The sequence below is a fragment of the Dipodomys spectabilis genome, unplaced genomic scaffold (genome assembly GCF_019054845.1).
Source record: "Dipodomys spectabilis isolate Male_0828 unplaced genomic scaffold, ASM1905484v1 ptg000080l, whole genome shotgun sequence".
Lineage (NCBI taxonomy): Eukaryota > Metazoa > Chordata > Mammalia > Rodentia > Heteromyidae > Dipodomys > Dipodomys spectabilis.
In genome coordinates this window covers 3,214,041-3,352,355 of record NW_024870757.1, presented here as the reverse complement: position 1 = coordinate 3,352,355, position 138,315 = coordinate 3,214,041, and the positions used below count along the sequence as shown (strand labels likewise).

General features: G+C 50.8%; 10 protein-coding genes and 1 non-coding gene across 17 annotated transcripts; 6 read left to right on the top strand and 5 right to left on the bottom strand.

Moving 5' to 3' along the window:
• The first annotated feature begins 30,488 nt into the window (after positions 1 to 30,488).
• On the top strand, positions 30,489 to 32,801 carry LOC122110608 (ubiquitin carboxyl-terminal hydrolase 29-like). The gene has a single exon (XM_042683189.1). The coding sequence runs from the start codon at positions 30,489 to 30,491 to the stop codon at positions 32,799 to 32,801; it is 2,313 nt and encodes a 770-aa protein (XP_042539123.1).
• A 1,423-nt stretch (positions 32,802 to 34,224) lies between these two features.
• LOC122110561 (zinc finger protein 543-like) lies at positions 34,225 to 37,025 on the top strand. The gene is made up of 3 exons (XM_042683147.1): positions 34,225 to 34,287; positions 35,097 to 35,223; positions 36,925 to 37,025. Exons 1-3 carry the CDS (start codon positions 34,228 to 34,230, stop codon positions 37,023 to 37,025), a joined length of 288 nt encoding a protein of 95 aa, XP_042539081.1. The 5' UTR covers positions 34,225 to 34,227.
• On the top strand, positions 36,999 to 51,518 carry LOC122110607. Its single transcript, XM_042683188.1, is given in 10 exon segments — positions 36,999 to 37,339; positions 37,341 to 37,576; positions 37,579 to 38,425; positions 40,662 to 40,957; positions 42,230 to 42,326; positions 42,896 to 43,019; positions 45,897 to 46,232; positions 47,804 to 47,930; positions 48,443 to 48,538; positions 49,293 to 51,518. Coding segments are annotated over 10 exon segments (4,002 nt in total). The 5' UTR covers positions 36,999 to 37,079; the 3' UTR covers positions 50,876 to 51,518.
• Positions 51,519 to 55,638: 4,120 nt separating this feature from the next.
• Positions 55,639 to 63,020, top strand: Znf304 (zinc finger protein 304). Of its 2 annotated transcripts, none has more exons than XM_042683125.1 (3): positions 55,639 to 55,800; positions 56,522 to 56,648; positions 60,982 to 63,020. In XM_042683125.1, exons 1-3 carry the CDS (start codon positions 55,741 to 55,743, stop codon positions 63,006 to 63,008), a joined length of 2,214 nt encoding a protein of 737 aa, XP_042539059.1. In that variant the 5' UTR covers positions 55,639 to 55,740; the 3' UTR covers positions 63,009 to 63,020. The 2 variants fall into 2 exon arrangements, with proteins under 2 accessions (XP_042539059.1, XP_042539060.1); XM_042683126.1 differs by having other exon boundaries at positions 55,723 to 55,800; positions 56,336 to 56,648.
• Positions 63,021 to 64,865: 1,845 nt separating this feature from the next.
• LOC122110548 (zinc finger protein 17-like) lies at positions 64,866 to 70,736 on the top strand. The gene is made up of 4 exons (XM_042683128.1): positions 64,866 to 64,925; positions 66,203 to 66,242; positions 67,622 to 67,751; positions 68,670 to 70,736. Exons 2-4 carry the CDS (start codon positions 66,228 to 66,230, stop codon positions 70,442 to 70,444), a joined length of 1,920 nt encoding a protein of 639 aa, XP_042539062.1. The 5' UTR covers positions 64,866 to 64,925; positions 66,203 to 66,227; the 3' UTR covers positions 70,445 to 70,736.
• Positions 70,737 to 76,320: 5,584 nt separating this feature from the next.
• LOC122110606 (zinc finger protein 772-like) lies at positions 76,321 to 81,668 on the bottom strand. Its single transcript, XM_042683187.1, is given in 3 exon segments — positions 76,321 to 77,474; positions 81,131 to 81,257; positions 81,636 to 81,668. Coding segments are annotated over 3 exon segments (1,290 nt in total). The 3' UTR covers positions 76,321 to 76,344.
• Positions 81,669 to 84,358: 2,690 nt separating this feature from the next.
• LOC122110605 (zinc finger protein 665-like) lies at positions 84,359 to 98,096 on the bottom strand. The gene is made up of 6 exons (XM_042683185.1): positions 97,913 to 98,096; positions 95,477 to 95,559; positions 92,670 to 92,852; positions 92,276 to 92,314; positions 88,221 to 88,347; positions 84,359 to 86,839 (listed from the first exon to the last, which is right to left on the bottom strand). The coding sequence occupies exons 1-6, from the start codon at positions 98,094 to 98,096 to the stop codon at positions 84,573 to 84,575; spliced, it is 2,883 nt and encodes a 960-aa protein (XP_042539119.1). The 3' UTR covers positions 84,359 to 84,572.
• A 1,227-nt stretch (positions 98,097 to 99,323) lies between these two features.
• On the top strand, positions 99,324 to 99,388 carry Trnaa-ugc. The gene has a single exon. It is a non-coding gene; the product is annotated as a tRNA-Ala (tRNA).
• Positions 99,389 to 105,427: 6,039 nt separating this feature from the next.
• On the bottom strand, positions 105,428 to 110,752 carry LOC122110652 (zinc finger protein 132-like). The gene is made up of 3 exons (XM_042683243.1): positions 110,660 to 110,752; positions 109,079 to 109,205; positions 105,428 to 107,198 (listed from the first exon to the last, which is right to left on the bottom strand). Exons 1-3 carry the CDS (start codon positions 110,690 to 110,692, stop codon positions 106,093 to 106,095), a joined length of 1,266 nt encoding a protein of 421 aa, XP_042539177.1. The 5' UTR covers positions 110,693 to 110,752; the 3' UTR covers positions 105,428 to 106,092.
• Positions 110,753 to 113,700: 2,948 nt separating this feature from the next.
• On the bottom strand, positions 113,701 to 116,909 carry LOC122110651 (zinc finger protein interacting with ribonucleoprotein K-like). 4 transcript variants are annotated; one of them, XM_042683239.1, is made up of 3 exons: positions 116,763 to 116,909; positions 115,759 to 115,839; positions 113,701 to 115,039 (listed from the first exon to the last, which is right to left on the bottom strand). In XM_042683239.1, the coding sequence occupies exons 1-3, from the start codon at positions 116,842 to 116,844 to the stop codon at positions 113,802 to 113,804; spliced, it is 1,401 nt and encodes a 466-aa protein (XP_042539173.1). In that variant the 5' UTR covers positions 116,845 to 116,909; the 3' UTR covers positions 113,701 to 113,801. The 4 variants fall into 4 exon arrangements, with proteins under 4 accessions (XP_042539173.1, XP_042539174.1, XP_042539175.1 ...); XM_042683240.1 differs by having other exon boundaries at positions 115,759 to 115,885; positions 116,763 to 116,880; XM_042683241.1 differs by lacking the exon at positions 116,763 to 116,909 and adding an exon at positions 116,478 to 116,553 and having other exon boundaries at positions 115,759 to 115,885.
• Positions 116,910 to 117,783: 874 nt separating this feature from the next.
• LOC122110650 (zinc finger protein 416-like) lies at positions 117,784 to 122,742 on the bottom strand. 3 transcript variants are annotated; one of them, XM_042683237.1, is made up of 4 exons: positions 122,653 to 122,742; positions 122,428 to 122,468; positions 121,639 to 121,765; positions 117,784 to 119,836 (listed from the first exon to the last, which is right to left on the bottom strand). In XM_042683237.1, the coding sequence occupies exons 2-4, from the start codon at positions 122,449 to 122,451 to the stop codon at positions 118,272 to 118,274; spliced, it is 1,716 nt and encodes a 571-aa protein (XP_042539171.1). In that variant the 5' UTR covers positions 122,452 to 122,468; positions 122,653 to 122,742; the 3' UTR covers positions 117,784 to 118,271. The 3 variants fall into 3 exon arrangements, with proteins under 3 accessions (XP_042539171.1, XP_042539170.1, XP_042539169.1); XM_042683236.1 differs by having other exon boundaries at positions 122,649 to 122,729; XM_042683235.1 differs by lacking the exons at positions 122,428 to 122,468; positions 122,653 to 122,742 and adding an exon at positions 122,222 to 122,420.
• Positions 122,743 to 138,315: the final 15,573 nt, after the last annotated feature.

The window sequence follows — 138,315 nt, the reverse complement described above, 5'->3', positions numbered from 1 at the left end:
GCCCACCCAGGGCTATAGAGTGAGACCCTATCTCAAACCAATAAACGAACAAACAGATATAGTACCATCCAGGGAATGAACTGGAAAAGAAAATGCATCCTGCCAGGCACCGGTGGCTCACACCTGTCATCCCAGCTACTCAGGAGGCCGAGATCTGAGGATCATGGTTCAAAGCCAGCCAGGAAAGGGAAGTCCTTGTGAGACTCTCATCTCTAATTAACTACTCAAAAACTGGAAGTGGCGCTGTGGTTCAACATGGTAGAGCGCTAACCCTATGCCAAAGAGCTCAGAGACAGCGCCCAGCCTCTGAGTCCAAGCCCCACAACCGCAAAGAAAGAAAAGAAAAGAGTTTATCACAAGTTGTTTGATGTCTAGGAAAGTTTGCCACTGTTATGACTTTGCTTCACATTTAACAACAACAACAACAACAACAACAACAACACACACACACACACACACACACACACACACAGGATTGAATGGTTTCAGGAGCCCAGAATTTAACACTGAGGGGAAATGTCTCAGACAGAAGCCTTGGGTATGCAGAAGAGCTCCTTTAAGCCTCCCATGGGTTTTTCAGGTTTTTTTCTAGAAAGTCCCCTGGGCTGGGCCTGCTCCATGTGGCTCAGTCTCAGATCCCAAAGCCAAGTGCAGCTGGAGACAGGGCACAGCCGTCACCCCTTCCCTGGCGAATATTCCCCTCAGGTGGTGAGTGATATCTCCTTAGCAGTGCTGCTCACGCAGCTCACTTCTGTTTTCTCACCTGGATTATTTTTTTTCTCCCACGTGCCCTTGCTTGGTGACACTCGAGTCCCCACGACTCTGTTCTGCTTATCTCCAGAACAAATATTTCTTTGTGTGTGGTCGAGTGCACTTGTATTTGGATAGCAAATCTTCCTGGGCCAGCCAGGACCAGCGGGAGGCCCTTGGCAGGGGATCGCAGACACCAGGCCATGCTGGACATCAGGCCTGACGGACACCTGGCCACACTGGACACCTGGCCATGCTGGACGCTCGGCCACGCTAGATTGCCCCCGACATTGCTGTGCTCTGGCTCTTGCTTCCTGCCCCTTCTGCTTTTCATTTCCGATTTAGGAGAAGATCTGGCTCTTATCATTACCTAAAAAAAAAAAAAAAGACCTCCCATGGTGCTTTTCATTTCCTCTCTCTTTATCTTTTTTTTGGATTTCGTGATTCTACTTCTTATCATCACGATTTTGCTTTTTATTTATTCCTATATTTTTGAAGTTCCTACAAATCTTTGGTTTTCGTGTGTGTGTGTGTGTGTGTGTGTGTGTGTGTGTGTGTGTGTGTCCCTGTTTCAGGCAGACAGATGCCCAACCTCTGTCCACATCTGCCCCCATCCCGGTGATTCCCTAGAAAGAACCCAGGAAGCTGAGCCCGAGGGGAGGCCATTCCAAGTTAGGCAGGTGTCTGCGCCTTCTCTTCCACTGCGGCATTTCCCACAGTGATTTCCACCAAAGGCCCAGGCGTGCTGACCTTCTCTTACACTGTCACACCGCGCTTGTACTTACGCCCATCTGCGGCTCACCCACAGAGATGTCTTTGAGTGTGTGGTGGGGGTCGCTGCCACGCTATCAGCTCAAGGAACCAGTCCTCGAATCCTGACCACGGCAGGCTGCCCATGTCTTGTGTGGGATCCCTGCATTTCGGGGCCTTGTTTCCAGTGGGTCTCAGCGTGGCTGGCTGTCTTCTATCTGCACCATGGGGGGAGCCTTCTGCAAGAATCCATTCATGGACTGGGATTCCTGAAGAGACCAGACCATGACCCAGGAAGGCATGATGCAGTATACGCCAGAAGCTTTGTCCACCTTCTTCACTACCATGAACACTGGGAATCACCCCTCAGCAGCGAACCACCCTGGCATGGTTTTGTGGTAGGATCAGCTGGTTCAGGGGCTCTGATGGTGTCAGATACATGAAATATCACAATGCAAAGATCCATGATTCCCTAGCCACACCATCATCCACCCCACCTGTCTGTCCATTATCATAGATTCTCCATAACACATTCACCATCCACCCTCCACCCACTCATCCATCCTCATCCATCCATCCATCCACCCATCCATCCACCCTTTCATCCTCTGTCCATCCTCATCCATCCATCCATGCATCCATCTATCCATCCTCATTCATCCATCCATCATCCATCCATCTATCCATCCATCCATCCACCCATCCACCCATCCACCCATCCATCCATCTACCCACCCACCCACCCATCCATCCACCCACCCATCCATCCATTCATCAATCCACCCATCCATCCACCCATCCATCTATCCATCTACCCATCCACCCATCTATCTATCCATCTTCATCTACCCATTCATCCACATATCCATCCATTCACCCATCCATTCATCCATCCTCATCTCCATGGCAAGTTCTGTGGTTCTCACAGGTGGGACATGAAACTGCCTGGAGACTCTGGACTTAGGGGAGGCAGGGGGGCCGCCGCATAGAGGCCTGGCCCATGCTCCTGCCAGCAGAGCCTGCCTCTCCTGAGACAGCCTTGCGGAAGGCTGGGAGGGGCTGCTGGCCCCAGTCTGGCTGTCCTCCAGATGGACACTGTGTCTGCTCCATGTGTGGACACGCTTGGAACTTCTCCAGCCAGGCGGCTGCTCGCCAGCTCCAGACACACGCATTGCCATGCGGCCTCTGTGTTGGCCTGGGATGGGCAATGCGGGGAGCACCTCCATCACTGGCTCACTGGCTGCCTGTCCCACCATGGAGCGCGCCCACCCCGCCTACCCCGGAGCACGCCCATTGGCAGCTCCTATCTAGACCTGAGGAGCTGTTCAGCCTCTCTTGAACTCTGTTCTTCCTCCCTCCCTCCTTGCCTTCCTCCTTCCCTCTCTCCTTTTTTCCCTCCATTCCTTCCTTCCTGGTAGTACATGGGTTGGGCCTTGGGCCTGGCCAGTGATACACCTTACTTGAGCCATGCCTGGCACGCATAAATCCCTAAGTTCAAACCATCAACGAGAAAAGAAATATCTGAGGTTTGACTCCATATTGGTACTGAAAATACAGGAAACAAGGAAATTGTCTCACACACACACACACACACACACACACACACACACACACAAGAACAGGAAATCACACACACAGATGTACAGTGGTCAATGTGTACAGAAACGGTACACAAAGAGCAAGAGGTTGGAGGGATGGGAGCTGGAGAGGAGAGCTGGCGATGGACGGCTATGGAAGGAGGAATGAAGCTGGGGGAAGATGCAAAGATCTGCATGCAGCTCACAGCTGAACGTTTTTCTGTTTTGTGGGACTGGGGTTTGAACTCAGGACCTCATACGCTTGCTAGGCAGGCACTCCACCACTTCAGCCACTCCTCATCCTTGTCACTTGTTTTTCAAGTGGGGTCTGAGGGTCTTTCTGGCCTGGGACCTGTCCTGGATCACGATGCCCTGTCTCCTGAGTATTTGTGGCTGCAGATGTGTACCACCATGCCTGGCGCATTGATTGAGATGGGATCTTAATGATGTTTCCCCCTCCAAGCTACCCCCAAACCCTGATCCTTCTGAGTCCTGACTCCTGAGCAGCTGAGATTCTGGGAGCAAGCCACACCTGGCTTGTCGAAACAAGCTTAATAGGAGACCTGAGGATGAGGTTGGGCACGCAAACTCTGTGGTGTGGCGTCTGCCCGGCACCCACAAGTCCCTGGGTTCAACCCCTGGCAAGGTAAAAATGGACAGAAAAGAATGGACAGAATACATAAATAACAGATAAGCAGAGCAGTCCGCTACCGTTCAGACAGAAACGGAGTTTTTTTTCTTTTAATGGGCAGGGTTTGGATGCTTGCAGGCTGGTTGTGAAACCAGAGTTGCTCCATCCCCGCCACGGGCTTTAGCAATTGGTCCCTGTCCCTCTGGCCAGGGGTCCTCTGCTCAGGGCACCGGCTCCCCCACCCCCATCAGCCTTGAGAAGGAACATGGCCACAGGCCCTTTGCACGGAAACAGACTCGGGCAGAACTGATAGGGGGGTGGGTGGGGAGGGGAGGGTGATGAGTGGGGGGGTCATGCCCCGAATCCCAGCCGAGGTAGCTGAGGACAATTACAGGTGCCAGGCTCCCTAGATACAATCTCAAGAATAACGGTGTCAAAAATAAAACACACAGAACTGGAGATGTAACTCAGCAATACAGCAAGCAGGAGGCCCTGAATTCAAGCCCCAGGAATAAATAAATGAAAATAATAAGTAAAAAAAGCACCGAGGAAACGCAGTTGCGGGTGGCGTTGCGTGGCAGGCCCATATGAGGTCCCCGGGGTACATCTGGTGGCACTTGGAGCTGTGGCTGCCCATGGGGACTGGGGCAGGGTGGCCAGGGCAGAGGTCAGGGGTGCGGCCGTGCCCGCCCCCTCCATGCCCGCCCCAGGGAAGAACCAGGGGTTTGACGCCGGGTTCCCAAGGGACAGCTTCGAAATCCTGTCCCCCCCTGCCCCTACTCCCAAACAGACTGACATCCAGAACGTTCTCTGAGTTCACAAGGCGTGCGTCTGGCGAGGCCTGCCTGCTGGCAGCAAGCCACCCCCCCCCCCCCCGCCCTCTTCATAAAGCCCCCCCCCCACTGAAATGGACATCTCCCTTGGGGACAAGTGGCCATGGTGGGGGAGGGGGGAGAAACAGGCTGGGAGAACAAATGAATGAAGCCATTCATTCCTTCTTCAGCATTTATGAAGCAGAGAGGCTTAGGCGGCTCCCCGGCACCTCCTCTCCCCCAGCCCTGAAGCTGTCAGGGCCTGGAAAATTCCAGTCTTTCAGTGGGGGGGGGGGGCGCCCTCCTTCCCACCCACCCCCACTCTGAGCCAGCTGCTGTTACCATGACAACCGCCTGGACCTCCTTCCATCTTCTAGACCAGGTAATGGTTCCCCGGAAAACAAACCAGCCCTGGGAGGGGGGAAGAGAAGGAGGCAGCAGCGGGAAGGGAGGGAGGGGAGGAGGGGCGGACTCACCCTGTAGCAACAGCAGCAGCAGCAGCAGTGGGGTTTGCACCCAGCACCCCCAGCAAGCTCCAGACCAACCCGAGCTATATGGTTTAAGACCCTGTCTGGAAGATCAGCAGCTGGGGGGCGTAGCTGGGGCTTGAACTCAGGCCTTTATCTCACTAGGAGGGCACGCTGCCTCGTGAGCTTCACTCCCAGCCTCTAACCTCGATCCTCCTTCCTGTGCCCCCCTCCCGACCTCCGTGGCCAGGGTTGTAGGTCTGGCTGAGTGATTGAAATGGGGTCTCTCCAGCTTTTTGCTGGGACTTCCCTGGGTGCCGGTTGGGATGAACAGTCATAAACCACGCCATGTTTCCCCAACCATGAGAAAGAATGCCATTCTTTGTAGACATGAAAGCAAAATTTTATTTTTATTTTTACTTATTTATTTTTGCTGGTCCTGGGGCTTGAACTCAGGGCCTGGACACTGCTGTCCCTGAGCCTCTTTGTGCCCAAGGCTTGAGCTCTACCACTTGAGTTTATTAGAGATAAGAGTCTTGCAGAGCCAGGCGCTGGTGGCTCACACTTGTCATCCCAGTTACTCAGGAGGCTGAGATCTAAGGATCATGGTTTCAAGCCAGCCTGGGCAGGAAAGTCTGTGAGACTTTTATCTCAATAAACTACTGGGGAAAAGTCAGAAGTGGTGCTGTGGCTCAAGTGGAGCGCTTGTCTTGGGCACAAAGATTCTCAGGGACAGCAGTGCCCAGGCCCTGAGTTCAAGACCCAGGATCCGCAAAACAAACAAACAAGTAAACAAACAAAAAGACTCAAGGACTTTCCTGCTGGGTCTGGCTTTGAACTGTGATCCTCAGATCTCAGCCTCCTGAGTAGCTAGGATGACAGATGTGAACTACCAGCGCCTGGAGCAAAATTTTATTTTATTTTATTTTTTAAATGACTTTCCCAAATGTCTTCTGAGCTGAAACATGGGGACCAAAAATGATCGTCCCTGTCTCATGGAGGCGTCTGGGCCAGGCTGGGCCTGCAGGAAGCCTGGAGACATGGAACGCTCCCGTGTTTAGTGGGGATGCAGTGATGCTGCTGGGCCTGGGGTTGGTTCCCTGCTGCTGCCATGCAGTCTCAGGCAGTCTGGGCCCCCCGGGGAGGATTTGTGTGCGAGGCTGGTGCTCCTGGACATACGGGGTGAGAGACATGTTGGAAGCCATGCTTTGTGGTTCCTGCCTTTCTTTCTCTCGGTGGTGCTGGGGTTTGAACTCAGGCACTCTGCTCTGCTAGGCGTGTATGTGAGCCATGGGAGCCATGGCCCCCAACTCTTTTCCTTGTGATCCCCCCCACCCCCTGCAAAGAAATGAACTTGAAAATCAAACTGGTCTGCAGGGGCCGAGGTTGGGGCTGGGAAGCCTTCCAGAGCTGTGACGGGGACAGACAGCAGCCTTCTGACCCCCCCCCCCCCCACCTATGCCTGCAGCCACGCACGCAAGCCTGGCTGGGGGGTGGGGGGGCCGGGGCACGTGGCCCCAGGACACAGACGGCTTGCACCACTCCGGGATTTTTACAGCCCAGAGACAGAGACTCCTTGTCCAGGGCGGCCACCCCGGCTCGCATTAGGTAAACAGACGCCGTGGTGAGCACCCCGCACGCGCGGTGAGCGTGCCGGGAAATGCTACACAAGCAAACGCTCGGTTAAATATAACGCGGGCGCCTGAATGCCAGCAAACACCATCCACACACTGACCCATTGATTCGCCTTCTAGAAACATCCACCGAGACCCTTCACCATGGGGCCTCTGACACCGAGGCGGGGTAGAGCCAGAACCTGCCTTGGTGAGCAGCCCGGAAGCCAGAAGACACAGAGCGTGTTACATAAATAAGACTTGCACCGTAGCACAGAAGCCTTGATCTCACAAGTGGTAGAAAAGGACTGCTGGCTTTTGCTTTCTGTGTGTGTGTGTGTGTGTGTGTGTGTGCGCATGCCAGGCTTGTGGGTGCCTGGCCCCAAGGGAGGGCTCATGGCTAAGTGTGCAGGCAATGGTCCTGGTGTGCTTGACCCAACTTACCTTCACTGTGACCTCAACAGTGCACCCAGGAGACCCCTCAAACCACACCCAGGCAACTCCTTACACCCCACAAACTACGAAGCGTGAGCCCCCTCCTCACAGCCCTCCAGCCCCTATGCCCCGCACCACCACCTCCCCTCCCCTCTGCCCTTCTTCCTGCTCTGTGCACACACCATGCTTGCACAAGCCCCAGGACCTTTGCACGGACTGAGGCCTGCCCAGGACAGCCTCCCTCAGACCATCACATGGCTGATTTCTTAAGAGCTCCATCAGCCCTCGGCTGCTGGGGCTGCTGACTTTCCCTGTGATCTGATGGCCCTGCGGGCCAGGCCAGGGCAGGCCTTGCGTTCAACTCCAGCACTGAGATAATGAATCAACCCAAAGTGGAGGAAGGGCTGCAGGCCTCCCGCCTCCTCCCACCACGGGGAGCTTCTAGAACCCCACTCCACTCCTCCCTCTGGGGATCAGGGAGACCTTAGTAGGTGCCACTGTGACCATTCGTGTGCCCACGCCGACCCCCCCCCCCCCGCTCAGCACCCCACATGACTTCATGCTGACCCCCCCATGGCCCCCACCCTGACCCCTCACGGGAAAAGACTGGAGCTTCCCCAGGGGCCGTACCCAGCTGTGAACCCCGAGCCCCCCACCTGGGGGAGGGCTGTGACCATCCGCAATCAACGCCCCTGGCTTTACTTGGCGACTGGTTTTCACGGATTCCCGGCTCCAGTCAGTGCGGTGGTGGCGTCTGAACCCACAAGATCGTGGGAGCACGTGGGGAACAAGCACAGCCAGTGCCAGGCCTGTTTCCCATTCCCGGGCCCCGCCAGGTTCCACTGCTTCCAAGAAAGTCATTTCCTCCCCGTTCCCAAGTGGGCGAGGCATGGGTGCTGGTCTCCTCCTGGCCACCCAGCCAGAGTGCAGTGTCCAGCCCAGAGCGGCCAGAAGAGCCTGGACAGGGCCTCTCCCCCACAGGAGCCCTTCACATTGGAGGGGGTCCAGCGCCCCGTGGAGAGCAGCTCGAGTGTGGGGAGGGCTGCTGGTTGCCCCGCTTGTTTGGCTCCGAGGAGGGGCTCGACACAAAGCCACACAAGCACAAGAGAAACATTGAGGCACTGGGGCAGCTCCGCTAACTGATCTCCTCACGAGTGCCAATAAACACCCGTGGGGAGCCGCTGCTCCTGCCCGTCATCCCAGCACTCGGGAGGCTGAGGCCGGAGGACTGGGAGTTCGAGACCAGCCCGGCTACCTCCTGAGACTCCGCCTCCAGTAGAGTTGTCTTGTGACCTGGAGGAGAGCAGGTGTGGAGACGAGTCTGTGCACTTAACCAGGGAGCTCCCGGTGGCAGAGTAAACGCCACCTGTGAAAATGCGGCAGATACGCCACGTCGGATGTCAATGGCCTTGAGCTATTGCAGGGCCTGGGCTGCAGGAGGGCCTGGGACTGCTATGGGCAGTAGCCAACAGCCATGATCCCAGACAGGGAACCCAAGAGTGGGAGACGTGACTCCAGATGAGGAACCCCAAGGCCGGGAGCTATGACCCCAGACAGGGAACCCCAAGGCCAGGAGCCGTGACCGCAGACAGGGAACCTCAAGATCCCGGAGCCGTGACTCCAGACAGGAACCCCAAGAGCTGAGGAGCCATGACCGCAGACACAGGAACTGGGCCACAGCAGCCTCAGGAAACACTGGCTGAGGCTGAGGTCATCCCTGCTCAACTCTGGACTCCCGGCCGCCTGGCCCGGCCCTTGCGTGTGCCCTGCCTAAGGTGTGAGCGTCACGCCTGACCTCGGTGCTGTGAATCCCCAGTGTAAAATGAACAGACTTGTGGCTTCCTCCTGCTCCCAGCTCTTGTGTAATTTCAGCAAAGAAGCATGGGGGGGCAGGGGTGAGGAGTGGGAGCATTCCTCCATCCTGCTGTGCATCTGAACACACACTCACAGGCACACACCCACACACACACATGCGCGCGCGCGCGCACACACACACACACACACACACACGGCAGAAAGACTCAAGTCTGAAAAGATTGGGGACAAATAAACACAACCACTGGGGGATTTATGGCCACAAGCCTGATAGTCAAAGGCATGAATGCCACTCACTTTGGGGAGGGAAAGGCTGGACGCAGAGGGGAGGAAATGGGGAGTGCAGGGAGCTTGTTCACAAAGCAAAAAGCCCCCACATCGCGCCACGTGACCCTTCTGCGCATGCCAAGAGCTGGGGAGCAAAACTGCGCGGGGATGAGTGTGGGGCCGTGTGCGGTGGGCTGGGGCAGGGCTGGGGCCTCGTGCCCACAGTGTGCCTGAGGTGTGCCCACCCATCCTCACACTGGGCCCAGCCCTGTGTATCAAAGCCTGGAGCATGCTCATCCTTTGACCCAGCAATTCCTGTGCTGGAATCTGCCCTACAGCTGGCCCTGGGTCCAGAGCAGGGCTGAAGGTCAGGAGGAGTGAGTAACGCAGGGCTGGCTCCCAGGCGAAGGAACAGCAGCCTGCCCGGCTTTTTACATTGTTTTTGGTTGTTTTTATGGAAGTGATGCACAGAGGGTGGCCGTTACTTGAGTCAGGTAAGGGGTGTGTGTCTTTTGGCACAGCGTTGCCCCTTCCTCGCTCTCCCCCTACTCCTCCCACCCATCCCTGCCTCCAGCTGTAGAGTTCATTTCCCACTCAGTGTCCAGTGAAGACCGCGTTAGCATTTCTTTGCCCTCTGTTCCTCCGTTTCTGTGCCTCCCCTTACCCAACCAGAGACAGGCATACTAGCAAACAAGACAGAAAGAAAACGGCAAAGAAAAAGACCTGTGTCCGTTCCCCGGAGTTGATGTTCATAAATATCATGCTGTACCATCAGCAGCATGGAGGCCTTGTGCCTTTCTGTCCCCCACTCCCCCCAGGGTCTCCTCCTTCCATCTCCCCGATTGTCGATCGTGTCCTTGTGGCTTCCCCATGTGTCTCTGCACACCGCTTGTCTTAAGAGCCCTGAATGCCAGCTGCCGGGGACCCCGGGGGCTGTGTCTCCCCAGGGACCCACAGGACAGCCAGTGACTGCCCAGGACCCCAGGAAAAAGTGAGGTAGAGGTGCGGGGCAGTGGACCAAGAGCGGGAGACAAATGGCCCTGCCTCTCCTCACGAGGCCACAGGAAGCCTGCAGGGTCTACTTTCCTGTACTCATCTAAAATTAACACACACACATACACACACACACACACACACACACACACACACACACCGCCCCACGTCCAGAGGCCTCTGAGTCAGGGGCAGTTCTGGTCTCTTCCCAGGGTACATGAGCAGTGGACGTCATTTCCTGTATTTACTCTCAGAGTTTGGCGATTCCAGGGCTGAGTTTTGCTCATTGCAACCCTCCCAGCCCCAGGACCAGGGTGTAATTTCTCAGACTCCCACAGGTCCACGCCTGGAATTGATTGGAGAGGAGATGGGGACAGAGGGACAGGCTGGCACAGCTCCTGTTGTCTGCCTTGAGTGTGGGGTGCTTTTGTCGTTGCTGCCTTTTTGTTTTGTTTTGTTTGCCGGCACTGGGGCTTGAACTCAGGGCCTGGGTGCCATCCCTGAGCTTTTTGTGCTCGGGGCTAGTTAGCGCTCTATGAGAGCCGTGGCTCACGTCCACATTTTTGGTGCTTAATTGGGAAGTGGAATCTCGTGCCCCAGCTGGTTTCGAACTCCCACCCTCAGATCTCAGCCTCATGAGGAGCTAGGATAACTGACAAATGTGCTGGGCTCGCGTGTTGGGTGTTTTGAACTGGGTGCTGCTCACCTGCAGAGCTGAATCTCTTGGGGGATGGGGGATAGCCAGCTAAGGTTGCCATAGCAACAGCCGAGCGGCTACCCAGCGGCTCTGCCCAGTGCTGCCCTGCTGGGCATGAAGTCCGCAGAGACTCAGGATGAGGTGGGACAGCTGGGGCTGTGCAGGTCGCACTTTTGGCCATGGTGGAAAGGTCCAAGACCCCTAGCACAAAGAAAAGAGTCATGTGGAAGTATTGGAGGCGCTGGGGGGTTTGACCTGGGCACATGCAGGGTGGGGAGGGGGGGATGGAGGGGCTTCAGGCGCGGCCACTCCACACCCCATAAACGCATGCCCTGGGAAACAAAACCATCTTTACTGAAACCTGGCCATGTGTGTTAGACTTTCCCAACGGCCTGCTTGACCTTGAGCGTTGGTATGCATGCTTCCAGTCTCCTGTTATTGATTGCTAGGGGGAGAGGACAGCAGGCGAGGAGGCGAAGAAGGGCAGACCGATCACACAGCGCCCAGAGAACATGCTCGGAGATTTAGAATCCAGTCACTAGAACTGTCAAGATGGATGCTGTCATCTAAATTAACTGGCTGCTCATTCTAGCCAGGCTTCCCAGAACATTCTAAGAGATAACCAGGGCACAGAGGCAGCCCAGTCTTGTGATGTTTTGCAGACCAGGAGCCCCTGGGAGAGAGAAAGAACCCCAGAGAGAGAGAGAGATAAGCTGATAGTCACACAGAAGCAAACTCAGAGAGAAACATCTTCTCAGGGCCCTGGGGCCAGGTGACCATGAAGCCCTGAGCAGATCAGGAGGCTGGAGTGAGGGAGGGCGCCCTGAGGAGAGACAGCAGGAATGTGTTTGGGACAGTAGAGCTATTTAACTGAGATAGGGAAGAAACAAAACACATCTCTGCATCTTAAAAACACAGGGTCAAGTTTGGGGTGACAGGCCATGGCCATTTTCATAGTCAAAAAACAATGCATTTTTATGATGTCTGGTCAGGGTCAGGCATAGTCCAAAGGGCTGTCTTCACCCTCCTGGGGCATACCCAAAGTGAGGTGACCGGGTTCCAGGGTAGGGTGACCGGCTCCCTGAGGCACCCGGACAAGGGAAGAAAAGATGTTTGGCCCCCTGTCCGGCCTAAGGTCAGCCCCGGTGGAATCGTGCGTGCCTGTGCACAAGTCACCAGCCGCGGCTCCATCCCTTGGAAAAAGAAGAAAATCTGACTGCTGTGGTTGGTGTGGGATTAAACGGACAGAATCACAGCCTCACCTCATGCAGTGCCAACACACGCGCACACACACACACACACACACACACACACACACACACACAGTGATGAAAAAAAAAAAAAACCAAGAAAAGCACAACGTCAACATTTTAGGCAGAGGCAGGCCCTGGCAGCAATCTAACCAAAGTATACCAGAGCCAGAGACACAGAAAACTATGCTTTTGTCATCCCAGCTACTCAGGAGGCTGAGATCTGAGGTTTGCAGTTCAAAGCCAGCATGGGCGGGAAAGTCTATGAGACTCTGATCTCCAATGACCCACCAGAAAAGCCAGAAGTGGCACTGTGATTCAAACAGTAGAGCACAAAAGCTCAGGGACAGCACCCAGGCCCCGAGTTCAAGCCCCAGGACTAACCTCCCTCCCCCCCAAACAAAAAGTGGAGGCATGACAAAGGGGTGATGTTGATATGTTTAATGTAACCTCTTTGTATAACTGCTCAAAGATAATAAAAATATAACTCTGAGTATGAAGGCGTGTGGACCATGGCTAGGATACCGCAGCCGCGGTGGGCTGGGCTAGACTGAGGGCAGAGGTTCCATCCCAGTCCTTCCTCTGGGCTTTTTGGTTGCCTAGCAACCCAGGCAAGCTCAATCTGTTGCCACGGAAACCTCTGCCAGGATGAGGAAGTGGAGGGGCCTGAAAGTCAGCCGAGAGCCCCGAGCCCCGAAGTTATGGAAGGAATATTCTGGAATGGTGCATCAGATGTGGAGCATGGACTGAAAACCCTCGAGTCCCTCTCATGACCCGTGGTTTCTGAACAAATGGAAGCGTGGGCTCTTGGAGCAGGCATCCCCGTTCGTGGGATCGCACTTTTTGTAAACCTCCCATAATCAGCCTGCCTGGTAAGGTCACGCAGACTCAGGGTTGAGCCCAGGGTCTATCTTTGGCCTACAGACACACAAGGCTGAGGGTGGCTCTCAGACCACCTAACAGGGTTGCCTGGAGGACTTGTTCTGACAACACAACTCGTCCCGGCCACTGGTGGGCCGGTGTCTCTTCCCCATCCCCACCCAGGGTCATGCTCCCCCTCACTCCCCACTTGTTCTTATCCAAAGTCCCATTTGCTGTCTACCATCCCCAGCTGATGGTCTGAACTTTAACCTGAAGCTGGGCACCGGTGGCTCACACCTGTCATCCTAGCTGCTCTGGAGACTGAGATCTGAGAGGATCGCTGTGAGAGCCAGTGGTAGAGCACTCTCCTTGAGTACCAAGAGGCTCAGGGACAGCGCCCAGACCCCAAGTTCAAGTCTCATGACTGACCAAACAAACAAAATGAACCTGAGCATGCAGAATGTCAGTTTATAATCCCCTACCATGAACATGGGGCTGCCATCTGCCAAGGCACAGACCCCCATGCAAGGCGCCTGCTGGCCAAACAGGCATCTAGGCTGCCCGTACCCCAGAGTGAGAGCGTCCAGTCCTGTGCACATGCTGTCCACACGCGCCAACCCAGGTCTCGGCCTGGGACACGCCCAGCCACCCGACTTACCAAATACATGCAATTTGTATCAACACGGGTGAAGCCCATGCTCTCTGAGGGTCCGTGACCTGCGGCCAATGCCACAGCTTAGCTCAAGGAGAGTTAAAGTCCCAGCAATGAAGAATTTCCTCATTTTGCATTGTGCATAGCACTCAGCCCCCTACAGACAGCCACCTGTGCCCACCCCCCTCCCCCGACACCGGCACAGCCACTCTGCTTCATAATGGCCCCCAGCCACTGCGGGCACGATACTGGCTTGTCATGCGTTCCCAGGGGAGGTCATAAGTGAAAAGTCACAAGTTCCCAAGGGACCACGGTGTGTGCTTACAGACAGCTGGAAAGGCAATGCCATGCAGGCCACCAGCCCAGCATCTCCATGAACTGGACAAGTAGACATGTGAAGGAATGCCCTGGAACCCCCCGACTGGATTTGCCCACGCTGGTGGCAGGCTTTGCCAGGGCTCAGTCTGTGCACAACCGGAAATCACATGGATTCCTGGGTTGGCTCAGGGTAGAGGGGATGCCACGCGCAGGGGAGTGTGTGTGAGCGTGTGCGTGAAGGAGTAAGATGTAAATGTTCTTCCCACATGCATATGATTTTGCTGGGGATGGAACCAAGGCCTTGCGTGAGAGACAAGCACTGTGTACCAAGCTGCGCCAGAGCACCTGCAAGACCTCCACTTGGGCCTCTCACACCTCTCACGGGCTGCATGGAGAGTACTGGTGCAGACTGAGGCCTCCCTCCCCCTCCCTCGCTCCTCCCCCTCCCCCTCCTCCTCTCCCCTCCCTCCCACCCTCTTCTCTCTTCCCCCTTCCTTTCCCCTCCATCCACCTCCTTCCTTTCTCTCCCTCCCCCTCCCCATCCCTTCCTCTCTGTCCTCCCTCTACCCCTCTCTTAGAAAGGGGAGGACAGGCCCAGAGCTGTGCATCTCCCCTTCCTCAGCAACAGAGGCAGGCTCCACCATCACCATGGAAACTGCAGTTCGGGGAGGAGCGGTGGAGGGAGCCCAGCTTGGGGCTGGAGCCCTGGAAGCTGGAATTTTCCAGGCTTTGGATCCATTTCTGAAGCATGGCCACAGCACCCTGGCCTTCCACGCTGGGGTCTCCCTGCCCTCCTCCCCCCTCCCCTGCCTCACACCCTGGGGTCTCCCCACCCTCTTCCCCTCCCCTGCCTCACACCCTGGGGTCTCCTGACCCTCTTCCCCTCCCCTGCCTCACACCCTGGGGTCTCCTGACCCCTCCTCCCCCTCCCCTGCCCCACACCCTGGGGTCTCCCCACCCTTCCTCCCCCCTCCCCTGCCTCTCATGAGGCCCTTGGTGTTGGAGACAACTGTGCTAGACTTGTCGGGTCTTCTCTCATATTTATTCCAGTAAATTCACGATCATCAGAGCTGAGAGCTAAGGCTCACTGAGCCCCAATCCCAGGCTGTGGCTCGCTGTGCTCCAAATGCCTCTGACCCCCGCTCGTTCCCAGAGCCAGGGCCCGGAACAGGCTTGGACATACAGTGTAGCATGCACCTTCACAGGGCCTGGAGCATGGCCTGGAGTCCAGGAAGGAGAGGAGTCAGGGGCAGAGGAATGGGATGGCCTCCCTGCAAGAAGCTCTGCCCACTGGGCCCCTGCCCTGCAGGGAACTCCACAGGCCTCCTCATGCCTGGCTTCAGTTCTATAGGACATAGGGACTATTGCTTCTGTGTGTGTGTGTGTCTGTCTGTCTGTCTCTTCTCATTTCATCCTCTTCACTCTCCATAAGGTAGGACAAAGCACTCTGCTCACCCATCAACCCCTCCTCTCAGCAGTTCCACATCCAATGCATGACTGCCCATAGCGGGAGGTGTACGCAGTCTTCCATTAGAGTGCAGGAGCAACTGCACAGCCCCAAGGTCCTATGAGATGAGAGTGGTTGGTAACAATGAAGATGCTCCTCATCTGTAATCCTTCCATCTTCCATCCTCCATCTCTCATTCGTCCATCACCCATCCATCATCTATCCATCTATCCATCCATCACCCATCAATCATCCATCCTTCCACCCATCCATCTTCCATCAATTATCCACCATCCATCTTCCATCCATCACTCATCTATCACCCATCAATCATCTATCCTTCCATCACCCATCAATCATTTATCCATCCACCCATCATCCATCCATCACTCATTCATCCCCAAACAAGTATTCATCTATCCATTCATCATTTATCCATCACCCATCAGACATCCATCCATCCATGATCTATCCATCTAGCATACATAAACATGCATTGTCTATCAATCACCATCCACCATCCATCATCCATCCATCATCCATCATCATCATCATCATCATATGTCCATCCATCCATTCTTCCTCTGATCATCATTCATTTTGTCCATCCAAAAAGAAAAAAAGAGGCAATACTTTTTTTTCTTTTTTCTTTTTTTTCCGGTCGTGGGGCTTGAACTCTGGGCCTGGGCACTGTCCCTCAGTTCTTCAGCTCAAGGTGAGTGCTCTGCTACTTCAGCCACAGCACCACTTCCGGTTTTCTGGTGTTTTATTGGAGATAAGAGTCTCATAGACTTTCCTGCCCAGGCTGGCTTTGAACCTCGATCCTCAGATCTCAGCCTCCTGAGTAGCTAGGATTACAGGCATGAGCCACCCGTGCCTGGTGAGGCAATATTTTCTTTTTCTTTTCTTTTTTTTTTTTTGGGGGGGGAAATCTGGTCATGGGGCCTGAACTCTGGGCCTGGGCGATGTCCCTCAGCTCTTCAGCTCAAGGCTAGTGCTCTACCACTTGAGCCACAGCACCACTTCCAGCTTTTTTTTTTCTGCTTCTGTGGTGCTGAGGAATTGAACCCTGGGCCTCACGCATGCAAGTCAAGCGCTCTACCACTGAGCCACCATGCATGAGGCCCTGGGTTTGATTCCTCAGCACCACATAAGCAGAAAAAAAAGCCAGAAGTGGCGCTGTGGCTCAAGCGGTAGAGCGCTAGCCTTGAGCTGAAGAGCTGAGGGACAGCGCCCAGGCCCAGAGTTCAAGCCCCATGACCGGACCCAAAAACAAAAAAAAAAACAAAAACAAAAAACAAAAAAAACATGTGAGTGCATTAATTTTGTATTGACCTTTATACGTGACACTGGGTATCAGCAAATCTTTTCTGTGCTAGTCTAGCGTGGAGTCTACCATCTGGGGCACAATTCCACTCTGCCATTGCAGCCATATTGCAAAAGTGCTCATAGACCACACATTAATAGTGGGGTGCCTGCCCCAACACAACATACTTGACAGAAATGGGGGGAACAGAACCAGGCTCTCAATCATCTCCACCTGAGTCCTTCCTGGCCAAGTCCCCCCACCTTGCTCCCTCTTGCCTTCCTGCTGGCTTCCACTGGGTCTGCTACAAGAAGGGGAGCCCTGAGCCTTGGGGTTCTCAGAGTGCCAATGCTGTCTGGACTGTTTTTCTTGCATCTTTTCTCTCTCCAGCTTCCACGTCCCTGCCCAGATCCCACCACCTCGGACAAGCCCGCCTTTGCCACTCTCTCTAAAACGCCCTTCTGGGGGTCACATAGCTGCTGGGCTCCCATGGCTGGATAGATTTGCACTGTCATTGGCTCGAGGCCTCCCTCAAAGCCAGCTGCTGAGGACACTGGCTGAAGGGAAGGGCGGTGAGCACAGGGGTGAGGCCGAGACAAGATTACTTGTGGAAGTCTCGGCTTCAGGAGCGCAGAGGGAGACCGGCTTGTTTGGTGCCCCGTCTTGTTCTCCATGTCTGTGGCAGTGTCTGGCACACAGAACGGGCACCATCAGTATCTCTGGGGGGGGGGGGGGTGGAGTGAAATGCGGGCGCTCAGAGGGTGCTCGGGATGCCTGACACGCCTGCAGCATCTCCTGGGGCTGGGGCTCGCTGTCTGCAGAGGCTCTGACGCAGTTCCATGTCTGCAAAAGACGCACACACACGCACACACACGCACACACACGCACACACACGCACACACACGCACACACACGCACACACACGCACAGGCTCTGACGTCTCTCGCCATGGCGCCCCCCCCCCCGCCCCTCCCACACCTTCTTCAGGGACCGTCGGTCCAGGAGCTCAGACGGTTGTCATGGAAACACCAGGACTCAGGGATGCGGAGGGCAGAGGAAGACAGATGCAGAGAGCCACGGAGAATGAGATTTTTCCGGTCCCTGCAGTAAGATGGCGGGTTCGAGATCCTGAGCTTGCCTCAGCCCCCGCTTCATTCACCCCTCTGGACAGAGGGCTCTGCATCTGTCACTGTGGCTGCAGTCGGCTGTCTGGCAGAGGCCGTCTGTCTATCTCACACTCCTCTCTTCTTCCTTGACAGGGACACAAGTGTCCATTCTGAGCAGCAAGGTCTGCGTCCATGCGAGGCTCAGACTCCATATTCTTCTGTCTCTCCCTGTCTCTCTCCTCCCTCTGTCTCTCACCATCTCCCTCCTCTCACTATCTCTCTCCTCTGTCTGTCTCCCTCCTCTCTCTGTCTCTCCCTGTCTCCCTCCTCTCTCTCTCCTCTGTCACCCTCCTCTCTCTCCCTCCGCTGTGTCTCTCTCCTCTCTGTGTCTCTCCTGTGTCTCTCCCCATCTCTCTCCTCTGTCTCTCCCTGTCTCTCTCTCCTCTCTCCTATCTCTCTGTTCTCTCCTTTCTCTCTCTCCTCTCTCTGTCTCTCTGTCTCTCTCCTTTTCCTGTCTCTCCCTGTCTCTCCTCTGTCTCTCCCTGTCTCTCTCCTCTCTCTGTCTCTCTTCTGTCTCTGTCTCTCTCCTCTGTCTCTCCCTGTCTCTCTCCTCTCTCTGTCTCTCTCTGTCTTCCTCCTCATCCTCTCTCTCTTTCTATCTCTCCCCCCCGCCGCCCTTGGGGAACACGCCAGCCCCCACTCCCCCGAGCGGTCTTGGCTGAGATTGTGACTCCACTGCAGGATGTGTGGCTGCCAGGTGCCCTAGGGGCTCGTGTGCCTGCACACCCTGCCAGGGCGTCGTCATTATGTGCAATGCGTATTTAGTAATCCGAGTCATGGCTGTGTCCCGGCCCTCACACCTGTGGTTTACTGAGGCACATGTAAGCTATGTTCTACTACTGCCCAGGTTCTCCACTGGAGCCCTCGTCTGTGCGGAGACGTGCCCAGCGCCCGGCAGAGGCCAAGCATGGACGGCACTGAAGGCAGCGGCGTGGCACCATGCTGGGCAGGGGGCTGCTGCTGCAAGGGGGCAGAGGGGGCAGTGGGGACGGTGCACTGAGGGGGGACAGGTCAGGGAGGACAGCGTGGTCAGGGGGGCAGGGCAGTCAGGGCCAATCTGTGAAACAAAGGCAACCCAGTTCCAAGGTAGAACAGAGTAGAATTTCCCCCATGGTACTAAAAATGGAAATCTTTACTTCCAGAACATTCTATCTAGTATTTGAGGGCTGTAGTCAAACACCAGTACCTGGAGGTAAGAGAGTGAAATTCTGGACATGAAGGAAGGGGAAGGGGAAGGGAAAGGGGAAGGGGGGGCAGGGCACCTGCGGCTCCAGTCACTTCATGGTCAGAGCCTGGCAGGCCACAGGTGGGCCTTCCCTTCACAATCCAGGCCTTCCCACCAACATGGCCACCGTCCTCAAGACACAGGGACACAGACACTCCACCCTTCCCCTGCACGGGGAAAGCGGGGGTGGAGGAGGAGGGATCATGGGGGAGTAGGTTGGAGGACAAGGGAGCACGGGGTGGGGGGGGAGCGGGGGTTGTGGAGGAGGACAGAGCATGGGGAGCAGGGGTAGAGGGGGAGGGGAGTAGGAGAAGAGGTAGCATGGGGGAGCATGGAGAGCTGGGTGGAGGCACTTGTGGAGGCCCTGAGGCCCGTCAGACAGGTCCTCCTCCAATCGGGGTGGGCCCCCATGGTAGGGGGGTGGGGAGGTCTGGGGTGGGCCCCATGCAGTGGGGTGGGGAGGTCGGGGGTAGGCCTCTACCCCCTCCAGGTGCCTCTGCCAACGTTGCCTCACCCCCACCCCCCATAGGCAGTGGGGACCAGGGACTGACTTCTGACCTGGAGAACATAGTGGGGAGATGGGGGCCCCTCCAAAGGAGACCCCTGCACTTCCGCCCTGCTCTCCAAGGGCCCGCTGAGGGAGGGAGGGGTCAGCCACGCTGGGGAGAGGGCGGCAGGACCCACAGGTGGCCGCAGGCCCTAGCTGTGGGAATTGTGCTTCACCGAGAAATGAACGGGTTCTCAGCCCCCTGGGGATGGGGCTGGAGGACGGCCTGCAGGAACCTTGGCAGCCATTGCACGACCTGGAGGAGAAGGAAATGGTGTGCGATTGTCGTGCAGGGTGGCGCGTGCACCACGTGCAAATTAGATCACACACGGCCCCATATGCATGGTCACGCACCACGGCAGGTGCCCTGGGGCAGGATCTCGGCCCACATACAGATGGAACACTCATCACGGGCAGCCCTGGCGTCCAGGAGATGTCCCCCGGGAGGAAGGGGGTCCGTCCCTCCGTCCAGGAAGGAACAGGAAGAGAGGCCAGACGCAGAAACCGTCCCAGGCTGTTAGAACTGCTCAGGAACTGCTCAAGAAAGAGAAAAGAAGGAAAACTGCGAAGTACTTTAAACTTCAATTCATAGAGAAAACAAAATGTAGAAAAGCATCCTCATTTTGCAGGTGGGGAAAAAAATTCTTTAAAAATACTGCTAATACAAATCTCAAATAGATACATAGATATAGGCAGTGCCTATAGTAAATCTAATAAGGCTTCTACTCTCTAGCCAGATTCCTTGGCTCACGCCTGTCATCCCAGCTACTCAGGAGGCTGAAATCTAAGAATCTGGATTCAAAGCGAGCCTGGGCAGGAAAGTCTGTGAGACTCTGATCTCCAATGAACCATCAATAAAAGAAAAAGCTGGAAGTGGGGCTGTGGCCCAGACCCCCAAAGAAAACACACACACACATACACACACACACACACACACACACAAGAAATTAGAGTCCTAAATAATGGAGAACTCTGAATGCTGTGGTAGTGAGCCATACTACGTAAAGCAAAATAGGCCAGGGCTGGTGGGTGTGTGCGCAAGTGTGTAGGCATGTGTGTACATGTATGTACGTGTGTGTGCGTGTGCGTGTGTGTGTGTGTGTGTGTATGTGTGTTCAAAGTCACTGTGTGGTGAAGTCACCGGCTCCAGGGCAGCTGGAGGGGGCCCGGGGTGTCCTGAGCACCTTTTCCTTATGGGGCTCGCACCGGTGAGTGGTGGGGGGAGTCCCTGGCCCCCTGGGGTGACCAGCATTTGGGGGCTCAGAGTGGCCAGCGGCAGAGCCTCAACCCCCCCCCCCCCCCCCGCTGACCTGGAGCCCCAGGTTGCTGCCCCACCCCCCGCCATGGTGGCAGCCAGCTGGGAGTGCTCAAGGCCGGTCAGAGGCAGTTTGCCCCAGCCCAGCACATCTGCCTTGTGAGGAAAGCTGACCGGCCAACACAGGGCTCAGGTGTGTCTGCCAGGGACGCGGGGCCTCTGCTGAGGAGCTTGTCTGTGTCAGGAGATGGGAATGTGTCTGTTCCCAGGGTTCCCCGGAGGATGGGGCTGGATGCGATGTACCCAGACTAGCTGCACCCAGCACCAACCACACGTAGCCAGGGCTGTCGGGCCAGGCCACAGGGCTGCGGGGTGACAGTCCGGGGGCAATGCCTGGGCTGAGGGCACCTGAGAGGTTGTGCCCCTCCCTCCAAGTGGCTGTACACCACAGAAGCTTCCAGAAAGGGGAGGGGAGACCTGTTCCAGCTGCTCTCCCGGGAAGAGGGGGGGCGTGGCCTTCCTCAGTGGGTGCTGATGCACACAGCAGCACCTTCTGATCCCCACAATGCAGGGATGTGTATGTTTTAGGAGAGAAAAGTGATCCCCACATTGCCATGCCATGTCCCCCAACCTTGCAAAGACCATTTGGAGCCCCACCCCCCCCACCATGTTGTGGGCTGGGGGTCTAACCTGAGCCTAGGATGGACATTTCCATCCAGGATGGTGGAGAGGGCCTCTCGGCCTCCTCTCCAGTGGCCACAGTTCCCATGGCAACGAGCAGAGCCTGCATCACTAATGACCAGAGCCGAGGACAGGGAGCCAGAGCCTGGGCCTGTGCAGCCACCCCCAGGGTCTCAGGTCACAAGCCGGGCTGTGTGCACCGCCAGAAGCCACAGGTGCCTGTGCTCACCCACGGCCAGTCATCAAATCTGTCCACTCCACAAACAGTGGCTCAGTGACCTCTGTCCCTCCCTGACCCCCACCCCAGCCTGAGCAGGACATAGCCTTGAGCAAAAGAGCTCAGGGGCAGCACTCAGACCCCGAGTTCAAGCCCCAGGACAGAGAGGGTGGGGGGGGGGAGGAAAAGGGAAAGGGAAAGGGAAAGGGAAAGGAAAGAAAGCTGGGCACCAGTGGCTCACGCTTGTCATCCTAGCTACTCAAGAGGCTGGGATTTGAGGATCGCGGTTCAAAGCCAGCCCAGGCAGGAAAGTCTGTGATACTTTTATATCTAATAAACCACCAGAAAACTGGAAGTGTGCTATGGCTCAAGTGGTAGAGTGCCAGCCTTGAGCTGAAGAGCTGATGGACAGCGCCCAGGCCCCGAGTTCAAGCCCCAGGACCAACAAAAAAGAAAAGAAAAGGGAAGAAACATGTCGTGTTCAGGCGGAGGCAGGGAGTGGGCTGGGGAGCCGCCTGGCTCTGCTCTCAAGCCGAGTTAGCAGGCGGCGAAGGGACAAGGCAGCCCCTGCTCCCAAGCACTCCAGCTGCAAACCAGGTGTCTCTCGGTTCCCTGGCCGATGTGGGCATCTGCTCCATTCACCTGGCCGGGCCCTGGTGTCCAGCCGTTTGACCAAGCACCAGTCTAGACATTTCCATGGAGGCGTGGGAGGTGTGGTTCGCATGGACCAATGCCAGGCTCGTGAGACACGGCAGTGGGGGGGGTGGGGGGCTCACCTGTGCAGTTTGAGGACCGAAGAACAAAATCAGTCGATTCCTACAGGGGAACTGATTGTGACTCAAGACTGTTACAGAAATCCTGCCAGAGTCAGGACACCTCTCTGTCCCTCTCCGTCCATCTGTCTGTCTGTCCATCTGTCTGCCATCTCATGTCAGTGATGTCCACCTGACAGCTTCCTGCTTTGGTGTACCTTAAGAACCTTTACGGATTGCACAGGCCTTGCTTAACACCAGTCTGCTCTAGCCAGGAGACAAACATGTGGACCACGTGCTTGTGAGAAACAGAGACACCTGAGAGGACGAAGCTAACCAGGGAGGGCATCACCAATGGGGCATGAATGGGGTGCCGCTGGGGGCCCAGGGTGGCCCTAGGGGGACAAGGGGGGTGGGTGAAGGGCCACTCCTAGGTTGGCATTGTGAGCCATGGGGTGGGTGGCAAAGGCGGCTGGGCTGGGCTAGCCTGGGCTGCAGGAGGAGATGCCGGGGCATTCGTCATTTCTCCACAACCAGCAGGAAAACTCATCTCGCAAATCAGCACGGAATTTTCCACTGAGCTCAACTAAATAAATAAATAAATAAAGCACTGCGGGCTTGGTTCCAGGAATTGTATATACATCCCTGTGCAATTAAGGATGGAAAAAGGTTTCTCTGAGACACACAACAATGCAGACAGTATTCCGGGGACGGCTGTTTAAAATCATGTTTGTTTAAACAACCATCTGCTCCGGAGATTAGCCCCCAATGCGGCCCCCCGTCCCTGGCCCGGCTGACGGGCTGGAGTTTTACAGTGTGCAGGCTTTGTCTCGAGTGTTTATCACCGTGTCTGGAACACAAGGTGTTCCCACCATACCGCAGAGACCATTTCTTTCACTCTGCCAGCAGACAAGCACAACAGGTTTCATCCTCTTCACATGTACTCTCTTTATAAAACCATACACGTAGTACAATTCATTTTTCATTCTTGTGCTGTAAAATTTATAGATTACATAAAATTATTAGTTGCCTAATTAGATCATGTTTGATTACATGCTCTATTTATAAATCATACACTAAATATAAAATGCATGTAAATATGATGATATATATATATTTCCAAAATCATGCATAATGTATTGAAAGATACAGTTATAAGTTGGTAATTTTCGTAAGTTTGCAATTACATGCTAAAAATCCAGTTATAAGCCAGGCATTGGTGACTCACACCGTAATCCCAGCTATTCAGGAGGCTGAGATCTGAGGATCATGGTTCAAAGCCAGCCCAGGCAGGAAAGTCTGTGAGACTCTTATCTTCAATGAACCACCAGAAAACCGGAAGTGGTGCTGTGGCTGAAGTGGTAGAGCGCTCACCTTGAGCTGAATAGCTGAGGGACAGCGCCCAGGCCCAGAGTTCAAGCCCCACAACTGACCAAGACAAAAAAAAATTAACTGGGCACTTGTGGCTCACACCAGTGATCCTAGCTACTCTGGAGGCTGAGGTCTCAGGATCAAGGTTCAAAGCCAGCTAGAGCAGGAAAAGTCCGTGGGACTATTATCTCCAATAAACTGCTCAGAAAAGGCCGGAAGTGGCGCTGTGGCTCAAGTGGTAGAGCAATAGCCTTGAGCACAAAGAGGCTCAGGGACAGTGTCCAGGCCCTGAGCTGAAGCCCCAGGACCAGAAAAATCAATCAATCAATCAATCAATAAAACAAAAACATGAAAGCAGGCTGGAGGCTGACTGAATACCACACCGGAGCCAGGCAGCCATGCACGCACAGCTAAACATGGCCTGATCATTGTAACTGAGACTTCGGCCGCCTCCCCACAAGGGCAGGGCAAGGGTGTGTGTGTGTGTGTGTGTGTGTGTGTGTGTGTGAGATCTCGGTGGTGACCCGCCATGAGGAGGGGGTGACCACGTAGGGGTCAGCAGCTGACCCAGCGTCCACCCACCCAGGGGGAGGCCTCCAGTTCACAAGTGCTCCTTTGTATACCCGGGGAAACTTCAAATTCTCTTAATTGGCAAAAGATAATTGTGCCTGTGCAATGTGATAGTTTGATCTATGTGTGCGGTGTGCAACGATTCCATCAAGCCAATTAACACGTCCATCACTTTTTTTTTCTCTGCCATGACTGTTTGAAGTTTGTGTCCAGCCACGGCTGGGGGGGCTGCTCGCCCAGCACGCACGTGGCCCTGGGGTCCGTCTCCCAGGCTGCGAGGAAATCAACTGTGTCTCAGGAATGCGGACGGGCTGCAGCCGCCAGCCACGTTCCTTCCCTCCCCAAAGCTCCATCCCTTGGACCGGCGTCCCTCCCCGCTCCCCCAGTCCCCTCCCCAGTCCCCAGGCCCCAGATGGGTGTTCTGCTTTATGTTTCTCAGAACTCAGCTTTGTAAGGTTTTAATTGCAGGGAAATCGGGTGGTATTTGTCTCTCTGTGCCTGGCTTCCTTCACAGGGCGTGACATCTACCGTGGGGCTTTCGTAAATGCTGGGGTTGATTGGGTTTGGGACCCGATCATGAAGCTGTGTCTGCGCCCACTCCCTCTCACCTTTTCTCTTTTCTGTCCAGCTGCTCTGGCTTCCAGCAGCCACCGCCCAGGTAGCAGCCATGCCTGGATTCCTCTGGAGCCCCCTCTGTCTCTGTACATGTCCACCTTTCCTGAAAGGGAAGCATCCTGCCAGCTCAGACCGGGCTGGCCCTTGAGGGCTCTCACCACTGCCCTGTGTCCCATCAAACATCAACTGCAACAAGGTATCCAACAGTGTAGTGTGTTCCTGTAGTGACCCAGCTTTGTTTCATTCCTTGATAACCCCACTTCCAATCCTGAATCTCCGGCCTCCAGACTGCTGTCCGCCCGGTGCTGACCACAGCTGAAGACTATCCCCACCCCAGTGGCTTTTGTGCCTCTGTTAAGCCTCCTCCCCTCACCCCCGCGCGTGCAGACCTGACATGTATAAACTCTGCCCCACTGGAGGTTGGGGCTGCTCTCGGCCCCTCCTCCAGCCAAATAAAACTCGCCCAGGCCTCTATGGACTTTCTCGACTCTGAAGTCATTACATTCCCACACAACATGGGCCGCAGACAGAGCCTGGACAGTGGGCCAGAGCCAGCTGGAAGCATGGCTAAGGGGGGGAGGGGGCAGTGTCTGTTGGCTGGTTGTTTGGCTGGTTATTTGGCTGGCTGGTTGGTTGTTTGGTTTTTTTTTTTTGTTATTTGTTTGGTTGGCTGACTGGTTGTTTGTTGGGATGGTTGGTGGATGGTGGTTGTTGTGAGATAAGGTCTCACAATGGAGCCCAGGCTGGCTTTGAATTCAAGATCCTCCTGCCTTGCTCTGGGATTTCAGGTGTACACCATTAGTGACATCACATTGTTATTCTTTGGGGAGGGGAAGAAAAAGATTCACTAGTAGTACAGAAGGGGGAATGGAAGATAGCTCAGTGGTAGAGTGCTTGCCTCGCATGCATGAGGCCCTGGGTTCAATTTCTCAGCACCACATAAGCAGAAAAAGCTGGTAGTGGTGCTGCAGCTCAAGTGGTAGAGCACTTGCCTTGAGTTGAAGAGCTGAGGGACAGCGCCCAGGCCCAGAGTTCAGGCACCACCACTGACAAAAAAAAAAAAAAAGTACAGAACCTGGTGCCAGTGGCTTATGTTACTCAGGAGACTGAGATCCAAGGATCACAGTTCAAAGTCAGCCTGGGCAATAAAGTCCGTGAAACTCTTATCTCCAATAAACCACCAGAAAACTCCAAGTGGTGCTGTGGCTCAAGCCGTAGAGTGCTGGCCTTGAGCTGAAGAGCTGAGGGACAACGCCCAGGCCCAGAACCCAAGCCCCGCAACCAGAAACAACAACAACGAAACAAAAACATACAGTTTTGTGGTGAAGCTTCCTCTTGTGACCAGGGCAAGGCCTCTGAGCAAGCTCACCTCCTGGTATACACCCATCTCTCCCTCCACCTCTCCATCCGTACAGTGAGAGCCCAGGCCAGGGAGAGGGGGGGCAGGGAGGGGACCAGCGCCCACCTTATTCTCTAAATTCATCAGTCTGGACAAAACACCAATTGATTGATTGATTGATTCCACTGTAGAAGTTTCAGGAGACAGCCTTGGTGCAGCCCGGTCTCAGACAGTGTTACAGCAGCGCCATCTGGTGGTGGCTATGGGGAATCACAAGTGAACACACAGGGGGATGCCCAGACATGCTGGGAGTGCGGACCACAGGCAGTGAGCTCTCCGCCTCCCTTCCCCATTCCTTCCAACCTTTCCCCCCATTCCCTCCTCCCCTCCCTCCCACCCCATACTGAAGGAATAAGTGTGTCCACTGGAAGTGAGTATCAGCACGCATCCCTGTTGATTTATCTCATGACTCAAGGAAGAGTGTTGTGTGTGCATTTGCACTGACAAAAGGCCAGCGCTTGCTGAGCCCCGCATCCAGCCCTCAAGATAAAAAACTTAATCTAGTTCTATTTGTGCCTCTTTCCATACCTGTTAAAAAAACAATGTGATGTTAGGAAAACGAAACCTCAAATATGTATTTTAATGTTTTTGTTTCTTTCATGCATGTGTTTCTAACGCATTTATAATATTATCTCTTTGTTGCTTTGTATGTCCCTCCCCCACAGTGTAACCCCCGCTTTCACTATATTTGATGTCAGTATAACATGTGGAGGAGATGGGGACAAACAAGTCGTTTAAGGACTCAGGTGGACCTGTTGCAACAATGAGAAGTACAAAATGTCATGTCAAAACCAGCTTTACAATGTCGGGGGGGGGGGGGGGGGGGGGAGGGGTGGTATGATTGGGTGGGAGGGAGGGGGGAGGCTGGGAAGGGAGGTGAAGGGTAAACAAAGGAGGAGGCTGCAATGCTTGGTAAGAAATGTATGCATTATCCTGCCCATGTAATTGTAACCCCTCTGTACAGTATGTTCTCAAATAAAATTAAATTAAATTAAAAAAAAAAAAAAAAAAAAAAAAAAACCAATGAAAGGCCTGTAGGTTTCAATGGTATCAAGGTGTGCAGCTCATGTCAGTGGTACAAATGCGGCGATGGGTATCAGAGCCATTTGTGCTTGACACCCTATAGTGCTGGCGCCCAGGACACTGGGGCAGAAGGGCAGCCTCAGCTGTCCAAAAAAAAAAAGTAAAAGTCACATTGTTGCTGGGTGCCGATGGCTCACGCCTGTAATCCTAGGCTACTCAGGAGGCTGAGATCTCAAGATCATGGTTCAAAGCCAGCCAAGGCAGGAAAGTCTGTGAAACTCATCTCCAATTAACCACCAAAATAATCAGAAGTGGCGCTATGGCTCAAGTGGTAGAACACTCGCCTTGAGCTGAAGAGCTGAGTGACAGCATCCAGGCCCAGAGTTCAAGCCTCATGACTGACAAAAAAAAAAAAAAAAGTGCATTGTTTCCTTTTTTTTTTCCAATAGAGCCACAATGCTTCCCTGTCAATGTATTAGAATCAGAAAAAAAAAATCATGCAGCAATGGCAATAATTTTGGGCCCATTGAATTATACCCTAAGAATCAGGCATTGTTCTGACCGGAGCAGACTGATGAGAAACTCAAACAAATTGTAGTTTGACATTAAAGCAGCAATGGGGATGCTGGGCTTTGGATCCTGGAGGTCTGCACAGACAAGCTGGTCTGCACAGACAAGTGCTGTACACTTGCTTTCTTTCTCTTTTCTTTCTTTCTTCCTTTCATTGTTGTTGATGGTCATGGGGCTTGAACTCTGGGCCTGGGCACTGTCCCTCAGCTCTTCAGCTCAAGGCGAGCGCTCTATCACTTGAGCCACAGTGCCACTTCTGGTTTTCAGGTGGTTAACTGGAGATGAGTCTCATGAACTTTCCTGCCCAGGTTGGCTTTGAACTGAGATCCTCAGATCTCAGTCTCCTGAGTAGCTAGGATGACAGGCGTGAGCCACCTACATCCAGCACTTGATTTCTCTGTCTGTCTGTCTGTCTGTCTTTGTTGTGTGTAGCCAGGCTGGCCTGGGATTCAGGGCTCTCCTGCCTCTGCTCCCCTCATGCTGAGATGACAAGAATGTGTGGGTGAAATGTGATCATATGAATCACTTCCCCTGTCTCTTTCTAACAAGAAATTTAAAAAAAATGATTTAAGTAAGGATGCTCAAGCCAGGTGCTGGTGGCTCACACATATAATCCTAGCTAATCAGGAGTCTGAAATCTGAGGATCTCGGTTCAAAGGCAGCCCGGGCAGGTCCGTGAGACTCTTATCTCAGAACTACTCAGAAAAAACTGGAAGTAATTCTGTGCTCAAAGTTGTAGAGCTCTTGCCTTGAGCGAAAAGAGCTCAGGGACAGCGCCCAGGTCCAGAGTTCAAGCCTTATGATTGCCAAAAAAATTAAAATTAAATAAAAAATAAGTATGCTTAAAGTTGTAGGCTGAGCCAAGTCACAACTAGCCCCAGAACATACAAGATTTCTCTAGCAATAAATTGGAATAGAAGATGTGCCAGAAGCAGAGTTCAGTGAAAATGGATAAATCTTTGGATTGCTAATCTAATCTGCTTGATTGGGGTGGAGCTTTGTCAGGGCTTGGGGAAGAACCTAAATTTAATCTTTCACTACTGATGAGTTTTTTGTGGCTGAGATTGATTGGCCATTTTTCTTTTAAGAGCTCAGGCAACATAGGGTGGGACAAGGTGTTGGTGGTTTAAATAGGGCTGGGATTTGAATCTGCTCCGTACAGAGCCCAACAGTTCTCCCAAGCTGGTTTCCCTGGATTTTCACTCAAGTTCTTTGCAAGGGCATGAGTTTGAGTAAAAGGTAAATTTCTGTTTAATGTTTGTTTCACTGGAACTTTGCTGACTTTATCTGAAGTCATAATGTTAAGGAGCAGGCATTCTGTTTTTAGCATGCTTTGGGTTTGTTTGTTTGGGTTTGTACCAGTCCTAGGGCTTTGAGGCCTAAGACTTATACCTAAGCTTTTTCCCTCAATACTGGTACTCTACCACTTGAGCCACAGCTCCACACGTGGCTTTTTGGTGGTTTTGGTGGAGATAAACATCTCACAGATTTCCTGCGTGGGCTGGCATCAGATCCCAACCCCTAGATCTCAGCCTCCTCAGTAAGTTAGAATGACAGGCGTGAGGGCTGGAAAGGTGGCTCAGTGATAGAGCGCTTGCCTTGCATGCCTGAGGTCCTGGGTTCGAGTCCTCAGCACCACATAAGCAAAAAGAAAAAAAGCCAGAAGTGGTGCTGTGGCTTAAGTGGTAGAGCGCTAGCCTTGAGCTGAAGAGCTGAGGGACAGTGCCCAGGCCCAGAGTTCAGGCCCCACGACCGGACCCAAAAAATAAAAATAAAAAGAATGACAGGCGTGAGCTTTGGCAACTAGCTTATTATTGCTATTTTATTATATTGCTATTTTCACATATGCGTAAAATGTACTTCAATCAAATTCACCCGCTGGCTCCTGCCCCTCCAGCCAGACCCCTTTTTACAATCATTTCTTTTTTTGTGTGTTTTAAAAATATATATATATTTGGGAGGTCTACTCATGCGCTCTTTTCCTCTAGGTACCATCCATTTTATTTGTAGAGGAAGGACTCTTCCCATTATACGCAGTTCCGTCAAAAACCAGACAAGAATGCTGGGAAGATTACTTTGGAGACAGAGAAAATCGAGGATGAGATTGAATGGGCAGTTCACTGATCTGTAGAATCGGTGAGGATTTTTACCACTAATTAATGTTGAAAGTGTGGGCCTCAGACCCTGGAGAAAGACAAAGGCATTTGAATTTAACTTTGTGAAACCAAACCTCTTTTCTTCTTGATAGACTGTCAGTCACGGATGGAAGGCTGTGGAAGATGTCGCTGGAAAAGTCTCAGCAGAACAGATTTCAATCACCCAAGAAACCCCAAGAGACTAGAGGCACCAGGGCTGGTGACAAAACTCTCCATTACAAGTCAACCTATAGATCCCTGAGAGTCAGGAAAGGAAGTGAAACGCCTCTGAAAACAGCTTTGTTAACAACAAATCGATCCATGGCAACAAAAGACTGGTTGTTAGAACAGGAACGGGAGGAGGAGGAAGAAGATGAGGCACATGCATCTGGTCTAGAGGTTCAGGAAGACTTCCTGAGAGAAAACAACCCTGATCCAAATCAGAGATTCAAGACCTATCCCCAGGGGAACCTGAGTGGCAAGAGAAAGAAATTATTGAACTTAGATTACCTGAAAAAGGACAAAAATGTGAAACTTGGACCTTCACTCAGGACTACGTCTAACAGACACCCCAACCGAGATGAGATTTTCCCTTCCACCTTGTCTGCCATTGCTGGAAGGAATGTCCTATTTTCACCAGAATGGAAGCAAAGCCAGGACCACCCAAGATGGGGCACCACCCATGGGGCTCCCTTGGAGTCCCACCAGAGGGAACAAGGCGGGGGCTTCCCCAATTTGGGGAACACCTGCTACATGAATGCCATCCTGCAATCTCTGTTCGCAATCCCATCATTTGCTGAGGACTTACTCACACAAGACTCCTGGATGAAAATTCCCTTGGATGCTCTGATTAGGCCCTTGAGCCAGCTGCTTCTCTGGAAAGATCTTTCCGAGGTAGAGACCAAGGCAAAGTTACTTCTGAGTATTAAAAAGGCCATTTCGGCCACTTCCGAGATCTTCTCCAGCAACCTGCAGAATGACGCTCATGAATTTTTAGGCCAATGTTTAGAGCAGCTGAAGAAAGACAGTGAGGACATGAACAGGATTTGGAGCACAGAGAGGGAAATGGAGCGCAAAGACTCACCTGCGCTGAGGCACGCGGGGGATGCTGCCATCCCAGCTTCCTTTTGTCCCGTGGCTGCGAATTTTGAATTGGAACTGCAGGTTTCCATCACTTGCAAGGCCTGTGGTCAGATGACGCTCATGACAGAACGGAGTGATTATCTCTCCATCAACCTATGCCAGGAAGACACCCCTCTTCCTCCATCTGTCCAGAGCTTGCTGGATCTTTTCTTCAAGACCGAAGACGTGGAGCGCGTGTGTAAGGAGTGTGAGCACCCATGTGCTGTGCTGCGGTACAGGATTAGTCAGCTCCCCAGAGTCCTCATTGTTCACCTGAAACGCTACAGCCTGGATGACTGCTGGCAGCCAGTGAAGGACAGTCAAGGCATTCGGATTCCCAGGTATTTACACTTATCTCCTCACTGCACTGACAACCCTCGGCTGCCACAGGCCTTACGCAGACGGACTCCTGTGGGGGAGGACCAAGTCCCGGAAGTCCTTCAAGACTGGACTTGGGAGACCCCCAGCTGGCCCACAAGGTTGGCACCTAGCGGTCCCCTCGCTGTGCCTGTGGGACCTGAGGAGGAAGCTGAACAACAGCCATTCTGGACAACGGGTTTCAGAGGAGGAACAAGGCACCAGCAGGCACAGAGAGGCATTGGGGATGGTGATGCACTGGAGCCACAGCTGCGAGACTCCAGATCCAGGGTGCTAGAGGGAGAGCAGCTGCCGGCCCCCACCTCTACGGTAGACCAGGACGAGGTCTCGCCCTGTGTGATCTGTGAAGATGAAAGTGGGCCAGTTAGCATCCCACACCCACATCCCGGACATATGCAGCCTCTACCGGTGCCTGAAAACCCAGAACTTAAGAATTGTGAGGAAACCATCCTGCTTAGGGAGTTAGATCTTGATAGCATCGCTGAGTTATTGGAAGGGTCTTATGACCATAAGGAAAAGGAGAGTCTGGAAGAAGGTCAGAGAACAGCTGGCCAGTTCCACCAGGACGATCAGGAGAGAATGAATGAAGCACTGCTTCAGTGGGTGCTGGCTTGCCGGGGGGAGAGCCTGGAGACCGCAGACAAAGACCTGAGTGAGTTTTCAGAATTGAGACTACACAAGACTGACCTGGCTTCTGACAAGAATCCTGAAAAGAAAGACATTTCAGAAAGTGAGGAGAGCTCTGAGAGGGAGGCCGAGGGCCCCAACTCCTTGCAGACAGAAGCTCCTCTCCCAGCTTACCGTCTCATCAGCGCCGTCAGCCACCTGGGGGGCTCCCAGAACTCAGGCCACTACATCAGCGACGTCTACAACTTCAAGAGTCAGGCGTGGTTCACTTTCAGTGACCTGCAGGTGTCCAGAGTTCCCGAGGCCATAGTTCGGGAGGAGAGGCTGCATTGCGGGTACATCTTTTTTTACATGCACAACGAGATATTTGGAGCCCTGTTGGGAAGACAGCAGACCACAGCTGGCCACCCCTCTGGGGACTCCGAGGAAGGTGGGTTTTCACGGACAGCCCGAGCTCCCGCCTTCCAGATGAAGAAAACAGCAGCTCAGGGTGAAAAGGCTCAATGAAAACACTCAATGAGCTCATTCTCTCCTACAGTTAGATCAGAGGTCAGCTCATTCTCTCCTACGGTTAGAGCAAAGGTCAGCTTATTCTCTCCTACAATTAGAGTGAAAGTCTTAATGTTTGAATGGGGTAGGTTTGAAAATACAGTTCTTGATCACCAACCGGGCAGCGGCAAGAGACTGGTTAGAAATGCCAATGTTGGGATTCAACTCTAGAACAACTGGGAGACCCTACGATTTCTGCAAATGCCCCCATTCCAAAACTTGAGGACCTCTTCTTTAATGTGTGGGATATCTTGGTTTACTTTGGGAGTCCACACATGAATCACGTAGGTCCTGAAGCCAGATTAACCCACCCCTGTAATTCTATCTTTGTAAACTTATTAAAAAAAAAAAAAAAGCCAATCAACAAGGAAGCCCCCAGGTGAGCTCAGTGACGCCTTGTGGCTACAGGACCTAGCAAGGTGGGTTATTTTATCTTCTGTTCTGTGGGAAGTAGGAAGCCTTTTCATGTGGGTCCCCCACCATTCGGTGGGGTAAAATGTAATCGTCCGATCCTGATGCTGAATAACTGTGTCTCTTTTAAAAAAAAATTAAATTAAAAATCACATCACTGGTTGCCTTCTGCTTGTGTTTATGACTCATTATTGGCCAACTTCTCTGGCTAGAAAACCCATATATTATATATATGTATATATATGCACACATATACATATTATACATTATATGCATATATACGTATATATTTTATACATACAGATGTATGTATGCACATATGTATATAATGTATGCATATAAGCAAAGGTGGCCTCCAGTGGCCTACGAAAGTACACCAAATCCCCGGCCAGCCGGGCACCTGAGCTGCTCCGTGGGCGGACACCCGAGGACTAGGGTTCGAAGCCAGCCTGGGATGGAAGGTTCCTGGGAGTCTCATCTTCGGCGAACCACTCAGAAGAAAGCCGGCCCCAGGGGTAGAGCGCCAGGCTTGAGCACAAGCAGCGCCGGGCTGGCGCCTGGGCCCCGGGTTCGAGCCCCGGGACTGGCGTTGCATCCGCGCAAAGAACTTGAGGTAAAATCCAAGCGTGTCAAGTCCGGAGACGGGCCCGGCTTCGGGAGGGCGGCCGGGTTGGTCCCAGCGCCTGCGGACGTGCCCCCCGGACCAAGGTCGGTGGCGGCCCGGGGGCTCGCCCACAGCCCGACGCTCGGCCTCCAGTCATGGACACCCTGAAAACTACACTACCCAGAAGGCTGTGCTTTGCGCATGGGCGAGGAGCCAGGACCGCCACCGCCGGGTGGCGGGACTTCCGGGTTGTTCGCCGCCAGCCCCATTGATACCGGGACTGGGTCCGGATTTGGTGCCGGGACGGCGCTGAGGAGTGAAGCGGCCGGGGCCGGGGTCGGGGCCGGGGCCGGGGCCGGGGCCGGGGCCATGAGGGCGTGCGCGCGTCCTCCCGCGGGGACGACGGCGATGGCGGCGGCGCGCACGCAGGTGAGCTCGGCGGGCGCGGGGCGGCTCACGCCCGTAATCCCCGCCACTCGGGCTGAGCCGTAAGGGTGGCAGTTCGAAGCCAGCCCAGGCAGAAACGTCTGGGACCCGCCAAGCAGCGGACGCCAGTGGCAGCGCCCAGCCCTGTGCTCGGCCGATGACTGAATGAGGGAGCGGTGATTTCTTGAATACCCGGAGAGGCGGACGATCCCGACCGAGGAGGGAGACAGGGGCTTACGGCGGACCGAGGGGAGGCTCTGAGGGAGCCCTGGCTCCGCCAGCCGCTGAGATGAGCACAGAAGCCGGCGGATCTTTCCAGCCAGGCGTCCTGGTTCTAGGGCCTGCTATGATCCTTGAGCGCTAGGGCTCCCTGGCCGGGAAGGGCACTCTGCTGCAGGATCGAGGACAAATCTAGAGCTTGGGAAAAGGGTCCCCACGCCCCCTGAGCTATTTTCCGTGAGGTCTGTGGTGCAGGCAGCCTCTGCTTGCTCCAGCACAGGTACAGAAACACTTCGAGGTACAACAGAACGCACCTAACTTGATCGCACTATCGCTTCCCGCCCACCTCTCACAGTCTTTCTGTTCTTTGATTTCCTCTGATGACTCCTTGGGAAGGGTCTCTCCCTTCCCGACTATATGCCCAAAGCAGGGTCTCCTTGGTGTTTGAGTCCAGTGCAGAGCATAGACTACAGGATGTACTGAGGGACCCAAAGCTCTGGGACTTCTCTCAGCATTCTTTTCAGAAGGAACAGTAAGGATTGTGTCTCATTCAACAGTCCCAAGGTCAGCACTACTACTGTTTGACTTCGCAGGTGTCTGTGACCTTTGAGGATGTGGCTGTGACATTCACCCAGGAGGAGTGGGGGCAGCTGGACCCAGCTCAGAAGACCCTGTACCAGGAGGTGATGATGGAGACCTTTGGGCTCCTGGCCTCACTGGGTAAGGCCATCTCCCTTCATGGTGCGGTGAACCTGCCTCTTTCCCTTCCACCTTCTGCCCCAGGCTTGGCTGACCCAGGCCTCTGAGCTCAGCTTTACCCCTCACCTGTGGCTGCAGTCATTTCCTGTGTGCAGATCTCCCTGCTTCACACAGGTCAGGGCAGAGCATATGCTTTGTGTGCACTTATCTAATGCTAAGAAACTTTCTCCATCCAAACTGTGTGCATTCTGCTCTGTGCTCGAGGCATGCCAGATTCAACCTGTTCCCAGTCACCTCTAGCCTGTGAGCCTGTCCTGAGGGTGGCAGGCAGGTCCTCCTCACTAACGGGAAGTGCTCTGTCTTTGCATGACTCCTAGGCTACAGAGCCTGGCCTCTTTCTTTATGGCCAGAAGGACTTTCTTCTTGAGACCTTTTCTGCCACCAGCTGCAAGCTCGGAATTTTCCAGAACTGTCCTCAGGCTTGCTGACTTGTTAAAATGACTCGCCTAACTCTCAAAGACCGGTTATACAGTCATGCTTATTACTGACAAAGGGTACAAATGCCAGGGATGGAATGTTCTGGTTCTATGACCTCAGGTTCGTATTCTGTCACCACCCCAGAGACTAACCAGAGCTGCCTGCCTGCCCGCCCTCTTGTCTGCTTTCCTGCCTGCGGGGTCAGGAGCTCCTCTGAAGCTCCCTCACTTGGGCCCAGGTGGTAGTTCTTCCTCTTGCAGCTCAATCTCCACTGCTGATGCGTTTTCCAGGTCTAGGTGGTCAGCTGATAGATGTGGCTCAAGCCCCATCCCTCCTTTGCAGTCAGTGTATTCCAGGCCTGTTCATGCTAGGCATGATGACACTGAGCCGTATCTTCAGCCATTTTTATTTTGAGACAACATCTCACTGTGTGGTCCAGGCTGGCCACAGACTCGTGGTCCTTCTCTGGAGTGTTGGATTGCTGGTGTGCACCATCATGTCCAGCTTCAAGCCCTAATTACCTGGTTTGTTTTTCTTGTGTGGCCAGACATCTCCCTGAGTCAGCTCTTCAGGATAATACTTCGGGGTCCATGTTTATTCCTGACCTGCAGAACTTGCAATCCTAGCAACCTACTATGAATTTTAAAAGGAATCTGAAAGTTGTGGGAGGCGCTTCCCATGGAAGTATGATCATGACTCCCCCAAGGCAGCTAAGGTTTTCACTACATCCCATCATCCCTGTGGGCACTTGAAGGACACTTAGTGCGTGGGTCATTCAAACTCTGCCCAGCCTGGCAATCTGTCATTGTGAGGCAGCCCTATGACCTTCCTGTGCTGACCTTGCCCCAGGGTGGCCCTGTCATAGCCTCTGGAGGCCAAGGACCAGAAAAAAGGCAAGGTGCCAGGCTGACATTCTGAGATCACATGGAGGTACGGTTTCCAGCTTCACTTTTTTGTTTTTGTTTTTGTCAGTCCTGGGGCTTGAACTCTGGGCGCTGTCCCTCAGCTTTTCAGCTCAAGGCAAGGGCTCTACCACTTGAGTCACAGCCCCACTTCTGGATTTCTGAGTGGTTTATTGGAGATAAGAGTCTCACGGACTTTGCTGCCCCAGCTGGCTTTGAACCGCAATCCTGAGATCTCAGCCTCCTGAGTAGCTAGGATTACAGGCGTGAGCTACCAGCGCCTGGCTTTTCAGCTTCAATTTTGAAATGACAATCATGTTTCTTCTGTGCTAGTTTCTTTCAGGTGAGCATGCAGAAACAACAGCCACAGAGCCAACCCCTTGCCCGCCAGCCGCACAGGAGGGAGCCCTGGGGGCCTCGTGGGTAGCACAAGCTGGGGGCTAGGGCAGTCCATCTGGAGTGTGGGAAAGGCCCTTGAAACCAGGGTCAGAGGCCCAGATGGAGAAAAAGCCCAGGAAAAGGAGCCCCAGACAGGACGAGGCAGGGACAGGTGAGGACGTGTGTCCAGGGACTGTCCAGAAGGAGAATGCCTTCAAGTACAGTGGGTGTAGGAAAGTGTTTAACAAGAAACCTCTCCTTGTTGGACATGAAAAAATCCACTCTGGAGTGAAGCCGTACGAGTGCACAGAATGTGGGAAGACGTTTATCAAGAGCACACACCTTCTGCAGCACCAGATGATCCACTCCAGGGAGAGGCCCTGAGTGTGGGGAATTCAGGAAAGCCTTCAACCACAAGTCGTACCTCACCCAGCACCAGTGCATCCACAGTGGGGAGAAGCCCTACAAGTGTGGGGAATTTGGGAAGGCCTTCACCCACTGCTCCAACTTTTTCCTGCACAGCCGGCGGCACAGTGGAGAGAAGTCTTTCCTGTGCACAGAGTGCAAACAGGTGTTTCAACACTGGGGAGGGTTCCTGAGACACTACGTGGTCCATGGTGTCCCTACGAGTGCTTTGTGTGGGGGAAGGTCTTCAAGCACAGGTCATACCTCATGTGGCACTAGCAGACGCACACGGGGGAGAAGTCCTTCGAGTGCAGCGAGTGCGGGAAGGTGTTTTGTGAAAGCGCCACCCTGATCCACCACTATGTCATCCACACGGGAGAGAAGCCCTTTGAGTGTCTCCAGTGCGGGAAGGCCTTCAACCACAGGTCCTACCTCAAGAGGCACCAGCGCATCCACACTGGCGAGAAGCCTTATGTGTGCAGTGAGTGTGGAAAAGCCTTCACCCACTGCTCCACCTTCATCCTGCACAAAAGGGCCCACACTGGAGAAAAGCCTTTTGCATGCAAGGAATGTGGGAAAGCCTTCAGCAATAGGGCGGACCTGATCCGGCACTTCAGCATCCACTCTGGGGAGAAGCCCTATGAGTGCATGGAGTGCGGGAAGGCCTTCAACCAAAGGTCGGGCCTCACGCAGCACAAGCGGATCCACAGTGGGGAGAAGTCCTATGAGTGTATCGAGTGTGGGAAGTCATTCTGCTGGAGTACAAACCTCATCTGACATGCCATCATCCACACCGGGGAGAAGCCCTATCAGTGCAGTGAATGCGGCAAGGCCTTCAGCTGCAGCTCCTCCCTCTGTCAGCACCAAAAGAAACACAGAGGGAGAAAGCCCGCCAGCAAGGCAGGCAGTGGGAGGACTTTCATGAGCATACATGCCTCGGTGACCCTCCGGGAACTCCTGGTGGGGAGAGGCTTTGTGAACGGACCCACTGGGGAAAGATTGCCAAAAGGAACATCTTCCTTGGCATCTGGTCATGCATGCCAAAGAGAAAGTCCACAAGTGTCTCCCCTATGAGGAATCTTCAGTGACAGTCTTTCTTGTCATCTAAAGACATCTAAAAACCAACTTGGCATAGAGCATTATTCTCCATCTGAGACTTTATCTAATTGATGCTCAGGGGTTTTGATCACATAGAAAAATGTCTTTAGCTACGTCTCTCTTCTAGTTTACAGTGCAGTTATCTCAGGAATTGTTTTTAAAAGGAGAGGTAGAAAATGCAGTGCAAGCCCAGGTCTCGGGGGAGCAGTCTGCCCAGACTTCGGCCCTCTGTCTGACTCGCTGGTATCAGAGGTGAAGGCCTTGGCCTTGCTTTGTCTTAGGTGTGTGTACGCTCGTTGCTGCCCGGTGTCAGGAGTGAGACACTCCAGTAGGCTGCAGGTGTCTTACTCATACTTACTGTGTTCTGCAGTAGCTTATTAGGGGGCTTGAGCCATGAAATGCTTTTATGTTTAAAGCAATAATGCACATTTGAATGAACATATTTTATTGTACTGTTATGATCATTTAAGGCTTGAATTCTAAAAGAAGCAAACTTTTGTGTGGTTTTAAAAACCAACCAAAGCTGTTATGTTGACTTGTAATCCAACCTTTGGATAGCAGAGAAGGAAAGAGCTACAGTTCTGTGCCAGCCTGGACTACAAAGCTAGACCTAGACTCAAAACAAAAGAGAGAAACGCTTGTTCTTGGCCTTCTGTTTGACTGCTGTAGCTGTGTGCTAAGTCTTCTCACTGTATACCTCTGTTATTTAAAACTGATGTAGCATTTCTAGTTCCTTCCAGCACTGTTGGGCATTTTTTTATCAGTTCTCTTGACTCTCCGTCTGCTTCCCTAACCCTCCTCCCTGTTTCATCCCACTTTTCCCCCACTCCCTTTTTGTGTGAGAGACAAAGTCTCCCCATGTCCCAGGCTGTTCCTCCGCTCCAGGGCTCACCTGTGAGCAGCTGGTGCTCACAACCACCTATTCCACTGTACCTGGCTGTATTCTCTGGTCTTTGTCAGTATTTATCCTTTTTTATTGTTGTTGTTCATTTCAAACTCATTAGCACGTACATTAGTTTAGGGTTGTTGTGTGTTTTTCCTTCTGTGTTTATTTTTTGGGGCAGTACTAGGGTTTGAACCCAAGACCTCAGCTTTTCTAGGCAGGTGCTCTACAAATGAGCCGCTCCTCCAGCCCTTCCGTGCACTGGTTATTTTGTCTCTGGCCTGCTGTTCAAACTTCCTGTCAATAAAATTGAGTGAGTTCAAATTTCAGTAACAGACATTAAACAAATACTGTTTCCTTAAAAAGTCAGGGTTGGAAGCATGGCTCAATGGGTAGAGTGCTAGCCAGTGAGAGAAAGCAGCAGGTACCAAGTTAAGAGTTCTGTCTTGGACCTAAAATAAAAGTCATAATTTCAAGGTGATGACCTATGAAAGTGTAACCACTGTAATTCTGTGATGACGAGGACCGTAGAGGTGGGGCACGAGAAAGACCTTGTCTGCCGTGTGTGTGTGTGTGTGTGTGTGTGTGTGTGTGTGTGTGTGTGTGTGTGTGAAGTCTTATATTTCTGCAGGATCAAGTACATGGCTGAAAGCGGTCTGGTTTGGAGATGCTATTTTTATTGCACTTTTCTGTATGACACAATGTCTAGATCTATGAGAGAGAGGTCTATGGTGTGTATGGAATGTAAACAGTTTCCCAACTTTCATTGCTGCTATCTGAGCTGTATTCGTTGGCCTCATTGGAGAGAGAGCAACAGGATACTGGCTTGAGTATTCCTGTGTCATTAAATGCAGAAAGTTCAAGAGTGTGACTGCAGTCCTGGTGTGTCTTTCTTTTTCTGGTGAGAGCAGTAGCTGGCCCCAGCTGAGAGGCGGGACTCCCATGGGTGTGAGGGTGGCCTTGTCTGGCGCAGTGGCAGAAAAGAGGCTGCTTCCTGGAATGCTCCGTGGTTTAGTTTTAAAGGCCAAGGATGTTTAATCTGGGCTGGTGATGCAGCCCAGTGGTTGAGTGCACCTGCCGGTGCACTGACTTTAGAGTTGGGATGGCCAGGGTGGCTCTGTGGCAGAATGTGCCCACCTAGGTGATGCGGGGCGCCGGGCCCCATCCTGGCTCCATCCGAACAAAGTTCCTGTGCACTGCTTGGAAGCCCGAGTACTAACCTTTGTCTCTGCATCTCCGGCCCCAGAGGTCCAGCTTGCGCCAGCGCCAGGCAATTCCAAGATGCCCAGGCTCCTCACAGCTGTCTGTCCTTACAGGTTCTGTGTGACCTCCCTCCAAAGGCCCTGCAGCCCTGGGGCCCAGGGGGCCCAGCGTGGCCCACGAGGCCTCCTGAGCCTGCTTAGTACTGGTACGGCCTTGGGGGTCCGGGAGACTTGGCCCCTTTCCCTGCGTGTCCTGGGCCTCACCAACCTTCCTGTCCGAGCCCTTGATACCCTTGATACCCTGCGCCATCTTCTGGTCCCTGTGAACGAGACACGAAGCCAGGTGGGCGCCGTGGACCACACCACCCAGTGCAAGCCGGTGCCCATGCTGGAGTGCCACGCCTACTCCAGTGGAGTCTGCTTAGCATGGGAAACCTGCTTTCAGACCTGAGAATGGGGCTTCAAAGAGACCTATCTCTGAGAATGGGACTTTACCGAAGTCTACCTCAGAGAATGGGGCTTCAAAGAGACCTATCTCTGAGAATGGGACTTCAAAGAAGTCTACCTCAGAGAATGGGGCTTCCAAGAGGCCTACCTCCTGGAAAGGCTGGCAAACCCCTGGGAAAGATGTGTTTCTGTTCTTGTTTTTCTTTTCTTCACTGTATAAGAGTGCCTGTTAATCTTTTACTGTTCCTGCTGCTCATTGTACTTACTCATGCTCGACGTTCAGAGTGTTGACGACTCCAATATCTGATGAGTGTCTTAAAAATATGACTAACTTACCAGAGTTAAGTGCTACCCTGAAAGCCCCTCTTATGGAGGCTAGTAGACAAGTCATAAGTAAACATAAAAGTATTGGGGGTTTCACGATGTCACTTCAGCAGAAGGAATTGTTTGTAAGAGATTTACAAGAAGCTGTAGGCGTGGCTAGAACAGAAAGAATGTATGGCAATTGCTGAGATAACTACTTTGGAGAAAGAACTTCCTGTTACTCTCTTTATTTACTAAGAGACTTGCTAGATCTAGGCCTCCTTGGTGCTTACTATTAAAGAAGGAACAGGAAAGATCTTATGGGACAGTTAAGGCCTCTATAGAAAAAGGTAATGGTTAGTTGGAGACAAACATCGAAACCCATTGTATTTCTTAGAGATAAAAACAAGTGCCTATCAGGCGACCAGCTGGTGACCACCCAAGAATGAAGCCCTGCAGCAAGATTGTGTAACCTTTTGCCCTTTCTTATGGCGACTTTTGCTATAAAAGCTTGTTATCCTCTGCATTAAATCGCACTCTGCATCCACTCCTCTTGTGTGTGAGTTGTCTGTTTGCCATCTCCCCACCTATTCCAGTTCCTCCACTAGGTGTCCTCTGTCGTCCTGACAGAGCCGGTCCGAGGCACTGGAGGACTGACCGCCACCCCACCCTAGCCTGGCTGGGAATTCGGCCCGGATGCGGGGAGGCTGGGTGCGGAGTGTGCGTGGGATGCAGTGAGGACAGGCCTTGGGCTCCTCTGTGGGGACCTCCGCCGCCGCCCTGGGCAGAGGATCCCTGCTGCCACCCCTGGTTTCGGGGCTTGTGGCCCGCACTGGGGCTCCTCCCCACCGTCCTGGGGTTGATTGGTTTGCATGCGGACACGCAGGCACGCGGATAAGCTCGCGGCCCTCCGCCTGCCCACTCCTCTACAGTCCGTCCACCTGCTACCTTCTTTGATGCCCCCCACCCTAGTCCCACCATGAGGTCCCGCCTCGCCCCCTGGCGCCCCATTGGCCAGTCGCGGGAGGGGTGGGGCAGAAGCTGCTATCTTATTGGACACGCTGCAAAGGGAATCCGAAAACTTGACCAATGGAAATCACTCAGGAGCTGCCGGCCCCGCCCTATGAGCAGCAGCTCCTATACAAGTACCAAGGGACGGGTTCTCAGGTCTCTGCCCTTCCCCGAGGTCAGCCCCTTAGTCGCTGAGGTCGGTGGACATCGGCCGAGACAAGGGGATCGCCCCCTACCCCTTCCCAGGGCACAGGGACCCCAGGGCTGAGGGCCTCGGCCTCCCTCACCTGGGCTCTTCCTCCAGGCCCGTTAGCGCTGCGCACCTGGGCAGGAGGCAGGGCAGGGAGCCTTCAGACCCTGGTCAGCTCGGGGGGGCCTTGCTTCGTCTCCCTACCATGCCACCGAAACCCTGCCTTGCCCACCATCTCCGGGTGCGCTCCCCGCCTTCTCCAGGGGGGTTACCCCGTGTGTGTGGTGTTTCTCCCTTGCTCCCCTGACAGGCTTCAAGCTGGGCTGCTGGTCTCCAAGCCTCACATGGAGCCTGGCCTGCGGTCCCTGAAGCCTGACCCTCCCTGTTCCTCCTTCAGACACCCTGGACAACTACTTCCATGGCGCTTTGTGCGGGTACCTCGTTTGGAACATGCCCCCCGGGGTGAGCCGTACCAGGAGCTTCAACAAAGCCACACGTTTGACCAGCAGCTGACAGCCAGGGTGAGGGCCTGGGGTGATGACAGTGGAGGCTCTGGTTACCCAGCTGGCCTAGTGTATTTCTAATGTTCTGTTTCGGTGCTGGGACTTGAACCCAGGGCCTTGGGCAACAGAAGCAAGCGCTCTACCAAATGAGCAACAGTCCTAGCCCTTGGTTTTTGGATCTGTCCTTGAACTTGCAATCCTCCTGTCTCTGTCTCCAAGTGCTGGGGTTACTGGTGTGGCCACCAGACCTGGCCCTGAGTTTTATTCTGTAAATTTTGTATCATGACCCATTATACACCTGCACAGTGGGCAAATTGATTACCGCTAGTACTGCCTCAATACGAATACCTGTGTAAGTGGTTTATCTGGTTGCAGTTGCACTACCCTATCCAAAAAACAACAAAGCAGGCTGTCAGTGGCTCACGCCTGTAATGATAGCTATTCAGGAAGCTGAGATCTGAGGATCACTGTTCAAAGCTAGCCCCATCAATAAAGGCTGTGAGACTTATCTCCAATAAACTACTCAGAAATAGCTGAAAGTAGCGCTGTGGCTCAAGGGGTGGCAGGCTAGCCTTGAGCACAGTGAGGCTCAAGGACAGCACCCAGGCCCACAGGTCAAGCCCCAGGACCCGCAAAAGAAAAGAAAAAAGAAATGCATGTATTGAAAGATTTCTAGATGGCCCTGGAAAGGGAGCCACAGCAATGTTCATCCAACAGCCAAGGCTGGGTCATCCTGCTAATGGAATGAATGAAATTCCATATGACCTCCTGCTTCTCCATTATCCCCCCATATCAAGTCCTGCTTCTCCATCCCTCACATCACCTCCTGCTTCTCCATCATCCCCCCATATCACTTCCTGCTTCTTCATCTTCCCCCACGTCATATCCTGCTTCTCCATTATCCTCCCATGTCATCTGCTTCTCCATAATCCCCTCATATCTCCTCCTGCTTCTTCATCAGCCTCCCATATCATCTGCTTCTCCATCATTCCCTCATATCTCTTCCTGCTTCTCCATCATCCCCCCATGTCACCTCCTGCATCTCCATCATCCCCCACACCGTCACCTGCTTCTCCATCATCCTCCCACATCACCTCCTGCTTCTCTATCATCCCATGTCACCTGCTTCTCCATCATTCCTCATGTCACCTCCTGCTTCTCCATCATTCCCTCATATCACTTCCTGCTTCTCCATCATCCCCTCATATCTCCTCCTCCATTATCCTCCATGTTACCTGCTTCTCCATCATCCCCTCATATCTCCTCCTTCTCCATTATCCCCCATGTCACCTGCTTCTCCATCATTCCCTCATATCACCTCCTGTATCTCCATCATCCTCCTTGTCACCTGCTTCTTTATTATCCTCCATATCACCTGTCCTCCATCATTCCCTCATATCACCTCCTGCTTCTCCATTATCCCCTCATATCACCTGCTTCTCCAACATCCCCCCAGGTCACCTGCTTCTCCATCATTCCCTCATATCACCTCCTGCTTCTTCATTATCCCCCATGTCTCCTCCTGCTTCTCATCTCCCATATCACCTCCTGCTTCTCCATCATCCCCCCATCACCTCCTGCTTCTCCATCATCCCCCCATCACCTCCTGCTTCTCCATTATCCCCCACAAGTTTCCTTTGCTTCTTTATCATTCCCTCAGGATTAAGGTTTCTGGAAAGCCATTGGATCAGTGGACATTCTATATCTGGCTATTTTCTATGACTACTGGGGGAACCTGTCTGTTTTTACCTTCCATCCTATAAGATCATGTGAAGTGGGGAAAGGAAATCCCTGACAATAACTACGCTTGCTAGTAAAGAGGAGAGACTGAAGGGAGTAACCAAGAAATTAAATTCCACTGCAGTGGAACTGGAGACCACCAGGTTGCGAGAAACAAGCCAGACCAAGGAAGACAAATATCACATCTATTGTCTCATGAAGAATCTAGACCTAAACCAAAAAATGACATGAATGCAAAATGGTGTTTTCAGTTTTTGCTTTTTTGAGAGAAGGGAATCAGAGGGTGAGATGTATCAGAGGGGGGGTTTATCTGTTAAGATCCAGGTGTGTTGGGGCACGCTTGTAATCCCAGCCCTCAGGAGTTTGAAGGAGGATCATGAGTTTCAAAGCCAGCTTTGGATATATAACAAACCCTGTCTCAGAAAAACCCTGTCTCCCCCGCCAAAGAGGAATGCTCTGAAGTGACTCCACGCATGAGAACATTAACCAAAGTTAACAGAACTTCTTGTTCCCTGGCCTGGTGAGGTGAATGTGAGGTGTCCTCATCTATGCCTGCGGGGGCCCAGGACGCGACCTCTACTCTTCTTAGACACTAGCCCTCAGAGCTGCTGCCCCTGGGCCAGACCCTGCAGCATGGAACGGAGCCCATCCCGCTGAGTACTGCCTCCCTCTGCGTAGAAGACTTCGGAGCCACATCTCCCTCTGTACCGGCTCAAGGAGCTCACCCCTTCTGCCACCTCCTGTCCTGTGCTTTCTTTCAACATGCTGATTAGTAAAAACGGAATCATCTAGTTTCAGTCTTTTCTGATGGTGTGTGAGTTGGTGTATGGCAGTGCCTGAGGTTTGCATTCAGGGTGTCATGCTGGCCGGACAGGTGCTCTACCACTTGAGCCACTGATCAGACCTTTGTGTATATGCATGGGGGCGGGGAGGGGGAGTATTTTTGAGACAGGGTCTCACTTTATACCCAGGCCAGCTGGGATCCCATTCGTGCTTCCGCTGGTCGTTGGGATGACAGCACGTGCCTCTCTACTCAACAGCCATCGGCGGAGACGGAGTCTCGGGAACTAAGCTGTGCTGCTCATGGTTCTCCTTTCCTCCGCATCTGTGGGTCCGCGCTCGAGGCAGTGAGTCTCCGTCTGCCCGCCCCGCAAGCCCTCCGGTGCCCCGAGGACACGGGTCACAGACTTCCGGGATGTGCGACGGTGCAAGAACTACGCTACCCAGAAGGCATTGCGCGCGCGCCTCTGGCGCGTCGGACCGCGGGGTGCGGACGTCACTCCGGCGCGCCGGCTCTGTCCGCGCCGGCTGTGGGGCGCGCGGCGGGGTCTCCGTTCGCTTCTCGCCGGTCCGGTGCGCCAGGAGCGTGAGGAGAAGGGCGCTGTCCTCCGCTCCTCCGCGTTCCTTCCGGGCGCCGAGGCCACGCACCGGGGGACGGCGCCGGCGGGGCCCAGGATGGCAGGGATGCCGGCGCCCGCGGCCCGGGCCCAGGTGAGCGTGCGGGGCGGCGGGCGGCCGTGCGCGGCGGTGGGAGGCCCAGGACCTCGCGGGTCAGCAGAGCGCCCACCCGGCCGTCACCGCCCGGCGGCGCGGAGCGACCGGGCTCCCGGACGGAGGGCAGGCAGGCCGTGCTGAGAACCGGGCTTGGCGCTCCGCTCCGCGGCCACCCGCTTTTCTGCACAAAGACCCCCCCCAGAAGTGGTGCGGTAAGGCCGGTCTCTCCTCGCGGTGCCAAGCAGGGAACTGAACAAGAACTCCGGCGACAGCCTGCCCGTCGGCCGCCGCGGTGGTAACAATTTACTTCGAGTGAGGGCCCACCGCGCCCTCCCCGCCCTCCCCATCCCGGGCCGTCCCGGGCCGGAGCCCTGCAGTGAGGCCTCCCGCAGCTTCTCCGCCTTGCAGCCCCACGCTAGGATTGATGGAGGTTGCGTGCTGAGGGTCCTGGTCACAGCCATAATCTGGACTTTGAGCCAAGCCAAGGCCTGCACTAGTCTGCCTTGGCCGATCTCAGACCTTCTCCTTTCCCGTTTCTCCGACTCAGGAGATTAGACCCACAGACCACGCCGAGTTTTCTTCCTCTGTCAGACATTGCCCTTGTATTTCGCTCTGTCTCGACAAAGTCGAGTCAAAGCTGGGTAAATTTGACTGGGAAGGTGGCTCAGTGGTAGAGTGCTCACCCAGCGTGCACGAAACCTTGGGTTCGGTTCCTCAGTACCACATACACAGAAAAAGTCGGAAGTGGCACTGTGGCTCTGGGGTAAAGTGCTAGCTTGAGCAAAGGAAGCTCAGGGACAGGACCCCGGCCTGAGTTCAAGCCCCAGGACTTATCCAAATAATAACTTTAAAAAGCTGGGTGAGTTTGTGGAGGTCCCTTACCCTCAAGTCAGTGACCCCTGGAAGGAGTTGATGAGGTGTGTGCCTCAGAACCTGCAAGAGGAGTAACAATTCCTGAAGCCCACCAAGTGTGGAGTATTTTCTCTTCAAATATAATGGCTGGTTTTTTTTTTTTTTGTTTTTTTAATGAAATGAGAGTTAATGTTGATCTGGACATTACGGCTTAGAGATGGAGTGAAGATCCTAAGGCTGTGTGACTGGCAGGTGCCACTTGCGGTAGCTTTTGGATTCTAGTGACCAGGGACTTGACTTCAGAGCTGGAGACTACTAGTCACTTTAACACAGAATGTTACCTTCTCAGGCGCCTCGCTGAACCAGTAAGGCTCAGGCTGCATGGGACAGACACCTCACCAAAGTGGTGTGGCTCGGGTAGTGCTGTTATCAATGTCATTGGTGTCATTGTCAGTGTTGTGATCATTTTCTGATTCCTGTAACATCAGAGAACCTTATTGTCTCCCCACCAGTCCATAAGTTGTTTCTATTGTCTGCCATTTTCTCAAAACTTCTTTCAGTACCATATGAAGGACAAGGTAGCTTTCTCCTTCCCCCTGGAGCCCAGCCCACAGCTTGGGCTGTGTGATTCATCTCTTTCTGTCTTTTTGGGTAAAGTATATATGACAGCCCATGTAATCACCCAAGGCCAGTACTAACACTTGTTGACTTTGCAGGTGTCTGTGACCTTTGAGGATGTGGCCGTGACATTCACCCAGGAGGAGTGGGGGCAGCTGGACCCAGATCAGAAGACCCTGTACCAGGAGGTGATGATGGAGATCTTTGGGCTCCTGGCCTCACTGGGTAAGGCCATCTCCCTTCACAATGCTGTGAACCTGCCTCTTCCCTTCCACCTCTGCCCCAGGCTCGGCTGACCCAGGCCTCTGAGCTCAGCTTTACCCCTACAGGCTCACACCTGTAATCCTAGCTACTCAGGAGGCTGAGTTCTGAGGATCGCAGTTCAAAAGCCAGCCCAGGCAGGAAAGTCTGTGAGACTCTTATCTCCTGTTAACCACCAGGAGTGGAACTATGGCTTGAAATGGTAGCCTTTAGGGAAAGAGCTCAGGGATAGTGGCCAGGCCCCGGGTTCAAGCCCCAGGACTGACAAAAAAGAAAAAAGAAACAGTACCATTAGGCTTCCAGCATAAAATTAAGTATATAGCGGCAGGAAATAGGTGTTTGCAAAACTCAGAGGCAGGATTTCCAGCCAGGCCCTATAAGCACTGATGGAAAAATTGAACTACCACAGTTGAGTCCCAGTGGAGACTTAGGGTCGTCATCTCTCAACAGCAGCCGTCGTTTTTCTCACTGAACAGGGCATCCTGTTTCTAAGCCTGCGCTGATGGACCAACTGACCCATGGGCAAGAGCTGTGGACGGTGACACGGGGCCTCTCCAAAAGCACCTGTCCAGGTAAGTGTCTAGATCTTACAGGTGTGAGACTTAAGAGACCACTGGCCCTGGAACCCCCAGGAGACCTCTTGCTGTGACCTTGCTGGGGATTGTGGAGACATGGGAGCCCTTTGACCTGAGGCTCCTCTGCTCTCCAACCCTTCATACTTGTCACAGTCTCTAGGAAGTCTGCTTCATTGAACTCCGAACTAACTGCTATATCAAACTCTAAAGTCTCAGTGACTCATTATGTGTAAATGTTCTTCTCATTGGTGCAGAGAGGCCTGTGTGGGTCAGCTGAAAGCGCTGTACCAAAGGTTTGGTAGGTATCACACCCTGCTGAATTCTGTCTCCAACCTGTAATTGATCAGGAGGTTTGGTTGGTATCTGTGGCTCAGAGCCTGGTGATTTACTTATTCACTGGGTTTTCTTGTTCAGCCAGCTCTTGGTTAAGGTCTTTGGAACACACAATCTAGGTGGTTCCAAATCAGCTATGTGAAGGTAAATGGGTTTCCTGTGATTGATCCAGAATTGAAGATAGGCATGTCTCTGTTGAAGACCCTCTGTCCCCTTGTCTACCCTCCCCACTAGGAGAGGAGTAGAGTCAAGTATTCAACTCCAGAAACAAAAACCAAAAAAAAAAAAAAAGGAATTTCAAACCTGAGGCTTACCAAACATAAAGTCAAAGCTTCCAGCATCATTTTTTCCACTGCTGTGGGCATGTTGTTCTGTGTTCTCATTGCCGACTGTCCCTGTTACATTGAATGTGTTTCAGAAACCAAGGCCACGGAACGTACGACCTGTGAGACAGCTGTGCGTGAGGGAGTCTCGTGCCGGGGAGTGTTGGCACAAGTTACAGGTCAGGAAGGCTCATCAGAATGGCAGGAAGGGCTCTTGAGTGCAGGATCAAATGCTCTGAATGCTCAGAGGGAAGAGCTCCCTGGGAACGTGAGCCTTGGATGGGATGGCTTCAGGGAGGCTCAGGACGTGTGTTCCACCGTGGTCCCGGGACAGATCCCTCCGCAAGATGCTCTTCATGACTGTGACCCTGCTGGGTCAGACAAGGACCCCATGGCTCAGGAGGAAGAAAATCCCTTTAAGTGCAGTGCGTGTGGGAAAGGGTTCAACAAGAAACGTCTTCTTGCTCGACATGAGAGGATCCACTCTGGAGTAAAGCCGTACGAGTGCACAGAGTGTGGCAAGGCCTTCAGCAAGAGCACGTACCTCCTGCAGCACCACAGGGTCCACACAGGGGAGAGGCCCTACCAGTGCGGAGAGTGCGGGAAGGCCTTCAACCGCAAGTCCCACCTCACCCAGCACCAGCGCATCCACAGTGGGGAGAAGCCCTACAAGTGTGGGGAGTGCGGGAAGGCCTTCACCCACCGCTCCACCTTCGTCCTGCACAACAGGAGCCACACTGGAGAAAAACCATTTGTGTGCAAAGAATGCGGGAAAGCCTTTCGAGATAGACCGGGTTTCATTCGACACTACATCATCCACAGCGGGGAGAATCCCTATGAGTGTTTTGAGTGTGGGAAGTTCTTCAAGCACAGGTCATACCTCATGTGGCACCAGCAGACGCACACGGGGGAGAAGCCCTTCGAGTGCAGCGAGTGCGGGAAGGTGTTTTGTGAAAGCGCCGCCCTGATCCACCACTATGTCATCCACACGGGAGAGAAGCCCTTTGAGTGTCTCCAGTGCGGGAAGGCCTTCAACCACAGGTCCTACCTCAAGAGGCACCAGCGCATCCACACTGGCGAGAAGCCTTATGTGTGCAGTGAGTGTGGAAAAGCCTTCACCCACTGCTCCACCTTCATCCTGCACAAAAGGGCCCACACTGGAGAAAAGCCTTTTGCATGCAAGGAATGTGGGAAAGCCTTCAGCAATAGGGCGGACCTGATCCGGCACTTCAGCATCCACTCTGGGGAGAAGCCCTATGAGTGCATGGAGTGTGGGAAGGCCTTCAACCGAAGGTCAGGCCTTACGAGGCACAAGCGGATCCACAGTGGGGAGAAGCCCTATGAGTGTATTGAGTGTGGAAAGTCGTTTTGCTGGAGCACAAACCTCATCCGACACGCTGTCATCCACACGGGGGAGAAGCCCTATGAGTGCGGCCAGTGTGGCAAGGCCTTCAGCCGCAGCTCCTCCCTCTGTCAGCACCAAAAGAAGCACAGAGGGAGAAACCCCGCCAACGTGGCAGGTGGCGGGAGGACTTTCACGAGCGGTCAGACCTCTGTTGATATCCAGGAACTTCTGCTGAGGAATGACTTCTTGAATGTCTCCGTGGAGGGAAATCATTTACAGGCAACTGATCATTTATACCAAAGAGAAACCCCTGTCACAGAGTCATGTACCTGAAGACTGCCTCGAGAAACTCACCCACCCAGCTCAGAGCATTCTCTGTGCAAGACTTCATCCAGGGGTTTGTGCACTTGGGAAACCTTCAGCCACATCTCTCCTACTTCACAGTGCAGTGTTCTCTCAGGAATTTTTATACAGGGGAGGCGATAGAGAAGAAAATCCAGCTCTGCTTTCATATGGCCCCCTCTGGTCTCTGGCCCTGGTCCTCGGAGTTCCTCGGTTATTTAGGTGGAGAGGATTGTGGTTCAGGAGGTGAGGACACAGGCATGTGTGTCTTGTGTGCACATTGCTGTTCACTGTCAAGGGTCAGACATGGAGGCTGGAATGGAGACTTGCCATGTTTTTCTTCTACAGCATTGAGCCTATTCTCATGGAGCACATGTTCTTGTGAGAGATATGAAGTTTTGCTTTATGAACTACTTTTATACTCATTGCGTGCACGAGCGAGTGTGTGTGTTTATGTGTGTGTGGTGCTGGGAATTGAACTACCACCTTGAGCATGTTAAATAGGAGCATGCTAAGCATGTACTAAGCACTCCCTCTCTAAGGACTGAGGAGTAGATGGGCACATTGTAACCTACTGTTTAAGGCTTGTTTTAAGTGTTTGACTTGCGTGGTTTTAATAACACTCTGATTTTTATCTTGGTCTGTTTACTTAATCGTAACTGTCGTAAATCTTCACATGGGGTAAAGTGGTTCTTTCCATTACTATTTTAAATTGACCTTGTACCCTTTTTTTTTTTTCTTCTTTTGCCTTCTTTATATGCTTAGGATTGTTTTGTTTTTATAATGAAATCTTGCTCAGATTTGATAGAAACAAATCTATAGATCAGATTTGAATTGGCATCTTTATTGTGTCCAGGCTCAGTTTATGAATATGGTGTGCCATTTAAATATTCTTTGACTTATTACTATTTTGTGGTTGACAACATATGGGGCCTGTATGCTTTTTGGCAGTACTGAGGTTTGAACTCAGGGCCTTGTGATGATTAGCATTTTTGAAAAGATCTGTGTCATCTTTCATAATTATATATGGCATTAATATTCAAGCTGCAACTGTCCACATGGCATTTGGTGTAGTATATAGAATTTATCATGTTTGAGACTATTGTTTTGATAGCCTACAACTGCTACACTCAACATTTCCATTGTTTTTATAAAAAATTGAATTTACAATATTTGGAACTATTGTTTTGATATCCTGCAACTGCTAAACTCAGCATTTCCAGTGTTTTTTTTTTAAATTTTGAGAATGCTTAGGATTTTAAAGAGAAGTGTTGTCTATAACACTTATTTCTTATTTGTGTTACAGAGCCAGGCAGGATTTCCACCATGGGGGTGAGCAGGACTAGAAAGAACTTAGCCTTACTTGTTTCCTGGTATCCCATGTTGTTTCTCCTAAGTATGTTGTTAGATATATTTGATTTTTTTTTTTTTGGTTGGTTGTGGGACTTGAACCCAGGGCCTGGGCACTGCCTCTTGGGCTGTTTTACTCAAGGCTACTGCTCTACCTGTTGAAATTTGTCAGATGCTTGTGATCGGTTGTGATCATGATGTATTTCTACCATAGACCGTCGGTATGGTACACTATTCTAGGTTCTTAATATTGAACAAGACTTGCATTCTTGAATAATCCCCATTTGGTCATGGAGTATGGTTATGTTTGTGCATTAGGTTATTCCATTTGCTACTCTTTTATTGAGACTCCCCTAACTATGTGAGTGAAAATAATAATATGCAGCTTTTTCTTTTTAGGGACCCCATTGGTGTCAAATTATTTCTGAGGCAATACTAGTGCCCTCTCCTGCCAGTTGGGCAGGGTGCTTTTCTCCTCATGCGTATTTGTTCTTATAATGTTGGTAGCATTCTCCAGTGAAGCACATGGGGCTGGAAGATGTTTAATTGTGTATTTATTTTATTTAAACATAGAGAACTATTGTGTGTTTCATATTGAATGAACTTTTATGGTTTTATGCAAACTTCTAATTTGTTTGAAGTGTATTCCCTTATTATCCTTTGGATAATAGCAGGATCTATACTGTGTGCTGCTTCATTCCTAATAACAGAAGTTTATCCATTCATCTCTGATCTTTGTAATCTTAGACCTGTATCCATTTTTCTTGGTCATATCAATTAATCAGCACTTTGTAATAGCGTTTTTGTTTTTTCTCTACTTCCAATTTCACTGATTTCTCTGAAGTACATTATAACCTGTGTTTTATTTGCTTAGTATCTGGTTCTGAGTAATTTCTTGAGGTGGATGTTTATAGATTATTGCTTTTAGGCTTTTTCCTTTTTCTTTTTCCATTGGTCCTGCAGCTTGAACTCAGGGCTTGGGTGCTATTCTTGAGCTCTTTTTGCTCAAGACTAGCGCTCTACCACTCTGAGCCACAGCACCACTTCCAGTTTTGGAATGGTTAATTAGAGATAAGAGTCTCATGGGAGACTTTACTGCCCATGCTGGCTTTGAACCACCATCCTCAGATTTCAGCCTCCTGTGTAGCTAGGATTACAGGCATGAGCCACTGGCACCCAGCTGAAGTTCACGCCTTCTAAACCCAAATGTATCCTTCACTGGGAGTAATGCCTTTCCACTTGTGAAAGGTCTGCCATTGGTATAGCCATATCATTCTTTTTCTTCTAGAAGCACCTTTATGTTTCTTTCCTGAAGGCTGTTTTTGTGTGGTGCAGGATTCGGGGAGGGCAGATCTCTTCTTTTAGTACTAATGTCTATTCCTTCTGCTCACCACTATTTCTGATGAGTTTATTTGAACTTGTAATGTTTATAGAGTCTGGGAATTGTATGGTGCACACCTGTAATCACAGCTATTCGAGAAGTAAAGATTAGGAGTCAGCCCAGGTTTTTTGTGAGCAAGATCCCCATCTCATTCAGGACGGGTATGGTGGTATGCACCTGTCATTTCAGCTGTGAGACAGGCATATGTTGACTGAGGCTAGCCCCAGGTTAAAATTCTTTTTTTTGGGGGGGGGGGGTCCGGTCATGGGGCCTGAACTCTGGGCCTGGGCAGTGCTGTCCCTCATGTCTTCAGCTCAAGGCTAGCTCTCTACCACTTGAGCCACAGCGCCACTTCCAGCTTTTTTTTCTTTTTGCTTATGTGGTGCTGAGGAATCGAACCCAGGGCCTCATGAATGCAAGGCAAGCACTCTACTACTGAGCCACCTTCCCAGCCCCCCCCAGATTAAAATTCAATACCTTGCCTGAAAAAAAAATAAAGGCTTAAGTGGAGTATCTGCCTAACAGCAAGTCTGAGGCCCTCCCTGTGTAAAGACAATAGTATACCACAATAAAGTGTGTGCAGACTTACTCTCACAGATTTGTGTTTTTCACTTGGAAGCAGTGGGTGCAGTCGTCCCCACTAGCTGAAGCGGTCTACAGAAACATGCTGAGTGAGACCTAGGGGAACCTGATCTGGTATGAACCCAGCCCACCTTGCATTCAGACTCCAGCCCACAGATGGCCTCTCCTTGGTAGAAATCTGGTCTCTGTCTCCAGTGCTTGGGGATGGGGTACTTTGCTTTTCAAAAACTTAAATGTTCACAGAATTTTTTTTAATGTTTGTTACAAGCAAAAGCTCTGTTTATTTGCCCGTTTCACAAATGAACAGTCTCAGCTAAATGGACAGTTTGTTTTGTCTCTTTTGGATGGATAGTGAGCAGGGACCTGACCTGCATGTTATCTTCATGCTCTGTGCCTTTGCTCTGACTTATTACTGGATAATATGATGGCAATCTGTATCTACTTGCTCTCCACTCAATTTAGAGATCCAGCTTTCATTTTTTGATTTTTTTTTTTTGGGGGGGGGGTCTGGTCATGGGTCCTGAACTCTGGGCCTGGGCGCTGTCCCTCAGCTCTTCAGCTCAAGGCTAGTGCGCTACCACTTGAGCCACAGCACCACTTCCGGCTTTTTTTCCCTGCTTATGTGGTGCTGAGGAATCAAGCCCAGGGCCTCATGCATGCAAGCATGCTACCACTGAGCCACCTTCCCAGCCCCTTTTTGATGTTTTTAATATCCAGATTCCCTGAGAAAAAATGTGTGGCATTTATCTGTGTTGGGCTTATTTTTCATTTTTTTTTTTGCCAGGCCTGGGGCTTGAACCCTGGGCCTGGGCGCTGTCCCTGAGCTTCTTTCTGCTCAAGTCAAAAAAAAAGAAAAGAAAAAAAGCACCTGAGCCATGGCACCACTTCTGGCTTTTTCTCATTTATTGGAGAAGAGAGTCTTACGGACTTTCCTGCCTGGGCTGGCTTCCAAGCGTGATCCTCAGGTCTCGGCCTCCAGAGGTAGCCAGGATTTCAAGCCTGAGGCACAGGCGCCTCCACGTTACTACAGATGACCGGCGGTTGTTCTTCATGGTCGTGCAGGATAGAGCCGCGTGGTGTCGATAGGCTGGGAGTAGTCTGTGGCTGGGTACCAGGGTGACATGACAGCCGGGTCGCGGTGCCACGGGGCCCGCCCGAGGGGCTCGCCGCCCCTGGCGCTGCTCCTGCCGTTCATTTCGGGGTCCGCCGCCTTCGTTCCCTTGACACCGCCCTGACCGGCCGCGGGGCCCTGGACGCGGCTCCCGCACGGGGAGCCCCTCCCCGCTCATCCCGCAGCAGCTGCCCGCCCTGGAGGAGCCGCCCCAGTCCAGTGTCCGCCGGGCTCCGCGCGCCCGGGGCGAGACTTCCGTCGCCGGCCTTCTGACGCCTTAGTCCGGAGCCGGAAGTGCCTGCGAACTCGTGTGCTTCCCGGCCGGGCGTCCTCTAGCGAGCGGGGGCGAGCTGGGGCCTCAGGGGAGAGGGCGCGGAGGGCGGCCTGGCGCCCCGGGCTCCGTCCCGGCGACTCGTCCTCTGTCCCCCCGACATGCCCGGCGCGGCGGACGCTGAGCGCTGCCCAGGGTCTCCACCCATGGACACGGTCCAGGTGAATAGCGGTGCTTTCTGCATGTGGGGGTGGCCGGGCCAGTGAAGACGAGCACGAAACCTGGACACCGAGTTGGAGGCTCCGGGAACCTCGGGTCTCTAGACCCTAGAGACCGTGTAGACGGCCGGAGTCCGGCCCAGAATGGTGGTCTGGGAGCCCGGGCGGGTTGGGGGGGGGGCTGAGACTCGGGGCTGGGCGGCTGCAGTATGGAGGAAAAGGGTAGCTCTAGGACCTGGATGCAATCCACTGTCACAGCCCCGATGTCTGTGGATGGTTGTCTGGCGGTAGGGAAGGAAGAAACTTGGTGGTTTCTTAAGCAGGATGACCAGATTTCTCAGGGAGATCTCCGTGCCCCTGGATTCGTGGATTCTGTCCTGTCTGCACTTAAGTCTAGGGCCTTGAGTTCAGGACAGGCCTCTTCACTGCTGTTGCCTGTGAAATGAGGACTAGAAGAGTGCAGGAAGCTAGAGCGTGGGGAAGCCTCCTGCCGGACCAAGTGTTCAGACATAATTTTCTGCACATTTGCCTGGTTCAGCTCTGAGCGGGATACGGTGGTAAAAGGGTCGTGAGGAAGAGAAGAGGCTTCAGTGGTGCCAATTCCTGCTCTGTTCTTTTGAGTATAAGGAGGAGAAGAACTGAAGGCTGGTGCATGTGAGTGGACAGCCTGTGGGGTGGAAGATGTAGCCTCTGGCCCTAACCATCCCTCTCACCATCATGCTAGGGTTGTGTGACCTTCCAGGATGTGTTTGTGAGCTTTTCCAGGGAGGAGTGGGAACTCCTTAACAAAGCCCAGAAAGTCCTGTACTTTGATGTGATGCTGGAGATCTTTGCACTTGCGGCGATACCTGGTAAGTCTCACCTAGTGATCTATTGCTGCCTGAAAATTGTCCTGAAATTTGTTTGTTTATGTTGTCAGTCAGGGAGCTTGAACTCAGGACCTGGGCACTGACCCTCAGCTCTTTTGCTCAAGGCTAATGTTCTACCACTTTGAGTCACAGCTCTGCTTCTAGATAAGAGTGTCCTGGGGACTTTCCTTCCCCAGTGGCTGGCTTTGAACCACAATCCTACTGAGTAGTTAGGATGACAGGCGTGGGCCACCAGTGCCCAGTCTCTGTCCTCAAATTTAATGGCTTAAAACACCAAAAGCCATGACCTCAGTTTTGGTGCCTCAGGACTCTGCTCAGCGCTCTTGTGGGTGCTGTGGGCCCCGTCTCTCTTGTGAGCCTTCAGGCAGGCTGTCAACCTATGTGGCCTGTCTGGGCCAGAATCCACTCACAAGCATGGTGCAGGGCCACTATTTCCTTGCTGGCTGTTGGCAGTAGACTCTGTTTCTTATCATGCTACCCTTTTTGGACTTTCCTCATATCATGGAGTCTGACTTCTTGTAGGCATATGAGGAAGAGATAATACCCAGGGGTAGAAGCTGTGGTGACATCTGATCCTGAAATTGACATTCATCACTTTTGGCACATTCTTTTCCTTAGAAATGAGCCAGTCCATCAAGGGTGGTGGCTCAAGCCTGTAATCCTAGCTAATTGGAAGATGGAGGTCAAGGGTTCATGTTTAGAAGCCAGCCTGGTGTAAGAGTTTGTGAGACTAGGTCTTGGTCAGTGGCTAGGCACCATGGTGTGTGCCTATCAGCCCAGAAAGAGAGGGAAACATAGGAAGAATTGTAGTCTCAGCTGGCATTGACATAAAGCCAGACCCTGTGTTGAAAATGAAGTAGGCCTTGAGAGGAGAAGCTGAGACAGCTACTTTACAGGCTTTGTTTTTGTTTTAAGGATTTTAGGAAAAACAAACAAACAAAAACCTTGGCTCCAACCAGCCCAGTTCTTGGAATGAAAAGAATGCCTCTAGGTCCCCCCCTCCCCTTAACAATTTAACCCACCTTCATTGTTCTGTTTAAGACTGACCAGATTAAACAGATAGCCTGTAATCTGGCTCGTGCTGGCGTGTTACTGTAAACTCCACCTTTTTCACATGCTTATGTTAAACTCCTTTGTGTATGTTTACCTTAAGCTCCGCTTTACCTTTGAATTCGTGAGTCATTTAAACCAAAAGTGATAGGCTGGTTTAAACAGCCATTATGTGACAAAGTGTAACCTCATTGGCCACCTGCGTGTGGTCTGGTATGACTGTGCAATCTTTTGGGTGAGTGAAAATCTCATTGATCGCCTACGTGACCAGGCTTCACCTTGTGATTTTTGCCTTTAAAAACCTAAGCGTGGGCCGCTCGGGGTCGCAGTATCAGCTCCTGAGCCTGTGCTGCGGCCCTGGCCGGTCAGTGTAGGAACCTTCTCAATAAAGTTGCTTCTTTAATATCAACTTTGTTGCGGTGGGCTCTGTCACTCTGGACAACTAGGTGGGCTTGCCTGCCTGAGTAGGGGTCTTCCTACTACAAAAACAGTGTGAAAAAGGACTGAATAAATGGTTAGATTGATAGTGGATATGCTTAGCAATTGTGAGGCCCTGAGTTCAAAGCCTCATTACTGCCAAAATGAGTAAGTGAATGGATGAACAGGTGAATGAGCCTGTCAGTGCATGCTTTAATGAGGGACACAGGTGTTGTGAGAAGAATCACAGGTAGCCATTTTGAGGGTGCTATCTACCAGCCTTCTAGCCCAACCTTGATGGAGTTTGATTGTCTCCCGGGGACATCCCTTCCTGTTCAGCCCGACCTCTGCCTGATTTCCTTTTCCTGTTCCCACAATAGGTACTGTTTTCCAGGGATTTGACTGTGTGCCCTTCTTGAGTAGTCCCGCCAAACTTTACCACACTCTTTCTGCATTTTTTATTTGCTGACGACTTCACCTGTCCCTCACTGATCATTTTCAGAGTCTGAGTTTGCCCTTAGCTAGAGTTCCTAATGTAGACGCAGGACTTTTCTGCATGATTTGACTTGGGGGTTCTTTTGTTGTTGTTGGTGTTAGGTTTTTAAAAAGAGGTATCTGAGTAAGAACAGCACCAGCACGCATGTGGTATTCAGGTAAGGGGTAGGTTTATTCAGTAGACCTGCTGGACCAGGCAAGGTTGGCACTCCACGTGGCTGGGAAAGGAAAGAGGAAAGAAAGAGAAAAGAGCTAGAAAAGGCAGAGAGAGCAGAAAGCTAGAAATGAACAGAGAGAGAGCCTGGGCCTGCGCTAGGCCTTATCTAGGGTATGGGCGGGGAAAGGTGTGGCCACATCAAATTCAGATGTGACCTCAGCGGATGCAGATGTGACCTCTTCCAGGTGTCCCAGTTGCCTAGGTAATGCAGGTACTGGGTGGAGACTTTGCTGCGAGGAGGGTGGAGTCTGCTCGCCATCCAGGAGTGGACCTTACTGTTGGTACTGGAGCTTGCACTCCGGGCCTCATGCTCTTGCTTGATTTACTTTTTGGCTCACAGCTGGTGCTCTCCACTGGAGCCATGCCTCCAACCCAGCATTTTTGCTGGTTACTTGGAGATAGAATCTCAAAGACTTTTCTGTCCAAGCTAGCTTTGAACAGTGGCTCTCAGATCTCAGCCTCCTGATCATCAAGGTTTATAGGCATGAGTCACCAGAGACCAACTTTTTCTTAAAAAAATATTTTATTTGACCAGGTGTCAGTGGCTTACTCTTGTAATCCTAGCTACTCAGGAGGCTGAGATCTGAAGATCCCAGTTCAAAGCCAGCCCAGGCGAGAAAGTCCATGAGACTCTTATCTCCAGTTAATCACTAGAAAACTGGAGGTGGTGCTCTGGCTCAAGTGGTAGAGTTCTAGCCTTGGGCTGAAGAGCTGAGGAACAACGCCCAGGCCAAGTTCAAGCCCCAAGACCAACAATTGTTTTTGTTTTTTTAATCAGTCTCTGGTAGCTCACACCTATAATCCTAGCTACTCAGGAGGCTGAGATAGTCCAAGCTGGAAAGTGTGAGACTTGGGGGCTGGGAAGGTGGCTCAGTGGTGGTGTTTGCCTCGCATGCATGAGGCCCTGGGTTTGATTCCTCAGCACCACATAAGCAGAAAAAGCCGCAAGTGGCTCAAGTTGTAGAGCTCCAGCCTTTAGCTGAAGAGCTGAGGGACAGAGCCTAAGCCCAGAGTTCAGGCAAGAAAGAGAGAGAGGAGTGGGGAGAGGGAGGAGGGTGAGACTCTTATTTCCAATTAACCACTAGAAAACCGGAAGTAGTACTGTGGTTCAAAGTAATAGAGCCCTAGCCTTGAGCAAAAAAGCTCAAGGACAGTGCCCAGGTCATGAGTTCAAGCTCCATGACTGACCAGAAAAAAATTGTTTTCTCTCATGTGTGCTGCCTCGGTCTCTGACTTTAGTTTCATTATAGTTTGCTTTTTAAGATCCTATGTAAACAGATTCATTGAATTAAAACTCCTTTATACAACTACTTGAATATTAAATCACAGAGCTGGGTGCCAATGGCTCACACCTGTAATCCCAGCTATTCAGGAGGCTAAGATCCGAGGATCACAGTTCAAAGTCAGCCCAGGCAGGAAAGGCCATGAAACTCTTATGTCCAATAAACCACCAGAAAACCAGAAAGGGCACCTCAAGTGGTAGAGTGCTAGCCTTGAGCTGAAGAACTGATGGACAGTACTCAGGCCCAGAGTTGAAACCCCATAACCAACCCCCCCCCCCCAAAAAAAAAAAAAGATTAAATTACAGAGGTATGGAAAACCCTGATGTATAAAGGAGGCCTGGTGAAGGCCTGGCTCACTGAATGGGAACCAAGTGGTGGAGGTAGCGTGTCAGGTTGGAGCTGTTCCAATCAGACTGTCAACTGGCCCTTTGTCCAGCAAGATACTGTTACCAAGGTTCATGATGGTCCTCACTGCTCTTTCTACCCTATTTTTGTCACTACCCACCTGTCATTCTCTCCTTGCTTCCTCCGGACATTTTTCCTGTCTCTGCCTTATAGTAGGTCACTTCTCGTAATGGTCAGAACACAGTATGCATTGTGTACATTCAAATCTTTGAGAATACTGTCAGATGTAAAGCTCACTTACACCTGCCACCAAACACCCTATGAAAACCCTTGTGCAAGGGATTCCCTCTGCTCTGCCCTGCCCTCTGTGGAGGCTGTAGTGACAGCTGACTCTTCTTAACGCTGACCTCAGCTCCCTTGGCTCTCAGCCAGCTATTTATGTGCTGAGACCACTGCTGGCTTCCGACCAAAGGGAACCAGGTTGTCACCAGCATTTCTCTGCTTTTAGGTTGCTGGTGTGAAGCAGAGGCCGGTGAGGCCCTTTCTGAGAAACATGTTTCTGTGGAAGGAGTGTCACCAATCAGGAGTCCCGAGCCAGGTGTGCGGATCCAAAATGCCTGCCTGCGTGAGGACTGGGAGGCCCTGCTGGAGCACACTGTGTGCCTGGCTGAGCACCAGGACTCATCCCTGCACACACTGCTTATCTGCGCCCCTGGTGGGAAAGGATTCTGCTGGCGCCAGAAGCGAAATTGCGGAGAGAATTCCTTCGGTGTAGACCATGCAGGGACTTGGTTGGTGAGGAGCTGTGTGGTCCACACAGTAAGGACCCCCTTTTCCTGCAGGGAAGCAGGGATGGCCGTGCAAAGCAGCTCCAGCCTCCTCAGTCACCTGACCACTCAGAGTGGAGGGAGCCCACAGCATGCCTGCGTGGAGCCATCCCCAAACGGTCTCGGGCAGCAGCATGAAGACCGTAACAGACAGGCACTTTCCACTTCCAGAGGTGATGAGAGAGCCATGCAGTTTTCAGTTCTCCTTGACAGCCAGACTGCTCGCTCTGCCGTGAGGCCCGTTAGATGCCTACCAGGTGGAATGGCATTCAAGGAAGACTCAACTCCTAGTCACAGGGGAGTTCCCGGCAGAACACCGCATGTGTGTGAGGAGTGTGGTAAGGCCTTTTCTCGCCCATCTCACCTAAAGATTCACCAGAAATGTCACACTAGAAAAGCACATTACACGTGCAGCGATTGTGGGAAGACAGTGAGCCGCAAAGACCTACTCATTCAGCACCGGAGAATCCACACAGGAGAAAGACCCTTTGAGTGCCGTGAGTGTGGCAAAGCCTTCAGACGTAAAGACACGCTTGTTCAACACCAAAGATTTCACACCGGAGAGAGGCCTTACAAGTGTGCTGAATGTGGGAAATTCTTCAGCCATAGCTCTCACCTGATCGAGCACTGTAGAATTCACACTGGAGCTAGGCCTTACCAGTGCATGGAGTGTGGGAAATTCTTTAGCCATAAGTCCAGCTTCCTTAAACATCAGAGTGTCCACTCGGGAGTGAGGTTGTATGTGTGCAGCCAGTGTGGGAAAGCCTTTGGCTGCAAAGACACCCTTGTTCAGCACGAGACAGTTCACACGGGAGCAAGGCCTTACCGGTGCACTCAGTGTGGGAAGGCCTTCAGCCGCAAAGACACACTCTCAAAGCACCGCAAGATTCACACTGGGGAGAGGCCCTATGAGTGCCATGAGTGTGGAAAGTTATTCAGACGTAGTTCCAACCTTATTGAGCACCAGAGAATTCACACTGGAGCAAAGCCTTATGAGTGCAACAAGTGTGGGAAATGCTTTAGTCACAAGTCCACCCTCATTCTACACCAGCGAGTCCACACGGGAGCAAGGCCCTACGTGTGCAATGATTGTGGGAAAGCCTACATCTGCAGCTCCCACCTCATCCAACACAAGAAGGTTCACACAGGAGCAAGGCCTTATGGGTGCACTCAGTGTGGGAAGGCCTTCAGCAGCAGAAACACACTCGCGAAGCACCGCAAGATTCACACTGGGGAGCGGCCCTATGAGTGTGGTGAGTGTGGAAAGTTATTCAGACAAAGTTCCAACCTTATGGTGCACCAGAGAATTCACACTGGAGCAAAGCCTTATGAGTGTAACAAGTGTGGGAAATGCTTTAGTCACAAGACTACCCTCATTCTACACCTGAGAGTCCACACGGGAACGAGGCCCTATGTGTGTGATGAGTGTGGGAAAGCCTATGTCAGCAGCTACCACCTCGTCCAACATAAGAAGGTCCACACAGGAACAAGATCCTATGAATGCAGCCAGTGTAGAAAACTCTTCAGGTGCAACTCCAGCCTTGTTCTCCATCAGAGAGTTCACACTGGAGAGAAGCCTTATGTTTGCCCTTGTGGGAAAGCCTACAGCAGAAAATCCAATCTCTCTCGGCACCAGAAAGTTCATGTTGGAGAAAGGTCTCATGCCCTCAGCCGTCTTGGTGATCCTTTTGTCAAATCTTTTGAGTAGCTTCCAAAAAAAAAAAAAAATTGAGAAAGGTCTTGTGTGTGCAGAAACTTTTGTTTCCTCTTCCAAGCAAATAGGAACCATTTCAGAAGTCCACTATCAGCCTGCAGGTTCGCCTCATTTGTTCTTTTATCTTTTGGGGGAGCTTTCCTTTCAGCATGGCATGTGAGAGGTTTTCATGAGAAGTGGATTTCTAAGCTGTACAGGGCTCTTGGCAGCCATCATACTATTAGAACTTGTGTTAGTCACTGTGTCCCGCTCTAGTCAGGCAGATGTTGCTCACTTCCCTATTCTTTACATGAATTTGTAAATGGGAGCACCCCAAGGGCCCTGTTTCCCCTCTTACCATTGGATTCCAAGTGGACATCATCTAGCCCTGGCCAAAAGCAACTAAGCTAGAGTCTGCTAGAAATGTTCAGCTAAGTTTTCCCTATATAGAAAATATTAACTGTGAGCATGATATCTATACATCGTTCATCTTACTGTCAGATCTCAATTTTGCAACTCCCTGTCCCATCCTGCTGTTTTTACACTGTGAGAGGGACATGTCCTAACACCCTTTACTCTTGGCTCTTTACTCTGCAGAGTGGACTGAGAAGGCAGTTGGGTTCTGCCAAGGTGAAGGGAGCCTTTATTTTTCAGTATGCTTTGATTTCATATACCCCTCTTGCCATTGTCAGATGGTGGGGACACGATTGTAAGGATTTCTCCTGAGCTCAGTGTACTTTTTTTTTGGTTGGTCGTGGGCGCTGAATTCTGGGCCTGGGCGCTGTCCCTCAGCTCTTCAGCTGAAAGTGAGCATTCTACCACTTGAGCCACAGCACCACTTCTGGTTTTCTAGTGGTTACCTGGAGATAAGAGTCTCACTGACTTTCCTGCTTGGGTTGACTTTGAACCATGATCCTTAGAGCTCAGCCTTCTGAGTAGCTAGGGTCACAGGCATGAGCCATTGGCACTTAGCCCAGTGTTCATTCTTAAGTTGCTTTTGAGATTTTCCTATATTTCTAGAAGCATTATGGATTTAGTTTTGGGGGGCTTTTGTTGTTTTTGTCAGTCAGGGGGCTTGAACTCAGGCCCTGGCCACTGTCCCTGAGCTTCTTTTGTTCAAGGCTAGCATCTTACCACTTGAGCCACAGCACCATTTCTGGCTTTTTCTGTTTATGTGGGAATGGAACCTAGGGCTTCCTGCACGCTGAGCCACATTTCTTGAATGTCACACGTTCCCTAGTTGTTGAGGGATTATTGCTGCCCAGACCTGTGCAAGGAGCAGGCTTCTGATATCCAAGGTGCTATAGGCAGGTGCTGTTGATTGCTGAGACACACCAGGAAATTGCAGAATCATAATTGATACAGAAACAAAGCAAAATGAGAAAGGCCATGGAAGAGATTTGTATATAATTTTTTCTTTTTTCTTTTCCAGTCCTGGGTCTTGAACTCGGGGCCTGGGCACTGTCCTTGAGCTGCTTTTGCTCAAGTCGAGCGTTCTACCACTTGAGCCACAGCGCCACTTCCGGCTTTTCCTTCCTGGTTTGTCATGCCTTGTGATCCCAGCTACTAGGGAGGCCAGGATCCTGACCCCGGGCATGACAACAGCCGCCAGCGGGCCCTGCAGGCCTAGACAGTGGTTTTCTGAAGCCTGCTAGGTCCTCCAACCCCTCGCTACTCTCTCAGCTTGGCTTTCATCTTTCCAAAATCCGGGTGGGGGACTCAGACAACTCTGCACCTTGACTGAAGCCGGGGAAGGGAGTGGGTGAAGAACTACAATACCCAGGGGCCCCTGACGCGCAGAAGCCGCTGAGCCAATGGGAGCCCAGGTTGGGCGCGTGCGCGGCGTGCCTGGGTGGGACTTCCGGGTGCGTCCTCGCTGCCGCAGCGTGCCTATCTCAGGGGGCGGTCTACAAATTTAAGGGTTCCGGAGAGGTGAGGGCGCCAAGGCTGGAGCCCGCGGAGCCTGTTACGGTCACGCGCAGCCCGTTCGGGTTCTTCCGGGGGCCCGAGTCTGGCGTGGGGCGATCTCGCGCCAGAGCCGGCGGGGAGGCGGTACGGGGAGGCCCTGTCCTGGGCCGCACGTGAAGGCCGCGGGTGGGCGCTGACGAGGTGGGGCGGAGGGGAGGCCGGGCTGGGCGGGCACCGGGGACGCCCACTCTGTCGAGTTCAGAGGGAAGAGCACAGGTTGCTCGATGGGGACATGACATGACCTGGCGCTGCCCGTCCCTCATCACCCTGGCTAGCGCCGCCGCTGGCCCGCCCACCCCCAAGAGCCCTTTTGTATCCTTCTGAGGTAGGGCTCCCTGGCCTGGGGGTCCTGATCCTCCCGTCTGCACCTCCGAAGCTGCTGAAGGTAAATATGTATTGCCAGTCCTGGGCCTTGAACCCAGGGCCTGAGCGCTGTCCCTGAGTTTGTGCTCAATGCAAGCGATCTACCACCTGAGCCACAGCTACTCTTCTGGCTTTTTCTGCTTATGTGGTACTGAGGAATCGAATTCAGGGCTTCCTGCATGCCACTAGGCCACACTCCCAGCCCCAGATTTTAAATGTTTTAAAAAGAACTTTAAAAGTGAGGGAGAAGTATGCAAATTTTCAAAATCTTCCACTTTATTTGTGTTAAAGACATACACAAAGCTTTGATTGAGAGGATCACTGTTCAAGACCAAGCAAGGGCAAAAACTTAGTGATACCTCATCTCAACAAACAAGCTGGGTGTAGCACATGTCTGTAACACTCCCCTCTCCTCCCCTCCCCCTCCCCCAGGAAATGTACATGGAGGGTCTTGGTCTAAGACTGGCCTAAAAAAAAAAAAAAAAGAACCTTTATGAAAAACAACTAAATCATAAAGGGCTGGGGCCACAGCTCAGTGGTAGCACCTCTTTAGCAAGTTTGAGGCCTGAGTTCAAGTCCAATGCTACCAAAAAAGTTCCCATGTAACAAAATTATTTTAATCCCATAGGATGTCATTTCTTATACATCATGCATATCAATTCTGTTTGATTCCAGGATGAACCTTGTGATGTGGCAGCCATTTTTGTTCTCATTTTATAGACACAGGCTCTGAGGCTTAGGGGGCCTCTGGCCTGGTCTGAAGTCTGGGAGCTGACCTGAGCTTGGGTCACTCTCTGGGCAGGCCAAAGGTGGTAGTGCAGCTCAGACGCTGAGACTGCACAGTGGCGGCCTGTTTCTCATGGCCTCCTTTTCCCCAGGGTCCCTGGAAGCAGCGCGGTGCTCATGGACCTGACACAGGTAAGGGGCAGACACCCCAGGCTGTCCCCACACTTCACCTGTGTCTTTCCTCCTCCCTTGGGCCTGGAGACCCTGTGGCTCTGCTCTGAAAGCCCGTGGGAAAGGCATGTTGAGTGGCTGGGCCCAGGAGGCTCAAGGAAGAAGAGGTGGACATGTGGGATTTGAACACGCTTCCCCTGCGGTAGCATGGAGAACTCGGAGGGACAGAGGGTGGAGACAGGACCGAAAGGATTGATGTTGAACAGAGTAGTAGCTGTGGAGGTGGGAGGAGCTGCTGGCTTCTGGATGGTTCTGTTCACCCTGGGAGGTGGAGAGTGTGGCACCAGAGAGGTGAGAAGAAGGAGGCTCACGAGTTCTCTCCAGTTCGCCTCGTCTGCACAGGCGGCCGCTGGGACTGCTGCTGTGTCCCACAGTTGATTGAATCTTGGTGGAATATGAGCAAGGAGGTATGGACTGAGTGTGTTTCAGACACTGCAAGGCTGTGGGTATCTGCTCCGTCTGAACAGAGCGGAGGTGGTCAGGATGTGGCGGGTGTGAGACTGACAGGTGGGGGAGGTGACTTTAGATTCTGGAACCTGGAAATGCAGCTGTTAGGGGAAGAGGGAGGGCTGGGAAGGTGGCTCAGTGGTAGAGCGCTTGCCTTACATGCATGAGGCCCTGGGTTCAATTCCTCAGTACCACATAAGCAGAAAAAGCCAGAAGTGGTGCTATGGCTCAAGTGGTAGAGTGCTAGCCTTGAGCTGAAGAGCGGAGGGACAGCGCCCAGGCCCAGAGTTCAGGCCCCATGACTGGCCAAAAGAAAGGGAAGAGGGAAGAGAACAGAGGGTCTGAGCTGGTGCTGGAGGCTCACACCTGTAATCCTAGATACTCAGGAGACTGAGGGCTGAGGATCATAGTTCAAAGCCAGCTTGGGCAGAAAAGTCCATGAGAAGCTTATCTCCAATAAACCACTTAGAAAAAGCCCGAAGTGGCGCTGTGGTGGTAGAGTGGGGTGTCTGAGGACGGGGTCTCACCAGGAAGGTGGTGGCAAGGCCTGGGGACTGTGGACATGAGGTAGATGCTGAGGCATGTCCATCGAAGTGAGCAGGTGGTGGTAAAGTCCTGGGGGAGCCATGAGGCTCTGAGGATTCCCCGGGTTGTGTGGCCCTTGTCACCTTCCTGAGGTCCCTGGGTTGTGTGGCTCCTGTCACCTTGCCGGATTCTCCTCTGCTTGGTTGGAAAGTGGGGTCTGCTGGAATGCTGAGGTGTGGGAGGTAAGAAAGGAGGTTCAGCTCCAGATGGAAGCCAGCATGGCTCCTCATTCATCACTGTGATTGCTAGGAAAATGCCGGTCTCTGGAGATGGCAAGCAACAGTGGCGCTGTCCTGGTTTGGTTTCAGCAGGGCTGGGTGACGTCTGAGGATGTGGCTGTGTACTTCTCCCGGGAGGAGTGGGGGCTGCTCGACGTGGCTCAGCGGCGGCTCTACTGCGACGTGATGCTGGGGAACTTCATGCTCCTGTCCTCACTGGGTGAGGCCTGGCACCTGTGGCCCTGATCCTTCCTCCTGTGAGAATGCCCCATGGCAGCTCTGTTCCCCACACCACCCTGTCGGTGTTGCTTCCTTCCCGGGTTTTCTATCAATGCTGTGGGAACCAGGGTCACATACATGGTACCTCCCCCCCCTCCACTGCCATCCTCTCCTCTCTAGGCACATCGGAGCTTGGTGCCGCCTCCTGCCTCTTCCTGTTGCCAGTGTTCTTCCAGGCTGGTCTTGCCAGGAGCCTTAGGCACCACCTGGTCACTGCTTTTGACCATTCAGAGTTTTAGGGTTCAGGTGTTCCCAGCTGTGTGGCTCTGGGTGTGTGCTAGCCATGCCTCCCCTCCCCACGCCCCCTTCTACCTAGAGCTGGGCTGGGCTGGGCTCAGACAGACAGTGGTGGGGAGCAGGCCCTGGCTTCCAGACATGGCTCCAACTCTAGCGGTGGCAAGAGAAGTGCAGGAAGTGGCCCTTGAGAGCTGGAGCTGGATGCTGGTTCCGCTGTGCCTTGGCTAGGTGGCCACACCAGCTGGCCATCTCTGCCTTTTCTCTTTGGTGTTATTTCTCCCGAGTTGTGATTGTGGGCTCTGGCTTTTGCTTCTCTCAAATCTGCTTCTATCCATGGTGGTGTTCTTGACATCTGATCAAAACTAGGGCATCTTGCATTTCAAATCATCTCTGAACACCAGATGCCTGGGATCTGGACACAGCTTCTACATGCTCATCCCCACCACCAGAGCCACAGTCAGCACGGGGGCCTGCGGAGTGGCGAGCTGGAGATGCCCACCCGGGCCAGCCCTCCTCCCAGGCCTTCTTGCTGGCCTCGCCCTTGGGCTCACTTATGAGTGCTCTGGCATGGTGGGGGGGCGGGGGGAGAGGCAGCAGCTCATCTGCATTTCTTTCCTGGTAGGTTTGTGGCACAGAGCCGGGGCTGAGCACGGTGCGTCTCGGGTCAGGACCCCAGGTCCAGGCCCGGCCTCCCGGAAGACCCGGCCCTGCGGCGCATGCGGCTTGCTCCTGAAAGCCATTCTGCACCTGGCTGCGCAGCGCGGGCCGCGACCCGGGCAGGAGCTGCGCGCGCGTCTGGAAGACCTTTACCGCCACCCGGGGCCGGCACCCCGAGTGAGTTGTCCTGGCGCTGACACGTGTGGGCCTTGGTTTCTGGAGCAGCCCCAAGGTCCCGGGGCAGAGGGGCCCCTCGTGGACAAGGCGGGTACACGGAGCCTCCAGCAGCCCGTGGGCCAAGGTGCCGGGGCGCCCCGCAGGAAGGCCCTCCGGCGCGGACAAAGCGACCCCCACGGCCAGGAAGAACGCGGGAAGGACTTCTGCCCCCAACACAGGCTTCGTGAGCACCAAAGGACCCGCCCCAGGGAAGGGCTGCATGTGTGCGGCGAGTGCGGGAGGCAGTTCAGGCACACATCCAGCCTTGCGAGGCACCAGCAGAAGCACGCATGCGTGGAGGCCTTCAAGCTCAAGTGTGGTGTCCTGGAGCAGGCGTGGATCCACCCGGTAAAGCTGGCCTTCGCGAGGAAGGCCCACCGCACGCCGCACCGCGCAGGCCTCCCCGAGGGGCGTCTGGCCCCGGGGTCTGGCTGTGAGGAGCACCTGGAAAGCCCGTCCGGGCCGCCGCCGCCCACGTGCGGCCCCTGTGGGAAGGCGCATCTCACGCAGTCCCACCTCCTCAGTTACCAGCGTGTCGACTCAGGGGAGCGGCCCCATGCGCGCGGCAGGTACAGAAAACTCTTCGCAGACAGTTCCACTCTCACGCGTGGCTGCAGTGACCGCGGGAAGCTCCTTGCGGACAGCCCCACGCTCGGCGCCCACCAGGGAGCGCACGCCGGGGAGAAGCCCTTCGCGTGTGGCGAGTGCGGGAAGCTCTTCCGCTACCGCTCCACGCTCCTGCGGCACCGCAGAGTGCACACTGGGGAGCGGCCGTTCGCGTGCAGCCAGTGCGGGAAGCTCTTCGTGGACAGCAGCACCCTGGTGACTCACCAGCGTGTGCACACCGGGGAGCGGCCGTATGCGTGCGGCCAGTGTGGGAAGCTCTTCCGGTACGGCTTCACGCTTAGCCGGCACCAGCGGCTGCACTCGGGGGAGCGACCGTTCGCCTGCGGTCAGTGCGGGAAGCTCTTCGTGGACGGCTCGGCGCTCAGCAGCCACCAGCGCGTGCACACCGGGGAGCGGCCATATGCGTGTGGCCAGTGCGGGAAGCTCTTCCGCTACCGCTCCACGCTGGACACACACCAGAGGGTGCACACAGGTGAGCGGCCCTACGAGTGTAGCGAGTGCGGGAAGTTCTTCAGACACAACTCCAACCAGATCAGACACCGCAGGAACCACCTGGGCGCCAAGCCCTACGCTTGTGGGGACTGTGGGAGAGTCTTCAGCCAGAATGCCCACCTCACCCGCCACCGCAGAGTGCACACCCGAGAGAGGAGCCATGCGTGCAGCACGTGCGGGAAGCAGTTTGTGGACAGTGCAGCACTCAGCAGCCACCAGAGGATGCACACCGGGGAGCGGCCCTTCGTGTGTGCCCAATGTGGGAAGGCCTTCAGCTACAACTCCAGCCTCATCAAGCACCGGCGGGTGCACTCTGGGGAGAGCCCTCACCAGGCTGCCCACTGCGGCAGGGCCATTCCCCTGAATGCACGCCTTGCCCAGCACCAAACGCTTCCCGCCAGATAAACAGCACACAGTACAGGATGAGTGCAAAGGCTTCTGACAGACATGTCATTTATCACAAAACTTTTCCTACCTAACGGGTGTAGGCACCAAAAAGTTAACATGGTGATGAAACCGGGGTTAGGTGTCCATTCACATTTTTGTGCAATGAATGTCCAAAAAGCCCTCTCATCTTTCTAAACAAAACCCTGTAAACAAGTGAGGCACCGCTGGCTCACACTTTAATCCTAGCAACTCAGGAGGCTGAGATCTGAGGATTGTGGTTCAAAGCCAGCCTGGGCAGGAAAGTCTGTGAGACTCTTATAGCCAATAAACCACCAGAAACCAGAAGTGGTGCTGCGGCTCGAGTGGTAGGGTGCTCTCCTTGAGCTGAAGAGCTGAGGGATAGTGCTCAGGCCCAGAGTTCAAGCCCCACAATCAGCCAAAAGAAAACCCCCCAACCCTGTAAACTTTAGAAACAACTAGTTTTCCACTACAGCCAACTCGTGACAGTTACCATTGCTACCATTAGTTCATCTATGGAAAATTAAATTTTGGTCTTATTATTTTGTGCCTTATTTCGTCTAGTGTAGTATCTTCAATGATATGGAATTGTTTTTGTACAGTGGAATTTTTGCATCGTAGACATAGCACTTCTGTGCCCTCATCCATCAGTGGATGTTTGTTGTGAGGGAGGCTGCCGTGGGTGTGGATGTTCAGGTAGCAGGAGGCCCTGCTTCAGCTCTCAGCATACACAGGAGTGGGACTGTGTGGCTCAGGGTAGTGTACACACAGACAAGCCCTTTCTGAGACAGGATCTCACTGTTGCCCTAGCTGCACTCAAACTCCAAGTCCTCCTGTCTCATTTCCTGCATACTGGGAGCCCATACTGGTGTCACTGTGCCTGACGACATTTTTTTTTTTTTTAATAGGAACTGCTGTGCAGATTTGGGAACTGGGTAGATAGTTCACAAACTGGTTGAGCAGTTAAGTCAAAACTTTTAAAAGTCTACAAATCCAAGAACAAAGTAACAGTAATATAGCTGCAAACTAAATGATGGGCATTAGTAAACAGAAATAAAGGTCTGGAAATGTGGCTCAGTGGTAGAGTGCTTGCCTAGCACGTATGAAGCCCCAGGTTTGATTTCTCAGTACCATATACACAGAAAAAGACAGGCAAAACCAAAAAAGGAAGTTTCCAGTGACAACTTGTGTTATTCCCAAATGAGCCGACATATATATGTATATGTGTGTATATATATATACATACATATATATATATATATATGTACATGTATATATATATTTATTTTTCTTTGCTAGCTGTGGGGCTTGAACCCTGGGCCTGGGTGTTGTCCCTCAGCTCTTCAGTTTGAAAGGTAACATTCTACCACTTGAGCTACAGTGCCACTTGTGGCTTTTTCTGCTTATGTGGTGCTGAGGAATCAAACCTAGGGCCTCATGCATGCGAGGCAAGCGCTCTACCACTGAGCCACCATCCCAGCCCCGAGCTGACAAATATTTAAGGACCAATTCCCCATGGCTGGTGTACCCTGTGCAGCAGCCTTACTTCTCACAAATTTCCAACATTTTCTAATAAAAATTAGTTACTGTAGGGGCTGGGAAGGTGGCTCAGTGGTAGAGCACTTGCCTTGCATGCCTGAGGCCCTGGGTTCGATTCCTCAGCACAACATAAGCAAAAAAAAGAAAAAAGCTGGAAGTGGCGCTGTGCTCAAGTGGTAGAGCGCTAGCCTTGAGCTGAAGAACTAAGGGACAGCGCCCAGGCCCAGAGTTCAGGCCCCACGACTGGACCCCCCCAAAAAAATTAAAAAAAAATTAGTTGCTGTAACAGATGTGTTATTTGTGATTTTTCTGTAACAGTGAGTAGTGCTGAGCATATTTTCTTCTATATGCTAATTATATCTTTTCTTTGGGGGTGGGGTTAGTCGTGGGACTTGAACTCAGGGTCTGGGCACTATCCATGAGCTGCTTTTGTTCAAAGCTAGCACTCTACCACCTTGAGCCACAGCACCACTTCCAGCTTTTTCTGTGTATGGGTGCTGAGAAATTGAACCCAGGGCTTCATGCATGCTAGGCGAGCACCCTACCACTGAGCCACATTTCCAGCCCCTGCTCACTGTCTTGAAGAAATGTATAATCGGCTCTAGGCAAGTGTTTTCTGTACATTTCTACAAGCTCTAGTCCCTTGAGCTTATTTGTGTAAGTTATGTGCAGACTCCAGCTTCGTTCTGTCCCATCTGGGATACAGCTGGTGTTGTGTCTTTTGTTTTTATTTGGAATCTAGTTGTTTTAAAGTTGGTTTAAAAGTCTCCCAGATGAATTTTTCACGCTCTTGTCACAGATATCTGCATAAAAGTGGAGGTTCATCTTGGTGCTGTTCTCGCCAGTCAGCTTCCATCACTGCCACAAAGTGCCTGTCAGCTTCCAAGATGGAAAAAGGTTTACTTTGGAGTTTTCCACCTGTGGTCAGTGTGGCCCGTTGCTGTGGGGCCTGTGGTGTGACAATCTGTCAGGGTTGTGTGGAAGATACTCACTATGGCGGGCGAGCTGGTCCCAGTGTCCCCTTCAAGGGAATACTCAGGCTGAGACAGGAGGATCAGAGTTGGAGGCCAGTGTGGCCTATATATGAAGACCCTGACCTGACACAAACCCAAGGCTAGGTTTGTGACTCATGTATATGCAAGGCACTAGGCTTGAGCCCCAGCACTGCAAAGGAAAAAAAAGTGTCAGGTGACAGTTGGCTCATGCCTGTAATCCTAGCTACTCAGGAGGCTGAGATCTGAGGATGGAGATTTGAAGCCAGCCTGGGCAGGAAAGTCTGTGAAACTCTTATCTCCAATTAACCAAAACCAGCCAGAAGTGGAGCTGTGTCTCAAATGGTAGAGCACCACCTTGAGTGAAAAAAAATTGAAGTTCAAGCCCCAGTACTGGCACAAAAGAAAATACTTGAAATCTGTCCCATTTTATCTAAATATACTTTGTCTTCTAGTCAACTGTATAAGGAATCTGCTAATTTTAGTTCAAGGCTTATAAGAAGCACAGTGTCCTAGAACACTAAGCTTTGAAAAGCAAATGGAAGAAAGGGTGGTTTATACCACAGAGAGGGAGCCAGCCCACATGCCAGTGTCCACCAGGGACAGGGTAGATGTGCCAATGACCTTGATGTTACAGAATGCAAATGCTTGTCATCGCATATCATGTATGCCTGAGACCACCAAGCTTCAGATGGTACAGAGGGAAGCCTGCCTTGCTCGTGGAAGGGGTGAGACCTGTGGTGGTTTCATGGACCAGGACTTCATTGCTGCTGTATGATGTCTGCTGTGTCATGTATCTCAAGCAGGTAAGTAATTTCTCAGAGGTGAGAATGTTACTGAAGGTGTTCAAGGCAGCAGTGACACGCAGCCCTGTGTTGTAGCAGGGAGGGGGAGATGCAGAGATGTCCTTGAGTGAAGATAGATCCATACCCACACTGAAGCATCCCAGGGCAGCTGAGCTCAGTGACTCATGCCTGAAATCCCATCCACTCGGGAGATGAGGAGATCAAGATGGGAAGCCAGCTTGTGCAAAAAGTTCAGAAGACTCCATCTCAACCATGGGCATGGTGGTATGTGGTTCCAAGGAGACCACACACTGAGGGAAAAACCAGATGTTCCAGACGCACTTCAGTTCTAACCTACATGGAGGGGCAGGGCTCATTTTCCCCATGATGTCACCTGCATGTCTGCTGAAGGCCTTCCTTTCAAAAAGTCTAGAATTTTCCCTCTATCATTTTAAGCATATGAATATTTTCCTTGCTTTGGGGAAATTTGCTCTTTAGGGAGCAGATAATCATAGTGTCTGGCTCATTTCCAGTGCATATGTCATATGAATGGGATTTATGTGATTTATGATTCTAAGATGTGGAGAGATTTCCTGTCCACATGGATCCGAGACAAGGCATAAAAATGGATGTTCTGTATGAAAAGAACACTTGATCTAACATTCTTAACAGAAGTGTGATAAATTTCAAAATAAGTTAATGAATTTTTTTTGGGGGGGGGTCAGACATGGGGCATGAACTTAGCTTGGGCGCTGTCCCTGAGCTCTTTTCGCTCTAGGCTAACACTCTGACTCTGAGCCACTGCTCCACTTCCGGCTTTTTCTGAGTAGTTCATTGGAGATAAGTTTCATGGACTTTCTTGCCCAGGCTGGCTTTGAACCACAATCCTCAGATCTCAGCCTCCTGAGTAGCTAGGATGACAGGCATGAGCACCAGCACTCTATACAAATTATTTTTAAGATATGTCGTCAAGATAATGTATGAACTTTTAATTAAGAGACAGACTAAACTAAAATTGTAACACTCTCCATAGTACACTAGTCCTAAGTTATTTGTATTTTCGTTCGGTAATTTCACTTAAGTGACAAATTTGAATACAATGTGAAAGTAGTTTCTAAAGGTCACTTCTCTAGTGAACAGAACACATTATTGTTTAAACCATGCACATGTGACATCTTACTATGCAAAATCTCAAAGTTTTATGCAAATGATTTTTATTGATCTACATAAATTCTGAGTTATAAATTGTGTCTTGAAATGCCAATAACATTCCAGTTTTGTCTCTTTTTTTTTTTTCTATTAACTCTATATTCAACCCAGGTCCCAGAGACTCAAGCCTGTAATGCTAGCTACTCAGGCAGCTGAGATCTGAGAATTGTGGTTTGAAGCCAGCCCAGGCAGGAAAGTCTGTGAGACTCATATCTGCAATTAATCACAGAAAAAGCTGAGAGTGGCACTGTGGCTCAAATGGTAGAGCACTAGCCTTGGGCATAAAGAGGCTCAGGGACAATGCCCAGGACCTGAGTTCAAGCTCCAGAACTAACAACAGATGTACAATATTCAGTGCACTTTTTTGTGTGTGCTAGTCTTGAAGCTTGAATGTAGGGCCTAGACCTTGTCCCTGAGCATTTTTTGCAAAAGGCCAGCACTCTACCACTTGAATCACCACTGCACTTCCAGCTTTTGCTGGTTAATTGGAGATAAGTGTCTCTCAGATTTTCTTGCCTAGGCTGCCTATAAACTGCAATCCTCAGATTTCAGCCTCCTGAGTAGCATGGGCAGGCATGAGCAACAGGTGCTGTGTATAATTATAAAATTGCACTTCTAATGTATTTACTTTTTTTTTTGGTCAGTTGTGGGACTTTAATTCAGTCTGGGCGCTGTCCCTGAGCTCTTTTGCTCAAGGCTAGCACTCCACTTTGAACCACAGTGCCACTTCCCGTTTTCTGGTGGTTCATTGGAGACGAGAGTGCCATGGTCTTTCCTGCCTGGGCTGGCTTTGAACTGTGATCTTCAGATCTCAGCTTCCTGAGTAGATGGGATTACAGGCTTGAACCTCCAGCACCTGGCTGCACTTGCTTTATTTACTTTGACATTGCTTTGAGAATTATATGAAGAAACCAACATGTGGTTATTAGTTCACATTTTCCCTTGTTCTCACTATATTAAATGTACCTGTGTTTAAGGGTTTATTCCCATTCTTAAGGTATGATTCAGAGAGGATTGGAAAACATCTACTGCTGGGCGCCAGTGGCTTATACCTGTAATCCTAGCTACTCAGGAGGCTGAGATCTGAAGAGCCCAGTTCAAAGCCAGCTGGACAGGAAAGTCTGTGAGACTCTTATCTCCAATTAATCACCTGAAAACCAGAACTGGTGTGGCGCAAGTGGTCGAGCACTCCCTTGAGCTGACAGTGCTCAGGTCAGAGTTCAAGACCCACAACCGACCAGAAAAAAAAAAAAAATCTACTAATGAGCATGTGGAAGTGAGTGATGTGGCTGGGAGGTCAAAATGAATGACATCCAGTTTCCAGTGGAGAGTCCATCGTTACGATGAACAGGGACAGGGCCCAGCCTCTGCCAGCCTATGGCCTCTCCCCGGTGTGGACTTTCCAGTGCCGGATGAGGGAGGCCCTCTGCCTGAAGGCCTTCCCACACTCACTGCACTGGTATGGCTGCTCTCCAGTGTGAATCCTGTGGTGCTGAACAAGCACATGCTTGTGGCTAAAAGCCTTTCCACAGTCACTGCACACATATGGCTTCTCCCCATTGTGAACCCTTTGGTGAGCAATGAGATCAGAGCTTTGACTAAAGAACTTCCCACATGCAATACACTTGTAAGGCCTTGTTCCAGTGTGAACACTCCAGTGTTTAATAAGCCTGTACTTATGACCAAAGAATTTCCCACACTCGCTGCACTCGTAAGGCCTTTCCCCGCTGTGCACGCTCTCGTGCTGAACCAGTGTGGATTTGTGGCTATAGGCTTTCCCACATGTGCTGCATTTGTAAGGCCTTGCTCCAGTGTGTACTCGCTGGTGCACGATAAGGTTAGAGCTGTGATTGAAGACCTTCCCACACACGGTGCACTCGTATGGCATTTCTCCTGTGTGGACTCTCTGGTGCTGAGCAAGGATGGGTTTCCGGTTGAAGGCCTTCCCACACTCGCCGCACGTGTACGGCCACTGCCCAGTGTACACTCTCTGATGCTGAACGAGGGAGTCCTTCCGGCTGAAGGCCTTCCCGCACTCACCACATGTGTACCGCCTCTGCCCCCCGCGCACCATCTCTCCACATGCAGTGCTTCTGCGGGGATCCCATTCGCAGTGAGGGACTCGGTGCTGGAACAAGCCCAAGCTGCCTGAGTCCCGACAGCTCTCCTGCATCATCAAAGGTGTTCCCAAGGGCTGGACAGGAGAGAGCTTCACAAGGCATGCCCCATCTTCATCCCCGCTGTAGTGCTCCTCCCCACCGTGCTCCTGAACTGCACTGACCCACAGCTGCTCCCCACATGCCATGCTCTGGTGTGGCCTTTGCCCCCTATGAGTTTCCTAGGGCTCAGCCACATGTAGACTGTGGTTCAAGTCCAGGCCCCATGTCTCACAGGGGTAGGCCTTCTGGGGCAGAGGGGCTCCCTGGGAAGCCCTAGCATCAGACATGCCTGTGCAAGTGCTCTTCTCAGAAGGCAGCTCTTCGTCCTCCATTCCATGCCAACACCCTGAAAGCAGAGAAATGCGGGTCAAGTATACACCGACAGTGGTGGGCGGGAGCAGCCTCATTTTGATTGTGTATGACACACCTGGGACCACAGACCATGGGTCAGTTCAGGTTTGGTGATGCTCTGCTACGCAGCAGATGATGTCTAAATGTAACAGTGGAGGAGGTCAGACTGGCAGAGAAGCAGACCTGGAAGATGGCACAGGGTGAGGCAGCTCACCCAATGTCCCTGCTCAGAAGCAGGCTGTGTTGGCCACTGGGGACAAGAGTTCTACAGGAGGGCTGTGTGTGTGCCCAAGAAAACCCAGATGCTACTATGCAGTCATGATTAAGGCCCAGGTATATACCTCACGACACAGTGAATATGCCAATGGTAGAAACCATCTCCAAGGGTTTCTTTACTGCTCCAAGGGAGCAGGCACTGATGGCTCACACTTGCAATCCTCTCTACTCAGGAAGCTGAGTCTCAGGATCACAGTTCAAAGCCAGCTGAGGCAGGAAAGTCACTGTGAAACATCTCCAGAAAACCTGAATAAAGTGGCTCAAAGTGGTTGTGCTATAGCCTTGAGCAAAAAAGCTCAGGGACAGCGCCCAGGCCCTGAGTTCAAGCCCCACAACCAACAACCAACAAAAGAATAATGAAACATATCCCCTATGTCATTTTAACCCATTAAGCAACAATGTGACTACATAAATACCAAGTAAAACAGACTTTAAAAGCATGTTGATGGGTGCTCCTAAGCTACTCAGGAAGCTGAGATCTGATGATCACAGTTTGAAGCCAGCCCCAGCAGGAACATCAGTGATACTCTCCAGCTAATCATCAAAGAAAAAGCTGGAAGTGGAGCTGTGGCTTCAGTGTAAGAGTGCTATCTTTGAGCACAAAAGCTCAGAGACACTAAAGCCCTGAGTTCAACCTCTAAGATTGGCATAAAAGAAAAAAAAAGTGGCTTAAGTGCTAGAGCTATTAGTGCATACATCAAAATCAGCTCATGGTTACCCATTTGGACCCCTCAGGGTGATGTGGAGCCAAAAAAAAAAACCCAAAAACTCCGTAAGGGCAACCATACATAAAAATGGTATCCATGAGGGTAGCAGACCACTGCAGCTACTGCTGATACCCAAACCCAGACTTTTTCTGGACCACACTGGTCTTGCTTATGACCTAAGCAGTTCCTTGGGATGGAGGACAACCAGAAAGTTCACATTGCTCTAGGATCCCTTCAAGCTCTGAGGGGCACAAGAGTCTGCCACCCCAAGCACACTGGGTGACTGGTGAGTCCTGTGGTGATATTCACTGCAGACAGGAGCATGAGAGGAAATGCAAGTTAGCTCCGGAAAGCGTCCCAGGTACTCAGGGCTGGTTGTGAAAGTTCCAGATACTCATCTTCAGAAGTAAAAGGGTCAACATCTTATAGATTCCTTGGAAAATCTACTTTCATGACCTTTCTCCTGTGTGAGCCTTGTGGTACTGACAGAAAATAATACTGTTTGTTAAAGGCTTTTCTGTGGTGTGGACCCACTGATGCTCCACAAGTTTTTTTGTTTTTGTTTTCTTGCCAGTCCTGGGGTTTGAACTCAGGGCCTGGGCTTTATCCCTGAGCTTCTTTTGTGCAAGCTAGCATTCTACCACTTGAGCCACAGCACCACTTCCAGCTTTTTCTGTGTATGTGGAACTGAGGAATCCAACCCAGGGCTTCATGCATGCTAAGCAAGCACTCTACCACTGAGCCACCTTCCCAGTCCTCTCCAAAAAGTTTTGTAATTGGCAGGGCAGTGATCAGGTCTCTCTCCACTGTGAATGTTCCATGAGGCTGCTGTGTTGCCTGAAGCATTTCTCACATTTGCTGCACATGGGGGGCTTTTCTCTACCCTTTGGTGTGCAAGAACTCTTATTTTTGTGGCTGAAGGCTTTCTCACATTTTTGTACTTGTAGGTTTGTTCTCTGATGCTGATGTAGTTTATCTTCAGGGCAGAAGCCTTTCCCACACTCATTACATTGGTAAGATTTTCTCTGGTGTGGATTCTCTGGTGCTTAACTTTTGGTTGGGCCAGGCACCAGTAGTTCATGCCTGTAATCCTAGTGACTCAAGAGGCTAAGATCTGAGAATCATGGTTCAAAACCAGCCCCAGCAGGAAAGTCCATGAGACACTAACCAATTAACCCACAGAAAGCCAGAAGTGGTGCTGTGGCTCAAAGGGGTAGAGTGCTAGCCTTGAGTGAAAAAGCTCTGGGACAGCACCCAGGCTTTCCCACAGTCACTGCATGTGTATACTGCTCTACAGTGTGAATTCTGATACCGAATGTAGTCAGAGGACCGCATGAAGGACCTTCTACACTTGCAGCACACAGAGGCTTTTCTCCAGTGTGCACCCTCTGGTGATGTAGCAGTTTGTTTCTGTGGATGAAGGACTTCCCACACTCACTACATTCACAAGCCCCCTCTCTCCTGTGAATTCTCTGCTGTCCAATGTGATCAGAGGACTGAATGAACACTGTCCCACATTCTGTGCACACGTCAGGCCTTTCTCCAGTGTGGATTCTCTGCTGGTGTGGGAGGGGCCGCGCCAGTAAAAATACTTGACCACACCACAGGGAGGAGTCCATCGCTTGTTTTAGGACAAGTGAAAAATCAAGATTGTTTAGCAGTTCCAGAGGTCAGTGTACGAGAATGCCTCATGACCATAAAAAAAAACAACAGCCGGGTGCTGGTGGCTCACGCCTGTAATCCTAGCTACTCAGGAGGCTGAGATCTGAGGATCGCGGTTCAAAGCCAGCCCGGGCAGGAGAGACCGTGAGACTCCTATCTCCAATAAACCACCAGAAAACCGGAAGTGGCGCTATAGCTCAAGTGGTAGAGCGCTCACCTTGAGCTGAAGAGCTGAGGGACAGCGCCCAGCCCAGAGTTCAAGCCCCATGACCGACAAAAACAAACAAACAAAAAAAACCCCCAAGAAACAATGAGTCCTTAAGGTATGAACTGAAACCTTAAAATCTCAAGAGGAAAATACAGACGGAACACTTTAAGATATAGGCATAAGCAACAGCTTTCTGAATAGGGCTCCTAACAGCTCAAGGAATAAGAGCAGCCAGACATTGGTGGCTAATGCCTGTCATCCGTAGTTAATCAGGAGGCTGAGATGTAAGGGTCATGATTGAAAACCAGCCTGGGCAGGAAAGTCTGTGAGACTCTTTTATCTTCAATTAACCACCTAAAAACCCAAAATGGAGCCATGGCTCAAAGTGGTAGAGTGCTAGCCTTGAGCAAACAAAAACCAAACCTTCAAAGGAGGGTCCTGATGTCGTAATCCAGTGTCGCCACAATGACTATAAGTGCCTATAGTCCCTGAGGTATGTGGGGGGGGGGAGGGGAGCCCCAAGAAATGTCCACTAAAGAAAGCAGAAGAATCTGCAAATCTGAAGTCACCTGAGCAACGAATGGCAAGGCCAAGTGACATTGGTGGGATGAGCTACATACAAGCTTATGAACTCCAGCTCTTCACTGACTGGCTCTCAGCCCAGGCCTGTCACACAAGAGACAGGATGAGAAGCCGGGGATGTGGTGGGAGGGGTGGGGGGTAGGGGAGCAGGGCCCCCGGCTGTGGAGGACAGCCCAGCACACGGGCCCAGCAGGGTTGATGGAGCTGCTGACTTACCCACCAAGGCCACCAGCACGAAGTTCTCCATCATCACATCATGATACAGGCTCCTCTGAGCCTCATCCAGGAGCCCCCACTCCTCCTGGGAGAAGGACACGGTGATGTCTTCCAAGGTCACACGGCCCTGTCATGATGGGGTAGGTGACTTTCTAATTGGCCTCAACCCAGGGGCCCCCAGGCCGAGCCCCAACGCAGTGACACAGGGAAGACGGGAGGTGGTGCCACCCTCCACACTGCTCCTCCGGCCCCACAGCTCATGATCCAGAGGGGAGAGGTGCTGCCTTCCAGGCCTGGGACTGGCACACCAAGTCCCAGGCGCACTCCGCCATCTACTTCCCAGGGTGTCAGGTCCGGCATGCGCCCATGCTTTTCACGGCCTGTAAGAGGGGTGCTGGGGAGCCCCAGGGACGGCTGAAGAGACCCGGGGACCGGCAGGGAATTGGCGCGTGGGGAAACGAGCGGGTTTGGGGTTCGGACCCAGTACGGGGCTCGCACCACTCACCCAGGACCCGTGCAGCACCGCCGCGGACACCATGGCCTCGCGCGGCCCCGGCCCCCCCGCCCCCCTCCCCGGCTCCCGGAAGCAAAGCTCCGGAGCCGCGTTCTAGAGGGCTGCGCAGGGAAACCCCGAAAGTCTCGCCCAGACGCCCTGGGTACCCCGGAAGCTCTAAGATCCGACGCTCTCATTGGCCCATGCCGCGGCATTCTGGGTAATATAGTTCTTAGTGATAAGAATAAAGGCAGTCAAGTCAGCAAAACCTGTCACGAAGGCTTTAAAGGCGTTTTCGAGGGCTGGGAAGGTGGCTCAGTGGTAGAGCGCTTGCCTGGCATGCAAGAGGCCCTGGGTTCGATTCCTTAGCACCACATAAGCAGAAAATGTCGGAAGTGGCGCTGTGGCTCAAGCGGTAGAGCGCTAGCCTTGAGTTGAAGAGCTGAGGGACAAGGTTCAGGCCCGCAAAATATGTATATATATTTCATCTATGTACATGTGTGTGCGCGCGTGTGTGTCTCAAGCCTGTCATCCTCCTCATGTGAGGATCACGGTTCAAAGCCAGCCCAGGCAGGAAAGTCCATGAGACTTATCTCCCATGAACCACCAACACAAGTGAGGGAGCCAAGGAGGCTCTCATCTCCAATTAATTACTAAAAAGCCACAAGTGGATCTGCTGCTCATTGGTAGTGTGCTCATCTTGAGTAAAAAAAGCTCAGGAAATACCAAGACCCTGAGTTCAAGCCCTAGTACTGGTGTACTGGTGTGCTCACATGTGAGCGTACACAGGTATTGAAGATGTCATACCATTTTATTATCTATTTCAGTCAGTTGTGCTGTGTCCGGTTTTCTGTTGATTTATTGGAAATGAGACTCATGGACTGGAATTCCTGCCCAGGCTGGCTTTGAACTGTGATCCTCAGATCTCAGCCTCCTGAGTAGCTAGGATGACAGGCCTGAGCCACCGGCTCCCAGCTACCATTTTATTCTTTACTAATATTAACCAAGTTTGAACTACATGACGGTCAGGTTGATATTGTTTCCATCATATTGAGAAAACTGGGTACTAGCTAGACTGAATATCTGTTCCCTTGTCCAGTGTTAACACACAGAAGCTAGTTGCTGAATTCCTGCACCACCCTGTGATAGGTGACTATGACAGTATAGCCAGAATGGACATGGCCCAATGCCATGTTGACTCCAATGTCTGCACCTACCTACAGGTGCTAGTCTGGATCCATACTGCCCTCTCCAATGCTTATGTATGCCAGTGGTTTCCTGTGTGAGTGGTATTATTGAAGCAGCACCTTGGTATGATGTGAGGAAGTGTTCTCTCAACAGCCGGCATTTGATGGCATCTTCTGTAACAAATGAAGAAAGCCATGCTATTTCCAGAGCCAATGTAGCTGTTCACATCCAAGTCCTCTCTTTGGATGATCTCTGGCATCACAAAATGTGAAAACTTCCAGGCCACAATTTAGGACCACAAAATCCTATGTATTCCATTGGAGGTGTTGGGCAACAGTGGCTCACACCTGTAATCCTAGCTACTCAAAGGAGGCTGAGTCCCGAGATCTAAAGCCAGCCTGGGCAGAAAAGACCGTGAGAGTTATCTCCAATAAAATACCCAGAAAAAGCTGGAAGTGGCGCTGTTGTGCAGGTGGTAGAGAGTTACCCTTAAGCAAAAGCAGCAGGAACAAGCAGGCCAAGTTCAAGTCCCAGGACCAACCCCCCCCCCCCCAAAAAAAAAAAAAAATGAAAGGAGGGCTGGGATGTAGCTCAGTGGCAAAATGCTTGCCTAGCAAGTACAATATCCTGGGTTCGATCCCCAGTACCAAAAAAGACAAAAAAAGGTAGTTTAAAAAAAAATCCAAATGGGTGAGGGGAGAGGGGGGACCGTAAAGCAGAAAACACTCTCCACCACTGTACTTTCTATCCTGGGGCACATGTTACTGTGGTGTAGAGGAAGGAGGATCCCATAACATTGCCCAACCCCTCCATCATATAAATGAACCCAAAGGCTTTATGACCTCACCCAGCATGGTTAAATCAACCACCATAATTAAATATGGATTCAACAAATTTATTAATGTACAGGAACTGTGAGGCAGTTACATTTGTGTGAGTTCAGAAACATCAACTATGGGATCAACAACTTTCAAAAGTGGCTAAGCCCTTCTTACAAAATGTCAATCAAGCTGGGCACCATTGGCTCACAACTGTAATCCTACTCAGGAGGCTGAGATCTGAGCACTGAGGTTCAAAGCCAGTCTGCGCAGGAAAGTTTGTAAAACTCTTATCTCCAGTAAACCACCAGAAGACCAGACGTGGTACTGTGCTCAAGTGGTAGAGCACTAGCCTTAAGCTAAAGAGCCGAGGGACAGCAGTCCCCAGTCTCAGAGTTCAAGTCCCACTGCCGACCAAAAAAAAAAAAAAAAAAGAGAGCCAGATGATGCACATTTGCTCCATTCATAAAGCCTTACTCTGGGGACATGAGATCTTGGTTAAGGAACTTCCCACAATGACAACTGTAATTTTCTCACTGTAAACTTTACGGTGATTAATGATAATTGGTTTTGTGCCTAATCACTTTGCTACTTTCTTTTTTTTTGTCAGTTGTGGGCCTGAACTCTGGGCCTGGGTGCTGCCCCTCAGCTCTTCAGCTCAAGGAGAGCACTCTACCACTTGAGCCACAGCGCCACGTCCAGCCTTTTCTGCTGGTGCTGAGGAATCGAACCCAGGGCCTCATGAATGCCAGGCAAGCACTCTGCCACTGAGCCACCTTCCCAGCCCTTTCCTACTTTCATCACACTCATAAATCCTAAGTGTGAACTTCTCTATTTATAACAAAGTGAGCTCTTTCATAAAAACCACACCAAACATGGAGAATGAACCCACATTGCTTCTGTACCCCAAAGCTTTTACACATTCATTGCATTTGTGAGATGTTTATCCAGCATGAATCTTGCAGTGAACAGTAAGATGAGAGCGCTGAATGAAAGATTTCCCACACTGTCTGCACTCGTACGGCCTTTCTCCCGTGTGAGTGACTCGGTGCACATTGAGTGCATGTCTCTTTTTAAATGCCTTCCCACATTTTTCACACTCGTAAGGCCTTTCTCCGGTGTGCACCCTCTGGTGCACATTCAGGTCACCTCTTTGTGTAAAGAACTTCCCGCAATCTCTGCACTCGTAAGGCTTTACGACAGTGTGGATCCTCTGGTGCACGATAAGGACACCTCTTTGCTTGTAGGACTTGCCACACTCTCCGCACTTGTAGGGCCGCTCTCCAGTGTGCACTCTCTGGTGCACAATAAGTTCAGCTGCTCGCTTAAAGGACTTCCCACACTTCCTGCATTCATAAGGCCGTGCGCCACTGTGGACTTTCAGGTGCTGAGTAAGTTCAGTTGACCTCTTAAAGGATTTCCTGCACACTCTACACTCGTAAGGTCGTTCTCCTGTGTGGAGTCTCTTATGTATCTGAAGAGAAGCCATCCGCTTAAATGCTTTCCCACACTCTCTACACTCATAAGGTTTTTCTCTAGTGTGGACCTTCTGATGTATGGTAACGTCTGTTGCTCTCTTAAAAGATTTCCCACATTTCCTGCATTTGAAAGGCCTTTCTGCTCTGTGGATTGAATGGTGCACAGTAAGTCCATATTTCTTTCTAAATGACTTCCCACACACTCTGCATTCGTAAGGCTTCTCTCCAGTGTGGATTCTTTTGTGTGCAGTTAGGGCACCACTTAGCTTAAATGCTTTCCCACATTCTCCGCATTCGTAAGGTCTCTCTCCAGTGTGAAGCATCTGGTGTGCCAGAAGGGCATATCTTCCTGTATAGGATTTCCCACATTCTTTACATTCAAAAGGCCTTTCTCCAGTGTGGGACCTCTCGTGTATTCTAAGAGAAGCCATTCGCTTAAATGCTTTCCGGCAGTGTCTACATTCAAAAGGCTTTTCTCCAGTGTGGACTCTCTGGTGTGTATTAAGGGCATCTTTTTTTTTGAATGACTTCCCACATTCTCTACATTTATAAGGCCTTTCACCAGTGTGGATTCTCTGGTGGATTGCAAAGGTGCCTGCTCCTGCAAAGGATTTCCCACATTCTCCACACTCGTAAGGCCGTTCACCGGTGTGCACTCTCAGGTGTACAGTGAGGGAACCCAATCGCACAAATGTCTTACCACACTCTCTACATTCAAAAGGCCGCTCACCAGTGTGGATCCTCCTGTGTACACTGAGGGCACTCCTATTCTTAAAGGATTTCCCACATTCTCTGCAGGTGTAGGGCCGCTCTCCGGTGTGCACTCTCCTGTGTGCAGTGAGGGAACCCAGGCGTACAAACGTCTTACCACACTCTCTACATTCGAAAGGCCGTTCACCAGTGTGGATTTTCTTATGTGCATTAAGGGTACTCACACGCTTAAAAGATTTCCCACATTCTCCACATGTAAAAGGCCGTTCTTCAGTGTGGGTTGTCTTGTGTATATTAAGGCTACTCACATGCTTAAAGGACTTCCCACATCCTTTACACTTGTAAGACAGTTTTGCAGCATGGGATCTCTGGTGTACAGCCAGGGTGTATGCTCGCTTAAAGAATTTGCCACATTCTCCACACTTGTAAGGCCGCTCCCCAGCATGTCCTTCCTGGTGCCAATCACGTGAGTGTCTGTCCTGTAACACATCCTCACACTTGCTTTGCTCATAATGGCTTTCTCTACTACAGACCTTCAGATTATGGAAAGCCACATTTTTGTGACTGGAAGCTTTTTTGCATTTGAATAGGTTGTAATGACTGTCTTTCTGGCTAAGGGATTCCCCAAACTCAGAGTTATTTGTATTTTTGCCATGAGGAATGACCTGGTCTGATGAGGCTGGGAAATTCTTACAATTAGCCTCACAGTTGAAGGGCTTTCCTGGTGTAGACAATTCATGGCTTTTCCTGAGTGAATTCCTGTCCATATCCTCCTTTAAGCATTTCTTGCCAGCGTGAAGCATGTGGTGCGGGGGAGGCTTTGCACACGGCCCAGCCAGGTACAGCTTCTGCACAGGAGGATCAGACAGATGCAGGATATCTTTCAGAGCCAGGATACAGGTGTCACACCGGTGAGTCTTCTGAGCGGGCGGTCCTGCCCATGAAGTCCTTAGGCACGATGCACCATCCTCAGAAGCCTTCTGTGCAGACACCTCCTTGTCCCCTGCTCTGTGTCCACAGCCTAGAATCAGAGAAAACATGGAAAGAGGCCTGCAGACTGTGGGGGCGGGGAGATGCATCCACGGGAGTTCTTTGGAGGTGCTGTGGATGACAGATTTTCACGTGCTACACATGCACTCTACTGTTGAGTGGCAGTGCCAGCCCCAGAAGATTATTTTCAGAATATGGAGGCAGGGTGAGCTTGCACAAGGGAAAGCTCCCTAGCACCTTCACTGCGCTGACATGTTGTAAATAAGCAATGCTGCCATGTGGCACTAGTTGTTCACGCCCTGCCATGAAGTTATCCAAACTTACTTGGGTCTCGTACAGTATCACCTGCCAGCAGGAAGCAGGAGCATGCTGCATAAAGGACTCTCTCACTCCAAGTCCAAGAAGACACAATGCAAAGAGTGTTTAGAAGCATTAAAGGATACCCGCACACGTCAGAATGTGTTGGGTATCAGTCAGGGCTGGAGAGCATGCAGAGTGGCAGCAGACCAGAGCAAATGACATATGTGATACATGAAGACACAAAGGTGACAAGCCGCTGGGTCTGGACACATGAGACAAGCCTGGAAGTGAGCAGGCGGACATGAAGTTTGTCCAGTGGCGACTGCATCATAAACTGTAAAGGACACAGGAGAAGGCCCCAGAGGGAAATGAACGCTGTTCCTGTGTCCTGACACAGCTGCCAATTGTTCTAAGACCCTGGTAATCATCTTGCTGCGTTCATCTTACATAGAAACCAGGATTCTCCATAAGTCCAAGTTGCCATTTATGGGAAATACATGAACCATGTTCTGAGGACAGGACCTGAGCAGACATCAGGGATTATGGTTCAGGCAAAAAGACTAGAAGAACTGGGCACCAGTGGCTCAGGCCTGTAATCCTAGTGACTCAGGAGACAGATCTGAGGATAGTGGTTCAAAGCCAGCTGGGGCAAGAAAGCCTGTTAGTCTTATCTCCAATAAAACTATGCAGAAAAAGCCGGAAGTGGCACTGTGGCTCTGGTGGTACAGCACTATCCTTGAGCACAAAGAGGCTCAGGGACAACACACTCTGAGTTTAAGCCCTAGGACCAGCCTCAGAGGATTCCATCTCACTAAAAGCAGTGTAAAAACAGCCTGGAGGCATGGTTCAAGCAGTGGAGAGACAATCAGGCAATCCCCAGTGTAGTGACAAGGCAGAGCCAGCAGAGAAAGCTGTGGAAAGCAAGGGATGATCCAGCGGCTGACTGGAGACATCCTCCTTTCAAATCCCAGCCCGCATTGACCATGGTAGGAAGTGGAGGGATACTCAGGGCAGTGCACACGGCTCAGCAACAGCATACACATTACATGGGACAAAAAAGTAGATGGGAAAAGAGCCTGATAGCAGAGCACTGGTGCATGTGACAATCTCACCTATGGAGGTTGAAAGTGCAAAGGTCTCCAGCATCACACTGAGGTACATGTGTCTCTGGTCAGGATTAAGGAACTCCCACTCCTCCGGGGAGAAGTGAATGACCACATCGTCGAAGGTCCCGCCGGCCTGCCAGGGTCAGAAAGGAACACTCCACCATCAGATGATTTCAGTTGATTCCTCCTGGTTACCCCAGGGCTGTTTGTCCTTGTGGCACATCGGCTCTTGTCTGAACCCCATGGCACTACAGGCAGGTTAGCTGGCACACATTGCCTAGCAGGGTCCCTGGACACACAGCTGCTCACTGTTACCCCAGATGCTATTCTCAAGCATAATCAAATACAAACTCATTTTTCAGTCTATAATAGGAAGGGGGAGAAACATTTAAAAGGCTCTGGCCAGGTGCCTGTCACTCTGTGGGTATCTCCTTCCTGTATGCACCTAGTGTTGAAAATCCTCCCACACCCTAATATAGCCATCTCTCTGTGCCCTGACTCCCCTCCGCGCACATTAAGTGTGCTGGGCACACACAAGTGGCCCACACCAGTTCCCACTGCTCAGTGACCACCTTGCCTTGTACTTCCTGTTACCCTCTGTCATCAAGACCCATCATCAAGAATCAAACTGTCCCTACCAGCAATGGTACACTCTTCGCTCCTCACTGTGGCAACTTTCCTTACCTGCCCACCCTAGTGGCCTTCCACCACAGCCAAGAGGCAGGCAGGATGGTGCTCCAAAATCATCACCCACGAGCTGGACTCCTAAGCCTTCAAGGGTCTCAACGAAACTCTAGCATGTCTGTACAAGGTGATAAAAGCACGCTGTGGTTTCTGTGCCGTGTTCTACCTGCTGCTCCAAGGCCTCTGACCCCAGCCCTTGCTCCTCATTGTTTCCATGCCAACAGTTCTTCTCACGCCAGCTACTGTGAGGGGCTCCCCATGATGATATTCCAGTGGCAGCCTAGACTGCCACCCCACCTCCAAAACTGTGGGTTGATGCTCACATGCGTAATCTTAACATACTAGGGGTTCCAACAAAAAGATCCAGGAACTTCATCCCAACCAGTGGGTTGGGTGCAGTAGCAGGTGCCTGTTTTCCCAGCTATGGGGAAGGCATGACGGCTGCCTGTCATTCTCAGTACGACAGGAAAGCCCAAGTGAGAGGAGGGAGGCCCAGATCAGCCTTGGCATATAACTAAACTCGACCTTAAAATGTAGGGCCGGGAGTATGGCTCAGTGGTAGAGTGCTTGCCTTGCATGCATGAATCCCTCGGTTTGATTCCTCAGTACCACATACACAGAAAAGGTCAGAAGTGGCGCTGTGGCTTAGTGGTACAGTGCTAGCTTTGAGCACAGAGAGGGTTCAGGGACAGAGCTCAGGCCCTGATTTCAAGCCTAGGAATGGGGAAAACAAAACAAAAACAAAAACAAACAAAGAAACTAATGTAGCCAGCACTGGTGGTTCATGCCAGTAACCCTAGCTACTCAAGAGGCTGAGATCTGAGTTCAAAGCCAGCCCAGGCAGGAGTCTGTGAGACTCTTCTCTCCAATTAATGACCAGAAAACCAGAAGTGGACCTGTGGCTCAAAGTGGTAGAGTGCTACCCAGGCCCTTAGTTCAAACTCCTGCATCATCAGGGGGGAAAAAAGCCTAATATAAAAATTGGCTGGAAGTATGGCTCAAGTAGTAGAATTCCTCCTTAGCAAGTATAAGACCCTGAGTTCACTCAGTTACTGACAATCAAGGCTGGAAGAGTAGCAGAAGAGTCTCAAACATAATTCAGAGACAGAGGGGACAGCCAGTGAGGAATCTGAACATGCTCTACTCAGTGCCTTCCACCTGCTCAGTGACCACAAGCTCTTCTGCAGCCAAGAAGCTTATGGGTAATGACAAGGACATGACCACAAAGGCCTTCCACTGGCTCAAGCTCTCCTAGAGCAGAGGCCTGGATGAAATGATCTGAGCCTCAGTTTTCAGCACTGACTCTGCCGTGTATAACACAGTACAAGCACTCAGCTTCCCTGTGCCTCAAGGACATCATCTGCCTTTCATGCTATTCTAATTACAAAAAGCCTGAGACCAAGTGCCTCTGTTCATACATACCAAGGTTCCCAGAGCCCTGAAAGTAACGGCAAAATGCCTCATCTGCTGGGCTGCTCCTAGCTTGAGCAGTGCGACTTTACACACAGACCCCTCTACGTGTAACATGCTGCAACATCTCATCCAATCAAGTCTGGGTTTAAACTGACATGCTGCCACACAATGTCCTTACTGTTCCAAACAGAAGGACCCGAAACGTGGTCTCATGAGCATGCCCCTAATTTGTCTCCAGGAAGTGTACTGGGGGAGCATGGCTACTGCCATAGAAATGTGTAGTCAGAACAGGGAAGCTTGTAACCTGTGCTCTGCCAACCAGCACAAGGCATTGGGGATGTCCTTTCTGATAGAAGCCTGCTCTCCTCACTTCTTAGGGACAATTCACTTCCAGTATCTATTGACCCAGCTATTGCAAAAATGAGGCCATCAGAGAATTGCCCAAGGTCTGGCCCAGAACAAACCATGTAATCATGAAAATGACTTGTCTTCAGACTCTTCCATAGGCTCAGGGTAAGAAAATCTGATCTGTTTGGGCCTGAGCGTGCAGGTCATGTGGAAGTATAATGTAGTTGAGGTCTGAGCAAAGTTGAGGGGTGGGGAGGGAATTATTTTTGAAAGGGCCACAAGCTGAGCAGTGATGGCTCACCCCTGTTAACCTAAATACTCAGGAGACTGAAATTTGAAGATCTCAGTGTAAAGCCAGCCAGCCTGGGTAGAAAAATCAGTGAGACTTTCATTTCCAATTAAACAGCAAAAATCCAAAAGTGGAGGTGTAGCTCAAATAGTACAGCACCAACCTTGAGTTGGGGGTGGAAGTGGAGAAGAGAAGCCAAACAAAGAGTGCAAGGATTTGAGTTCAAGCCCCAGTATCAGCAAAAATAAATAAAAACTGGGTGCTGGTGACTCACATCTGTAATTCTAGCTACTCAGAAGGCTGAGATCTGAGGATAGCAGTTCAAAGTTAGTCCAGGTAGGAAACCGGAAGTGCAGCTGTGGCTCAACTGGTAGAGCACTAACCTTGAGCCAAAGAGCTCAGGGACAGCACCCAGGCTCTGAGTTCAAGCCCCATGATTGACAAAAAATAAACCAGCAAATAAGCCATGCTGGGCGCCGGTGGCTCATGCCTGCCATCCTAGCTACTCAGGAGGCTGAGATCTGAGAATCACGGTTCAAAGCCAGCCCTGGCAGGAAAGTCCATGAGATTCTTATCTCCAATGAACCACCAGAAAGCTGGTAGTGGTGCTGTGGCTCAAGTGGTAGAGTGCTCGCCTTGAGCTAAAGAGCTGAGGGACAGTGCCTAGGCCCAGAGGTCAAGCCCTAAAACCAACCAAACCAAACCAAACCAAACCAAAACCCTGTGATATGACCCAGCATCTGTGGCTCACACCAGTGGCTCAAGTGGTACAGTGCTAGTCTTCCAGCACAGAGAGGCTCAGGGCCAGAACCCCAGCCCTGAGTTAAGCCCCAGGACTGGCAAAAACAAAACCAACAACAATCCATGACCTGCATGAGTCCCTCCCTTCCTCATTCTCCCTCTCCCTCTCTCCCCTGGCTTAGTGATCAAGTGTTTCAAGTGCTGTGTGTGGCATGTAAGTAAGCCACGTGCTCTCTTTCTCTGCTATATTTGTTTTTTTTTTTTTTGTCAGTTGTGGGGCTTGAACTCTGGGCCTGGGCGCTGTCCCTCAGCTCTTCAGCTCAAGGCTAGCACTCTACCGCTTGAGCCACAGCGCCACTTCTGGTTTTCTAGTGGTTAGTTGGAGATCAGACGGACTTTCCTGCCCGGGCTGGCTTTGAACCGCGAGCTCAGCCTCCTGAGTAGCTAGGATGACAGGAATGAGCCACGGGCGCCCGGCTTGCCAAATTTTTTTTCTAACGACCTTTCCCGTCACCTTCGCCCTGCCTCCGTCTTGCCTGAGTTCTTCTCCTGCCAGACCCAAGGACCCGGGAAACGTCTCACTCACCCGGGTACCGTCCAGAAGCGCTGCTGTAGTCGAGGCCATCTGTGGGGAGAAGATGGCGGGAGAAGAGTTACCGGGGCGGAGGCTGCACCGCCAGGGCCTCCCTCGGCTCCCGCGCGGCCTCGGCCTCCGACGCTGACTGAACGCCCGCGGCACACGGACGTGGCGGACACCTACCAGGGCCCCGCGGCTCGGAGCCCGCGAGGGGTTGCTTCCAGCCGGCAGGGCGGGGTCCGCCCCGGCTCGAGCCCCGGCGGGACGCGGCAGCGCCGGCGCTGTCAGCGGCGCCCGCTTCCTACCGGGGATCCGAGGAACAGAGGCCGGGACTGGGGCGCGGGCGGGGAACGGAGGCCGGGGCCCCCGGGACGCGGGCTGGAACGGAGGCCGCGGCACTCACCTGAGCGCAGCCATCGGGCTCGGGGCGCAGGGCCGGGACTCCGGGGTGGCCGCCGCCAGCACGCGGCGCAGCCCGGCAGGCCGGGAGGACGAGCCCATCCATGCGACCTCCTTGCCGCGCCCTCCTCCGCGCCGGCTCCGCGCTCGGGGAGCTCCAGTCCCGAGACCCGAACAACCAGCGTCTCTGATGAACGCCGGGCAGCGGCACGGGAAGTCCCGTCTACAACGTGCGCTACGAGGACGGAAGTGGACGTTCTCTGCGCCCATTGGCTTAGGCTCCTGCCACAGGCAGGTGGCATTGTGGGTAATGTAGTTTCTTGGGGGTCCGGGCCACCCTCGGGAGCTGCCGCACCTAAGCGGCGGGAATTGAGTATGGGGACTCCACCCCAGAGCCCGGGGACCCCCTGACGCGGGGCGGGGCAGCTCCCGCGCTGAGGTCCGTAGCCGGGGGTGGTCTTGTGATTGAGCCGAGTGGTGGAACCTTTGCTCTGGTCATTCACTTGCTCGGCAACCCCCCCCCCCCCCCCCCCCGTGCATTTCCCCGAGTGGCGCGCATGTCCGCTGTCCCCCTGCCTCGTGTCTCTGGCCTCTCTCCTGCTCACCACGGTGTCCCACTTTGGCCCTCCACTGGCCATGATCTGGTGTGTTGGGATTGTTCTTCTGCTCTTTCTTTGATTTACTACCCTCCGGGGCTCAGCTTTCTAACAGTGTAAGTGTATTCAGAAAGGCGTAAAGCTCAGGGCTGGGAAGGTGGCTCAGTGGTAGAGTGCTTGCCTTGCATGCATGAGGCCCTGGGTTCGATTCCTCAGCACCACATAAGCAGAAAAAGCCAGAAGTGTTGCTGTGGTTCAAGTGCTGAGCTCTAGCCTTGAGCTGAAGAGCTGAGGGACAGCGCCCAGGCCGAGTTCAGGCGCCGTGACTGACAAGCTCTTTGGGGGACCGGCCAAAATCAATAGTGTGCTGGAGGGGCGAGGCATCAAGAGGGCCAGCCTCACCGCTCCTCAGACCAGCCCCAGCCCCGGGCGTCGAGCACACACACGTATGTAGGCTGCGGGGGAGAGGGTAGACTCCAGAGGAGAGGAGGATAAGGGAAAAACCATTAGTGCGAGAGGACAGTAGTAGGGGAGAGATGGCAAGGGGAAAGCAGGGCAAGCCTCGAGTGGCCATTTGGGGTCTCCGGAGGTCATTCGGGACCTTCCTCTAGAGAGCCCCCCTCTAGGAGCAGGGCAGGCCTGTGGAGAGTGAAGAGGCCTGCAGAGAAGGAGGAAGGGAAGAAAGGGGAAAGCCTCCAAGAGGACACCCCGATGATCCTGTCAGGAGAGGGGTGTCGCCTGGTCACCGCTGGAGCCCATAGCATGGGGGACCTCACTAGTTGGTTTGTTTCTCTGTGTCTGGGCCTGTGACAGCCCCCTGGGCTTGGCTGCACAGCCCTCACCTGAATCCATCTAGACAGGTTGATCTTCTGTTTGAGTGCCAGTCACCACGGGACTCCCCCTTCCTTCCTCCCTGTCAGACAAGTAGGTCTGCTAGGGGAAAACACTCCTTGCCTAGAAGCCCAAGCCCACCATTCATAACCCAGGTAACCGGCACACCTGGGAGCCTGGGGGGGAGGGGTGGTCCCTGGCTCTGAGGACTTCTCTGCACCCACACCTCCTCCCACCTTGCCCTAGATATGTCTCCATCATTCCTTCTGTCCCTTGTTCTCTTCCCTTTCCCTTCCCCTGCACCCCTGCAAGCCTCGCCATAAACTCTCCTGAACCATGTGGTGGTCTCCTTTTGGCTGAGCCTCACAAGAAGAGAGGATGATAGGTCAGTCAGGGCCTCAGAGCAGTGAGCTCCTGGGTGGGTGGAAACACTCCCTCCATCCACCCCAAATCCTTGGGCCCCAAGACTTGGCATGCCTCTCTCCATTTAAATAATGTCTTGTTCTGTTTGCAGCTCCTGTTTGCCTTTGAATGGAGGATCCTGAGCTGCATGAGCCTGCTTAAAAGTCCACTCAGAGAGTGGAATTCATAGGCCTCACTTGGGCCTTAAAATGGGCAAGAGAGGAAAGGGTTAAATATCTATGCTGAGTGCAGATGTGCCTTTGCTCTGTCCCTGGGCACCGGCCTCACTGAACAAGGACAGGTGTTGTATCCCCCGTCGCAAGACCACCGAGCCAGACGTTCTGAAATGCAAAAGCAAGGCTTTATTCAGGGGGGCTGCGGGCTGCAGCTCGGGCTTCGTCCTTTGCACCGACACTGCGGAGCTTAGGAGGAAGCCCCAAGCTGAAATTTCAAGGGTTTATAAAGGCAAAAACTACAAAGTGACAAAAGGAGAAGGAAAAAGAAAATCACAGACTGACAAATTTACAGCAGCAGAGGCATCAGCAGGGCATTCAGTGAAGTCCAGCTGGATCCGCAGGTGGGGCAGGGGCAGCAGCCTTTTGATACCAGGCATGCAGAGGGCTGGGTCTTAAAGGGCCATCTGGACATTCCAGAGCAGTTAAAGCTTAGCAGGGAGGTTCCTGGCTGGTTGGGTTCTGATAAGCTATAGCTGGGATAATTGGTGGTCAGAGTTTGTTGCAGGGTCTGTTTATCTTGGGCCAGGTTGGTCATCTCCTGAAGTTTGTGGGGAGCCAAGGTCAGCTATAGTACAAAGTGGGGCCTAACTTCAGAGTAGCTTTGTTCAAGTAATCTATGGTTTAGCAGTTTCAGCACAAACAAGGCGGTTTCTGAAATTCAGGTGGGCCCAAAATTAATATGAGCAGCAGAAGGGTTACTGCTTTGAAACAAAGCCACTTTTAACTCTTCACAGGGTGCTGCTTACCTCAGAAGGCAAAGCCACTGAAATCTTTAGCCTCTTGCAGGCAACATGGAGTGGAAGTCCATTGCAGTCACCCACTGCCAAGACTGTCGGAAAGGGGAAGATCCGGTGACCTCAGGAAACCCATCTGCTGACGAGGATGGCCAGGGAGCAGCCAAACAAGGTGTTGGTGGCGCCGGTCCTGCCCAAGCGTTGTTTACCGTGTGAAGACCAGCGGGCCAAGTGCCAGAAGAGCTTTCAAGCAAGGGGAATGGTGGCTCCTTGCTTGAACACAGGGCCATGATCCCAGCTGTGCTCAGACTTTAAGTCGTCCAACAGCTACATCAGCAGATGCACATGGGTGGGACGGGTGTGGATGAGGTCCTGGAGTCCTAGGGAAGGGGCTTTATGAGTGTTGCCCCTCTGCATGCCTGGTATCAAAAGGCTGCTGCCCCTGCTCCACCTGTTGGAAGAACAACCCAAGTCAACGACGAGAGCCCCCTCTGTGGATCCAGCTGGACTTCACTGAGGGGGCTCCAGCGCCCCATGGGCACGGGAACCTGCTGGTCCTGGCATGGGGTATCCCTGGGGTGGTACCTGTAACTTTGGGAGCAATGGGTGTGGTTAGGTTCACCTGCACCTCCTTGCACACCTGCCACGCCTGCGGGAAGGCTGCTGCCCTGCACTGTACCTCAATAAACAGTCCTCACCTGTCGAGAGCCAGTCCGGCCTGTTCTTTCTTCTCCATTTTCCTAGCAGGCAAGATGCCCTTGTGAATACTTCAGCCAGGGCCAGAAGCTGCGCAGCTCAGGGCAAGGTCCACATGGCAGGGCCTTCTCCTGAGCATGCCAAATGTGGGGTGGAGGCGCCGTGCCTCTATGGACCACCTCCTTCCCCTGGCCCTCCAGATCCTGTTGAAGGCCTTTATGTGGTCCTTGCCTACAGATGCTACTCTGGCTTCCCATCACCACACACACACACACACATACACAGGTCTTTTTTTTTTTTGTCGGTTGTGGGGCTTGAACTCTGGGCCTGGGCGCTGTCCCTCAGCTCTTCAGCTCAAGGCGAGTGCTCTACCACTTGAACTACAGCACCACTTCCGGGTTTTCTAGTGGTTTATTGGAGATAGAGGAGTCTCACGGTCTTTCCTGCCCGGGCTGGCTTTGAACCGCGATTCTCAGATCTCAGCCTCCTGAGTAGCTAGGATTACAGGCGTGAGCCACCGGCGCCCGGCACGCACAGGTCTTATTCATGCACCCAAGCCCAAAGTCAGGGCCCCTGTGTGCAGTGCTCCTCCAGTGCGTCATCCATTGTTGTTCTGGCCCTCCAGGGGTGGGGTTGGGTACAGTGAGATTTCACTTTGATGAAAAATGACCCAAGCCCAGGCAAACAGCTGTCAATGGAACAAGTGTGGAAGAATTTCCCAAGATGCAAGAAGGGGCTGAAGTGACGAGTCCTCTAAACATACCACAGTATACACCCTCTGTAGGTTACAGAGGGGCCTCAACTCTGAGACCCACAAAGATCTGAATTATTACCTAAGATGCTTTCACCGATGGTAGAAGTTACCACCCAAACTGGACTAATGCTTGTTTTCCACTAACCCATGTCTCACATGAGGTTCAGTATGTTGGGGAATTGCACTCACAATGTTGAAAGCCCCCACAAAAGCTGTTTACCTCTTTAGTTTGTGAGATAAAATCCTCTGACTGAAAAGGGCCCCCGAGGTTAAAGATGGCTCAAATCATAAGGCATTTATTATTAGAAACCAAGGCAACAGGAGGCCAGGACTTTCCACTGTGGGTGACTTGGGAGGCTGGAAGTCCATTGCAAGCTTCACGTTAAGAACTGGGTACAGTGGCACATGTCATGTTTCAGCTACTGAGGGATCACTTGAGCCCAGGCGTTTAAGGCTGGCCTGGGAAATACACTGAGACCCCGTCTCAAACAAACAAACAAACAAACAAAAACACAAACAAACACATACATTTGAAATAAAACCAATAGTATCCATGGGGAAAAAAAGCACATTGCTGCCAACCATGAGGTTATAGACAAGGTTCTCGTGGCTAACGATGGCCACACGTGTCACCACACCACGCCAATCAGACAGGAGGGGACAAGAACTACCCCTGGAGTCAGAGGTCTCCCAGGACTGGGCAGAAAGTATGGCTGTCTCCCCACAGAATGCAGTGGTGAGTGATCTGGATATTATCAGGTGGCTTCATTTCAGCCATTTGTGTTCAAAGCCACAACTCTGGTTCTGGGCAAAGCAGGTCTCAAAGGCTTCCTGTGAGCCTCTCTGAGGCATCTTCCCAGGGGAATGTCCAACACTCAAGGGTGTAGTGCTTGACCGAGGCTTCCTGCAATCACCACACTGATAAGGCCTTTCTCCAGTGTGTGTTCTCCTGTGCTGAGTGAGGTTGTCTTTCCTACTGAAGGCTCTTCCACACTCACTGCACTCATAAGGCCTTTCTCCAGTGTGGGTCCTTCGATGCTGGATCAGTGTGGCTTTGCGGCTGAAGGTTTTCCCACACTCTCCACACTGGTGGGGCTTTTCCCCTCTGTGGATTCTCTGGTGTTGCACGAGTGTGTCACTGTGGCTGAACGCTTTCCCACATTCATCACACTGGTAGTGCATTTGTCCAACATGGAAGGTTTCCCCGTGCTGTCTTCTCTCTCTTCTTCCTGGTGGTGGTTTCTTGCTGTACACGGCTCAGACTTGCCTGAAGTCCCTTCTGCTCTATGCCACATATAATCAGCTTCACAGACAAGTATGGTTCTGTACACAACTTGCAGTTCTTGGCCAGTGAGGCCTTGCCTCTGTCTCTACATTAAGGACTTTTCTATGCTGTAATATTTTAGGTTCTGGTGAAAGCCTGTAGTGAGTCAGAATTGTCTGCCACAGGCCCCACGTGAGTGAGGGTGTTTTTAGTCCATGCTGTGGCTCTGGTATTCATCCGTATGGAAAAGATCTCTCAGGATGGGGCCACATATGTCACAGGGTGCATCACCCAAGAGGAGGGGCCTGCCTTTGGAGTACATGACCCTGCCACACGAGTGCTGGGCGCCGAACATGCTTCAGCATCCTTCACTGCATGCCCACAGCCTGAAGGCAGAGAAATGCTCCCAAGGGGCAATCCCATTAAAAACATTTGCATAGTATACTCTTGGTTCAGTCTGCAAGGGCTACCATCAAGTTGAAAGACTGCTACATATTAATGGGACCACAAGGTCACAGAACGAAGAAAGCCCTCATAATAGCAAAGGACACAGGATGAGATACAGTGCAGAGAGGAGAGGTAAACAGGATCTCCAACCTAATACTAGGCAAATGACTTTTAGCAAGGCCTTGGCTCATTGTTGGTGACAAGTAAGTGTCTGTAGAAATGCATTTCCAAGCCCAGGAATATAAAGTTAAAACAGAGTGATTGGTGAGTATAGGTATAATAAGAGACCATTCTAGTAGAAAGTGGGGTGGACAGACTTTAATCAGAAATAAAAACAGAAGCCGAGCACCTATGGCTCACACCTATAATCATAGCTACTTGGAAGACTGTAATCAGGAGGATGACAGTTTGAGGCCAGCCAAGGTAGAAAAGTCCAGGTTTCACCTCCAATTAACCAGCAAAATGTTGGGACTAGAGGCATGGCTCACGTGGTAGAGCATCAGCTCTGAGCCAGCAAGCTGAGCCACAGTTCAAGGCCCTGAGTTCAAGCCCTGGTACTAACACACAGGCACACATACACACACAGACACACACACAAATAACCAGTTTGAAAAAGGGCTGGAGAAGTGTCTCTGCAGCAGACCTCAGTTCAAACTCCAGGATCACAGAACAAGAAAATGAAGAAATAGGGCTGGGAAGGTGGCTCAGTGGTAGAGCGCTTGCCTTGCATGCACGAGGCCCTGGGTTCGATTCCCCAGCACCACATAAGCAAAAAGAAAAAAGCTGGAAGTGGCACTGTGTGGCTCAAGTGGTAGAGCGCTAGCCTTGAGCTGAAGAGCTGAGGAACAGTGCCCAGGCCGAGTTCAGGCCCCACAACTGGACCCCCTCCCCCCCCCCAAAAAAAAGAAAATGAAGAAATAAAAACAGAAATGACAAGGGCGTCCAGGATGGAGAAAAAGCAAGGTATATGCTGCTTGCCCTTGGCATCCAACACTGGTGGACAGACGTGCTGGTACTGTCCAAGGCCAGGCTCTCCTCCAGCCCTCATGCACCAGGCCCAGTCCAAGCCCCTCCCAGTGTGGCCGGCATCAGGCCCTCTGGGTCAGGTGCCCAGGGTTCTGGCAGACATGAGAAGGTCACCGTGGAAAGAAAGGTAACTGGCAGTACTAACCTAGAACAACCTGTCATGGAGGATGGCAAGTAAAGTACGATAGAAGGAAGACTGTCAGGAGCAGCCTGTGGGCTCCGCAGATAACGGGGACAACTGACACTTGGGACCTGGGTGGACTCATGGCAGGGCCAGGTGGAGAAGGGCAAGCAGGCGTAGAGCCCGGAGGCATGGTGACTGTGGACAGCCATCTTGTCGGGAGGTGGGCCGGCGGGGCAATGGGATCCAGGGACTGGCGGGAGAGGACACAGGGAACAAGGAGTCTTGGCACGCAGAGAACTTCAGGGAAAACAGTAGTGCCTTTGCCTAGTAAGAAGACATGGTCTGCAGGGCCGGGCGCGGTGTCGTCTGTCCTCCCAGCTACTCAGGAGGCTGAGATCTGAGGATTGAGGTTCAAAGCCAGCCAGGGCAGAAAAGTCCGTGAGACTCATCTCCAATAAACCACCAGGAAACCGGAAGTAGCACAGTAGCTCAAGTGGTAGAGTGCTCGCCTTGAGCTGAAGAGCAGCGCTGAGGCTCAAAGTTCAAGCCCCACGACTGACAAAACAACTACAAAACCCCCTACAATCTCTGCAGAAAGAAAAGCCTGGACTCGAGGGTGACCGCCTGCCCCAGGCGCAGGGAGCACTCCTCGAGGAGTCCTCCTCCCTGTCGCAGGGGTGTCCACATGGCAAGCACCACTGAGCCTCCGGTGCTTCTCCCCACTCCCCGCCCGGTCACGCGGTCCACACTGGCCTCAGCGTGCGGCCGGGAGGAGCCGGAGCGGTGCTTGCGGGCGTCAGGGCCCGGGCTCGCGCGGGGGCGCGTGTTTCCCGGAGAGGCGCCCTGCCGCCTGAGAGCTCGAGAACGCCACGCATCCGCCCAGTCACGAGGTCCGTCACCGCGCAGGCCCCGCCCCAGACCACGGCGCCCACATCTTAATCGCTGCCCCGCCCCTCCTCACTCCGCGTTCTGCTGACTGAAGTGGGCACCATCAGGGCCCTATCGGAGCCACAAGCCCAGAAGCCAGAGTCTTCTTAAGGCTGAGCACACAGCACCCACCCACCCGAGGAGCTCCAAGGCCGCAGGGGTCCCCGTGGGCCCCGCCCCATCCTCCACAGCATTGGTCCAAACATCCTCAAGATGCCGGAAGTCCCGCCCGGACACCGCCGCTCGCAGGAAGTGTGGTTCTGGCGGGTCCCCGGGCGGGCTCCCACCATCGTCTTCATTTCCTTCTTTCTGGCGGTCAGTGCGCTTGCACAGAGAGCCTTTCTTTCTTTTTTTTTTTGGTCGGTCGTGGGGCTTGAACTCTGGGCCTGGGCGCCGTCCCTCAGCTCTTCAGCTCAAGGCGAGCGCTCTACCTTGAGCCACAGCGCCACTTCTGGCTTTTTTTCCTGCTTATGTGGTGCTGAGGAATCGAATCCAGGGCCTCATGCATGGGAGGCAAGCACTCTACCACTGAACCACCTTCCCAGCCCAGAGCCAGCTCCTGACCAGAGAACGGCGTCGGGATCCAGGAGCCGAGACTGTGCCAGCCTGGCGGGCTGGAGCAGGCGGGGTACTGGGCCAAGGCCTACTGGTGAGCCAGTGTGCGGGCCGGTGTGGGTGTGTGGGGTGGGACTAGACACCCCCTGCCACACCCCTACAACACACCTGTAACACCCACCAAACCTCGCCACACCCCTACAACACTCCCACCACAGCCCCCCTCCACACATCTACAACATACCCACCACACGACACACCCACCATCTACAACACACCCACTACACGTACTACACACCCACCATACAAATGACGCCCAGCAGGTGCAGTGGCTCACGCCTGCCCATGACTTGTAGGTTCAAGGCCAAGTCGGACCAAAATTCTCAAAACCTCCTCCCAACTGCCAGCTTGCAGGAGGCACCATCCTCCACCCTAGCCACATAGGAGGCGGTCTCTGAGCCAGCCTGGGCCGGTGAGGGTCCTTCGGGAGAGAAGCAGCCAGGAGCAGGTGCAGTCCAGGCCATCTTCTCAGCTGCTGCAGGAAGTGTAATGACCGAGGCAGACTGGGGTCCAGGCACCAGTCAGGGCAAAAAGCAAAAGAAGGACAGCTGCCTGCTTCAGTAGCACAGCACATACCTAGCAAATGCAGGCCCCGATCTCAGAGCACCACAAACCAGGACACAAAACAAAACACACACATCGACCTGACAGGCTTAAAGCGTAGTAAAGCGTGTTTTGTGGTTTCCACTTGTTTGGTCACCACGTCCGGCGTCACGTCCGGCGTTCCGGTGAGCCTCTGCAGGCTGCACAGAGGACGCAGAGGTTACTTCCAGGGTTGCCTGCTGGGCTGGTTCCTGTGAGCTTACACAACCATGCAGCGTCAGCCTGGTGTGCTTCAGGGACAAGGCAGACGTACGTAGAGACAACAACTCAGGAAGGTCAGACAAAAATGTGAACATCTGTCTGGAGAGCTGTGGACAGACAGAGAAGGGAAGAGAGCTTAGTGCCGACCGGACTCCACTGCAGTTTTCCACTGAAACATTATTTCTCTCTATAGGCTGTTCATTTTTCCTTATTTTTGTTGCACTCTTCAAAACACTATAAAACTAGACTAGTTAGTCATCCCAGCTATTCTAGAAGCAGATATAGGAAGGATCATAATTCAGTGCCTTCCTGGCAAGTTACTCAAATTCCATCTGGACAAATAAGCTGGGCCTGATAGTATGCCAGTGACCTGGCTAAGATGGGGAATGGATGAGAGGATGCAGTGTGGGATTATCTGGGGAATGAGTGTGAGAAAAATACCTAAAGCAAAAAGGGCTGGGGATGTGACTGAAATGGCAGAGCACCTGTCTAGCAAGCATGAGGCCTTGAGTTCAACTGTGTCTCATGTATATGGTTTACAAGAATAATATTTTAATAGCATACAGTGAGGACTTAGTACATGAATGGACAGAACAAAGTGGTTGCTTTTCCTCATGTTTCTCCTCTTCTATATTTTATATCAGTAAAAAGGGATGAAGTATTTATTTATTTACTTAGTTTGTCAGTTGTGGGGTTTGAACTCTGGGCTTGGGCGCTGTCCCTGAGCTCTTTTTGCTCAAGGCTAGCACTCTACCATTTTGAGCCACAGCAGTACTTCTGGTTTTCGGGTGGTTCATTGGAGACAACAGTTTCACAGATTTTTCCTGCCCCGGCAGGCATGGATCATGATCTTAAGATCTTAGCCTGGAGTAGCTAGGATTACAGGCATGAGCCACCGGTGGCTGGCAAGATGAAGTTTTCTCTCTCTTTCTCTCTCTCTTTTTTTTTTTTTGGGTCCGGTTGTGGGGCCTGAACTCTGGGCCTGGGCGCTGTCCCTCAGCTCTTCAGCTCAAGGCTAGCGCTCTACCACTTGAGCCACAGCGCCACTTCTGGCTTTTTTCTTTTTGTTTATGTGGTGCTGGGGAATCGAACCCAGGGCCTCAGGCATGCAAGGCAAGCACACTACCACTGAGCCACCTTCCCAGCCCTCTCTCTCTTTTTTTTTTTGGCCAGTCCTAGAGCTTGAACTCAGGGCCTGGGCACTGTCCCTGAGTTTCTTTTGCCTAAGGCTAGCATTCTACCATTTGAGCCACAGCACCACTTCCAGCTTTTTCTGTCTATGTAGTACTGGGGAATTGAACCTAGGGATTCATGCATGCTAGCCAAGCACTCTACCACTAGGCCACATTTCCAGTCTGAAGCATTTATTTCTGCGTTTGCTTATATCAAATGGCTGCTCAGTAGGAATAAGGACTTAAGTTACATTACTATGGGCCAAATTTATAGTAATTAGTACTATGGAGGTAAATAAAGAAGTTTATGCACAAAGAAAAAGATGAGACGGGCTTGTGTCCATGTTTCCACAGGTCTATTCACCAAACCTCAGGACCCCTTTCAGCACTCTAGATTATTATTATTATATTTTTTCCCAGTCTTGGGGCTTTAATTCAAGGTCTGGGCATTGTCCCTGAGCTGCTTTTGCTCATGGCTAGCATTCTACCACTTGAGCCACAGTGCCACTTCCAGCTTTTTCTGTTTATCTGGTGCTGAGGACCTGAACCCAGGGCTTCATGCGTGTTAGGCAAGCACTCTATACCACTAAGCCACCTTCCTAGACCTTAGATTTCTATTTCTACTTTAAGAGGTTTTCAGTGGTTGAATAAAATAAAGGAATGTAAGAGCAAAAAAACCCAAAACAAAAAAACAAACACATTTTAATGTTAAAAAAAAAAAAGGCAATTTCTAATGCTGGGCACTGGTGGCTCACACCTGTAATCCTAACTACTCGGGAGGTTGAGATCTGAGGATCATGGTTCAAAGCTAGCCTGGGTAGGAAACTCCGTGAGACTCATCTCCAATAAACCACTAAGAAAACCGGAAGTGGTGCTGTGGCTCAAGTGGTAGAGGCGCTTGCCTTGAGCAGAAGAGTTGAGGGACAGCGCCCAGGCAGAGTTCAAGCCCCATGACCGACAAAAAAAAAAAGAAGCAATTTCTAGATTGATAATGCCTGCTTCAGCCAGCTGGAAGCCATTTTCTTCCCAGCCTTGCATAGTATGAGTGATAGGCACCCACAGCTCACAGCTGTGATGCAGCTTTTGGCAAGGTCTCCCTCAAAACTAGAGACCACACAGCTCACAGCTGGAAAGTGTGAATCAGCCCGAGCACAGGACAGACTACTCTAACAGGAAGACCAAGGGGAGCACTTGGAAGAGTCCTCCTGGAGCTGTCTGCATGCTCCTATCTCTGACCAGAGTCAGAGACGAGTGGAACCCACAGTGAGTTATCCCTGGGTGGACTCTGTCCTAAGTCTCTTTGGTATATAGCAATCAGAAATCCTTAGGTTGATGGCCTTGTGAGAGGAGAAGGAAGTAGGGTCTCAGTATGTCCAAAGAGCATATAACCTGGCACTGCCTCAGAATAGACCAGCACACCAGGAGCTCTCCTAACAGAAGTTTCTCTGCAGACCCATCAGTATATAATTGAGAAACACCAGGAATCTCACACATTGGAGCCTCAAGTTCCCAGCTTTCCTACATCGAATCACTGAAGCAGTGATTGTCATTATTTAATGTCCTCTGATGTGAGTCACTACCATAGGTTTTAGGAACACCATCTCAGGAACTAAGGACAAAGACCAAGTATTTATTTTCTGTACCAGGCAGGAATGCAGACCGGGCCAAAGTTTAGCGAGAGATCTCTGGCACAGCACTGATTCCTTTGAGTCACAGAAAATTAGCCCCTCCCCAAAACTGTTTACCCCCTCATACTGGCAGATTCCAATTCTCTATCACATTCAACTACCACATATAATGAATTGAATCCTTAAGATTAAAGGTAACAGCTGGACGCCAGTGGCTCACACTTGTAATCCTAACTGCTCAGAAGGCTGAGATCTGAGGATCAAGGTTTGAAGCCAGCCTGGATAGGAAAGTCTGTGAGACTCTTATCTCCAATTAATCACTAAAAGCTGGAAGTGGAGCTGTGGCTCAAGTGATAGAATGCTAACCTTGAGCAAAAAAGCTCAGTGACAGCACCCTGGCTCTGAGCTCAAGCCTAATGACCGGAATTATAAAAAAAAAAGATTAAATATAATGTAAACAGTAAGATCTTTATTACTTCACACACCAGAACAATGTGAGGCAGACAGTTTTTCAAGGTCTATAACTCAGAGGCTCAAAAATTCCACTGAAACTGTCAGAGGAGGAGCCAGGAACCCCGGTGCACTGACTCAGACTGTGATGCCAGCACCTGAGAGGCCAAGGCAGGCAGACTGTGAGTTTGAGCACAGCCTGGGCTATATAGAAGATTCTGTCTTAAACTAACTGAAACCAATAAGCGAAAGCCCCAAAACCAGTCAGAAGAAAGGGAATGGAAACCCCCCTGCAAGGAATTAAGACTACAATATTGTCCAGGGAACGAGGGAGAGCACAGACATCTGTGGTAAATGAGATATGGACATACTCAGTGGTAGAGGTGCAATGGTTTCAGAATGACTATCGTGGGAAAGATCATGGGCACGTTAAATGCAGAACGTGGCTCCCCCAAACTCACCTACCTGGAACTAATGAGGCACCTCCCTACCGTGGATGCTCAGATGAATGAGGTTCAACTTCAGGCAGGAGACTCCGTCACACAGCTGAACAATCAAACAGCACATTCTCTGAGGGTCTGAGACTGTCATCTTAGGTGGACTCCCTCGTGCGGAACAAGACTTTCTCATATCCACTGAATTCAAGAAATTCTGGGGTCGTGAGGTCTCTGATGCTGAATCAGAATAGACTGCTACCTGAACTGGCTGTGTCAAGAGGCCTTTATCTGGTGTGAAGTTTCTGATGCTGAATGAGGTTACAGTTTTTGCTAAAAGACTTCCCACACTCACTGCACTCGTAAGGCCGTTCTCCAGTATGAATTCTCTGATGCAGAATAAGGCTGAAGCTTTGACGGAAGCATTTCCCACACTCACTACACTCATAAGGCTTTACTCCTGTGTGGACTTTCTGGTGTTGAATGAGACTGGACCTTTGTCTGAAGGTTTTCCCACATTCCCTACACTCATATGGCTTTTCCCCAGTGTGAACTCGCCGGTGCTGGACAAGGCTGGAGCTGTGTCTGAAGGACTTCCCGCATTCGGCACATTCGTAGGGTTTTGCTCCTGTGTGGATTCTCTGATGTCGCACAAGCTTGGATTTGCACCCGAAAGCTCTTCCACATTCAGCACACTCATAAGGCCTTTCTCCAGTGTGAACACGCTGGTGTTGAACAAGCTTGTATTTGAACCTGAAGGCTTTATCACAGTCACTGCACTCAAAAGGCTTTTCCCCCGTGTGGACTGTCTTATGCTGAATAAACGTGTGCTTATAGGTGAAGGTTTTCCCGCAGTCACTGCACTCATACAGTCCCTCTCCAGTGTGGATTTTCTGGTGCTGAACAAGCGTGCGTCTGCGGCGGAAGGCTTTCCCGCACTCGTCACATTTGTGACTTTTGCCACCAGAACCAGCGACGCTGCGTGGCTTGACCTCCTCAGGAGAGGCCTGGTGCTGAAGGAAGCCCAAGTTGTCCGGGAAGTTGTTCTCAGCCTCCCCATAGACATAGGACTTCCCTGGTGCGTGAATGCTGTAGTTATTTTTTATATAGACCTGGTGTAAGTCCTTACTGTGGGATTTCTCCCCACTGTGCTCCTGGTTCTGATAAAGGTTTGCGCTGAAAGAGAATTGTTTCTCGCATGTGTACAATTTCTGATCACGTCTTCCTTTGTGCTCGGCTGTATACTGCCTATCTTCCATGGCAGGGTCAGACATTTCACAGAGATAGGCATTCTGGGTGAGTAAGTCCGGCGTTGGAGTCCAGATGTGTGACAGTCTTTCCACGGAAACATGCTGCTCAGAAGGAACCTGATTATCTATGTCGCACCAGCAACCTGAAAGCACAGACAGTGGTGAAGGGCATGCCGTCTTTTGGGTATAGCAGCCATGTCACAAATGCTAGTGGATGAGGACATGGAGATCTTTTCAGGATAAACATGGAATCAGACCGAGGTGGAGGCTGCTCTGTGGTGCCAGGGCTCTAAAGCTCACAAGAGCCAGGAGGCCTCACCAAACAAGCAGAGGAGCTGGGTACAGCACAGCAAGGGAAGGCAGATAGGGCTCCCAATTTTCTCCTTTGTGAATGGCTTTCAGCAGGACCTTAATTACTGTCGTCATGTAAATGCTGTTTGTCCAGAAACAGAAAAATTCAACTGCAGATGAGCAGCTAGAGTTCCAGTGTCTACTGTCTTAACACCCAATGTCTGGGCCACCCATGGAGGGCACAGCAGGGGCAGCAAGAAAGAGAATGGGCAATAAGTGAGGGCAGAAAGTAGCAGAAAAGGGGCTGGGAAGGTGGCTCAGTGGTAGAGCACTTGCCTTGCATGCCTGAGGCCCTGGGTTCGATTCCTCAGCACCACATAAGCAAAAAGAAAAAAGCAGATAGTGGTGCTGTGGCTCAAGTGGTAGAGCGCTAGCCTTAAGCTGAAGAACTGAGGGACAGTGCCCAGGCCCAGAGTTCAGGCCCCACGACCGGACCCCCCCCCCAAAAAAAAAAAAAAAAAAAAGTGGCAGAAAAGCTAGGAGCAGAAGTCAGTGGAAAAACAAGCTGGCAAAGCACCAAGAATGGGAAGAAAAGAGCTAGGCAATGGTAGCTCACACCTGTAATCCTAGCTACTCAAGAGGCTGAGACCTGGCAAAATCAGTTCAAAGGCAGTTTTAACCAACAAATAGGGAGGGGGGAGGAAGGGGAGAAAGCAGAGGAAGAAAAAGAGGAGGGGGAAGAGGAATAATAATGAGGTGCAGCCCTTAGCTGGACAGTCCCACGGCTCCACCACCTCTCTTCCAGGTTTCCAAACCCTGGGGCAGGGAGAACAATTTCGAGAAGACCACAGCCTGGAAGACCATGTGGAAATCAGGCTTTGTCACGAAACAGGGCTGAAGTGTAAGGTGAACATGGCCTGATGTGACACCGTCTCTAAGCTCTCGCCCAGTGGAGCAGGGTTCTGCACCATCGAGCCAAGGCTGGAGTCACATCCATCCTTGTCTGGTTCCCACCCCCCTCCCAGATCTTGGATAATGTAAGTTCATGAGGAAAAGATGTGGCAAGTATGTCTTTTTATGGGCCACAGAAAGAAAAAAAAATCACAAAAAGAACCTTGAATGAAGACCTCACAGAAACAGCTCTGGTCAGTGCCGGTGACTCACACCTGTGATCCTAGCTACTCAGGAGTCTCAGATTGGAGGATTGTTGTTCAAAGCCAGCCTGGGCAGGAAAAAGTCCATGAGACACTTATCTCCAACTAACCACCAAAAAGCTGGGAGTAGAACTATGGTTGATGGTAGAGTGCTCGCTTTGAACAAAAAAGCCATGGGCCAGCATCCAGGACTGTCCCTCTCCCCTTCCCCCAAAAGGCTCTTAGTCCACAGAAGTAATACCAGGTTAGTGGTTATAATTCTAGCACAAACAAGCATCAAGAACTGTCAACTAGAAAGGAGCAAAACACAGGACAAAGAGATTCCATGACCTAGCTAGGAAGGAGACAAGCAAAGTAGAATCCACTGACTCACTGCAAGAGTACCTTGAATTCTTCCTACCAGGCTCCAGAGCAGCAGGCACTTGGGCCACAGGGAGAGAAAAGTGCAAGCATGTGGCTGCATCTGGCCTTTTGAGCACAGCCCAGGAAGAGAAAGAAAAGCAGCACCCACAGGCTAGACGTGAAGAGGATGAGGCAGGCAGTGTCCAGCCCACCCTGGGACGGTATAAGACACTTACCCAGTGAGGTCACAAGGACAAAGTTGTCCAGCATCACACTGAGGTACATGTGTCTCTGAGCCTCGTCAAGGAGCTCCCACTCCTCCCAGGAGAAGTACACAGCCACGTCCTCGATGGTCACCGTGCTCTGTCATGATGGGAACAGGTGAAAATGTTGACTACATGTCTGCTCTCCTCCCACTTTCTCGACCTCAGTTATGACACTGCTGCTACCCCCTGCTCATGCAACAGTAGGCAGGTGGGCAGATGGGTGCCATGGAAGACATAGGACTGCAGCCCAGGGTCCCCCTCCTTTCTGCCATGTAGCTACCCTGGGATTCTCCCTGGAATGTTTCATAACACAAGATCTATGGTCACACCCCACTCTTAAGTCCCAGTACTAGAGCCTCAGCTTGTACTTCCTCTACACATGCACACCATTCTTTAGACTGTCCAGTCCTTAGCTGGTGGAGCTCTCTTCCAGGTTTCCAAACCCAGGGGCAGGGAGAACAACCTTGAGAAGACCACAGCCTCAAAGACCATGTGGGAGTCAGTAAAGACCTCTTCCTTACGCATATTCCATGCCTCTTCAACCATACTGGCAGAAGTGAGCCAGAGAATTTAGGGGAGCACTGGTGATCTTTCATGTCTCCTATCCGGCCCTGGAAACCAGGTGACTTTGGGATGAACAAGTAAACTTTAAGCGTTGGTCCTCCTGTGTCTGTTTTTGGGCAAGGAAGGGCTTGGCCCGTGCTGTGCTTTGTCAGGCAGTCCAATTAGTTTTCCCTCAGAGTTGCACCGAGAGGACATGAACCCTAGCCTTCACTGTGAACTCCTCGGTTCATAATCTTCCATGGTTCCCAAGGCCCTCAGCGATGAAGATGCCAACGCACAGCCTGCCGGCAGTCCTCATGAAGCCCGATAGACTGGGGAAAAGTGAGGTGTGCTAAGCATTCATGTACTTAAAGGGACCCAAAGTCCTTGAGGAAACAGGCCTGGTGAAAGCAATTCAGAAATACTAGATATTTAGAAACACAGAAGTGCTGTCTTTGCTTCAGGAGAGACCACAGGACGCGTTCCTTTCTGAGGGGTGCGTTTCTCACCCCAAGAACTAACCCTTGTGACAGGACGCGTGGCTTCCTGAGAAATACGCTCCCCCCAACTTCAGCCACCTCCTGCCCCAAGTGCAGAGACAGCGGGCGCCTCCTCGTCCGCGTCTTGGCGGGAAGCGTTCTCACCGGACACTCAGAAGTCACACCGGCTGTGTCACTTCGGGGCCAGGCCCTGCCTTAACACTCCCTGGCTGTGTCACTTCGGGGCCAGGCCCTGCCTTAACACTCCCTGGCTGTGTCACTTCGGGGCCAGGCCCTGCCTTAACACTCCCTGCGAGCGCCCTGGCCCCGCTTCTTTCTGAACAAAGCCCCATCAGACTTTCCCACCGCCGTGGCTGGTCCGGAAATCCCGGTTCTGCAGTAGTAGCCCTCCTGCGGAGGGCAGCGGCCCGGGCCTGCCCTGCGCCCCCTTTCCCGCGGGCCCCGGCCGGGCCCGGGGCTGCAGGCCGCGCGCGCCCCTCCCCGCGGGCCCCGCGGCCGCTGCGCTCACCTGGGCCGCGTTCGTCAGGGCGGCCGCCGCCATCGGACTCCGCGGGCGGGCGAGCGGCGTTCCCAGCGCCAGACCCGCTCTGCGGGGCGCGAGCGACGGCTTCTCTCACCGTCTCAGTCTCATGAACTAAGAGCCACAGGAAAAAGGGAGACACACGAGCAGCCAAAATGACCGCTGCGCAGGTGCAGGGATAAGCGTGAAGGAAGCTGAGCCGCCTCCACCAGAAGTCCCGCCCCCAGCTCTCATTGGTTGGCTCTCGGCGCACGGTCCCTTGGGTAGTGTAGTTCCCAGCGCCGCAGCACCCGTTTTCCCTGGTGCCACTTTTTCACAGGCCCTGGAAATGACTTCTCAAACCTACAGGGCTGGGAAGGCGCTTTTTCTTCAGGCAGATTTTATCAGCTTATTATGGCCACATTATATCAGCCTCAAGTAGAGCCTGCTCCCAAAAACAAACACCATTCCAGCCGCTAGGAAGACATACGTGCAGGGGGATGCCTGCTTCTAAGAGTCCACTCGGGCGTGGCTCGAGCGTATTGCGGTGGAAATGGTCAAACGTCGTTATTCTTCCTGCGGGCCTGAAGATAGCTAGCTTTTCATTTCAGTTTTCGGTGAATTCCAATCAAGAACAAGAGAAAAAGCTGAGGAGACGGCGGGAAGAGGGAAGAGAAGGCTGGTGAGGCCTCCTGAAGCCCCTAGTGAGCCTTTCCCTCCATTCCCCGAGCACATCCCCCCGTGGGGCTCGTGGGGTGTCAAGCCCACTGGTTTCCTAGATCATAGGTCTTTCTTTTTTTGTCAGTCGTGGGGCTTGAAATTTGGGCCGGGGTGCTGCCCCTCAGCTCAAGACAGGCGCTCTACCACTTGGTGGTTAATGAGATTAGTCTCATGGACTTTCCTGCCCGGGCTGGCTTAGAGCCGTGATCCTCAGATCTCAGCCTCCTGAGTAACTAGGATGAAAGGCTGAGCCACCGGTGCTTGGCAAGATATTTCTTTCTTTCTTCCCTAAGATATTCTCACTTTCTTCCAACAATCTGCCATGTTTCAAATGGAGAGCAACAAACGCTAATTTGGTAGGGGACAGCAGATGCAGTGCTTGCATTTGCAGTATGTATGTAAGATGGTATCTCCCCAAGAGGAGAGAGGCACCCCAAGCCCCATGATCTCAGGACCTGGCTGAGACAGCATCATCACTGTTTCTGTATTTTACCCGAGGGATTTCGAGTGGATCTTCTTTGTGAAAACCCCAACAATGGAGACTGCTCAGAAACACTGCTGAGAAGGTAGGTTTCCCCTTAAGCCTCCACTCCATGCCAACAATCTGAAAGTAGAGACATGCTGGAAAAGTGCATGTAGCTTTTGGTAAGTGGAGTTTCATTCAACCAAATTGTGGTTGAGTTTGTGGTTGTTCAGACAAAGGTCCTAGGGCTAGGGCAAAGAAGTGATGACTGTACAGTCAAATGTCACAGTCTGTGGGAGATCTCAACATGATCACGGGGTCTGAACTCAGGGCCTGAGCTCCAACCCTGAGCTTTTTCTCAAGGTGAGTGCTCTATCACTTTGAGCCACAGTGCTACAACCAGTTTTCTGGTGGTTCATTGGAGATAAGAGTCTCACAGACTTTCCTGCCCGAGCTGGTTTTGAACTACGATCTTCAGATCTCAGCCTCCTGAATAGCTAGGATAAGAGGCGTGAGCCACTGGTGCCCAGTATGATGAACTCTCCATAAATGGTTCCAGCCAGTCCTTGGCTGCTTTGCTTGATATGGAGCGCAGACATGGTCAGACCAGACCTGGGCACACCTGAGTGGGGCTGTAGTGAAGGGCTGGTTAAGGACATGCACAAACCCCACATCCCGTTACCCATATGACAGTTTAGGGAAGCAGGGCTAACCCAAAGAAAATTACAAGTGAGCTATTTCTTTGGAACCCCAGGACTTGCTCATTAAAATAATTTAGAGTCCTGACACAGTGGCTCATGACTGTCATCTCAGCTCTGGAAGCAAAGCTCAGGCAGATCACAGGTTGAGGCCAACTCAAGACTTCCAAATCAACCAATAAGCTGTGTGTGGTGGCTCACACCTGTAATCCTAGCTACTCAGGAGACTGGCATCTGAAGATAGAAGTTCAAAGCAAGCCTGAGCAGGAAAGACTCTTTTCTCCAATTAACCAGCAAACCCTGCAAGTTGAATCAAGTAAGAAAAAAGCTAAGGTACATTACCCAGGATTGAGTTCAAGCCCCAGTACTGGCACAAAAAACAAACACATACATGAAATGTCATTTGAATAGCATGACTGTTAACATACTAATACCTGAAAGAACGGTGAGATATCAGCTGACATCTTGCCTATAAGGAACAATATTCTTTTAATAAAGAAGTTTATCTTAGATAAAAAGTTTAAATTTTGCAAAACAACGTAAGTATGAAAAAAAAAGTAAAACATCTTAATGTATCTACATCAGAATCAAATAACACAATACTGTAGACTGAGAGGGAAACAAGTATTACAAGAACTTCAAAAGATACATCTCATTAGTTTATTAGCAAACAAGCAAATTTACTCTAGCAATGTCAAAGGATTAAGAAATCAAAAGAAGCCAGGGGCTGGTGGATCACACCTATAATCCTAGCTATGCAGGAGGCTGATATTTGAGGATTACAGTTTGAAGCCAGCCTGAGCAGACATATCTACAAGACTTTTTTTTTTTTTTTTTCATCTACAATTAACCACCCAAAAGCCAGAAGTGGAAGTGTGGCTCAAGTGGTAGATTGCCAGCCTTCCATGACAAAGACAAGCAAGGGCTTGAGGCTCTGAGGTCAAGCCCTTAAGCTGGAAACACTGTGTTGTTGTGAGATAATACTCAAAAAAAAAAAAAGAAAAAGAAAAAAAAAAGGAAATTCATTTTCTTATGGGCCAGAGGTCTTTTCATGCCTTTTTTTTTTTTTGGTTGGTCGTGGGGCTTGAACTCTGGGCCTGGGTGCTCTTCAGCTCAAGGCTAGCACTCTACCACTTGAGCCACAGCGCCACTTCCAGCCTTTTCTGCTTATGTGGTGCTGAGGAATTGAACCCAGGGCCTCATGCATGTGAGGCAAGCACTCTACCACTGAGCCACCCTCCTAGCCCTTCACATTTGTTTTTATGGGGCACTACATACTGTGACACTTTTGGTGGTGAATGAGGCTGGAGCACTGGCTAAAGGAGTTCCCACACATGTCACATTCATAGGGCCTTTCTCCAGTGTGAACTACCTGGTGCTGAATGAGGCCAGACTTCTGGCTGAAGGACTTCCCACACTGGCCACACTCATAGGGCCTGGCTCCGGTGTGAATTCTCCGATGCTGAATGAGGATGGAGCTCTGGCTGAAGGACTTCCCGCAGTCGCCACATTTATAAGGCCTCTCTCCGGTGTGAACTCTCTGGTGTTTAATGAGGGTAGCTTTCTGGCTAAAGGATTTCCCACACTGCTCACACTCGTAAGGCTTTGCTCCAGTGTGAATCCTCCGGTGCTGGTTAAGAATGGCACTTTGGCTGAAAGAATTCCCACATTCGGCACACTTATAAGGCCTTTCCCCAGTGTGGACCCTCTGGTGCTTAACGAGGGTGGCTTTCTGACTAAAAGATTTCCCACACTGGCTACACTCGTAGGGCCTTGCTCCAGTGTGAATTTTCTGGTGGTCCACAAGACTAGAGTTTTGTCTGAACAGCTTTCCACACTGGCTGCACTCGTAGGGCCTTTCTCCGGTGTGGATCCTCCGGTGGTCGTTCAGGTGGGAGGTCTGGCTGAAGAACTTCCCGCAGTCATGGCACTCCCATGGCCTCTCTCCGGTGTGGACTCTCTGGTGCTGGTCAAGCGAGTACTTGCCACGGAAGGTCTTCCCACATTTACCGCATTCATACAGCTTTTTCCCACTGGAGACTTTTGGGTGGTCCACAGGTGTCTCACACTCTCCTGGCTTGCGGCTCTTGTGACTACAGATGTCCTCCCTAGCCTCAATAATTGGGTTCTGTTTCTTACTGTTGGGAAAGGCCAGGGATTTGAGAAGGCTCAGTATGGCTGGGAGGTCCCTCTCCATCTCCCAGTCGGGGAAGGACTTCACTGATGGGCGGAACAGGCACCGTTTTAAATATGAGATCCTATCAAGGTCCCTCTTAAAAGATTTCTTTTTACTGTGACGTCTGTGGTGCTGGTGAAGGTTTGTACGTGCCCCAGCCCCATGTTTCTGCCCAGGTAGATCAGCCACATGCAAAATGTCTTGCAGAATCGGAACACACCTCCCGCAGAGGTCAGTCTTCTGTGTGGACAGACTGGTCTTAGAAGTTTTGACCTGTGGTGCTCCTCCAGGAAGCCTCGGCTCAGCTTCCCCTTTTATTTCATGCCCACAGCCTAGAAGCAGAGAATTGCTGGTGAAATACAGGCTGGCTCTGCCATCAGCAGGGAGCCTCATCTCACACACTCTGTAAAACAACAAGTTTTTTCTGAGAACAAGGAAGCTGGGAACAGGCCCAAGAAAGGCCTGCATTGCAGTACTTTGTAAAGATCCCAAGACTGGATAGGTGGGATAGGCACTTCGCTAGCTGAAGGACCCAGGATACAATGGACCACAGGAAGACAGTCTCCAATTAGCTCCTCTGCCAACAGCCTTAAGCTGTTGTGGTCACTGTGTGGTCATGTGTGACATTGTGAACCTACAGATATTCCTGACTAGGCTCAAAAGCCTTCACCAGGATGTAGTCTGATGCTGTGCAAAGGATGGTTACATCCAAGCCCAGAAGAACCTGTGGTAAGTATTCAGGTTTATATAATGGTGTAAGTATACTTAACTTGACAGTACTCATGAATGCTGGGAAATACAGCAGAGGGAACAGTAATGCCCAGAGATCAGAGAGGTCGGGGAACCAGGTGTTGGCAGTCATTGATGAAATGAGAATTCGGGAGAATATCACACACGGGGAGAAAAGGTGGAAATAAGGTTTGGCTGGTAGTATGTGCACCAACACTGGTAGACAAAGGACAGGCTCTTTTTTCAATAGTAAAGGTGAGTCTGTATCTGAGGGAACTAAGGGTGGACAGACCTGGGACATGGGGAAGGTGCAGAGCCTTACCTAGCGAGTTTATAAGTGCCAAGTTCTGCAGCGTGACATTGAGGTGCAGGAACCTTTGGGCCTCATCAAGAAGTCTCCATTCTTCCTGGGAGAAGCAAATGGCCACATCCTCAAAGGTCACACAACCCTGCCATGACAGATACAGGTCACCTCACGACCATGTCCCTCCCCACCCCGCCCCCAGATCATCCACCTGCTCCTTCTCTTCCCCACACTGAGACCTCGGGAAATACCGGGGTTCCAAGCCACTGATGCCAGTTCTGTGCTCATTCCAGCAGTCCCAGTCCGTGTCCTCCCTCCACAGCAATAGCACATGGGCAAAGACATCAGCTAAACCTCACCTGTATCTCTTTTTGAGACCAGTCCCAGGAATCCCCCAGATGGCCTCCTCCCCCTCCCCCACTCAAGACACAGCCACCGGAGTTCACCTCACGTCCTGTGTGCGGCTCTATGACGAGCCCGTTCCCCTCAGGCCTTCAAGGCCTCGACTACCTGCAGGGTCATAGCTCAAAGCAAAGCTTCTGATACTGCCAATGAGAACTGACTTGGCTACCAGGTGCACATTCCAGTGGACGGAGCTTCCTTCCTTCCACATGTGAATGCCAAAAACTTAGGACTACCGTCTATCCCTCTCTATATCAAAATCGGGAAATGCAGGCAGTCCTAAAACACCACTCTGGGGATCTACCACGTCTTCCTCCCTCACAGTCTGTGCGCACCATTCTCGGCGGCTTCCGGCGTCACAGGACAAAGGCCAACCTCACATCATTATAACCAGCTCAGATGAGATGCCCCATCACCCCCCGAGGCTCCGCGCACCGGGGCTCCTGGCGGTCACACCGTCCCCCACCTTGTCACAAAGGCTTTGGAAACAGGGACCCGCCCGGGACGCTGGGGGACGCAGCGCGGCACGGAGCTCCAGGGCGCCGCGGCCCCGGCCACCTCGCCCGGGCCTTCCCGTGCGACCGAGAGGCGGGGCCGCCGAGCGAGGACCTCGCACTCACCAGCGCCGGCTCCGGGAGCGTGGCTGCCGCCATCGGCTTCTCGACTCCGGCCGGGACGCCGGGGGAGGCCCCCGCCCTGCATCCCTCCCGCCAGACAAAGAGGTCCGCACGGCCCGGCGGCGTGAATGGACACGAGGACCGCTAAAATGAGCGCCACCTGAGCGAGGCCAGAAGTCCCGCCTCCAAACACGGAAACGACGCTGTCCTTGTGCTGATAGGCCCAGCGTCCTTCAGCTAAGGACGGAGCATTCTGGGAAATGTAGTCCCCCTTGGGTCTAGGGAGCAGGACGGGGGGAGACTGGCCTGCACTAGGTGGAAACACAGGCCAGGCCTGTGGGTTTGGGGCACCGGCACTGTCACCCGCGGGTTCGGGCCATGCATTGGCCAGACACCAGGAAGAAGTTTCCTAATCCTTCCGGAATCCCTCAGTCATACTGACAGGATGCTCCCAGCAGCCCACTGGGTCCCTAGAATTGGGGCAGCCCAGGGGACAGAGAAAGACAGGCTCTGGACAGGCTGGTGCCTCACTCACTAGGCAGGGATGAATGGGAGCACGGAACCAGACAGGAAAACGACTCACCTATGGGCGAGGGAGGCTAACCTTTATCCAGTGATACTGGTGCCCCAAGCTCTCCCTCACAGCTAACCCATCTTTTGGGTCAGGTGCTAAATCTTACAGGTAAAGGTCATGGCCATGTCCTTGAAGCGTGTCAAGATCTGGCTAGTCACAGGCAAGACATCAGCCTTGTGCTGCTGGATGTGCTGCTGTCACGGTGCACTAAGCCCAGAGTCTAGGCCACAAGAACAAGGACACGGCCCTGGGACATAATGTTTCTGTGGCAGAGAGAAGACTCAGTAGATTTGCCATGCAGGTTCACAGGTGAAGCATGACAAGAACTACCTTCTGCCATGCTGTACCTCTGAAGAAAAGTGGGAACCCCCAAAAGAACTGTTAATTGGTCCAACTTTGTTCTCTCTCAACAACAAAGATATTAACAGAACCCCAAAAATTGCAAGTGGATTCAACAAAACAGCATTTATTCATGTGTGAAGCAGAATAGTATGACCTGGAAGCTCCTGGTGGTAAACTGAAGGCTGCAAGGTTCAGTCAGCCACAAGGGCACAGGACCAAGCATTTACAAGAAGGTAAGCAACAGTAGAAGCCTCTATCAGACTGCAGGTTAGGTCTTCTAGTAAACCCTGGGGCCTAGGTATGATTTAGTCAGAAGAGGGAACACATTCCCCCTAAAGTCTGTTCAAGACTTCCTCCAGGGAATACACAGACATTTGCCTTTCCTTAGCACACTGGGCTGAACACTGAGCACTGAGTGGGGTGGGAGATGGCTTCTACCAGACACTGGCCTCACTCGGGATGGACCTAGGGGAACATCTACCTCAGGATGTTTACAAGTAGGAGGTGTAACTTCAGGTAGGTGGTTCCCCCATAAAGGTGAACACTGAAAAAAAGAAGCAGCACACACACTGAAGGACCAAGCTCTTAAGTAGGAACTAAATGTTTGACCTTGAAGGCTTCTCCACACTTCCGGTTCTATGAGACCTCTCCCTGGTGTGAGATTTCCGGTGGAGAATGAGCCCAGAGTGCTGAGTGAAAGATTTCCCACATTTGCCACACTCGTAAGGCCTTTCTCCAGTGTGAACTACCTGGTGTTGAATGAGGCCTGACTTTTGAATAAAGGATTTCCCACATTGGCCACACTCGTAAGGCCTTAACCCAGTGTGAATTTTCTGGTGTTCCACAAGGGTGTAGCTTTGTCTGAAGAACTTCCCACATTCACTGCACTCATAAGGCCTTTCTCCAGTGTGAGTTCTCTGGTGTCGAACAAGTTTGGATTTGAACATAAAAGCTTTTCCACACTCTCCACACTCGTAAGCCCTTTCTGCGGTGTGAACTTTGTTGTGTTTGTTGAGGGTGGTTCTTTGGCTAAAGGATTTTCCACACTGGTCACACTCAAAAGGCCTTGCTCCACTGTGAATCAACTGGTGTTGAATGAGGCCATACTTTAGGCTGAAGGATTTTCCACACTGGCTACACTCAAAAGGCCTTGCTCCGGTATGAATGATCTGGTGCTCGAGGAGACTATGACTTTGTGTAAAAAACTTCCCACATTCAGCACATTCATATGGTTTTTCTCCTGTGTGAGTTCTCTGGTGCCGGACCAGGGTAGATTTGGACCCAAAAGCTTTTCCACATTCCCCACACTCATAGGGTCTTTCCCCAGTGTGAATTCTGCAGTGTTCAATGAGGTTGGAGCTCTGGCTAAAGGATTTCCCACACTCTCCACATTCATAAGGCCTTTCTCCAGTATGAACTCTGTAATGTTTAATGAGTGTGGCTCTTTGGCTAAATGATTTCCTACATTGGCCACACTCATAAGGTCTTTCTCCAGTGTGGATCCGGAGGTGGTCATTCAAGTGGGAGGTTTGGCTAAAAGATTTCCCACATTCAGTGCACTTGTAAGGCCTTTCTCCACTGTGGCCTCTCTGGAGTGAGAACTTGCAGCGGTAACCTTCCTCCCACTGGATAGACTCATAAAGCCTTTTTCCAGCATAGACTTTTGGGTGGGAAACATGAGTATGCTCATGCCTGGATGCTCTTTCGCACTGGTCCCACTTGTAATGGCTTATTTGGGTATGAAAAACTACCTCTCCCTCAGCACCTGTCAACAGCTTCTCACCTTGGGGAATGGCCTGGAGTTGGATAAAGTCTAATGTGGTCAGGAGGTCCTTTCCAGCCTCATGGCTCCCGGAAGCCTTTCCTGACATGGGGAATCTGCAGCTCCTCACGAATGAAGTGTTGTCTATGTCCTCTTGCCAAGTTTTCTCTGAATTGAGACGATTCCGGTCCTGGTGAAGTTTTGCACATGCCCCAAGCAAGAATGGCTTCTGCACAGGTTGGTCAGCCAGGTGCAAACAGCCCCGCAGGACTGGACTACATGTTCCACAGGGATGAGCTTCTGGGCCAGATGGATCTGTGTTTGAAGTCCTGACTCGTGACAATCCTACAGAAACCTGCTCAGAACGTGTGTCTTCATTCTCTACTCCATGCCAACATACTGAAACCAGAGAAATTCTGATCAAATACATACATTGACTATGGTATGGGTATGTTATTTGTGGGGTTTTTTTTGGTTGTGGGGCCTGAACTCAGGGCCTGGGCGCTGTCCTTCAGCTCTTCAGTTCAAGGCTAGTGATCTACCACTTGAGCCACAGCACCACTTCAGGCTTTTTCTGCTTATGTGGTGCTGAGGAATCGAACCCAGGGCCTCATACATGGGAGGCAAGCACTCTACCACTGAGCCACCTTCCCAGCCCCATTGTATTTTAAAAGCATTTTCTGCAAATATAATTTATAAATTTTATTTTGTATTTTTTCCTCAATTCAATTTTTACACAGTGCTTGGAATCAAACCTAGGGCCTCAAACATACTGGGCAAGAACTCTACCACTGCAATATATCCCAGACTGATTTTTAGATACCTTAAAAACTTGATGAGAGGGACCAGGAATGTGGCTTAGTGGTAGAGTGCTAGTCTAGTGTGCATGAAGCCCTGGGTTCAATTCCTCAGTACCACAGAAACAGAAAAAGTTGGAAGTGGAGCTGTAGCTCAAGTAGTAGAGTGCTAGCCTTGAGCAAAAAGAAGCTCAGGGACAGTGTGCAGGCCCTGAGTTCAAGTCCCAGTATTAGCCAAAAAACAAACAACCCCCCCCCAAAACAAAACCCTAAACAAAAAACTTGATGAGAGCTAGTCATGATAGCTTGCACCAGCACTCCTATTTGGGAAACAGGAAAGAGAACTGCTTGAGCCTAGGAACTCGGGACCAGCCTAGATAACAAAACTATCTCATCTCACACACACACACACACACACACACACACACACACACACAGCTTGAGCCTAGGAACTCGGGACCAGTCTAGATAACAACAAAACTATCTCATCACACACACACACACACACACACTCTGCAGGACAGCCAGATAATTTCAGCTACTTGGGAGGCAGCAATCAGAAGTGTCAAGGTTTGAAGCTAGGCAAAGTTGGCTAGTGAGAATTCCACTTCAAAGAAACAAGCCAAATGTGGTTGTATATGCCTGTAATCCCAGCTCTAGGAATGAAAGGGTAGGAGGAGCAAAGCATGAGTCTGGCCCTAGGAAAAAAGTGTGAGACCCTATCTGAAAAATAACTAGAGCAAAGAAGGTCTGAGAACATGAGAATAAAGCTTAAGTGGCAGAGCACTTGCCTAGCCAAGACCCTTAGTTCAATCCTAGTAAAGCAGAAAAAAAAAAAAAAAAAAGAAAATTAAATCCTGCCAGCAGGTCAAAAAGGAAGTCAATTCTCTGGTTTTTATATTAGCCTACATCATGCACAGATGTGCAGGAAGGAAGCCCCAAGGGACAGACAACACAAGCGTGTTGCAGGATGGGCCCAGGACAACCCTGAGACATGGAGTCCACAGGGAAGAAGACCAGTAAGTACTACAAAGCTCCTTGAAAGAGATTTTGGAAACAGACTGTGACCTGTGTAAATGACAGGCAGTGCCTGTCTATAATCCCTGACCCCAGCAGTCACAAGGAAATTTCACCTAGGAGGAGATGCAGAACCTGTGACCCAGAGTCTGTAGATCTCACCCCAAAGAATGCTCTGGGCAGACACCTTAGGCTGACAAGGCACCCCACATCCACCCCCCAGAAGTAGACACCAAGAAAATACATATGGCTCACCCTGCGTATGTGCAAAGTGAGTGAAGAAGAGGTTAGCAGAGTTCAAAGTCTGATGAAACAGCAGAGCGGCTTCTAGGAGAGAAGCAAGTGTGCAGAGACAAACCAGACAGTGGGATGGGTAAGAGGACTTACCCAGGGAGGTGATGAGGGCAAAGGTCTCTAGCATCACACCAAGGTATAGGAGCCTCTGAGCCTCATCAAGAAGCCCCCACTCTTCCACAGAGAAGTAAATGGCCACATCCTCGAAAGCCACGCAGTCCTGCCATGATGGGGACAGATCTCTCTGTGATCAGCTGCTCTCCTGACATCCCATGCAGATCCCCAAGTCATCCCCTTTCCTCCCCCTCTTTTCACTTTTTCCTGACAAGTGATTGTACTTTCATCTTTTCTTGGTCAGTGGACCTTCCGCACTTTACCTACCAAACTTTGCCCACCAAACCCAAACACTTTCGCTCCCATGAACCTTATCTCCTAATTTTTTTTTTTTTTTTATCTTTCATCCTCAACAACTGTAAAGACGGCTTCCCAACAACTCCATGGCTCTTTATCTACCCCTTTCTCTCAGTCTGTTCTGCATGCTGTTGCCAGAGCTCTAGACGGGGTCTCATCCCTTCTTTCTCCTCCCCCAGGGGAGGCCCCTGACTCAAAGTGAGTCCTCACTGGTCCGACTCCCACACTCCCCTTTTCTGCTTCCAGGAGACCGGCTCATCCTCACCTTCAAGCTAATGCCTGTCAGGTATCTAAGCCCGGACCACCTTCCACATCCGTTCGCACTGCTTTCCAAAAACCGGAGCCCGTCCATGCGGCCGGATGTGTGATCCCTGCGTTTGATCTCACGACTCTAGGTCTGGAGACAAATCCTGTAAACCTCCTAAGCCAGAGACGAGATGGGGGGTCGGCCCTGGAGCACGCGCCGCTCACCTGCGGGAGTCCATCGGCGTCCATTCGGCGGTCCTGGGAACCTGTGGGGGAGGGGGAGAGGGCTGAGGGACGGTGATCGTTAGGTGGGGACTCGAGGGCCACGGGCCTCAATGGTCCCTTCTAGGCCGCAGCCACGGGCGTGGGCTGCCGGCCTCCCCGCCCCGCCCCGCCCCGCCCGCCGGGGCCTCCGGAGGAAAAGCAGTCGACCACCCCGCACTCACCTACCTGAGTCGGTCCTCCGGCGAATCCGCCACCGTCACAGTCTCCGCGCAGCGGGGCGCGGGCACCGGCCGACGGGCAGCAGAGACGAAGCCCGGAGCGGAGGCGGAGCCTCGGGTTCTGAGGGACTGGAGGAGGTACCGGGCCCCCGAAATGACGTTCCCCCAAGGCGCCGGAAGCCCCGCCCTAACAAGAGCAGAAACGCAGGACGCTGACCATTCATTGGTTCAACGTATTTGACTTTTGGCGCAATGCATTCTGGGTATTGTAGTTCTTACGCGATTCCACCCGGTACCTGCCACAAAGGCACCCCAGTAGGGAAGGCTTTGGGTGTGAGTGTATATCCGTGTGTGTGTGTGTGTGTGTGTGTGTGTGTGTGTGTGTGTGTGTGTGTGTGTGTGTGTGTGTGTGTGTTTGTGTGCGCTAGACCTGGGCCTTAACCTCAGGGCCTGGGCAATGTTCCTGAGGTTTTTCCTCTGGTGCTCTGCCACTTGAACCACAGCTCCACGTTCAGTTTTTGGTGGACTTTTCCTGCCCCAGATGGCCTTGAGCCTGTATCCTCAGATCTCCTAGCTAGGATCATAGGCGTGAGCAACCAGCCCCACCCCTTCCCTTCCTCCTCCCCCCTTCTTCTACTTGGGAGATCATGGGACCTACACACTGTCCCTGAGCCTCTCTGTGCTCAAACCAGCACTCTTCCACTTCCAACTTGTTCTGAGTAGTTTTTGGAGATAAGAGTCTCACAGAAGCCGGAAGTGGCACTGTGGGTCAAGTGGTAGAGCACTCGATTTGAGCTGAAGAGCCGAGGGACAGCGCCCAGGCCCTAATTTCAGGCTCTCACAGACTTTTCTAGGCAATCTGGCTAAAAACTGCAATCCGCAGATGTCAGACTCCTGAGTAGCTAGGATTACAGGTGTGAGCCACAGGCACCTTGTGTGTGTGTGTGTGTGTGTATGTGTGTGTGTGTACATGTATCTTAAGCACACACACGTGTTTTAACATAGTGCTTCGCTGAGGAAGGATATTACATTGTGGAAACAAAAGAAGAAAAACTCTAAAAATTCACGAAAGCCATTTGCTTAGTTCCATGCTCTTCTAAAACAATAGATTTCCTTTTCCTCTACTCATTTCTAATGAGATCATCTTCAAAAGTTTCCCCATATTCTCTGGACTTCCCTTACCATGGGTCATATCTGTTGGAAATGGTCGTAGAAGTTCAGTGGTATTCATCAGTATCCACAATTCTCCAGTGTTTATCATAGAAAAGCTCTGTTCCCCACCCACACAGTTCACCACACTTCCAGGTGACATAATGAGCATGCCCACAAGAAGATGAGATCACTCAGTCCTGAGCCTTTATCATTGGGCTCCAAGGCTGAGCACACATGCTGTGACCACTGCTTCTGCCCCTCTGTCCTGACAGCCAATTCCTACAGGGTAAGCAGCTATTCTTCTCAGGCAAGGGACAACAGTAGTAAATGTAACTCATCAAGAAAATGCAGAAGTAACTTCCCTGTAAAATGTGTGTGCTGTGTGGGGTTAGAATGAGGCACACATCTTGTATTTCAGGAAAAATATTTGGTGAGAGTCACAAGCCTTTCTCCTGCCTTGGTTAGCAGTCTTGGTGCAGCTCCACATCCCTTCCTATTCTGGAGACCACACAGCTTAGTGCGCTCAGGGGTACAGCATTCTCTGCTGAAATGATCTAATACACCTCCATATATATATTTTATTTTTGCCAGTCCTGGAGCTTGAACTCAGGGCCTAAGCACTATTCCTGAGCTTCTCTTTTAACCAAGGTTGTGCTCCACCACTTGAACCACAGTGCCGCTTCTGGCCCTTTCTCAGTAGTGTATTGGAGATAGGTGTCTCAGGGACATTTTCTGGCCAGGCTTGCTTCTAAATGAGATTCTCTGCTTCCATCCTCCAAATGATAAGGATTACAGGCATCTGTCACCAACAACTGGCTTCTCTGGATTTCTTAATTATTTGAAATTGCTAGAGTAAATTCAGATTATACTTGTTTGCTGATACACCAGTAAGATGTTTCTTTTATAAACTGAAGTTGGTGCACTACTTGTGTTTTCTTCTCAGTCTACCGTATGTCTCTGCCACTATTTAATTCTGGTGTGAATGTAATAAGCCATAGTGCTTTTCAAAATCAAGTGTTTTTTTTTTTTTTACAAAATTTTAAGTGTTTTTGTCTAAGATAATCTCCTTTATTATAAGAAATAATGTTGCTTGTCGGGCTCAGAGTGTAAACCCAGCTATTCAGGAGGATGAATTCTGAGGATTCAGGTTCAAAGCCAGCCTAGCTGAAAAGTCCATGAGGCTCTTATTGCCAATTAATCACAAAAAAGCCAGAAGTGGAGCTGTGACTCAACATGGAAGAGTACTAGCCTTGAGCAAAAGGAGCTCAGAAACAAAACCGAGGTCGCCCTACTGGCAAAAATAGAGAAAGAAAAGAAATGATGTTCCTTATAAACAAAATGTTGGTTATGTCTCATCATTCTGTCACGTGTTTGTATGTATCACTAATCATGCTATTAATTAAAATAATGTTTCATGGAATTCTTTTCTTTTTTTCCTGTCAGTTATCCTGGCCTAGGCCTAGATATAGGGTATAGGCCTGAGCCACAGCATCTGATGGGGACATTTCTGCCTGGACTGGCTTCAAACTGCGATCCTCATGCATCTAGCTTGGCTAACATGTTCATACTTGTTTAATTTTCATGCCATTTTTTGTGTCACAATAAAATCCATTATTTCCTAGATATGAAAGAGATGACCGAAGCCGACACTGAAATGGGAGTTGCCTTCCTCATTCAGACTGCAGCTGGGGTACTGGGGAACTCATATTTCCTTTGTTTTTACAGCTACACCCTCCTCACTGGACAGAAGATGAGGCCCACAGACTCCATCCTCTGCCATCTGGTCTTTGCCAACAACTTGGTTGTTTTATCCAGGGGAATCCCTCAGACAATGGTAGGATTTGGATGGAAGTATTTCCTGGGTGATGCAGGATATAAAGTTGTTTTGTATTTCCATAGAGTAGCCAGAGGTGTTTCTCTTAATGCCACCTGCCTTCTGAGTGGCTTCCAGGTCTCAAAGCTTTGCACTAGAAATGCTTGCTGGAAGATCACTACTAGATTCCCCAACTGCTTTGGATGCTGTGGTTCCCTTTTCTGGATCCTGCAGCTCCTGGTAAATGTTTCTGTGTCTCTGAGAGTGATTGGCCCAAGACACAAACAAAATGTCACTCTATACATGCATTATAGTTACTGCTCCCCAGGAGCAGCCCCACCAAAACCATTTGTACGTTTATCACAGATGGTCTTATTCTCTTCCATTGATGTTATGTACTTGGTTTTCATGATGTGGGCCAGTGGCTCCGTGGTCCTTGTCCTGCACAGACACAGCAGAGGGTCCAGCACATTCACAGCCACATTCCCTCTCAAAGAACTGACCACTAGGCCTGGGCCACGCACAACATCCTGACCCTGGTGAGCATGTTTGTCTTCTTCTACTGCTTATCTGCCATTTTCACTCTTTGTGTTGATCTAAATACGAAACTAGACCTGTGGCTGGAGGACATGTCTGTGTTCCTGGGTGTGTGTTTCTCAGTCCTGAACCCCTTTGTGCTCATCAGCAGTGACACTTGTATCACTCAGGTGTTTCGTTCCTGCACTGAATAAAAGATTTTCATGATTTGCTTAAACATTCTATTTTACAGTTGGTTCATAGTTTTGTTTTTGCAGCAGTGGCATTTACACACTATGCTCTGCACTGCTAGGGCAGGGGCTGTACTACTAGAGACCTGCTCTAGTCCTTTTTCACTTTGGTTATTATTTTTTTTTCCGGGTCTGATCGTGGGGCCTGAATTCTGGCCTGGGCGCTGTCCCTCAGCTCTTCAGCTCAAGTCTAGCGCTCTACCACTTGTGAGCCACATTGCCACTTCCGGCTTTTTCCCCCCTGTTTATGTGGTGTTGAGGAATCGAACTCAGGGCCTCATGCATGCAAGGCAAGCCTCTACCACTGAGCCACCTTCCCAGCCCCACTTTGGTTATTTTTGAGCTATACTCTTGTTTTATACCCAGGTCAGCCTGTACCCTCATATTCCTATTGGGTGTTTCCTTAAGTACCTGGGATGACAGATATGAACGTAGATGCTGAGATCTTATTGTTTAGATAGAATCTTAGGAGTTGTTTTCGCCCAGGCTGACCTATCACTACAACCATCCCAATCTCAGCCTCAGACTTGGCTGGTATGTCTGATGTACACCACCATACCCAGCTAGTATTGGAGGGGGAATCTTTTGAACTGTTTTCCTGGGCTTGCTTTGGATCTGAATCCTCCTGATTCAACCTTGCATGTGTGAGCCACTGCATACACGTTGGATCAATCTTTGAATAATATTATTATTATTATTAGTTGTGGGTCTTGAACTCTGGGCCTGGACACTTTCCCAGAGCTCTTTTGCTCAAGGCTAGCACTCTACCATTTCGGCCCACAGCGCCACTTCAGATCTTTTCTGAGTAGTTTATTGGAGAGAGGAGTGTTATGGACTTTCTTGCCAGGCTGGAAGTCTTCATATCTCAGCCTCCCGAGTAGCTGGGATTCCAGGTGTGAGCCACCAGAGCTTGGCATAATTTTTATCTTATTTTTTATATTTTATTTATTTTTTCTTGTGAAAATACCATACAGAGGGGTTACAATTACACGGGAATCTTTAAAATTATTGAATGAGTATATAATAGAAGGTGTTATGTAACAATCTGTGTGAAACTGACAAAGCAGACTTTGGGAGTATCTCAGAGGTGAAGTTCCTACCTATGCAAGACCTCAAGTTTGTTGCCTGAACTTCAAATAAAATAAAGTTATAGAAAATTTCAATGTAGTTAATGCAGTCTAATGATCTTTTGCTGTTAGTTCACTAAACAAATATTGCATGAGGTACAATTGCTAATTCACAGTAAGTGAGATTCCAGAAGATGAATGTTTTCACCCTATGATGCAGGAATTACACGCCATTTTTCTCCATTACCTCATGAATTGTGCTGAGTAAGTATAAGGAGTGGAAGTATTAAACTTGGAAATAAAGTTCAATATTTACCACAAAAACCAAGTGTTATTACTTGTTGGTTTGTCACATACGTATCTGAAAACATATTACCTTTAAACACATTTAGATTCAGCATCTTCAGGTAAGAAGAGTATTCTAGAAAGGTCTTTCCTGTTGACCATGGGGATTTCAGGGATCTGAAGACATCTACCATGTTTGACCTGCACCAGGAGACACGGTGTCAGGTCAAGCAGTAAACCTGCATCACTGCTGGTTCCTAAATATAACCCGGATCAGTCCAGAATTCCATCCTTTCCTAAAATTATGGCAGACTCAGTGTGAGGCCTAGCTTCATGCACAATATCAGCAGTCATCCTAAAGATGTTTTAGTCAATGTTCAAGTAAAATATACACTGCATTTGACAAAGTTTCACAAGTTTTAGTTTCATTAAATTACTATAATCTGCTACTAGAATATATATCATTCCATTGTGGTGATTCAAATATAGGTAAACAACTGTGTGTGATAGTGTATGTGTTTGTATCTGTAGGATTGTCTGTTGAGAGGCTTTATACTACAGATGCAATCTCTTCTTTAGTTATTCAGATTTCCACTGTTTCTTGATTCAGTTTTTCTTTTCTTGTTCCTTTTTTTCCCTGGTCCTGGGGCTTGAACTGACGTCCTGGGTGTTATCCCTGAGCATATCTGGATCAAGGCTAGTGCTATACCACTTGAACCATAGCACCACCACTTCCGGTCTTTTCTGAGTACTTTGTTGGAGATAAGAGTCTTGTGGATTTCTTGTCCTGGCTGTCTTCCAACAGCAATCCTCAGATCCCAGTCTCCTGAGTAGCTCTGATTATAGGTGTGAGGCAATATTGTCTGCTTTCTTGAGTAAATTTTGACAGGATTAGTGTTCCTAGAAACTAACATTCTTAATTATATGTGATTGTTAGAATCCACTCTGTGTGTGTGTGTGTGTGTGTGAGTACTCATCTGTCTGTCTGTCTTTCTTTTTCTGCAGGTACCAGGACATGAATTCAGGGCCTCTGGTATTTTAAACTGCTTACTCTGCTGGTCTTCTACCATGACTCCAGCCTTGGACTTTGTTCCTGTCTTTTATTCTGCTTTTTTGTTGTGCCATTCCAGGGGGTTGAACTCAGGTCCTGGGTGCTGTCCCTGAGCTTTTGTACTCAAGGCTAGCTCTTTACCATCTGAGCCTCAGCTTCACTACCAGCTTTTCTGTGGTTATTTTGAAGTAAGAGTCTCACAGGTTTTTCTGCCTGGTCTGGCTGCAAACATTGATCCTCAGACCTCAGTTTTCATGTAGCTAAGATTACAGACATGAGCCACCTGTGCCTGACTTGTAGGCTATTTTGGAGATGGAGTCTTGTGGACTTTTGTGTGTTTTTTATGGTTTTAAACTGTGATCCTCCTAATCTCAGCCTCCTGAGGAGCTAGGATCATAGGCCTGAGCCACCTTTCCTAGATCTGTTTTGCATTTCCACAGGTCAGGAATCATGTGTATACTTCCATTTCTGGTTCAGTAATTTGAATTTTCTGGTTGTTCCTTTACCAGTCTATTAAAAGTTTTGTGCAATTCTTTGATCTTTTCAAACACCGAACATTGGGGTTCACTGATTTTCTTTGTCTCTCTTTTTTTTTGGTATGTCAGCCATGGGGCTTGAACTATGGTCCTGGGCGCTGTCCCTGAGCTTTTTTTTTTTTGTCGGTCGTGGGGCTTGAACTCTGGGCCTGGGCGCTGTCCCTCAGCTCTTCAGCTCAAGTCGAGCGCTCTACCACTTGAGCTACAGCACCACTTCCGGTTTTCTGGTGGTTTATTGGAGATAGGAGTCTCACGGACTTTCCTGCCCGGGCTGGCTTTGAACCGCGATCCTCAGATCTCAGCCTCCTGAGTAGCTAGGATTACAGGCGTGAGCCACCAGCGCCCGGCCTGTCCCTGAGCTTTTTATCTCAAGGCGAGCGCTCTACCACTTGAGCCAAATGCTACTTCCTGTTTTCTGGTGGTTCATTGGAGATAAGAGTCTCACAGACTTTCCTGCCTGGGCTGGCTTTGAACTGCAATCCTCAGACAGCCTCTTGGGTATCTAGAATTTCAGGCATGAGCCACCACTGCCCAGCTCACTGTCTTTTCTATTGCTCTTTTTATAGCTTGCATTCATAGTTATGCTCTTCTTCTTTCCTTTCATACTGTGTTTACCTTGATATTTTTTTCTTGCTCTGTAAGGCATGATGACAGGTGGAGACTTTGGGTCTTTCCCTTTTGTAAATTCAGGATCGAAGTTTCCCTCTCCTCACAGACCTGGTTTCTATTTTTCTATACAGATGCCCTTAGATTTAGGCGATATAGCCATGCTGTGTTCAGAGGAAGAGTGGTAGACAGGGTTTCTATATTCTCTATCTCTGAAGGTCAAAATTGCTGGAATAAGTGAGCATATGGAAAGTTTATGCAGATCATGTGGAAACATTGAAAAGACTGTTGTAAAACATATCTTGGAGCCTTGATAATTTAAATATCGTTAACAACCACATAGTACATGGTACTTCCACTTGGGAAATTGTCTTTTATTTTTTTTCCACCAGCCTGTCCTGAAGATTGATCTCAGCCCCTGGCCACTAGTCCTGAGCCTCTTTGTGCTCATGGTTAGTGCTCAACCACTTGAGCCACAGTGCACTTACAGATTTTTTTTTAATTTAATTTTTTTTTATTGTGAAAATACTGTAGCACTTATAGCTTTGTCTGAGTAGTTTTTTGTTTTGTTTTATCAGTCCAGGGACTTGAACTTTGGGCGTGGGCTTTTCACCTCAAGGCTTGCAACTCTACCACTTGAGCCAAGTAACACTTCTGGTTTTCTAGTGGTTTATTAGAGATAATACTCTCATGGACTTTCTTCCCTGGGTTGGCTTTGAACCTTGATCCTCAGATTTCAACCTTCTGAGTAGCTAGGATTAAGGGTGTAAGCCATCAGTGCACAGCGTGATTGAATACTTTTTTTTAGAGATAAGAGTATCAGACTATTTGTCTTGGGCTGGCCTCAGCGCTAAGCTCCTGAGTAGCTAGGATTGTAGGCGTAAGCCACCAATGCCCAGTGGTTTTTTTTTTTTTAATTTAATTTAATTTTATTTGTGAACATACTGTACAGAGAGGTTACAATTACATGGGCAGGATAATGCGTACATTTCTTACCAAGCATTGCAGCCTCCTCCTTTGTTTACCCTTCACCTCCCTTCCCAGCCTCCCCCCTCCCCCCCCAATCCCAATCCTTCTCCTTTCCTCCCTTCCCCCCCCCAGTGTTTTATTCTTTATTTTTTTTAACAGAGTGGTTTTCTAAAAAAGAAATCACACCTTGGAAAGAAAAGGAAAAAAATAAGCTTAAAATTTCTCTGCTTTACACAATAGATTTCCATTTCTTCTATTCACTTCTAATGAGATCGTCTTCAAAAGTTTCCCCAGATTCCCTGGACTTCCCTAACCATGGGTCACATCTGTTGGAAATGGTCGTGGAAGTTCAGTGGTGCTCATCAGTATGCACAATTCTCCAGTGTTTGTGACAGGAAAGCTCTGTTCCCCCACCCTCTACACAGTGTCACCATCCTTCAAGGGGACATTCTAAACATGCCCACAGAGGAGATGAGATCACACAGTCCTGAGCCTTTATCATGGGGCTCCAAGGCTGAGCACACATGCTGTGACCACTGCCTCGGCTCCTCTGTCCTGACAGCCAATTCCTACAGGGTAAGCAGCTATTCTTCTCAGGCAAGTGACAGTAGTAAATGTAACTCATCAAGAAAATGCAGAAGTAACTTCCCTGTAAAATGTGTGTGCTGTGTGGGGTTAGAATGAGGCACCCGTCTTGCATTTTAGGAGAAATGTTTGGCTAGAGTCACAGGTCTGTCTCCTGCCTCAGTTAGCAGTCTTGATGCAGCTCCACATTTCTTGGTATCCTGAAGACCACACAGCTTTGTGGGCTCAGAGCTAGAACATTCTCTGCTGAAATGATCTGATATATCTGTGTACTTTGTTGTCATGAGTAATGTCTCAATGTGATTTCTCATTTCATTAAAATAATGACACATTACTTGAAGAAAAACATTGTAAGAGATTGTGAAAAGGAATATTTTGTGAGATGACAAATCATGATATGAATGGAAGAAGCTAGTCAATGTTAATTTTAAATGCATTGACTTGTCAATCATATGCCAGCCATTTTCCTCAGTGTTTTCTCTCTCCCTCTGCTTCTGTTTTCCCTTGCACTTACTTAAGTAGATTCTTTTTTCTTTTGTCAGTCATGGGACTTGAACTCAGGGCGTGGACATTGTCCCTGAGCTTTTTTGCTGAAGCCTAGTGCTCTAACATTTGAGCCATGGACCACTTCCAGTGTTGCTGGTGGTTACTGGGAGGTAAGAGTTTCCTGAACTTTCCTGTCCTGGTTGGCTTCAAACCTCAATCCTCACATCTCAGTCTTCTGAGTTGCTAAGATGACAGCCATGAGTCTAGGGCACCTATCTTAGGACATTCTTCTTCAAATGAAATCTTTTAAAGAGAAACTCTATTTCATGGGCAAATTTATCTATGTACATGACCAGAGGGGCTTAATATATGCTTTTATGCATGGTGAAGAACTTTTTAGGATCAGAGAGATGGAGAGCCCTAGTTGTCCATGAGTCACCAAAGAGTATGGAACATTAAGACTTGTGGATTTGTCTGCTCAGGCTGGCTTCAGACTGTAATCTTCAGCTGTTAGGCTCCTGATTGTCTAGGATTACACGCATCAGTCACCAGAACCTGGCTTCTTTGGATTTCTTTTCTGAGATTTTAGAGTAAATTCAGATTGTGCTTCTTTGCTAATAAACTAACAAGATCCACCTTTTAGAAATTCAAGTTCATGCAATTTTTGTGTTTCCTTCTCTGTGTACAGTGTGTCTGTTGTTTTTAATAATGATATGGATACATTAAATTCTTATCTGCTTCTATGTTTCTTATAATTGTTGTTTTACAAAAAATTGACTGTTTTTAATCTAAGATATTCTCCTTTATTGTAAGAAAGAATTCTCCTTCTCTGGCTCATGCCTATAATCTAGCTACCTAGTTGGCTGAGTTCTGAGGATCCAGTTGAAAGCCAGCCCAGACAGAAAATTCCATGAGATTCTTATTTCCAATTCACCATCAGAAAACCACAGTGGAGCTGTAGTTGAAAGTGGGAGAGAAAAATGAGCTCAGAGTTGACACTCAGACCCCATCACTGGAGGGAAAAAAAAAGAGAAAAAAAATGTTCCTAATACACAAGATGTTAGTTGATGCCTCACCATTCTATGAAGTATTTGTGTATATTAGTAATCATGCTATGAATTCAAATAAAATTTCATGTAATTCTTTTTTTCTTGGTTATGGGGCTTGAACTTATGGCCTGGGCACTGCCCAAAGAGTCTTTGTTTGCCAGGCTATGTCCCTACCATGTCAGTCATGCCTGCACTTCTGGCTTCTCATTAGTTTAATGCATTGTATGGGAACTAAGTTGTGATAAACAGAGGAACCAAATTTTGAAAAGTCGAATGTTGATGGCCACAAATGGACTCTTGTCCCAAAGACCTACAGCCCCTTGAATATACTTAACACTGTTAGAAAACTGAGTTGAGAGAGAAGGATAGGAAAGACACAACTAAGAAAACAATACCACAAACCAGATCAACTCCAATGCTGAGCTGACCTGGGATACCATGGTTCCCTGCGGAGAGCCAGGAGACATGAGGCTGGGCTTATTCACACTTTGGCTGGCTTAGTCCTATATAGGGTCAGGTTCATGGGGCAGGGTCACAGGGAGCACCAGAATCTCTGAAGTTCAAGGCACAGGACTGACTGACAGGTCCAGTAATGTATTGTCCAAGTCCTGCCACTGCCTCCAGGAATTCAGGTCTTCCCATCACCTGTCCCCTGTGTGTGGGACTTCACTTTCTCCCATCATGAAGACATGATAGTGCCATGTAACCTAATTCCCTACCATTCCCCACGTGGCCAAGATGGTGCTGGTTATACACAATACCCTTATTTCACATGGTGATCAGAGTCTCACAGAGCTATTGCATGAGCTGACTTGAACTGTGATCATCTGATCTCAGCTTCCTGAGTCACTGTGATAACTCGCACCTGCCTTGCTAGCATTCTGTTTTTTTAAGGCCATGGGGCTTGACCTAAGGTCTGGGTGCTCTGTGAGCTTTTTGACTCAAGGCTAGTGCTTGATCACTTGGAGTCATAGCACCATTTTCAGTTTTGGAGTGGTTAATTGGAAATAAGTGTACTGGCGATAAGAGGTTAATTGGAGATAAAGCCATCCCAGGGATGGCTTTGAACTGTAATCCTCAGATCTTCAATTGTGATCCTCATATCTCAGCCCTCTTAAGTAGATAGGATAACACACAGCAGTCACCAGCACTCAGCTAGCTGTAATATTTATAGTTGTATTTTTTTTCTGTCAGTCTTGGTGCTTGAATTCTGGGACTGGGTGCTATCCCTATGCTCCTTAGCTCAAGGCGAGTGCTCTACTGCTTGAGGCACATTGCCACTTGCAGCTTTCTAGTGATTTACTGGAGATAAGAATCTCACAGACTCTTGCCTGGGCTGGCTCTAAGCTGAGATCCTCATATCTCAGCCTTCTGAGCAGCTATGATGACAGACGTGAGCCATCTTGCCCTGTAAGTTATTTTTCATGTTAGTTTGTGTCTCACAATAAAATCAATTATTTCCTAGATGTTTAAGTGATGACCCTTGTTGACAAGAAAATGGGGATTGCCTTCCTCACTCAGACTGCAGCAGGTATCCTGAGGAACTCCTGTCTCCTTTGTTTTTACAACTACACCCTCCTCACTGGACAGAAGGTGAGGCCCACAGACCCCATCCTCTACCATCTGGCCTTTGTCAACAACTTGGTTGTTTTATTCAGAAAGATCCCTCAGACAATGGCAGTTTTGGATGGAAGTACTTTCTGGATGATGCTGCATGTAAATTTGTTTTGTATTTCTACAGAGTAGCCAGAGGGGTTTCTCTTAATGCCACCTGCCTTCTAAGTGGCTTCCAGGTTTCAAAGCTTTGCACTAGAAATGCTTGTTGGAAGATCACTATTAGATTCCCCAAGTGCTTTGGATGCTGTGGTTCCCTTTTCTGGATCCTGCAGCTCCTGATCAATCTTCCTGTGCCTCTGAGAGTGATTGGCCCAAGACACAAACAAAATGTTACTCTGCACATGCTTTATAGATAGTGTGGCATAGGCCCAACAGAACCCTTTGCAACATTATTACATGTAGCCTTATTCATTTCCATTGATGTTATATGCTTGGTTTTCATGATGTAGGCCAGTGGCTCTGTGGTCTTTGTCAGGCACAGACAGAAGCAGAGGGTCCAGCTCATTCACAGCTGCATTCACTTCCTAAGACCTCACCTGGAGGCCAGGGCCTCCCACACCATCCTGACCTTGGTGAGCATGTTCTTCTTCTACTGCCTCTCTGTCATTTTCACTCTTTGTGTTGGTCTAAATATGAAGCCGGACCTGTGGCTGTGGACACATCTGTGTTCCTATGTGTGTGTTTCTCAGTCCTGAGCCCCTTTGTGCCCATCAACATAGACGCTCATATCACCCAGATGTTTTATTTTTGCCCTAAAAGAATATTATCAAGCTGAGCAAGGATACCTCACATGTGTGTGTAATCCTAGTTTCTTAGGAGAGTGCGATCTGAGGATCACAGTTCAAACCAGCCAAGGCAGCAGAGTCCAGGACACTCATCTCCAATGAACCACCAGAAAACTGGAAGTGGCACTGTGGCTCAAGTGGTAGATTGCTAGCCTTGATCTGAAGAGCTCAGGTACATTGTCCAGATCCAGACTTCAAGACCCACGACTGATAAGGAAAAAAAAATTCATAAAATGGTCAATTCGATTATTCAGCTTTTATACTTGGCTTCATAGTTATGTCTTTGCAGCACTGGCATTTAGACTCTATGCTGTGTTCTCGCTAGCCTGGGGCTCTACTGCTAGAGACATGCTCTAGTTCTTGTTCACTCTGGTTCTTGTTGAGATATAGCCTTGTTTTTTACCCAGATAAGCCCACATTGTAATACTCCTATAATGTGTTTCTTCAAGTATCTAGGACGAGAGATGCAAATCTAGATGCTAAGAGTTTTTTTTGTTGAGCTAATGTCTTAGGAAATCTTATTGCCCAGATTCACCTATCACTGCAACCATCTCAATCTCAGCCTCACACCAGGATGTCATGGCAGGTGCACACCACCTAGTACTTCAGATGGGGTCTTACTGTTTACCTGGGTTGACCTTGAACCTGAATCCTCCTAATTCAACCTTACAAGCTGTGCAACTGCATACATATTGGATCAATGTTTTGTTTAAATTATTATTATTAGCATTAGTAGTAGCAGTAGTATAATCATTATTTGTGAGTCATTGGTTTTGGACTCAGGGACTAAGTGCTATCCCTAAGCTCCTTTGCTCAAGGCTGGCATGCTACTCTTTTGAGCCACAGCTCCACTTTGGTTTTCCCAGGGGTCATTGGAAATAAGAGTGTCTCAACTTTCCTGTTGAGCTGGCTTTGAACTGTGGTTTCAGATGTCATCCTCCTGAGTAACTAGGTTTACAGGCATAAGCCACCAATGCCCAACATAATTAAAAAAGTTGATAATATAAGTTATTCTGTAAGAATCCATGTGAAACTGACAAAATGCGTGCCATGGGAGTATATCAGCAGTGACATATTTGCTACATGACACCCTGAGTTTGTCGCCTGAACCTCAAATAAAATAAAGTTATAGAAAATTTCAATGTAGTTATTGTGGCCTAATGATCTTTCACTGTTATTTTAGTAAGCAAATAAGGAATAATGAAAGGTAACAATAATTAACAATAACAGAGGAACCAGAATATACATATTTCCACCCTAGTTTACAGGCCTTACATTTATTTTTTCCTCATAACCTAATGAATTGTGATAAGCTAAAATGTACTATGCATTTGAAAAAAGAGTTTCACAAGCTTTGATTTTATGAAACTACTATAAGCTGTTCATTTCATTGTGGTGATTTAAATGTAAGTAAACAACTCTGTGTGTGTATATGTGAGTGTGGAAATATTTGTGGGCTTTTCTTTGTTGCGTGGCTTTATAGTAGAGATGCAATGTCTCTTCTTTTTGTTATCCAGATTTACTGCTATTTCTTGAGTCTTTTTTTGGGGGGCGCATCCAGTGGTGGGGCCTGAACTCTGGGCCTGGGCACTGTCCCTCCGCTCTACAGCTCAAGGCTAGTGCTCTACCACTTGAGCCACAGCGCCACTTCCGGCTTTTTTCTTTTTGCTTATGTGGTGCTGAGGAATCGAACCCAGGGCCTCATGCATGCAATACAAATGCTCTACCACTAAGCCACCTTCCCAGCCCCATGTTTATTTCGTTTTTCTTTTTTTTGTTTCTTTTTTGCTGCCATGGAGCTTGAACTAAGGAGCTGTCATTGAGCATCTTTTGCCCAAGTTAGCATTCTGCCACTTGAGCCATAGCACTACTTCCGGCTTCTTCTTACTACTTTATTGGAGTCAAGCATCTCACATGCATTCCTACCAGACCTGGCTTCAAACTGTGATCCTCACATCCCAGTCTCCTGAGTAGCTGGGGTTACAGGCCTGTCCCACCAGTAACAGGGTTTCTTCAGTCAATTTTTACAAGAGTACTGTTCTGAGAAATTGAACCCTTTTCATCTAGTTTATATAATTTGTACGTCATTGGTAGAATCCATTCTCTATCTCTCTCTCCTTGTTTCTTCCTCTCTTTCTCATTGTCTCTGTGTAGATACAAGGATTTGAATTCAGGACCTTGTGCTTGCTGAAATTGCTTACTCTCCTGGTACTCTACCACTTGAGCCATGCCTACAGCCAGGATTTTTGTTGTCATTTTTGGTTTGTTTTAATATTTGTGCCTGTCTTGGTGTTTGAACTCAGGGCCTGGGTGCTGTCCCTGAGCTTTTGTGCTCAAGGCTAGCTCTCTGCCATTTGACCTCAGTCTTCACTTCCTACCTTTTTCACATAAGAAACTCACAGGGTTTTCTGCTTAGGATGGCCTTAAACAACAATCCTCGGACCCCAGCCTCCTTGAGTATCTAAGAATACAGACATGAGCTGCCAGTGCTCAGCTTGCTGTTGATTTTGGAGATGTAGTCTCATGGACATTTATGCTTGTTCTGACTTAACCTGTGATCCTCTTAATCTCAGGCTTCTGAGGAGCTAGGATCATAGGCCTGAGCCACCTTTTGTGGCTCTGGTTTGCATTTCCACAGGTCATGAATCATGTTTGTACTACCATTTCTGGTTCAGTAATTTGTGTCTTCTGATTTTTTGTTTCCCACTCAAAGTAAAACTTTTGTCCATTTCTTCTGTCTTTTCAAGCATCCAACATCATTATCCTGACCACCCCCACTGATGGGAGGGTCTACTGGAACTAAACCTTCTGTGTGATACTCTTTCTGTGGTAGATAGATTTGTAAATCTTACCCAGCAAGATCTGGGAACGGATTGGGGGTTATGCTCTTTCATGCTAATGA

Coding starts and splice junctions, on each gene's coding strand:
- LOC122110608 (XM_042683189.1), top strand. CDS start 30,489: ATGGCAACAAAAGACTGGTTGTTAGAACAGGAACGGGAGGAGGAGGAA.
- LOC122110561 (XM_042683147.1), top strand. CDS start 34,228: ATGAGGGCGTGCGCGCGTCCTCCCGCGGGGACGACGGCGATGGCGGCG. Junction 34,288..35,096: donor TGGCGGCGGCGCGCACGCAG/GTGAGCTCGGCG, acceptor TTGACTTCGCAG/GTGTCTGTGACCTTTGAGGA. Junction 35,224..36,924: donor TGGGCTCCTGGCCTCACTGG/GTAAGGCCATCT, acceptor AGTTTCTTTCAG/GTGAGCATGCAGAAACAACA.
- Znf304 (XM_042683125.1), top strand. CDS start 55,741: ATGCCCGGCGCGGCGGACGCTGAGCGCTGCCCAGGGTCTCCACCCATG. Junction 55,801..56,521: donor CACCCATGGACACGGTCCAG/GTGAATAGCGGT, acceptor CCATCATGCTAG/GGTTGTGTGACCTTCCAGGA. Junction 56,649..60,981: donor TGCACTTGCGGCGATACCTG/GTAAGTCTCACC, acceptor CTCTGCTTTTAG/GTTGCTGGTGTGAAGCAGAG.
- LOC122110548 (XM_042683128.1), top strand. Junction 67,752..68,669: donor CATGCTCCTGTCCTCACTGG/GTGAGGCCTGGC, acceptor CTTTCCTGGTAG/GTTTGTGGCACAGAGCCGGG.
- LOC122110605 (XM_042683185.1), bottom strand. CDS start 98,096: ATGCACTACCAGTGTGATGAATGTGGGAAAGCGTTCAGCCACAGTGAC. Junction 95,560..97,912: donor AGAAAGGCCTTATGAGTGCA/GTGAGTGTGGAA, acceptor CCTTTCCGACAG/TCTTGGCAGTGGGTGACTGC. Junction 92,853..95,476: donor CAGTGGCTTTGCCTTCTGAG/GTAAGCAGCACC, acceptor GGCGTTCATCAG/AGACGCTGGTTGTTCGGGTC.
- LOC122110652 (XM_042683243.1), bottom strand. CDS start 110,692: ATGGCGGCGGCCGCCCTGACGAACGCGGCCCAG. Junction 109,206..110,659: donor CCCTGACGAACGCGGCCCAG/GTGAGCGCAGCG, acceptor CCATCATGACAG/AGCACGGTGACCATCGAGGA. Junction 107,199..109,078: donor TGTCCTTGTGACCTCACTGG/GTAAGTGTCTTA, acceptor CTGTGCTTTCAG/GTTGCTGGTGCGACATAGAT.
- LOC122110651 (XM_042683239.1), bottom strand. CDS start 116,844: ATGCAGGGCGGGGGCCTCCCCCGGCGTCCCGGCCGGAGTCGAGAAGCC. Junction 115,840..116,762: donor CGCTCCCGGAGCCGGCGCTG/GTGAGTGCGAGG, acceptor TCTCCCAGGAAG/AATGGAGACTTCTTGATGAG. Junction 115,040..115,758: donor GGCACTTATAAACTCGCTAG/GTAAGGCTCTGC, acceptor CTCTGCTTCTAG/GCTGTGGGCATGAAATAAAA.
- LOC122110650 (XM_042683235.1), bottom strand. CDS start 122,308: ATGGACGGGCTCCGGTTTTTGGAAAGCAGTGCGAACGGATGTGGAAGG. Junction 121,766..122,221: donor TGACAGGCATTAGCTTGAAG/GTGAGGATGAGC, acceptor CCATCATGGCAG/GACTGCGTGGCTTTCGAGGA. Junction 119,837..121,638: donor TGCCCTCATCACCTCCCTGG/GTAAGTCCTCTT, acceptor CTCTGGTTTCAG/TATGTTGGCATGGAGTAGAG.